This window comes from Molossus molossus, unplaced genomic scaffold (genome assembly GCF_014108415.1).
Source record: "Molossus molossus isolate mMolMol1 unplaced genomic scaffold, mMolMol1.p scaffold_m16_p_22, whole genome shotgun sequence".
Taxonomy (NCBI): Eukaryota; Metazoa; Chordata; class Mammalia; order Chiroptera; family Molossidae; genus Molossus; species Molossus molossus.
Genome location: NW_023425358.1, coordinates 17218087 through 17327970, shown reverse-complemented (window position 1 = coordinate 17327970; position 109884 = coordinate 17218087). Strand labels below are relative to the sequence as shown.

The following is a 109884-nucleotide window of genomic DNA, read 5'->3' as shown; positions in this document are numbered from 1 at the left end:
ATATGATTATTAAAGCTGGGGACAGTGAAACAAAGCTTAGGATAGAAGAAACAACAGGAGAACCTAGCCTGAGCTGCTTCTGCTCACTGGGAAGTCAGAGAAAACAGGCCTTGGAGACAGGTTCAAGGGGTTAGCCCAGGATGAGCTGCTACTGCCCACTGCTCCCCTGGTTGCAAGTCTCATGGGGACCCTTAGAGTCTAGGAGGTGCATGCCTGAGAGGGAAGAAAGGCGCGGGCGTGCCCCCGAGAGGGAGAGCACGCCTAACGGGCTCTGTTGAGCTTTTCATCTCCTTGCCTGATATGTTTTCCCCCTTTTGTTTTTCTTTTATAGTTCTTCATCTTACAGACTTTTCTTAGCTGCCTGGCAGTCATTGGTAGTATTATATTTAAGGGTAGGACATTTAAAAGAATATGTATTTGTAAGATGATCTAATTGAGTTTTGGGGGTTAAACCCCCAGTGTCCACACCTTTAGGACTTCCGCTTGGGCTGGTCAGATTTCCTGGAGAAAACTTACCATTTCTTGTCAGGAGGGATTACCTTAAACTGCCAGCCTTCCAGGAGCTCAGTGAGCGAGAGGGCTGGGGAGTTCAGAATTCCAGTGTGTCCAGATTCACACACTCTTCCAGGTCTCTGGGAAGGCCTCCTAGTCCAGAAGCCTAATCAAAGGATGTGTCCAACTTTTTACAAGATTGGAGAGGGACAGTCTTGAGATCATATTCAAATGAATATTTAAGCAAGTTCTCTTTTTAAAAAGCATGCATTTTCTTTGAGAATATATTACTTGAAAATGGGAAACAGCTTGGCAAGATAAAGGTGTTGAACAAAGGGTGAGCTTCTAAGAAGATAACTAGACCAAAACTGAAGAGATGAGTGCTGGTTCTGACTGCCACTTTCCTCCAAGCCTCTGGCTTGTCATCTTTACAATGGTGGCTTTAGACTTGTTTGATTCGCAGTATCTGAGTTTCTGCATTTACCTGCTGAGTACTCCATTATCTTTTTTTTTTTTAAAAAAAGCACAGGATTTTTTTTCAGCTCTGGCCAACATGGAGGTAATTACCTGGATTTACCCTCATGATAAAACCACAAAACTCAGACACAAAGAGTAATCCCCAAGGGTGGGAAAATAAGGTGGGCTTACTCCCTTGTGATAGTTTCCAGTCTATGGCACAGGGAGGGGGAACTGAAGTGGACCCTGCTAGCCTACCCATGTTTACAGAGGCCAAGGCAGCTGAGTTCACAGGACAGAATACCAGAGACGAAAGCTGCACAGAGAACCAGGAGACTAGCAGAGGGTCCCTCCTGAATATTCAGAATACCAACCAGCACATGAGTGTAAGGAAATTTCCGCGTAAGGAATATTCAAACCTGTAGAGATTTTTATTTTATGAGTTTGAGCCAAACTTACAACGTACCTGGGAACAAGATCGCAAGTGCTCTGGAGAATAACAGTTTCTTTTATGCATTTGAAATTAACAAGGGAACATAAGATTACAAGAAAGTGGAAGCAAGGCAGGGATCGAATCACAGCCTGGTTAAGATTACATGGTCTGCCCTGACCAGTGTGGCTCAGTTGGTTGGGTGCCAACCCTTGCACCAAAAGGTTGCTTCCTCAATTCCCAGTCAGCACACCCTCGAGTTGTGGGCTCCATCCCCAGTAGGGGGAATGCAGGAGGCAGCCGATGGATGTTTTCTTTCTCACATTGATATTTCTCTCTCCCTCTCTCTCGATTGATGTTTCTCTCTCCCTTCCTCTCCCTCTAAATCAATAAAAACATATCTTTGGGTGAGGATGAAAAGAAAAGATTATGTGGTCTGAAGGAGGGGTCTGAAAGTGTGGTCAAGCATTGGAAGGAGGGTTTGAAAGGACATTTCAAAGGTACGTTAACCTAGATGCACAGACCTATGGACAGGGTTTGCTTAAGGCAAAGATAAGGCCCTGGCCGGTTTGGCTCAGTGGTTGGAGCATCAGCCTGTGGACCAGAGAGTTTTGGGTTTGGTTCCCGCTGGGGGCACGTACCGAAAAAAAATTTTTTTTAATAAGGCAAAGATAAGCCTTTTACTATAGGTGTGGCTACTCACCATAACCTGCCAGTTAGGAATTTATGATCCAATCACCTTGTGAGGTTACTTTCCATAGAATCCTTTTTTTCATCTACAGAAACTAACCAAAGTTGGGGAGAGAACCACCAAAAAGGATTACATCAATGCCTGGAATCAAACTCAGCTGGGAATAGTTCTTCTTCCCAACCAGACAAAAATTAAACCCATAGGATATTGGGTAGACTACTGTTTTAATATGTACCAAGGATTTTGTTTTAATCAGGTATGGTAAGACAGACATGGAGACAACTGCCTATAAGTTTTTACTTATAGTTCCCAAGAGGAGGGGGCAGACCATGCCACACAGCGCCTCACGGGGACACGCCCAGTTGCATCAGGAGGCAGGAGTGTGGGAGGAGCATGGCCCAGAGCTTTTATTGTAGTTTCCCCAGGGAAAAAATGGGCGAGGCTGGGTAGGCAATTTTGAGCAAGTTTAGAATGAGATATTTTGAATAAAGTCAGAGGGTTCTGGGCTATAGGCATGGTCTCTGTTTTCTAGTACCCAGTCCACGTTGATTTTGGGCAGGGAAAATATTGACAGTCTGTAAGAGTTCCTTAAAGGTGGTTAGGGGCAGACTTTGGATTGGTTAATTTGCATATGGAAATCACAGGCAGGTTGTTTACTGTCTTCTATGAATTAACTAACCCTGGTAGAAGTGGTCTCTTTAGGTTTAGCAAGGCCCCAAGATGCCAAAACTTCATAAAAATTAAATTTATTAAGAAAAAGTTAAATTAAAAAAATTAATACAAGTATTCAGGAAGTGCCCTGGCCAGTTTTGCTCAGCAGTTAGAGCGTTGGCCTGCGGACCAGAGAGTGCTGGGTTCGGTTCCCGCTAGGGGCATGTACCTCAGTTGCAGTTTGTCCCCAGCCCCGGTTGGGGTCATGTGGGTGGCAACCAGTCGATGTGTCTCTCTCACATTGATGTTTCTCTCTCTCTCTTTCCCCCTCTCTCCCTCCTGCTCTATCTGAAGATAAATGCTAAACTGTCCTCAGGTGAGGACAAAAAATAAAAAAGTATTCAGGAAAGTCTTGCCTCATGAATGAGGAATAATTAGCCCTAGACTGAGGACTTTTCTGGACTCATAAACAAGACTCATAACAACTCATAAAAACAAGACTTGAAAGGATCAAACTGTTTCCAGGCCAATTAGCAGTATCCTAGAACGAAGCTCACAAAGATATATAAAACTATAAAAGTATCCACCGCCCTACAAGGTAAAATTCACAATGTCTGGCATCCAATCAAAGATAACCAAGCATGCAAGAAGGCAAAAAAGCACAGTCCGTAATGAGAATAATGTAAACAGATTTAAAACTGCCACAGATGTTAGAATTAGCAGAGAACGACATCAAAACATTTTAACTGTTTTATTTATTCAAAAAGTTAAGTAGTGAGATGGAAGATTTAAAAAGAAGGGGCCTATATGGGAGACCATAATTGCCAATGATACATCAGATAAGGGGTTAATTCCCAAAATATATAGAGTACTCATACAACTCAACCAAAGGAAGACAAAGAATCCAATTAAAAAATGGGCAGAGGACCTAAATAGACACCTCTCCAAACAGGACATACAAATGGCCAAGAGACATAGGAAGAAATGCTCAACATCACTAATCATCAGAGATACCAATTAAAACGATTATGAGGTATCACCTCACACCTGCCAGAGTGGCTGCCATCAACAAATCATCAAACAAGTGCTGGCGAGGGTGTGGAGAAAAGGAGACTCTAGTACACCGCTGGTGGGAATGCGGACTGGTACAGTCACTATGGAAAACAAAGGTGTTGCCTGAAGAAATTAAAATTGAACTGCCATTTGGCCCAGTGATCCCACTTCTAGGAATATACCCTAAGAAGCCTGAAACACCAATCAGAAAGAATATACGTACCCCTATGTTCATAGCAGCACTATTTATAATAGCTAAGATCTGGAAACAACCCAAGTGTCCATCAGTAGATGAGTGGATTAAAAAGCTGTGATATATAAACACAATGGAATACTATGCAGCTGTAAGAAAGAAAGATCTTGCCCTAGCTAGTTTTGCTCAGTGGTTAGAGCGTCGGCCTGCAGACCAGAGAGTCCCGGGTTCAGTTCCCGCTTAGGGCACGTACCTCAGTTGCTGTTTGTCTCTGGCCCTGGATGGCAACCAGTCAATGTGTCTCTCTCACATCACTGTCTCTCTCCCCACCGCCCAGACTCTATCTGAAGATAAATGCAAAAATGTCCTCCGGTGAGGATAAAAAAAAAGAAAGATATCTTACCTTTTAAGAAGACATGGAGGGACCTGGAGAGTATTATGCTAAGCAAAATAAGCCAATCAGAGAAAGACAAATATCACATGATCTCACTTATTTGTGGAATATAATGAACAAAATAAGCTGATGAACAAAATACACCCAGAGACATAGAAGTAGGGTACAGACTGACAAACCTCAGAAGAGGAGGACTGGGGGAGGGAAGAGATAAACCAAAGAACTTATATGCATGTATGCATAACCAATGGACATAGACAACAATGCCGTGGGGGGTAAGAGTGGGCAAGATTGGGAGGAGGGTGTCAATAGAGGAAAAAGGAGAAACATCTGTCAAAGAAATAAATTAATAAAAATAAAATAGCCCTGGCCGGTTTGGCTCAGCGGTTAGAGCATCAGCCTGCGGTCTGGAGAGACCCGGGTTTGGTTCCTGCTAAGGGCATGTACCTCAATTGCAGTTGGTCCCCAGCCCTGGTTGGATTGTGTGGGTGGCAACCACTCGATGTGTCCCTTTCACATCGATGTTTCTCTCTCTCTGTCTCTCTCCCTCCCACTCTATCTGAACAAAATATCGAAAAATAGCCCTGGCCGGTTTGGCTCAGCGGTTAGAGCATCAGCCTGCGGTCCTGAGAGACCTGGGTTCGGTTTCCGCTAAGGGCATGTACCTTGGTTGCAGTTTGTCCCGGGCCCTAGTCAGTCGTGTGGGTGGCAGCCATTCGATGTGTCCCTTTCACATCGATGTTTCTCTCTCTCTCTCTCTCTTCCTCCCACTCTACCTGAACAAAAAATGTCCTTGGGTGAGGATTAAAAAAATATATATATATATCGAAAAATGTCCTCGGGTGAGGATAAATAAATAAATAAATAAAATAAAAATAAAAATAAAAGGGAGAAAGGGAGGAGGAATAAGAAAGGAGTGAAGAAAAACCTTCTAGTTAAATTTATATAGCTGGATAGAATTAATAGCATATAAGACATTGTGGAAGAAAAGATTAGTGAACTTTATTATTTTTGTTAATCTTCACCAAGGATATTTTTCTATTGTTTTTTGTTTGTTTGTTTGTTTGTTTGTTTGTTTTTTAGAGAGAGAGAGAAAGAGAAAAACACATCTATGCAATAGAGACACATAGATTGGTTGCCTCTTGCAAGACCCCAACTGGGGCCAGGGCTCAAACCTGCAACCAAGTTACGTGCCCTTGACCGGGAATTGAACCATTGAACCTGTGGTCCTTTGGTTGTCAGGCCATTGCTCTTGCTGCTGAGCCAAACCAGCCAGGGCAAGACTGTGACCTTTAAAGCATGGTTATAGAAGCTATCTAAAATGAAACATAGAAAAAATAATCTGAAAAAGAAAGGCTATGGGCCCTGGCCAGTTTGGCTCAGCGGTTGGAGCGTCGGCCTGTGGTACAGAGAGACCCGGGTTCGGTTCCCGCTAAGGACACGTACCTCGGTTGCAGTTTGTCCCCGGCTCTGGTTGGTCGTGCGGGTGGCAGCCACTCGATGTGTCCCTTCACATCGATGTTTCTCTCTCTCTCTCTTCCTCTCTCTCCCTCCCGCTCTATCTGAACAAAAAATGGAAAAATGTCCTCGGGTGAGGATAAAAAAATAAAAATAAATAAAAAGAAAGGCTATGGGACATCAAGTGGCCTATTATATAGGTAGTTGGAGTTCCTGGAAGGGAGATAATTAGGGGGACAGAAACATTATTTGAATAAATAATACCCCAAAACATTTCAAACTTCATGAAAACTATAAACCCACAGATCCAAGAAGATAATGAACTCCAAGTAGAAAAAGCATGAACAAAACAATACCAAAGCATAACTCAAAACCAGTGGTGAAGATAAATAAAAAGCAGCAGCTAGAGAAAAAAGAAATGTTATAATCAAAGGAACAAAGGTAAGGATGACACATCTCATGGAGAATAATGCAAGCACAAAGCTAGTGAAACATCTTTAAATTATTGATTTAAAAAAACTGTCAGTCTAGAGTTTGATACCTGGATAAATATCTTTCAAAGATATTTTTGAAGGCAAAATAAAGATGTTTTTAGACATACAAAGGCTGAAAAAATTCATCACCAGGAGACTTGCTATACAAAAAACTGTTAAAAGATATTTTTCTAGCAAAAGGAAAATTATACCAGATGAAAATCTGGATCTACACAATAGAGTGAAGATCTTATTATAATATTAATGATATTATAACATGTAAAAGTAAAATGCATAATGATATTAGCAGAAAGGCCAAGAAGGGAGAAAGGAAAGTATACTATTGTAAGGTTCTTATACTAGAAATGGTATATTACTTGACGGTTGACTGTGATACTTTTTTTTTTTAAGCAAGGCCACCAAAAATTTTTGGTTGCCTCCCACACACACACAAAAAATGGGTGAGAGAGAAAACATCGACTGTGATACTTTAAAAATATTAAATATAAGCCCCAAAACAACACTAAAATAATAAGAGGTAAGCCAATGCGCAAATGCCCATCAACTGACGAATAGATAAACAAAAACAATCCATATAATGGAATATTATTTAGCTATAAAAAGGAATGAATTAACCCGGCTGGTGTGGCTCAGTGGATTGAGGGTCGTCCCATGGACTGAGAGGTCCTGGTTCAATTCCTGGTCAGGGCACATGCCTGGGTTTCGGGCTTGATCCCCAGTAGGGGGCATGCAGGAGGCAGCCAATTGATATATCTCTCTTATATCAATGTTTCTATCTATCTCTTCCTCTCTAAAAAAATCAATAAAACGTATTTAAAAAGAACATTTTAAAAAAGGAATAAACTACTGATATATGCTACAATGTGGATGAATTTTGAAAACATGCTAAGTGAAAGAAGGCAGACACAAAAGGCCACATATTGAATGATTCCATTTATATGAAATGGGCAGAATAGGCAAATTCATAGAGACAAAGCAAATTAGTGGTGGCCAGAGACTAGGGAAGGAGAGAATAGAAAGTACCTGTTTAATGGGTTTGGGGTTTCTTTCTGAGGTCATGAAAATGTTCTATAATTAGGTAGTAATGATGGTTTCACAACATAGAAAATGTGCTAAAAGCCACTGAATTATATCATTTAAAATGGTTAAAGTGGTAAATTTTATATTATTTTAATTTTACTTTGATAAATAAAGTTAAACCAACAAAAGAGATTTATGATGGAATCATAAATAAATATTCAAAAAGAAGGCAGAAAAAGATGAAGAGAGTAACAACAGATGGGGTAAATATAAAATAAGTAGCAAGATATTAGGCTTAAGCCTTATATCAATAATCATATTAAATGTAAATTGTATAAACATTGCTATTAAAAAGCACAGATTGTCAGATTGGATTTTTTAAAAAATTTTTATTAATATATTTTGTTACAGATGTCTCTCCTTTTTTCCCCCATTGACACCCTCCTCCCCATCCCGGGCTTTGTTGTCCATGTCCATCGGATATGCGTACATGCATATAAGTTTTGTGGTTTATCTCTTCCCTCCCCCCACCACCCATCTTCTGAGGCTTGTCAGTTTGTACCCTACTTCCACTTCTCTGAGTCTACCCTATTCCTCAGACTGTTATGTTCATTATATTACACAAATAAGTAAGATCATATTTGTCTTTCTCTGCTTGGCTTGTTTCGCTTAGGATAATACTTTCCAGGTCCCTCCATGTTGTCTCAAAGGATAAGAGATTCTTCTTTCTTACAGCTGCATAGTACTTCATTGTGTGTATGTACCACTGCTTTTTTATCCATTTGTCTACTGATGGACATTTGGGCTGTTTCCAGATCTTAGCTATTGTAAATAGTGCTGCTACAAACATCAGGGTACATATATTCTTTCTGATTGGTGTTTTAGGCTTCTTAGGGTATATTCCTAGAAGTGGGATCACTGGGTCAAATGGAAGTTCAATTTTTTTATTTTTTGAGGTAACACCATATTGTTTTCCATAGTGGCTGCACCAGTCTGCATTCCCACCAGCAGTGTATTAGAGTCCCCTTTTCTTCACACCCTCGCCAACACTAGTTGTTTGATGATTTGTTGATGGTGGCCATTCTGACAGGTGTGAGGTGATACCTCATTGTTGTTTTAATTTGCATCTCGCTGATGATTAGTGATGTTGAGCATTTCTTCATATGTCTCTTAGCCATTTGTATGTTCTGTTTGGAGAGGTGTCTATTTAGTTCCTCTGCCCATTTTTTAATTGGGTTCTTTGTTTTCCTTTTGCAGAGTTGTATGAGCACTCTATATATATTGAAAATTAACCCCTTATCTGATATATCATTGGCAATGATGCTCTCCCATACAGTGGGTTGCCTTTCCATTTTGATGATTGTATCTTTTGCTGTGCAGAAGCTTTTTAGTTTGATGTAGTCCCATGTGTTCATTTTCTCCTTTGTTTCTGTTGCCTTAGGTGATGTATCAGTGAAAATTCTGCTGCGTATAATGTCTGAAATTTTGTTGCCTACATTTTCTTCTAGGATTTTTATGGATTCATGAGTCACATTTAAGTCTTTTATCAATTTTGAATATGGTGTAAATTGATGGTCTAGTTTCATTTTTTTGCATGTAGCTGTCCAATTTTCCCAACACCCTTTGTTAAAGAGGCTGTCTTTACTCCATTGTATGCTCTTGCCACCTTTGTCAAATATTAACTGAGCATATTGCTTTGGGTCCATTTCCGGGTTCTCTGTTCTTTTCCACTGGTCTATATGTCTGTTCTTGTGCCAGTACCAGGCTATTTTTATTACAGTGGCTTTGTAGTAGAACCTGAAATCTGGTAATGTGATCCCTTCAACTTTGTTCTTCTTTTTCAAGATTGCTGTGGCTATTTGAGGTCTTTTTTGGTTTCATATGAACTTTTGAAGTATTTGTTCTGGTTCTGTGAAGTATGTCGTTGATATTTTGATGGGGATTGCATTGAATCTATAGATTGCTTTGGGTAGTATGGACATTTTAATGATGTTGATTCTTCCAATCCATGAACAAGGTATGTTCTTCCACTTTTTTATATCTTCCTCTATTTCTTTTTTCAATGACCTGTAGTTTTCTGCGAATAGGTCCTTTATTTCTTTGGTTAAGTTTATTCCTAAGTATCTTAATTTTTTTTGCCACGATGGTAAATGAGATTGTTTTTAAGTTTCTCTCTCTGTGAGTTCATCATTGGTGTATAAGAATGCCATCGATTTCTTGACGTTAATTTTGTATCCTGCTACTTTGCCAAATTCACTTATTAAGTCTAGTAAATTTTTGATGGAGTCTTTGGGGTTTTCTATGTATAGTATCATGTCATCTGCGAATAATGACAGTTTCACTTCCTCCTTTCCCATTTGGATCCCTTTTATTTTTTTCTCCTGTCTGATTGCTGTGGCTAAGACTTCCAATACTATGTTAAATAAGAGTGGTGAAAGTGGGCATCCTTGCCTTGTTCCTGTTCTTAATGGAAATGCTTATAATTTTTGCCCATTGAGTATGATGTTGGCTGTAGGTCTTTCATATATGGCCTTTATTATGTTGAGATGTGATCCTTCTATTCCCAGATTGCTGAGTGTTTTTATCAGAAATGGGTGCTGGATTTTGTCAAATGCTTTTTCAGTATCTATTGATATGATCATATGATTTTTATCTTTCATTTTGTTTATGTGGTGTATCATATTTATTGATTTGTGAATATTGTACCAGCCTTGCATTCCTGGGATGAATCCCACTTGGTCATGGTGAATAATTTTTTTGGTGTATTGCTGGATTCGATTTGCTAGTATTTTGTTCAGGATTTTGGTATCTATGTTCATCAGGGATATTGGTCTGTAGTTTTCTTTCTTCGTAGTGTCTTTTTCTGGTTTTGGGATTAGAATTATGCTGGCCTCATAAAACAAGTTTGGAAGTCTTCCTTCTTCTTGAATTTTTTGAAATAGTTTGAGGAGAATGGGTATTAGTTCTTCTTTGAATGTTCGGTAAAATGCCCCCGTGAAGCCATCTGGGCCTGGACTTTTGTTTCCTGGGAGAGTCTTGATTACACCTTCAATGTCTTCTGTTGTTATTGGTCTGTTCAAGTTTTCTATCTCTTTCCGGATCAGTTTTGGGAGACTATGTGTTTCTAAAAATATGGAACGCTTCACGAATTTGCATGTCATCCTTGTGCAGGGGCCATGCTAATCTTCTCTGTATCCTTCCAATTTTAGTATATGTGCTGCCGAAGCGAGCACGTCAGAATGGATTTAAAAACAAAAAAAAAACCCCAGCCCAGCCAGTGTGGCTCAGTGGTTGAGCGCTGACCCATGCACCAAGAGGTCGCTGGTTCGATTCCTGGTCAGGGCTCATGCCCAGGTTGTGGGCTCAATCCCCAGTGAGGAGCATGCAGGAGGCAGCCCATTGGTGGTTTTTCTCATGGATGTTTCTATCTCTCTCCCTTCCTCTCTCTCTAAAAATAAAAAAATAAATAAATAAATAAAGAGCAAGACCCAAATACATGTTACCTGTAAGAAACGTACTTTATTTATTTTTTTATCCTCACCTGAGGACATTTTTCATTTTTTGTTCACATAGAGTGGGAGGGAGAGAAAGGAAGAGAGAGAGAGAGAAACATCGACATGAAAGGTACACATCGAGTGGCTGCCACCCACACGACCCACCAGGGCCGGGGACAAACTGCAACCGAGATACGTGCCCTTAGTGGGAACCGAACCTGGGTCTCTCTGGACCGCAGGCTGTCGCTCTAACTGCTGAGCCAAACCGGTCAGGGCAAGAAACGCACTTTAAATATAAAGACATAAATAGGTTAAAAGTAAAAGGATGGAAAAAGATGAATACCATTGCTAACACTAGTCAAAAGAAAGCTGGAGTAGCTAAATTAATATCAGACAAGTAGGTTTCAGAGCAAGAACATTGTCAGGGATAATGAAGGTCATTTCATAATGATGATAAGATCCGTTAATCAAGGAGCCATAAAAATCTTAAACATTTATGCACCTAATAATAAAGTAGCAAAATACATGAAGCCAAAAATGTGTAGAACTGCAACAAGAAATAGATAATTGCAATTACAGTCAGAAATTTCAGTTCCCCTCTCAATAATTGATTGAGCAAGTAGGCAGAAAATCAGCAAGGATATACCACTATAAGTCAACCTTTTAATTAATTAATTAATTAATTTATTTATTTATTTTATTTATTTATTTATTTATTTTTTATCCTCACCTGAGGACATTTTTCTATTTTTTGTTCAGGTAGAGTGGAAGGGGGAGAGAGGGAGAGAGAGAAACATCGATGTGAAAGGGACACATCGAGTGGCTGCCACCCGCACGACCAACCAGGGCCGGGGACAAACTGCAACCGAGGTACGCGCCCTTAGCGGGAACCGAACCCGGGTCTCTTGGGACTGCAGGCTGACACTCTAACCGCTGAGCCAAACCGGCCAGGGCTATTTATTTATTTTAAATCCTCACTTGAGGACGTTTTTCCATTCATCTCCAGACAGAGTGGGAGGGAGAGAGAGAGAGAAACATCAATGTGAGAGAGAGACATTGACTGGTTGCCTCCTGCACCAGGCAGGACCCCAACCGGGACCGCTGAGGTACATGCTTTTGACCGGAATCAAACCTGTGACTCTTTGGTCCGCAGGCCGACGCTCTAACCAATGAGCCAAACTGGCCAGGGCCCAACCTGACTTTTATTAACACCACCCAACAATAGCAGAATACACATTATTCTCAAATACACACAGAACATTTACCAAGATTCAAAAGTCATATTGACTGTGTTGCCTGACCACAGTAAAATTAAATTAGAAATCATTAACAGAAATATCCATGGAAAATCTCTGAATATTTGGAAACAAAATAACACACTTCTAAATAACCCATGGATCAAAGAAGAAACCAAAAGAGAAATTAGAAAGTATTTTGAATCAGCTTGAAAATGGAAACACAACGTATCAAAATTTGTGGGGTGCCACCAAAGCAGAACTTAGAGGGGTAATTTATAGCATAGTATATCTCAACTATAGTAATCAGACAAGAAGATTCATTTGAGACCAGCCAGTGTGATTCAGTGGTCGAGCATTGACCCATGGACCTATTCAATTCCTAGTCAGGGCACATGCCCAGGTTGCAGGCTCGATCCCCAGCAGGGAGTGTGTGGGACGCAGCCAAACGATGTTGATGTTTCTCTCTCTCTCTTCCTCTAAAATCAATTAAAAAATATTTTTTAAAACTTATCTTTATTGTTGAATGTATTACAGATGTTCCTCATTTTTCCCCCATTAACCCCCCTCCTGCCTTTCTTCACACTGTTGTCTGTGTCCATTGGCCATGCATATGTGTACATAAGTTCCTTGGTTTATTTCTTCCCAACGCCCAAACCCCCTTCCCTTTGAGTTTGTCAGTCTAGCAATCAATTTGTACTTCTTAATCCCCTCACCCATTCCCCCAACCCATCTGGCAACCAACAAAATTTCTCTGTATCTATGAGAATGCTTCTGTTCTGCTTGTTCACTTTGTAGATTCAATTGTTGATAGATGTGTATTCATTGCCATTTTGTTTGTTCGTATTTTTTATATTTTTCTTCAAAAAGACCCTTCAACATTTCATATAATAATGGTGTGGTGGTAATGAACTCCTTTAGCTTTTCCTTGTCTGGGAAACTCTTTATATGGCCATCGATTCTAAATCGACAGCTTTGCAGGATAGTTTGCAGGATAGAGTAATCTTGGTGGTGGGTTCTTGCTTTTCATCACTCTGCATATTTCTTGCCACTCCCTTCTGGCCTGCAAAGTTTCTTTTGAGAAATCAGCTGACAGTCTTATGGGAACTCCCTTATAGGTAACTAACTGCTTTTCTCTTGCTGCTTTTAAGATTCTCTCTTTGTCTTGAACCTGTTGCATTTTGATGATGATGTGTCTTGGTGTGGGCCTCTCGGGGTTCATCTTGTTTGGGACTCTCTGTGCTTCCTGGACTTCTATGTCTGTTTCCTTCACCAAGTCAGGGAAGTTTTCTGCCATTATTGTTTCAAATAGGTTTTTGATTTCTTGTTCTCTCTCTTCTCCTTCTGGCACCCCCAAGATGCAAATGTTGGCACGCTTGAAATTGTCCCAGAGGCTCCTTACACTCTCCTCATTTTGTTGGATTCTTTTTTTCTTTTTGCTGTTCTGATTGGGTGTTTTTTGCTTCCTTATATTCCAAATCGATGGTTTGCTTCTTGGCTTTACCTACTCTACTATTGAATCTGTGTAAATTATTCTTTTTTTTTTTATATCCTCACCTGAGGACATTTTTTGACATTTTGTTCAGACAGAGTAGGAGGGAGAGAGAGAGAGAGAAACATCGACATGAAAGGGACACATCGAGTGGTTGCCACCCACACGGCCCAACCAGGGCTGGGGACAAACTGCAACCGAGGTACGCGCCCCTAGCGGGAACCGAACCTGGGTCTCTCCAGACCGCAGGCCAATGCTCCAACCGCTGAGCCAAACCGGCCAGGGCTGTGTAAATTATTCTTTATTTCAGTTAGTGCATCCTTCATTTCTGACTGGTCCTTTTTTATGCTCTTGAGGCCCTCACTAAGTTCAATGAGCTTCCTTATAAGCAGTGTTTTGAACTCAGCATCTGTTAGGTTGCTTATCTCCATTTCCTTTAGTTCTTTTCCTGGAGTTTTGTTCTGTTCTTTCATCTGGGACCTGTTTCTTTGTCTCCTCATTTTGGCTGCCTCCCTGTTTTTGTTTCTATGTATTACTTAACGAGAGGTATGGGGCTAGCTGAGTCCAGATGCTGCTTGTTTGAAAGAATTTAGGAAAACCTGAAGCAGGATCCAAGACAGGCCAATCTTATGATAAAGCAACTGGCAACAACTTGGGTGGGCCTGAAAGTTGGGTGGGGCGGGGCCTCAGGGAGTCACCAGGGCAGGGCAACCAGTGTGAGCCAGGTTGCTGGAGTCTCAGATATGGCGGCTGTCTGCCGCCCCAGGGAAGGGCTCACCAAAGGACAAAGGCCTCTGACAGCATGTCTGTACAGGAGAAAGCCCCCTTTCTAGCCCTCACTCCAATGCCAAACAGCTCAGTTCTTCCCTGTAAGTCTCTGGTGCCCCTCAAGCTGCTTCCCCTCTGAGCTTAGAGGGAGCAAGTCCGAGTAAGTCCGTGCACGGGCCCTTTAAGAGGAGCTGCCCAGGAGTCCAGCCGCCTCAGCTTCCCTGAGCCTCAGTTCCCGCTGGTTTTTCTAGCCAGAAGTGATGGGGATTCTCTTCCTGGCACTGGAACCCTGAGCGGGGCGCCTGGTGTGGGACGGGGACCAGCCTGTTGCGCCTCCGCCCCTCCTACCAGTCTCGATGTGGCTGTTTCTTTAATTCCGTAGTTGTAGGACTTCCATTCAGCTCGTTTTCAGGCGTCTTTGAATGATGGTTGTCCTGTAGTTGAGTTGTAACTTAGATGTGGTTGTGGGAGGATGGATACTGCGTTTACCTGCACCGCCATCTTGACCGGAAGTCCTAAAGTATTTTTTATAAAAAGATTAATTTAAGAATCTAGAGGAACCGAAAAATGGCGGCGGAGTGAACGGAGCTACACAGACCGTCTCCCAGAACCAAACTGGAATTACAACTATAACACAGACAAATCGATGGGAAAAACCAACAGAAAAGCAGCTTGCGAGGACCATACAACGAGGGACACTGACTCCATCCTGGTAGGCTTGCGAAGGCGCGAGACGGGGCTGGGAGCCCACGGTCGGCAGCTTGGCAGCGGCCTTGGCTGGGAGCGGCGCCCTCGGGTTACACTCCCAGGCGGCTCCACAGCTCAGAGCCGGGACAGAGGCTGAAACAGCCACAGCCACTCACCTTGGGCTCCGGCAGAGGAGGGAAGGCTGGACTGGAACTGTGTGGGGACACTTGGGGTTTGGAGGGTGCTCAGAGCTTTGGCTGAGTGCAGCCACTCAGGACGGTGGCCACATTGCTCCTTCCCAAGGCTCTGAGGAGAGGCAGCAGCCCCTCCCTCGGAGATCCAACCCCACCCTGGGGGCCATCGAAGTGCTAATTGAGGCTCACTAACAACCAGCATCTGCCCCACCCTCCTGAAAGCCCCTTGGCTGAGCACCAGAGGGAGTTTTTCAATCAACTGACAACCCAAAACTCATCAATTAACCTAGACTGCTAGCCTCCAGGCAAAAAGCTAGAGGATAACAGTACCTTTCCTGGGCTGGCAACTTTAACCAGGAAAGTAAGACTTGACAGTGGTGTTCAACGTGGGTCCTCCCTCACTCATCTAAACACAGGAGAGGGAGCCACAAACAGCAGAACACCAATACCCACAGGGAGAACGTGACAGGCTCCAAAGCCCACAGTGATAGCCAAAATGGTGAAACACAGAAACAGAAGCCAAATGAAAGAGCAAGAGACCTCCACCGAAGATGAAATCAATGTGGAGCAATTAGGCATGTTAACAGAGCTAGAATTCAGAGCCATGATCTTGAGGAAGCTGAACAGCATGAGTAAGGACATAGAGACACTGAAAATAAGCCAATTGGAAATTAAAACCAACAAGAAGAGATAAAAAATGACATATCAGAAATGAAAAACACATTGGAAGGTTTAAAAAGCAGAGTAGGGGAAGCTGAGGACCGGATCAGTGAATTAGAAGACAGGGTAGAAAAAATCAAACAATCAGAAAAACAAAAGGAAAAAACTATTAAAAAACAGGAAGACAGCTTAAGAGAACTATGGGACAACTGGAAACGTAATAATATTTGCATCATAGGAGTCCCCGAAGAAGAAGAAAATGAGCAAGGGATAGAGAATATATTCAAAAAAATAGTGAGAGAAAACTTCCCTAATTTGGTGAAGAAAGAAGGCATTCAAGTTCAAGAAGCACAGAGAGTCCCAAGTAAGAAGAACCCAAACAGGCCCACACCAAGACACATAGTAATTAAAATGCCACAAATTAAAGACAAAGAGAGAATCCTAAAAGCAGCAAGAGATAAGCAACAGGTTACCTACAAAGGGAACCCCATAAGGCTCTCAGCTGACTTCTCACAAGAAACACTACAGGCCAGAAGAGAATGGCATGAAGTAATCAAAGTCATGAAAAACAAGAATCTGAATCCAAGACTACTCTACCCAGCAAGGCTATCATTCAAAATAGAAGATCAAATAAAGAGCTTCTCAGACAAAAAAAGGCTAAGGGAATACATTAGCACCAAACCAGCACTGCAAGAAATGTTAAAAGGACTGCTGTAATTAGCAGTAGAAATGGGAAGAAAAATAGAACTACACTAAACAAAAATGGCAATAAATAAGTACATATCAATAATCACCTTAAACGTAAATGGATTGAATGCTCCCATAAAGAGACACAGAGTAGCTGATTGGATAAGAAAGCATGACTCATCTATATGTTGTTTACAAGAGACCCACCTCTCAACAAAAGACTCACATAGGTTGAAAGTGAGGGATGGAAAAAAATTTTCCAAGCAAATGGAAAGCAAAAAAAAGCTGGGGTAGCAGTTCTCATATCTGATAAAAGAGATTTCAAAATGAAGACCATAACTAGAGACAAAGATGGCCACTACATAATATTGAAAGGATCTATCCAACAGGAAGATATAACCTTGATAAACATATATGCACCCAATATAGGAGCACCAAAATATATTAAAAATCTTCTGGAGGACTTCCAAGGAGAAATCGACAACAATACAATCATAGCAGGGGACTTCAACACCCCATTGACAGCACTGGATAGATCCTCTAGGCAAAAAATTAGCAAGGAAACAGAGACTCTAAATGAAGCACTAGACCAAATGGATTTAATAGATATCTACAGAGAATTACACCCAAAAACTACAGAATACACATTCTTCTCAAGTGCACATGGGACATTCTCAAAGATAGACCACATGATAGGACACAAACTAAATCTCTACAAGTTCAAGAAGATTGAAATCATATCAAGCATCTTCTCAGATCACAATGGCATGAAACTAGAAATCAATTGCAACAAGAACATGCAAAGACATTTCAACACATGGAGGCTAAATAGCATGTTATTAAACAATGAATGGGTCACAACACAAAATCTATGGGATGCAGCGAAAGCAGTTCTGAGAGGGAAGTTCATAGCACTACAGGCCTACCTCAAAAAACAAGAAAAATTTCTAATTGACTGTCTAACCTCACAAGTTAAAGAATTAGAAAGCAAACAAAAAGAAAACCCCAGAGCAAGTAGAAGGAAGGAAATAGTAAAGATCAGAGCAGAAATAAATGACATAGAGACCAAAAAAACAATTCAAAGGATCAATGAAACAAAGAGCTGGTTTTTCGAAAAGATAAACAAGATTGATGGACCCTTAGCTAGACTCACCAAGAAACAAAGAGAGAGAACCCAAATACACAAAATCAGAAATGAAAGAGGAGAAGTAACAACCAACACCACGGAAATACAAAAGATCGTTAACAACTACTACGAACAACTATATGGCAACAAATTCGACAATCTAAGCGAAATGGACAAATTTCTAGAAACACACAGTCTCCCAAAACTACTCCCGGAAGAGATAGAAAACTTGAACAGACCAATAACAACTAAGGAAATTGAAGAGATAATCAAGACTCTCCCAGCAAACAAAAGCCCAGGCCCAGATGGTTTCACGGGGGAGTTTTACCAAACATTCAAAAAAGAACTAACACCCATTCTCCTCAAACTATTTCAAAAAATTCAAGAAGAAGGAAGACTTCCAAACACGTTCTATGAGGCCAGCATAATTCTAATTCCAAAACCAGAAAAAGACACTACGAAGAAAGAAAACTACAGGCCAATATCCCTGATGAACATAGACGCCAAAATCCTGAACAAAATATTAGCAAATCGGATCCAGAAATACATCAAAAAAATTATTCACCATGACCAAGTGGGATTCATTCCAGGGATGCAAGGCTGGTACAATATTCATAAATCAATAAACGTGATACACCACATAAACAAAATGAAGAACAAAAACCACATGATCATATCAATAGATGCTGAAAAAGCATTCGACAAAATCCAGCATCCATTTCTGATAAAAACGCTCAGCGATGTAGGAATAGAGGGATCATATCTCGACATAATAAAGGCCATATATGAAAGACCTACAGCCAACATCATACTCAATGGACAGAAACTAAAAACATTTCCATTAAGAACAGGAACAAGACAGGGATGTCCACTTTCGCCACTCTTATTTAACATTGTACTGGAAGTCTTAGCCACAGCAATCAGACATGAAGAAAAAATAAAAGGGATCCAAATTGGAAAGGAGGAAGTGAAACTGTCATTATTTGCAGATGACATGATATTGTACATAGAAAACCCTAAAGACTCCATCAAAAATCTATTAGACTTAATAAATGAATTTGGCAAAGTAGCAGGATACAAAATTAACGTCAAGAAATCGACGGCATTCTTGTACATTAATGATGAACTCACAGAAAGAGAAACTGAAAAAACAATCCCATTTACCATCGCGCCAAAAAAAATTACGATACCTAGGAATAAACTTAACCAAAGAAGTAAAGGACCTATTTGCAGAAAACTACAGGTCATTGAAAAAAGAAATAGAGGAAGATATAAAAAAGTGGAAGCACATACCCTGTTCGTGGATTGGAAGAATTAACATAATTAAAATGTCCATACTACCCAAAGCAATCTATAGATTCAATGCAATCCCCATCAAAATACCAACGACATATTTCATAGAACTAGAACAAATACTTCAAAAGTTCATATGGAACCAAAAAAGACCCTGAGTAGCCACAGCAATCTTGAAAAAGAAGAACAAAGTAGGTGGGATCACAATACCAGATATCAGGTTATACTACAAAGCGACTGTAACCAAAACAGCCTGGTACTGGCACAAGAACAGGCATATAGACCAGTGGAACAGAACTGAAAACCCAGAAATGGACCCAAGGCAATACGCTCAAGTAATATTTGACAAAGGTGGCAAGAGCATACAGTGGAGTAAAGACAGCCTCTTTAATAAATGGTGTTGGGAAAATTGGACAGCTACATGCAAAAAAATGAAACTAGACCATCAACTTACACCATACACAAAAATAAACTCAAAATGGATAAAAGACTTAAATGTGACCCGTGAATCCATAAAAATTCTAAAAGAAAATGTAGGCAACAAAATTTCGGACATCATACGGAGCAGAATTTTCACTGATACATTACCTAAGGCAACAGAAATAAAGGAGAAAATGAACACATGGGACTACATCAAACTCAAAAGCTTCTGCACAGCAAAAGAAACAATCATCAAAATGGAAAGGCAACCCACTGTATGGGAGAACATCATTGCCAATGATGTATCAGATAAGGGGTTAATTTCCAATATATAGAGTGCTCCTACAACTCCACAAAAGGAAGACAAAGAACCCAATTAAAAAATGGGCAGAGGAGCTGAATAGACACCTCTCCAAAAAGGACATACAAATGGCCAAGAGACATATGAAGAAATGCTCAACATCACTAATCATCAGAGAGATGCAAATTAAAACAACAATGAGGTATCACCTCACACCTGTCAGAATGGCCGCCATCAACAAATCATCAAACAACAAGTGTTGGCGAGGGTGTGGAGAAAAGGGGACTCTAATACACTGCTGGTGGGAATGCAGACTGGTGCAGCCGCTATGGAAAACAATATGGTGCTACCTCAAAAAATTAAAAATTGAACTTCCATTTGACCCAGTGATCCCACTGCTGGGAATATACCCTAAGAAGCCTGAAACACCAATCAGGAAGAATATATGTACCCCCATGTTCATAGCAGCACTATTTACAATAGCTAAGATCTGGAAACAGCCCAAGTGTCCACCAGTAGACGAATGGATAAAAAAGCTGTGGTACATACACACAATGGAGTACTATGCAGCGGTAAGAAAGAAAGATCTCTTATCCTTTGAGACGACATGGAGGGACCTGGAAAGTATTATCCTAAGTGAAAGAAGCCAAGCAGAAAAAGACAAATACCACATGATCTCACTTATATACGGAATATAATGAACATAACAGTCTGAGGGATACAGTAGACCCAGACACATGGAAGTAGGGCACAGACTGACATCCCTCAGAAGAGGGGATGGGGGGTGGGGGGGTGGGAAGAGATAAACCACAGAACTTATATGCATGTATGCATGACCAATGGACATGGACAACTAAGCCGGGGACAGGGTGGAGGGGGGGGGGTTGCCAATGGGGTAAAAAGGTAAAATATCTGTAACAAAAAAATAAATAAAAATTCATAAAAAAAAAAAAAAGAATCTAGAAAAAAACCCTGGCCGGTTTGGCTCAGCAGTTGGAGAGTCGGCCTGCGGACCAGAGAGTCTCGGGTTTGAATCCTGCTAAGGGCACGTACCAAAAAAAAAAAATCAAAATCACCCTGGCCGGTTTGGCTCACAGGTTAGAGCGTTGGCCTGCGGTCCGGAGAGACCTGGGTTCGGTTCCCGCTAGGGGCGCATGCCTCGGTTGCATTTTGTCCCCGAACCAGGGCTGGGTGGCAACCACTCGGTGTGTCCCTTTCACGTCAATGTTTCTCTCTCTATCTCTCTCCCTCCCACTTTATCTATACAAAATATCGGGGAAAAAAAATCATCCAAAAGCAGGCAAAGATTCTCAAGAAAACACAACCATATTGAAATATCCAAGAGAAAAGGAATTCTATATTCATGCAAACTTGTACATGAATATTTATAACAGCTTTATTTGTAATAGCTAAAAATGAAACAATTCAAATATTCATCAACAGGTAAATGGATAAACTGTGGGGCATCCATCCAACCAAATACTACCCAGAAAGAAAAAGAAATTATTGCCCTGGCCGGTTTGGCTCAGTGGTTAAAAGCATTGGCCTGCGGACTGGAGAGTCCCGGATTCGGTTCCCGCTAGGGGCATGTACCTTTGTTGCAGTTTGTCCCTGGCCCTGGTTGGGGTTGTGTAGGTAGCAACCAGTCGATGTGTCTCTCTCACATCGATGTTTCTTCTCCCTCTTCCCCACCCTCTCCCTCCTGCTCTGTCTGAAGATAAATGCAAAAAAAGAGAGGAACTATTGATACATGCAACAACATTGTGGGAGTCTTAGAATAATAATGCTGAGTGAAAGGAGTCACCCAGAAAAGACTGCACTTGTGTGTGATTCTATATTTCTAAAACTCTAGAAAATGCAAACTGATCTATAGGGACAGAAAGCAGATCAATGGTTGCTTATGGATGGGGATGGCAGTAGGGGGAGGGCGAAGGCCTTACCAAGGGGCACAAGGACACTTTTGGGTGTGATAGATTTGTTTGCAGACTTCATTGTGGTGGTAGCTTCATGGATACATACACAAGTACAAATGTGTCATATTGCACACTGAACTGTATCACTTGCTATGTCCACTTGAATGTGGAGCACGGGTATCTTTTCTACATGTTTCCTGTAGATATTCTCAACATCTTGGCAAGGCCGGTGTGGGCTTCAGGAGGCTGAGGCCCTGAGAGGTGACGGCACCTGCAGCTGTTCCAGCCAGACTGCCAGCAGGGGGCGTGGACCCTGCACTCTGAGCACAAGGATGGGCTACTCCGCATTAGTTCTTGGAAGAGGGCAGAGCCTGGATCCTCACTGCTCTCCTCAGACCCATTTTGCTCACAAGGAAACTGAGGCCCAGGGAGGTCCTGGCTGGTCTTACTCCAGGGGCAGCTCAGCTGGAGGTCTGCTCCCTGCCACAGGATGTCATCGTGGTGGTCTCCTGCCTGCAGTGGCTCTTGGGCAGGGGCTTGCTCCAGAGCTGCAGTGAGTCCCAACCCCCAGGGTGGCTGTGAGGCAGAGCATGCAGGGTTAGCATCGCAGGCTGAAGCCAGGCAGCCTGGCGTGCCTCCCAGCAACTCCAGTCCTAGACTTTGACCTCGGACAAGTCACTTAACGTCTCCCTGTCTCAGTTCATTCATCTACAAAATGGAGGTGGTAACAGCACCCACCTCCTTGAAGTGCAAAGAGAATTAAAGGCGTATAAAGCCATCAGAATAGTACCTGGCCCAGAGAAAGGCTTTGGAAATGGTTGTTAAATAAATGGCTCAGCCCTGCCTAGTCCTGAAGGTTTGGGCTCCTGCCATTCTCACCCAGAGATCCCTGGGTGGAGGCCCTCCTGACACCAACAAGCTCTGTGCCCCCCACGCAGCAGGCACTTTCCAAACCTTATGTCATCCTCGCTCCATCCAGCAGGATGAGGGGAGGCTTGGTGTACCCAGTTCCCAAGATGAGGGAACAGGCCTTGAGAGGACCACACCACCAGCAGGAGACGTGGCCCGTCTGCCTCCAAGAGGGACTGGGTCAGGACTGGCCTGACTGGGCCCACCTGCTGTCTCCTCCGCCTGGAACTTGGGCTGGAGCCGGCCTGGCGGTCACTCTCTGCCCACCAGCCTGTGTGAGTCACAAGCCCCCACTTCCTGGAGTGTCCGTGCCTGTAGCATAGCCTTGCTGGTGGTTGTGAGGCCCCAATGTGGGGGCCCCTCAAGGGGGCTGTGGATACCTGCATGGCAACAAGGCCAACCCTCTTCTCTTGAGCTGTTTCATGCTCCAGCTCGGCTGTTGCATTGAGTGTCTCTGTCCAAGAGGCGGGGAGAGATTGAGACCAGCTGCCGCTGCCTGGATTCTCCCGAGTTTGCCTGGAGACACGCAGCTCAGGTCCTCACACCATCCCGGTAGGAGTCTCTCCGAGAGGTGACATTCAAGGTTTGTGGGCTGAATTCGGGCCAGTAGTGGGCAGGGATTGAGAGCTGGAGGGAGGGTGGGAGGGAGGTTGGCATTTCTCCAGCAAGGAGTCGTAGGAGAGCTCAGCTGCGTGCATATGATAAGAGGCTTATCAGCTTGCCTGACCCAAGGCCGCTTCCCCATTATTATCCTCTTTACTGGCCCCTTCTACCTCCCAACCTTGCTTTGCCTCTCTCAGGGAAGCCTCAGCCCCACGTTCCAAGGTGGGGGCACAGGGAGATGCTTCTGAGGCTCCTAAGCCACTGGGCAAGGTGGCCTGAAAGGGGCAGGACCCCAGGGGGAAAGGACAGACCAAGGCATTGAGGGGGAGGGCCTGGCCAGGGCTCACGGCAGGTCAGGAGCAGAGCTGGGTTGACAGGATGCTCTATGTACCCTTCCCACCACCCCCAGATCAGGGTTCCTGGGAAAGTGTGAGACCAGTGGGGCCTGACTTGAGGGCAGGGCAGGCGGCACAGAAGGGGGCGCTCCTTTTCCTCACGGCCTCCTGCTTGGTCCTGGGACCAAACCCTCCTATGCTCACCCTTCCTGGCTGTCTCCCTCTGGCCCAAGAGGCTGCTGTCTATCCAGCTCGCCTGAGGATGTGCTGCAGTCCGTGCTGACTCACAGTCCCCTGGTCAGAGCTGCTGTGCTGGGGTACCTAGACCAGGAACCCCATCTTCTCCTTGGCCCATGGGGCTTGCTCTACTTCTGGGTCTCTCCTCATCTAGCAGGATCCCTCTGCCCCCAGACCTGACCTCCTGGCTCTGCACAGGAGCCTTAGACCACTGGCATGCTCACTCTGGGTCAGAGTTTCCCCCCGGAAATCTCTACATTTCTCTGTCGCAGCCCCGCCTGACACCTAGTTGTGCTGAACTCCAGCTCTCCACAGAGGGCCATGAGGGTGACGCTGGCACTGGGGGCTTCTGGTGCAGAGGCTGCACCAACGGTGCCTGTGGGGGAAGGGAGCCCTCTGCTGGGAGCAGGCCACCTCTTGGGGCAGCCCTTGGACTACTGGACGGAGCCTGCTGCTGCTGCTGTGCTCGTCGCTGTGCATTCTCTCTTGGGGTCCCCAAAGGGGAGGACTGTGCACATGGGCCCCCAGGGCCTGGAGGGAACACAGAAGCTCTCCACCTCTGGTCTGATGTGTTTCCTAGCCCTGTGGAGTTGCCCACTCACCAAGTGCAGGAGGCCTGGGGGAGGGAGCTAGGGCTGGAGGGCAGTGCAGCGCTCTGTGAGGGAACAGCTTTGCCTTCCGTCAGCAGTCTTGTGCCCAGTCCAAGGGAGGCACGGGCTTGCTGTGGGCTCCATTCCGACCTCTGCTCCTCTCTGGGTTTCCCATCTGCCCTCCCCAGCCCTGCTAAGCCCTGCCCAGCTGTGAGGGCCGGTCCCTGGAGGCCTTCTCTAACTCCCATGCCCGCAGATGGATCTGACCCCTACACCTTGGTCTCTGCCCAGGGAGCATTTGAAGGGAGATCAGTGTGAGCTTGGTCCCTCGCTTTTGGATGGGCAGGGTCCCTGAACAACTGGCTCCCCTTTCTCCCCGCCCCCACAGCTGGGCTGCCACTCTGTGTCCATGATGCAGAAAGGCTGAGGCAGAGGGAGCATCACCCTTTATTGTGGAGTCTGCACAATGGGTGCTGGACCCTCCTAAGGAAACCTGAGACCCCAGCCTGGGCTGACCATCCAGCCTCTAATGAGCCCATTCTCCTTCCACCCATTAATCCCAGACTGCGCACTGGATCTCTGGGAACGTGGGGGACCTCTGGGGCCTCCATCACCCCCATCCCATGTACTTGGGAGCACTGACAGTCAGGTAGCAAGAGCCAGAGTGGGGGACGGGTCACCGGGTGCAGCAGGCCTGGGGTTCAGACCCTGGCCCAGCAGCGGCCGAGCCCCAGGTGGCGGCAGCAGCGGTGGCCCTGGCTACCTTGCCCTCAGGCTCGAGGCCCAGGCTCTCGAAGATGGTCGGGGCGAGGTGTGCTGGCTCAGCCGCCGGCACAGGCCAACGAGGAGGGGCTGGGGCAGGGAGGCCACGTCCACGTTGTTGCCCAGGTCTACGCGGGCCAGCGCAGTGAACTTGGCGGTGTCCTTGACAGCCTCGGTGGGCTCCCAGGCGGCAGCGCCATTGAGCAGGAGCTGGGAGAGGCGGGGCGGCGTCCAGAGGCCGGGCAGTAGCAGGCGCAGCAGCTCTCGCTCAGCTCTGCGAAGCTCAGGTCCAGCACCGCGAGCCCGGCCCTGGCCGCCCAGGAAGCGTGTTATGTGCTGCACACCCCGAGCCGACAGCGGGACCCCTGAAAGGCTCCCAGCCTCCCCTGCCAGCAGTCTTCTGGAGGCTGCTCTAGAGGCCGTGAGGAGGCTGCAGGTGGGGATGGCCCAGGCAGGGCCCACTGGCTGAAGACAGTGACCTATTGAGGCAGCCCAGGGAGATGGGGAGGCCCAGGCCCTTCAGTCCAGCCAAGATGGGATCAAACTGCCACTTTCTAAATGGGTGGCCATTTATAGTGCTTGGAGCTTCTCTGAGCCTCAATTTCCCCCTTGGTGAAAGGAGACTTGGCTGTTATGGGGATTAAATACATACCTGTTAAGGCTCCATGAGCTGTTATTATTAAAATCCTACTGCTTACCTTCATCTCCACAAATGTCACATTCATTTTTGTGTGACAGTTGTCTCACTTATTTTTATGCCAGCCCAGTGGCTTAGGGAAGATGACTGCATTCTGCAAAGGAGCGAACGGATGCTCAGAGAAGTGATGCGTCTTTTCCATGGTCACACACCCATAAGTGGGGAGCCAGGTCTCCAAGTCAAGGAGCCCACATGTTTTTCTCACGTAACTCCTCTAAGGTCAACCGTCTGAGGGTAAGGATAGACGTTCCTATGAGGATGACAGCGTCTCAGGCTGGTCCCCCAAGCCCTTGGGGCTGGAGAAGGGACAGGCCCAGGGTCTTGAGAAGGGAGGTGTTGGGCATGGGGGTTGGGGTTCAGGCTTGCTGTGGGAAAGGGTTCTCTGTGTTCTAAGCTGTGAAGGAAGTTTAGAGACTGAGGAGGGTCCCCTGCTGACCCCGGAACCCCTCTAGGTCTCTCCTCTCCTTTGAACATGGTCCACTAGGCAGACAGGCCTGACTGGGAGCTGAGAGCAGTGGGCCCACCGCCAGGGTGCCCACCTGCCACGACAGGGACAACCTGTGGGCTCCAGGCTCAGCATGGGCCACCAGGCCTGAGGGGGGCCAGGGGAGGGCACTGGGGCTGTGGTTCCGGGCCTCTGGATCTAGGTGCCTGTGGCCAGTTCTTGGCTGTGCGTGGCCCTGAGGCCGGATGGAGTGACAGAGGAGGATCCCAGGCAGAGTGAGCCATCAGTCCAGCCGGGGACGCCTGGCACAGAACTCCCAAAGGGATGCAGGAAAATCAGGCCGTGGGTTTGCCTTGGGCAAACCACTTTGCCTCAGTTTCCTTCCTAGTGAAATGGGAATCATAACCCAGAATCTGTCTCCCTCATACCTGCTAAGGTCAACTTGGTCCAGGGGGCCAGGCCTGGTGCCAGGCCAGAGATTAGGCCTGGGCAGTGAACAGCAGGAGGCGGTCCTGCAGAGAGCAGCTTGGCTTGGGGAGTGTCTGCTGCCATTGGCCAGACTGGCCTCCAAGGTTGGGGCCATGATGCAGGTGAGGATGAGGGGCCCACAGGATGGAGTTTCAGGTTCCAGCCTCTTCCTGAGAGAAGCCTGAATACCCCTAGGGCTGGCCCTGCCTCTCCACATCAGCCTGGGAAGGGACCCTGAGGGGCGTGAGGTGAGCTGTGTGTGGCTGGACCCCTGACCAGCTCTGGGTCTTCTTCCGAGGCAGGCTGGACCCTTGCTGCCGTGTGGAGTGAGGGGCGTGGTGGTAGATGAGCTGCCGGCAGATCTTATCCGAGGACTTCCAGAGCTTAGTCCTGTGGGGCGACAGTGCTAGCAGGGTGAGGTCGTCTCTCCCACAACTCTGGGCCCTGAGGACCCCAGTGTGCGGTAGAGTAGTCATTCATTCATCATGGATCACTGAGCTGCCCACCAGTCTCCCCTGCCCACCCCCATCCAGCTATGGCATGGCAGGGAGCCAGGGAAGGCTGCCCGCTGGGAGCTGGACAGGCTGGTCTGAGGCCCGCAGTGCCCGGCGGGAGGAAACCCAAACAATGGGCCCTTGTTCCCTGTCCTCAGGCCCAGGGCTAGCGTCTCAGGCTATCAGCCGGCTCTCTGCCCACCTTCAGCGCTCCCCAGGGACTTGTCACAGGGGAGGCAGGACCAGGCCCCTCCAGGGAGCCTTGCTCCACTGACGCCACCCCCAGAGAATAGGAACGAGCCAGGTCAGCACACTCTTCTTCCTCTCACTCTTCATCTAGACTGCGCCTGTGGGGCCGGGGTCTGGGCTGCCAGGGCTGGGAGGGTTCACATGTTGCAGGACCACCATCTGGCTCTCTCCTAGTCCCAGGTGGCCCCTGTAGAGGCTCAGCTTGGGCAGAAAATAGGGGTGCCCTGCTTTCCACAAGCTGGCACTGAGCATGCCCTCTACCCACACATTCTTTATCCAGTCCATTAATTGCGAGTGCACACAGTGGCAGCAAGCCCCAGCGGTCACCGTGCAGGCTCTAGGCTACCTCAGAACCCTCGGTGACAACTGCATGTAGATGTGGGAGTCCTAGAGCCGGCAGGGCTCAGAGCGGGCACCATTGTTTCACCCGGGCCTCATTGTGCCTAAGGATGGGGGCTGGAGCTGGGGGCTGGCCACAGGCTGTGTGTGTCAGGAGCACAGCACCTTCCACTCTCATGGCAGGATGTCTGCAGGTGTCATCAGAGTGAGGTTCTGGGAAGACGGGGTGCATGGGGGGAAGAGGGTAGAGGCTGCTAGTGGCAGACACCACTCAACACAAGAAGAAACTTGCTTGTGGCTCTCAAAGCTATGGGAAGCAGCAAGGACTTGTTCCCAAGGGTATCCCTACAAAATGGGGTCATGTGTAGTCCTGGCCAGTTTGGCTCAGCGGTTAGGGCATCGGCCTGCAGTCCAGAGAGACCCGGGTTCGGTTCCCGCTAAGGGCACGTACCTCGGTTGCAGTTTGTCCCCGTCCCTGGTTGGGTCATGCTGGTGGCAACCACTCGATGTGTCCCTTTCACGGTGATGTTTCTCTCCTTCTCTCTCCTTTCCACTCTATCTGAACAAAAAATGGAAAAAATGGCCCTGGCTGATTTGGCTCAGCGGTTGGAGCATCGGCCTGTGGACCAGAGTCCCGGGTTTGGTTCCCGCTAAGGGCATGTACCAAAAAAAAAAAAAGGAAAAAATGTCCTCGGGTGAGGATAAAAAAAAAGGGGGGTCATGTGGATCAGGGATAGTGGCTCTCTTTCGGTCTTGGGACTGAGGCTGGGAGTCTGGGTCAACCAATGCTTTTGTCAGAGCATTCTGTGTTCTGCAGGGTCCCCATACAACGTCCGGCCTGGGTCTTGGGACCTGGTACACAGTGCTTGCCTCAGGAAACAGTTTACCCAGCACAGGGCTTTTCAGGGTTGGGAAAACACAGCTCACACTTGCCCCAGCTGCTGGCCAGCCTAATATGCTGAAACTGACATCAGGTCCCAGAGAGGGGCAGTGACCTGCCCTGCAGCAAGCCAAATGAGGACCCAGGCTCCTGCCCCCAGCCCTGGGCTCTCCTGACCCCTGTCAACCAAACTGCCCAGCCTGTGGTCTTTGCCTATAAGCCTCACCATCTTGGGGCACTGCAGGTCCCGGGCCAAGCAGATCATAGGAGATGGGGTCCACCAGATTGAGGAAGGCCATGTTCCTGTAGAGGATGTCGGTGGAAGGGATGTCGGTGAGGCCCAGGTCCTGTGGGTGGTAAAGAGTTGAGTGAACCAGAAGCTGGGCCACCTCTCTCCAGACCTGCTCCCAGCTAGCCAGAGCCCCTCACATCCACTGCCCCTTCCCCATCTCCCTTGCTAAGGCTTGCTGGAATTTCCCCACCAATGGCAATGGGCCAGGTGGACCTTTTAGATGAGGAGAGAGTCGGCGCAGCAGGGACCTCAGAGAGGTGATAAGCAGGTCCCAGAGCCCTTAGAGTGGTTCCCGGGAGATGAAGCATCGTGCTGGGCCATCTTGCCTTCTCTGAGGTTGGCCTTGTTTGGGAGATTCTTTGGGGGCTCCTCTGATGACCTCCCAAGACCATTGTCCTCCAGTATTCTCTTTGGGCCCTTTGTCTCTTCCACCTATTCCCAAGTGCCCCCGAACTTCGGCCACCATCTGTTTGCCCACATGTCCAGACCTTTCCTGTGCGGGTGGACTTCTCTCTCAGCTCAGACTGAGTATGTTCATCTCATGCCCTGAAGCTGGCCTTGCCTGTGCCCCAGCTCAGTAAAGGGTGTCACCATCCCCATCTTCCCAAGGGCCTGGCATCTGCCCTCACTGGCCAGTTTCCTTATCTATTCTCCAGGCCTCTCGTCCCTTGCATAGATCCTACTGTCAGGTTCCCTAGCTTTCCTGCCTTCATTGACCTGTGGCACCAAACCTTTCAGAGCAGTGGTTCTCAACCTGTGGGTGGTGACTCCTTTGGGGGTCGAATGACCCTTTCACAGGGGTCTCCTAAGACTACCGGAAAAAAACATATTTCTGATAGCGATTCACAACAGCAGCAAAATTACAGTTATGAAGTAGCAACGAAAATAATTTTATGGTTGGGGGTCACCACAACGTGAAGATGTTAGGAAGGTTGAGAACTACTCTTTCAGAGGGTCCAGCTAGAGGATGTACTAACAAGCTGATGGGGCAAGCACAGCCAGGGGGGATCTTCTAAACCCATGTAGGTCCCCCAAAGACAAAGGGTGACAGGTTCAATGCCCAGGGCGCACAGGAAGACAGACCAGGAGGGAATTCCCAAAGGCCATGACTGCAGAGTCCCTGTGGCTTATGGGGCAGGACAGGCCTCTCACTGGGCCTCAAATCCTAACCCCTGGGACAACAGGGGGCAACCTAGCTGGTTTCCCAGCTACAATGCCCAGCTGGTGCCTTGGGCTCAGGTGCCATCCCAGAGAGAGATCTGTGCCTCTGGGTAGTCTGGCTGATTCACTGCTGCTCTCCTGCTTGCATGTTAAACACCATAACGTTCATGTCACAGGTGCCAGCAAGGGAGCCTGGACTGACCCAGACAGGGCCCCAGACCACAGCCTGCTTTCTGCTGGTCTGGACAGCTCCTCTTAAAGGGCCAGCTCCCACCTTTCCAGCCAGCTGGGGCCAGAGTAGAGTGCAGCAGGAAAAGCAGGACTGGGAGGCTGGGGTTGGGCTGTGGCTTGGCTGGTCCCCAATCCGCTCTGTGGCCCTAGGCTCACTACTTTTCTCCAAGCCTCAGTCCCCATCTCTCATCATCCACCTGCAGGCCAAAGACATGCACTTCTGATTCCCGCTTACAGGATGGGGCAGGGGTAGGGATGTAGGTAGAAAAGCAAGTGGCCTGCCTAGTGGTGATGCTGGCACCAGAACCCAGAGCTAGGGCAACCCAGGGATTGGGAGCTGGGACTCAAGAACCCGGTGTGTGTGGGACCAGAACCGGGCCTGTCCAGATGTAGTGTGATGTACAGATGCCAGGGGTGTGAACTCAGTGGGTGCTGCGCTCTGCCTGGGCTGCCACGGTGTCATGGTGAGGATGCATCCGCTGACCTGCTGGGCTCCTGCTTCCCAGGGTCCAGTGCCTCCCCTCACCCTGGAGGAGGGGAGAGCTGAGGATGTCCCATTGCCCCTCAAATACAAGACGCCAACACTTGCCACTCCTTCCAGCACCCCTTCCTTTCCTGCCCAGGCCTGAATCTGGGCTCTAGGCTCCTGGCTTGGAGCACCCTCAACACAACTGACCTCAGAGCCCAGAGGCATGGACACTGGCTTGCCCTCGCCTCCACACTCCCAGTTCTCCTGGCCTGGCTCTAGCCTGCTGCCCTCCCTCCCTTGCCTTCTGTCTCGCCCAGACAAGACTCCCACCCTTGCAGCCAGTCGTACTCTCCGCTCAGAATCCGCCGGGCCTGCGCGCCCGTCGGGCCATCCCCACCTCCTGGCCCCTTCCAGGCCCGCTGCCCGCAGCCCCGGGCCCCTCCCTGGCCTCCAGCTCCTTCTCGCGCCTGGCACAGGAGGCGTAGCAGCTGCCGGGCGCGCTCGGGCCGCCGCTCGCGGAGCGTGGACTGGATCTCGCGGAGCCAGCGCACGCGGCGCTCACAGGGCGCGGGCCCCACCCCGCCGCCGCCCCGGCCTCCGAGCCGCCTTGGGTCGGGGCTGCCGGCCCAGCTGCGCCCCCGTGGCTGCGGGGCGACGGGCGCTCGGCGGGCGGGAGGCTACCCCGTCTGAGCCCGCCCCGCCCCCGGCGCTCCGGCCCCGCCCCCGGCCTGAGTTGCGCCGGGTGGGGAGCGGCGGGTCCGAGGCCGCATCCCTGGCGCACCAGAGCCGGGGAAGGGGCTGGGTGGCGGTCCTGCTGGGGCCCCGGGGTTCCCAAACACCTGGTTTGGGGGATCTGCGAAGAGAGGCCCCCGCCCGAGCTAGACCTGGATCTGGAGCTCTGTCCTCAAGGCGGGGGTGTCGCTGAGCCCCGCCAGGACGAGGTGGCGCTTGGCGCCTCTGAACCCTTCTGGCCACAGGGCTGACTGTGGAACAGTCGCTTTGGCGGTGCGAGGAGCACTGGACTTGGCGTCAGGGCGGGGTGAATGGGGGTTCCTCTGAACGCTTGCCAGCCTCAGGCAGTGCCCGACAGAGAGCAATTGTAGTATCTGACCCGTACACCCTGCTTGGACACTCCTACAAAGACAAATATTTACTGCCCCTCTCTGTTTGGCTGGGGAGGCAGAATAGAGCCCAGCCCCTCTGACCCAAGTCTCTGATCTCAAACCCGGGAGATAAACGGGATAAGGAATGCTGGTTAACGGTTAAGCCCAGCTCTGGGCAGGCTGGCACAGGCAAGCTGCACCTGCCCCTGGCTTTGGGTTTTCCTGCCTGACAAGTGTGGGGGCAGTGTGAGAAGGGGGAGCTTTTGCTCCTCCCAGGGCCAGGCTTGAGCTAGGGACCTACGCAGCTCAAGGATTGTTTCCATCTCCTTGGGGTCTCCCTCAGCAGCACTCTGGGGCTTTCTTTGGAGGCCTGCTGCCCCCTGCAGCCCCCACTCACCTCTGGGTCCATCACACTCCTTGGGTAGAGGGCATGTGGGGCACTAGGCTCCAGCCCCAACTGCGTCAGCAAGGAGGGCATGTCCAGCCTGTGAGGTCAGTATGCCTGGGTACAGGTGCAGAAAGGGTGGTGGGAGGTGAGGGGAACAGTCTAAGGGCCCACAGTGAGATGAGGGCAGAGTCAGGCTCCTTCACTGAGGAAGCCCCACCTGACCAGGAGTGTGTCTGGGCTGAGCCCCTGAGACAAGGCAGTGTCCTCATCCTGACTACCCCCTGAACCCCAACCCCTGTTGCCTGGTTGGACCGTTCCTGGGGCCTTTCTCTCCTTGGCTCTCTTCTCTCTTGGCAACTGCTGGTGGCCCCGGAGGCTCCCCTCCCCCCCGCCTCTATTGCCAACACTTTCCTGGGGCCACCTTGGCACCACAGGTTTCCTCTCTGGCAAACCTGCCTGACTGCCTGGCCTGCCTTCCCTTAGGGACACGACGCTGTCTCTAAACTGACGAGGTGGTGACAGGGCCAGAGATTTAAACAGCAGCCCCAGAGCCCAGGGACCTTTCAGACCCCCTGTCCTGAGCTGGCAGTCTGGTAAGAAACTCCTCTCCCTCCCCTCATACTCAGGGCTGAAGCCAGAGCTGGGAGGGCTCCCAGATCCTGACCGTATCCTTCCAGGGGTTGAGCCAGGCCTGGACATGGTCACCTCCAATGTGAGCAAACTGAGGTGGGGTCTGGGGTGTGGGGTGAGGGAAAGGAGGGGTGCACCTCGTGTTGTGAAGGGGGCAAACAAGGCAGCGGCAGAGGGAAGGTGCCCAGAGCTTAGAGTCCTGTGGAGTCTACTCCTCACCCCCCACCTCACCCTCTGTGTCCCTGGCTGGAAGATTCCTAGAGGACATTTTTCCAGGAAAAAGGGGAGGGTGGTGTCTGGGCCCACATCCCTAGATGGGTTTCCCTAGGCCTCCTAGTGGGGGTGGTTAAGTTGAGCTGGCGCCTGGGGACTCTTCTGGCCTAACGGATTTGGGCAGGAGCCCCCAGAGCCAGGGCTGTAACGTCCATCGGGAGCGGGGCATCGTTCTCCCTCACTAGTCGTCATGTGTACTTAACCAAAGGATGCTGGCCCTGCTACCAGAAACGGGACCTGGCCCTGAGCCAATCTGCCTAGGGCTGGCAGGTAGTGTGTGGGTTCTCGGCTTTGTGCAGGAAAGATTTTACAATACGACTCCAGGTGATTGAGAGGACATTTATTACAACTGGGGACAGTGAAACAAGGAAGAACCTAGGACAGAAGATGACACAGGAGAGGGACTAGGTGGGGAATGAGCCTAGGCAGGGCTGCTCTGGCTCACTAAGGAGTCAGAGAAAATAGGCCTTGGAGACAGGTTCAGAGGGTTAGCCCGGGATGAGCTGCTTGGAGTCTCATGGGGACCCTTAGAGTCTAGAAGATGTACACTTCTGGGGGAAGACAAGGAAGGGAAAAGCAGGGGTGTGCACGCTCTGGGACCTTCGGTTTGAGGATTTTTATTTCATTTTATTTTTTTAATCCTCACCCAAGGATATTTTTTACATTACTCTTCAGACAGAGCTGGAGGAACAGAGGGAGGAAGAGAGCGAGAGAGAGAAACATCGATGTGAGAGAGACACATCGATGTGAGAGAGACTCATCCACTGGTTGCCACCCACACGACCCCAACCAGGGTCAGGGACAAACTGCAACCGAGGTTCGTGCCCTTAGCAGGAACCGAATCCAGGACTCTCTGGTCCGTGGGTGACACTCTTACCGCTGAGCCACACCGGCCAGGGCTATATTTTATTTTTAATTCTTTTTTCCTTTGTTGATTTTAGAGAGAGAGAAAGGGAGAGGGAGAGAGACAGAAACATCGATGAGAGAGAACATCGTTGGTCACCTCCTATATGCCCACCACTGGGGATTTGGCCCACAATCTGGGAATGTACCCCGACCCGGAATTGAACCAGCGACCTCTTGGTGCATGGGTCAACACACAACCACTGAGCCACTCCAGTCGGGGGATTTGAGAATTTTTAAAGACTGGGAGTTTAGGGAAGGTCTTAGGGGTGGATTAACAGAATACTCATCAGTTTTATGCTGATGCACAAAGATGAGATTTATTCTCTTAACTTCATCTCTCCTTGGTGTGATTGGCACAAACGGGCACTAGTTGGATTTTGGCTCTCTCTCTCCTTGAGCAGGGTGATTTAAGCTATTTACCTTCTGATTGAGGAGGAGAAGTACAAAACACTTTAAGTGTCTTTGATTAGGGAAGACAGAATTTACTAGTTGGCTGCAAACTGCTTGGCCAGCTAACTATCCGTCTCTGTTACCCCATTCTGCTGTCCTGGCTTACTAGCCTGTCTCAGCCTCACCCCCTGGAGTTGTCCAGGGTAGCAGAGCTGTGTTTGTGGAGACCCATGCAGTAGTGGGCTGTGAATTTGCCCACTTAGTTGATATGGACACTCAGGGGCTTGTAATAGGTCTCTTGGGGCAGCCCTACTCATTGTGTACCCCGTGAGGTAGAGGTTGAGGAGCCAGAAAGTGGCAGGAAACAGCCAAACCCCAGGCCCTTCTGGAGACAACCAGGAGATAAATAGCAGTGACAGCCCAACCTTTGGCTTCTCAAGCCTTTGGCCACCCATGTGGTGGCCCAGAGGGAGTGACAGGGAACCAAGGTCCAGATGACTCAGCAGGTGGGGTGGAGAGCTGTGTCTGTGGTTAGAACTAGACCTGTCCTACCTTTGGGCTTCTTCTCTGTCCACCAGGGAGATAGTCCAAGCCCAGGATTGATGACACTTCAGAAAGTAGCCAAATGACAGAGTCTCCTGGCAGCCACTGCAAAGAAGGAGGGTTTTGGACTTACTAGGAAGGAGGAAGCTCTTTGGAGGGAATTTCCCTGGTAGCTGGCTCAGCAGGAACAGGTTGTCAGCCTCCTGCCAGGAATAGGCTTAGGACCTGTTTTCGAATCCCCTGGATCTGCCACTTCTGGGTGAGCAAATGTAGGCAAATGATGGTAGCTGTATTAGTTCTCTGTGGCTGCCATTCTGTGGCACGAGAGAACCGAGAGACCACCAGAGCCAAATTAAAGCCAAGTATAGAGCAAAGCCAGGCCCTGGCCGGTTTGGCTCAGCAGTTAGAGTATCTGCCTGTGGTCCGGAGAGACCCAGGTTCAGTTCCCGCTAAGGACACGTACCTCGGTTGCAGTTTGTCCCTGGCCCTGGTTGGTTGTGCAGGTGGCAGCCACTCGATGTGTCCCTTTCACGTCGATGATGTTTCTCTCTCTCTCTCTCTGTTCCTCTCTCTCCCTCCCACTCTACCTGAACAAAAAATGGAAAAAAAAAAAAGAGCAAAGCCAGCCGGCAACTGATCCCGAGTTCTCGGAGACGAGCCCTGGGGCCTCCAAATGTTGTGGCGACAGAGTCAAAGAAAGACCCCCAGAGAACCGAAGTCCAAATACGAGCCGTTTATCAGCCGGCCGGTGTCTGATTCCGAACACCCCGGTGACAGAGTCTTCGGAATCAGCCCCATAAGCTTTATCACATGCCTCTCATACCTTACAGCAAGTAGGATCTTCTTGACACAATGCCCAGGGCCACAGCAAGGCTGTGTAGAATTAATTTGCCTTACGGATAACAGGCCCACCCAGGAACACCCGGGCACACCCAGGAACACCCAGGTATTTCAGGTATTTCAAGGTACATTAGCCCCAAGCTGCACAAACACAGCGCAAGCCTAATTCCTTGAGATTGTGGGGGAGGTCGAGTCTCTAACTCAAGACCTCCAGGCTCCATGGACTCTGTCAGACACGTAGCCGGCTCCCAACAATTTCTTGGTTCAGGGAGTATTCCAATTTACTGAGGTTATTTTGACTAAACAGGTTCAGCTAGAAGGCACACAGTGACTTTCCCAATCATCAATTATGGAGCAGCACAATAATTTACCAATCATCAATTATGGGGTTATGAACATGCCAGCACACCATGACAGATTACCACAAACTTGGTGGCTTAAAACAATAGAAATCGATTCTCTCACAGTTTGGAGGCCAGAGATCTGAAATCAAGGCATCGGCAGGGCCACGTTCTCCCTGACGGTGCCAGGAAAGAATTCATCTGCCTTTTTCCCGGCTTCTGGTGTTGCCAGCATTCTTGATTTTTTTTGGCTTACAGCTGCGTCACTCTGCCTCCATTATCACACAGCTCCCCTCTGTGTCTGTCTCTTTTCACATGACCTTCTTTTTTTTTTTAAATCCTCACCCGAGGATATTTTTCTATTTATCTTCAGATAGTGAGAGGGAGAGAAAGGGAGAGAGAGAGAAACATCAACATGAGAGGGACACATCGACTAACTGCCTCCCGCATGACCCCAACCAGGGCCAGGGACGAACTGCAACCAAGGTATGTGCCCCTAGCTGGAACCGAACCCGGGACTCTTTGGTCTGCGGGCCCATGCTCTACTGCTGAGCCAAATCAGCCAGGGCTGGACTCTTTTTTAAAAAAATATATTTTTATTGATTTTTTTTAGAGACAAAGGAAAGGAGAGAGAGAGAAGCATTAATGTGAGGGAGAGACACCGATCGGCTGCCTCCTGCACGGCCCCCACTGGGGATCGAGCCTGCAACCCAGGCATGTACCCTGACCGGAATCGAACCAGGACCTCTCAGTCTATGGGACGACACAATCCACTGAGCCACACTGGCTGGACAACGGCCTTTTAATAAAGACGCTAGTCAGTGGATTTAGAGCCCGCCCTAATCAGTTTGACCTCATCTTAAGTAATGACATCTACAAAGACTCTATTTCCAAATAAAGTCACATTCTGAGCTCCTGGGTGGACATAAGTTTGGGCAGCACTATTCAACCTCTGCAAACCTCAGTTTCCTCATCTGTAAAAGGGGAAAAATAAAATGCCCCTCCGGCAAAGGCGTCGTAGGATTAGATGAAACCAGGAAAGGGTTGGGCACGCAGCAGTACTAGGTGTGTGCGAGTTCTCTTTACCAGTGAATCTTCTAGGGCTCTGTCCTGAATCCACCCAGCCACCCAACAGCCATCATTTTCCCATTCAGTGGTGGTCACTGGGCACTGTAGATACAGCCCTAGAAGATTCACTGTGGAGATTAATAGACACAGGAGATTACACTAATAGCTGTCCCACAGAGTGGGGGAGCTGTCCACACGCAGGAGCCCAAACAGGCACCTGACCAGGAAGTGGAAGAGGGCTTCTGGAGGAGGTGACACTGAGTTGGGTCTGAAAGAAGAGAACTAGCATGAAGTCCCAGCAGGAGAGCAGCTGGTGAGCTGCACAGAGGAAGGGGTGGAGCCCCAGCAAGGTAGGAATTTATCTGGAAGGCAAAGGGGGCCTTTGAAAGGTTTGGGAGGGGGCATGCTCAGTGGAGCAGGCTGAGCACTGAGGCTGCAGGAGGGGCTGGGGACCCTGAGGAGGAGTTGCCAGGTGAGAGGGGTGATCTGAGGGGAGATGGGGGTGTCAGACGTGGCCCAGAGGTGCTGTGGAGGTGTGGGCCACTGGATGGGGCCAGTGAAGATGCAGGGCTAGACTCTAGCTAATGTGGCCAGGGGTGGTCTGGGGAAGTTAGTTGTTTAACTCAGGCTTGGACATATCAATCTGAGGCATCTGGGATACCAGGCGACAGGATGTTTGATCAGGACTTAGCGAGAGAGGAACTGAGTCTAGCTTGCAGAGTGAAGGAGGCCACGGTGGTACTGTGAAAGCTCTCAGGTTTGATTCCCGGTCAGGGGCACATACCTGGGCTGCATGTTCGATTCCTGGCCCTGGTTGGGGTGCGTATGGGAGGCAACCAGTCAACATGTCTCTCTCATATCAATGTTCCTCTGTCTCTCTCCCTCCCTCTCTCCCTTCCTTTCTCTCTACAATATCCTCGGGTGAGGATTAACCAAAAAGGTAAAATGAATAGGCACATATTTCCTTTTTTTTTTTTTTTTAATTGATTTGAGAGAGGAAGGAAGGGAGAGAGAGAAAAAAACATACATTAATTTGTTGTTCCACTTATTTATGCATTTACTAGTTGATTCTTTTCCTTTTTAATTTTTTTTCTTTATTGATATTTTAGAGAGAGGAAGTGAGAGGGAGAGAGAGAGAGAGAAACATCAATGAGAGAGAACTTCGACTGGCTGCCTCCTGCATGTCCCCACTGGGGATCAGGCCCACAACCTGGGCATGTGTCCTGACCTCTTGGTGCATGGGTCAACACTCAACCACTGAGCTACACCGGCCGGACACTGGTTGATTCTTGTATGTGCCCTGACCGAGGATCGAACAACAACCTTGGTATATTAGGGAGGGGATCAAGGGGGTTGGGGGGCTGGGGGGATACTCTGACTAACCAAGCTATCCAGCCAGGGTAATACACACTTATTTTATACAGCTGGGTACAGGACAGTTAACAGTTAACAATTAACATGATACCAGTAACAATGAGGGGCTGTATGGTACCCTGAGCTGGTGGGAGATTGTGACCTGAGGGGTCTAGAAAAGGAAATGCCCTGACATCCCAAAGGGGTGCTATGTAGATGTGAAGAGACAATAGATGGGTTCAGTTAAGGTAAAGATTGGCCTTTGTCAAGAAAGGAGTGATCTGCCCAGTCTGCCCTGGCCTGTGTGACTCAGTGGGTTGGGCATCGTCTGTGCACTGGAAGGTCACTTGTTCACAATCCTGGTCAGGGCACATGCCCAGGTTTCGGGTTCTCTTCCTCTTCCTTCCTCTCTCTCAAGGAAAAAAAAGAAAAGAAAGATACCAGCCTCGGACAACACTACCTGCCAAGACTCACTGTCAGTTAGAAAGTTTTAATTTCAGACCATCCTATGTGGTTACTTTTGGTCTCTGAGTGTATAAGGCCACCATGCAGGCCTCCCCTAAGCTTGTCAGGTTTAGTGTAGGGCCCACAAGGGGGTGGGGGCAGGGCTCCTGGAAGTCCAGGGAGGCAGGGCGAGTATGGAAAATGTTGGGCAGTTTTGTCCTCGGTGAGACCATACATCCACTTAGGCCGTGCAGAGTCAGAGAAGGTCGAACTGGGGAGAGGTGACAAGCGGGTTTGGGTGCACACCCAGGTTGTGAGCTTGATACCCGGTAGGGGGCATGCAGGAGACAGCCAATCGATGTTGTGCTCTCGCATCCATGTTTCTCTCTAAAAATAAAATATCAGAAAAAAAGAGAGCTTGGCTCTCTGGGAGTCCAGGCCATGAACAGGGGTGGGGGCTCAGGCATGGAAGAGACCCAGCCCCCCCCCCCAAGCTCCCACACACCACAGATAATTGCAGGGTGATGTGATAAGTACTACCTGTGCAGGGTGCGGTGGGCAGGAAGGGCCAGGCTGCCAGCTCTGAGCTGACCAGGCAGGGACAGAGGGGTTGCAGGCCTGGTGTAGGAGCCAGGAAGATAATGGGCACTTACGGTCTCCTGTCTCAGTGCATCAGCAAAACGGCACCAGGTGTTGGACTGGTGGAGACCGGACCTCAGTTCAGCAAGCTCGGTACTTGAGATCTGGCTAAGAAAGAATTCAGAGGCAAGACTCAAACTGTAAGAGAAAGTTTATTTAGAAAGTCACAGAGGTAGAAGAAGTGGGTTCAGGAAACAAGTTACAGAGGAAAAGAAGGGCCCTTGGAGCTTAGGGGAAAGAGAGGCGAGGAAAACGCTCCTGGGGTGGGGGTGGGGGTGGGGAAGATGCAGGTACGCTCCACAGAGAGCTGTGCTGGGGTCTCAGTCTTGAGGGTATTTATCTGGGGTCTCAGGAGAGGATCCCAATAGATTATCCATCATCTTCCCAGGTATGTCCTTTGAGGGTGGTGGTCTTTCCTGATTTGTGGGCACCAAGGCAGGGGGTCATTAGTCAATGTAGCTGGTCCTGATGTCAGCCATGGCATCACCTGTCTGGTTTTGCTGCTTTTCTGGGCCTGGAGCTGAAACATAATGAGGTCTAGATGTCATCTCTAAGGAGTGGTCATGCAAGGATTCACGTGGAAGTCACTTGTGGCCACTTTTCAGACCCTTGTTCCTCCTCCCAGGGGTTCTACCACATGACTGTCAACATGCCAGTGGAGGAAAGGTTCCCTTGGGTACAAGATCCTTGTTTTTCCCAGTTTTGCCTGTTGCTAGGGACGTGGGGCTTTCTGCCCTGGTGACCTTCTGTGCCTGGCCCATTGTCCTTGCTCTGCTTGTCTCTGTCTGTCTAACTGCCCACCATATAGCCACCCAGCAACTGTTTTAATTACCTCTGCTCTCCAGACTGAAAACTGAGGCAGGAAGAGGAGACCCTGGGCCCTCAGTGGCCGGGGTCAAGTTTGAGCTAGGTGCTTTAGAACCCATGCCCTGCTCATGCTGCCACCCTGCCTCCGGGAGTTGGACTTGGTCCACAAGGTGCCAGACAGGCCCTGCTGCTGGATGTTCCCAGGTGTTAACAAGCTGACTTCTCGGGAGGCCCACGCACTTGGCCACACTCCAGCCTCCAGCCTCACTCACATCAAAGGTGGGTGCTGAAATGATGAATGCTGGAAATGGTGCCGGGGGCGTTGGCCAGGCTCTGCGGGTACGGAGACTCTGCCCGTGCCTGCAGTTGGCCAGAGCACTCCTCACCACCACTGGGCAGCTCCAGCCCCTTCACCAAGCTGGAGTCTCCTTTCCATCTCGTCAGTGTGGTCTGTGTGGCTCTGAGGGGCTGTGCCAAGCAGCCACAGGGTGGCCCCTGCTCCGCTGTTCTGTTGCTTTCAACAGTGGCAGGCAGACCCAACTGAAGCAGGCCGACTTGCAGTGGCTGCGGAAAGCATTCTAAGAAGGTAAATGGGGCCCAGCCAGTGTGGCTCAGTGGTTGAGTGTAGACCCATGCACTAAGAGGTTGCCGGTTTGATTCCCGGTTGGGGCACATGCTCAGGTTGTGGGCCAGATCCCAGTGGGGGGCATGCAGGAGGCGGCCAGTCGATGTTCTCTCTCATCGATGTTTCTATCTCTCTCTCCCTATCCCTTCCTCTCTCTCTAAAATCAATAAAGAAAAAAAAAACCAAAAAGATAAATTGGGGCATGATAATGGGAAGAACTTGCCAACCAAGCAGTCTCACTGTCTTTAGAGACAGTGATTCCCCGTCAGGGCAGGTGTGAAAGATGGGCAATCAGAGACTAAACATTTGAGATTCTGTGATCCTAAAGTGAAGATGCTATGATGCTCAGATTTGCAATTACTTTTGCTCAGTTTTCCAAATGTCTCCTTGGTGCAGATACCAGGGGACACAAAACGCACTGGACGGTACCAGGTTTCCTGGCTCCAGCAGGTTCTGAAATCCTGTCCCAGCCGTTCTGGAGGCTCAGGCACTGCCCGCATCTTGATCAGACCTGCCTGCCTGGCTCGCTCCCCATGAGGCTCAGGACAGCATTTTGGGATGTCGTGTACCTACCAGCCGGGGTCCCCCCGGGGCACGAGGCTCACCTGGCACTTCCTGGAACTCAGGCACAGCCGCTCGAGGGCCTGACAGCAGGGTGGGGCATGGCGGAGGCTGCACAGAGCTGTCGCTTGTAGGAAGTGGGTTTCAGGGCCTTGCCCTGGTCATGGGTCAAGGTCCTGTTGAGTAGCTGTGGGCAAATTTCTTGCCCTCTGCGGCTGAGTTGCCCTGTGCTGGGAGCGCCCTGCTTCCTCCATCAGTGTCTCCATTCCCCAGGCACAGAGCTGAGGCAGATTTGAGCCTCTCAGAGCAGGAAGGGCCTTGGAGACCACCTTGGTCTGACCTGCCTCTGCTTGAAACCCAAACTCAGCCCCACCAAGGCCCTCAAAGCTCAAGCCTCTCATTCAGGGGGTCAGGGAGGCCGTTTCTCAGAGGCAGCTGGGCCAGGTGTCCAGCCATCCTTCCCACCGGAGCAGTGCCTTGTCTCCTATCTGGCCAGGGCCCTGAGGCCCTCTAGGTTGCTGGTGTCCATACAGGAGGGGCCATTAGAAGATGAAAGGCACCAGGATGATGGGGTGCCCCCCTCTGCTGGCTTGACAGCTGCCCCTGGCTGGAGGCCAGATTGGGCCAGGAAAGCTCTTCAGGGAGCACGGATGCAGAGAGCCCAGCTCCGCCAGCGCCCAGCCAACACCCCCGTGAACAGGCTCTTCCTCCCTCAGCCCCTGCCCACTGCGTGACTGGCTGAGGAGCTCATGGTTACCCAACAAGGTCTTTCTTTACTTCGAATATGTTTTTGTTTTTAGTGATTTTTAGAGAGAGAGGAAGGGAGAGAGAGATAGAAACATCGATGTGAGAGAGAAACATTGATCAGCTGCCTCCTGCACGCCCCCTACCGGGGATCAAGCCCGAAACCCAGGCATGTGCCCTGACTGGGAATTGAACCGAGACCTCTCAGTCCATGGCATGACCCTCAATCCACTGAGCCACAGCTGCCGGCACCCACCAAGGTCTTAATGAGTGAACTGGGGTTAATGGGTTACCCAGCCCGGTGACACATTCACCAGCCTCCCTGGGCTCTCAAAGTCCAGACGCCTGTCCTTCAAGGTCTGAGCTCAGCCACTTCCCTTTCCAGCCTTGACACCTCAGGAAGGGCCCATGGAGGTCAAGCGTCTCCCTTGAGCCTCACTGCTCCTGGAGGTGCTTCCAATGCCTGAGCCCAGGCTCAGGTCACTGTCTCCTCCTGGCATGTCCTCCCCAGTCCAGTCGCAGCTCTGCCCCGATTTCCCACCCTCGTGATGTCTGCCCCTCCCTCGGGGCCCTGGGGCCTCCCTCCTTCTTGGCTAACCATACCGTTCCATCTGCAATCTGACTGGGGCTCCTTGAGAGAAGACTCTAGATGGGCCAGGCTCACATGGGTAAATGAATGAATGAAGATGGAATGAATTTAAGCCAGGGCTGTGCTGGTGGTGACAGTTCTGGCACACGGCAGGCCACGTGTGGACCTCAGGGGCACAGGCAGGCTTGGGCCAGCCAGCCCTGTGGGAGTACACATCCCATGCCATTTGATGGGCAGAAACAGGCATGGGGGCGAGAGTGATGACCCATCTCTCAGCCCCACTGCCTCGTGTCCTCCATCAGTCTGTATGCTCATGACTCCAGAAAGTTGGGGGATGAGGAAAGGTTCCCCTGGGTCATGTGACTCCCTTCAGTTCAAGTGTCCAGGCTCCTTGGACTCCACTTGCCTCTAGACACTCCACCTACAGACCTGGGGGTCAGGGAGGGAGAGGGCATGCTCAGAGGTGCAGCCCCTAACCGGAGCTGTGGAGAGACTCTGGGCTCCTCCGGCCTGGCGGGTAGCGGATGCCATACTCCCAGTCCCTGCTGGTGCAGGCGGCTGGCTCCACCCAGTGCTGTCTGGATATTGTAAGTTGCAGGGAGCTCACCTCCTTTCAGGGGACCCTTGGTCTGACCTGCCTCTGCTTGAAACCCAAACTCAACCCCATCAAGGCCCTCAAAGCTCAGGTCTCTCATTCAGGGTTTGGAAACCCCCTGGGCTCAGAGAGGCCAGCAGCTGTCCTGGGTCACACAGCCACAGGGATAGGACCAGGAGCCAGCCCTCTTCCTACCTGGAATGGTTCCTGTGCCTTTAAAGCCTTCCCCCATCCCTGCCCAGCTCAGGGAGGGAGGGGAGGAGCTGGGTCACAGCTAGGCTCTGGAGACTCCGTTCTGTGCTGGAGCGCAACAGGAGGACCAGCCCTGGAGCCAGGTGAGGCGGGATGGAATGAGCTCTGGCTGTACCCCAGTGCTATTACGCAGAGCGCTGCTCACCCTCTCTGAGCTGCTGGACGTCGTAGGTGGGGGGAGCTTGGCCTTGGGGCCTCCGGGGAACATCTGGAGGTCTGGGTTCCAGCCCCAGCTCTGCCATGTGCTGGCCACGCTCTGGAGGAGCCCCTTCTCCCAGACTTCAGCTTATGCCCCTGCGTGATGGGAGTGAGCTGCCCTTCAAGGGACGGGGCAGGGCTCATGGACGCGAATGAGCAGAGGGTGGGCAGAGCCCTCGGCTCTGCCTGACAGGGTCTGGGCTGGGAGCCGCTGCTTCTGCCTGGTTCGTGGGTTTGAGACAGCCTGTCCAGGCTTTCTGGCTCGCTCCGCCACAGGTGTGGGTGGAGCCACCTGGCTTCTCTGAAGAAGGCTCTGAAGAAGCCATAGCCATCAGGAAGTGGACTTCTCGGAATTAAGGGGGAGGTACCATGGAGAAACTGAGGCCTCAGAGGATCTGGCAGTCTGGGGTGAGGGAGTCCCGGGGTTCGGTCTGCAGTGAAGCCGAGCTGTGAGGGGCTGCAGGGCTGTGTTCTGGGCCATGCCTGCCCCTCCGGGGCTCTGGTTGGCTGTGGTGGACGTGGGGCAGGGTGGGTTGTGCAAGGGTCATTGCACAACCCCAGTGGTTGCCCACCACTTTTTGGCTATTGCCAGCATATTTCAACAGTTTGCGGCAGGTAGTGGTTATACCTTCTAATTCTCAACCTTATGCCACCAGGGTGGGCAGCGAGGGAAGATCCCAACTCCGATAAGCTTCCTGCCCGGGGCTGCGGATAGGTCTAAGGAAGCCGCTGAGAGCTGTGTCCTCAAAACCCAGGTAGGTGACTCTGGGCTGAGGTGGGGCACTCATGGCTTTGGGGGACGCTCTCACCTTGCCAAGTTGCTTCTACCTAAGCCTCAAGTTTCCTGTCTATGTATGGGTCTGGGGCTGTGCCCGGTCTCAAGTCTGCGATCCTGGAATTGCGATGACACAGCCAACAGGCTGGCCTTGGGGATTAACAAAGAAATGCCGAGCTGGCTGCTGTCTTCCTTTTCCTCATGCTCCTCTCGCTGCGTCCTGGGACTCCATGGCTCCGCTGGGGGGTGGATGCGTGTTGGGAGGGGGTGGTACTAGTGGCAGAGGACGTATCTTCGGGTGGGCGAGGCTTGCACATTCTTGGAGATGGGGAGCTCACCACTTTGTGCGCCTAGGACAGGAGGCGTGGGTGTGGAGGAGGCCCCTGCAACCTCCCCTGGGATGGCAAGGTCTCCCAGACCCACTGCCCCCAGGTCCCCTCTCTGCAGGCAGGCGGTGGGAGGCTGATCAGGACAGAATGTGACACATTTGTCATAGGAGAAGGTACCGTCTTTGTTCGTATGTCCTGCCTCTGTTAATATGGACTTTGATGAGCTGCCTTCCTTCCTGAGCCCGTTCCCTGGAACTGGCAGCTGCTACCAGGCACAGATGACTGTACGTCACTGTGGGCCGCTCTGTGCCCACGGTCTTCCTGTTGGGGTTACCTGTGGGGGCTGGCCATCCTCTGCCCACACAGACATTCTTCTCATCCTCCTGCTGCTGACCCTGCTTGTCTGCTGTCCTGGCAGGGGATGTGCTGAGCGGGCTCAGGTAGGGACAGAGCTGGTGGCTCTCCACCGCAGACCGCTCCCAGCTGGTGGCCCTGCAGTGTGGCCACTCAGGCAGGGCCAAATTCCCTGATGTCCCTGGCTGGTGTCCAGCCCTCGGGGATAGGTCCTGGTCCTTGGTCCTTGGCTCCTTTCCTGTTCATCTTCCCAGTCACGCTGGTCTGCAGTTGGGGTGATGCCCAGACAAATTGGCAGTTATAGCATCTCTAGGCTGGTCAAGGGCAGCGGGTGGCAGAACAAGGTCTGCTTTGGCTACGTGATCCAGGCGGGCGGCAATGTCTGCTCAGCCTCTGTCTCCTATCTGTCAGATGGCAGAGACTCGCAGGGTGGTTGTGGATTCGGTGTTAGAGATGGGGCTCTGGGGGCTCCCAGCCAGGGAGCCTGGTGGGAGCCATGGCTGAGAAAGTGGCTGATTCTTGTCTTTATCCTTGGCAGATGAAGGCATGGGGGAACGGGGAGTAGTAGCCAAGATCCCCTGGGCTGGGCCAGAGCTGCTCCTGACTCAGCACCTCCTTGGTGGGCTGGTCAGCGACACTCAGCAAGTTGGGGGCAGGTATGGGGTGACCAGGCCCACACTGCTGGGCTGTGCGACTGGCCAGCTCTGGTCCTCTCTGGGCCCTGCCTTTCCAGGCTGCTCAGGCGGTTCCCTGGGCCTGAGGCAATCATATTCCTGGACGGGCAGTGGAACTGGTCCTGAGCTGAGGCCTCTGGCTGTGGTTTTGAGAGGCTCCTTTGGCATCTGGCTGAGGGTTGTGCGTCTGGATTCTGGTCTGATGCTGGTGACACCCCTGCGGTACTGTCTCAGGGACCATCTCTGGGACACTGTATCTGACCCTGGAGTTGAGATGCTCGGGACAGAGACAGGGCTCACTAGTGGGGGACCTAGCCTGGGGCTCCTTAGAGGGGGAACCCCTGCCTCTGTCACCACACCTGTCCTTCCCCATTGGGGTCACACCCTCGCCTGCTGCACCACCATGGGAACTCCGAGTCACTGCAGTCACAGCACCCTCCAGGGCCTCATGAACTTTAGTCACCTGGTGACAGGCCGAGTCACTATGCCTCCCTGCTGCCCCTGTGCCAGCCTCTGCCCGTCCTCCCTGCCAGGTCAGACCTCCTTTAAAAGACTGCCTGCTCCCCACCCTACTCAGACGCCCTCAGCGGCCCCCCGGACATGCTGGGCACCCCTGGCTGGCCTCTTGCCCCCTCGGGGACTAAGTGAACATGTGAGTTTCTCCGGCCCCTTCTGCCTCTGCTCCTCCTTGGAGGTGCCCCTCCCCAGATCTCAGTCCCAGTCGGATGCCCCTGAGCAGCTCCGCAGGGTCCCGCAGACCTCCTGGGACCGCCGCCTCCCTGGGAGTGCGGAGCCAGCTGCCCTGGAAGGAGGGTTTCCCAGGCAGACAAATCTGCCTCTTCCTCCCCTGCCACGCCCCAGCCCAGGGCTGTCTCTGAGGAACAGGGGCTTTCCTGGACCCCGATGCCCCCGGGCCTCAGGTAAGCCCACCAGGGTTATGAGAAGCTGGGCTGGGGTTCGAGGCCTGGCACTGTGCCCGATCCACTCTCTGGCTTTGATTTCCCCTCCTGATACCAAGGTCAGTGGGCGCCAGGCCTCTGGGCTTGGACATTGTTTAACGAGTCTTCAAGAAAAACATGGGGTGGGGGTGGGAAATGGAAGCCCAGTCCCCCAGCAGGGTGTCTTCCGCAGCTGGGTGTGTCTGCGTGGGGCCGAGCCAGGCTTCCCGCTGCCCTGCCAGGGCGGAGGGGATGCGAGTCAGTGCTACCCACACCCGCCACCTACCCCAGCAGTCTGAGCCTCAATGGGGGCCCCTGCCCCTCGGGGAGCCCACTTGGGCCCTTGGAGGGTGGATGGACAGACGGATGGATGGACAGGGGAAGCGGGAGTGTGGACCTTAGGAAGTCATGGCTAGCTCATCCCAGGGAGAGAGGAGGGCCTGAGGGGAGTCTGAGCTGAGGCCCAAGCCCAGGGGAAATGAGGCCATGCCAAGGTACCCAGCATGGCGTGCCCCAGTGGATGGGCCCTGTCTACCCGCCCCTGCGCCGCCCGAACAGATGCTGCCTGTTGCCAGCCCAGCTCCTGAGTCCCTCAGACCTCCTGGCATATCAGGAGCCCTCAACACTGACCAACCTCCCCGCCAGGGCCCAGGGTGCACCCTGAGGGCTGCCGGCCTGGCAGAGGCAGAGGGCAGAAAGTATGAACTGTCTCTTGGGACACTAGCAAGGGACCTGGTTGGCACTTTGGAGAGAGCATGACAGCCATCAGAGGACTGAGGACAGGAGGTGCTGGGGGGAAGGAGAGAAGAGAGGGGGCTACGTGGAGTCCAGCCAGAGACGGTGCCTAGATTCTGGCTGGAGCCCTCCCATGGGGACATGGGTAGTAGTGTGACCGCCCCTGAGCTTGGGGAGAAGTCCTTCCATGCTGGTGTCTGGATGCCCCCCATGGGGTTGGGGCTCATTCCTAGACTACCTCTGGGCCACCACCTCTGGCCCTGGTGTTCAGACCCTCTGAGTAAGGACAAGGTGAGCCAGAGGGGTCGCAGTCAGAGGCTCACCAACAGAAACCTGCCCTTGGAGGGAACTGAATCTGTCATCATACCTCTCCTTCCCTGTTGGCGTCACACCCCTTACCTGTTGCCCCCGCCAGGGGACCCCAAGGCTAACTGCTGTCATTCTCAGAGCAGTCTGGAAGGAAACCAACAGGGACATGATTGAGCAAGAGGATGACCAGGCCTCCAGGGCACACCCAGCATAGCCCAGTGTAGTCAACACTTACCTAGCATTTCACACTTTTCAACCCACTTATCTTCACAGCATCCCTCTGTCCTTCCCATAGTACAGAGTGTCAGTGACTTGCCCAAGGCCCCACCGCAGGTCAGGGCAAGTCCAGGCTTAGATGGAGCAGGCTGGCTCAGGACCCATTCCCTCTCCGATGAGCTCAGCTTCCCTACTTGGTCACATGAAATGCTCACCACCACCCGGGCATTATCCAGGAATGCCCCGCCACCCCCTGCCTTGCTCTGCGAACCCTCTCTCAGCTGAGCCTGGGAGAAGAAATGCTGGGAGAATTTCTGCCAGAGTGTGAGGCTCACAGCCTCCTCTCTGACTGCAGAGCTCACCTGCAGGCGGAGAGACCTCACAGAGCCCCGGGGGGCTAGGCCTGCTTCAGGTGCACCTCTCTGGGTGGGCCAGAGGCCACGTGGTTGGGGCATCTCTCTGGAGCAGACTCTGTGGCACAGCCTCCCACAGTGAGAGAGACCCCTCAGTTAGTTCGCCAGCTGTTTTAGCCAAACTCTCCCAGTTTTTGTGACCACCTCCCCAAGCAAGGCTCGGGGCTCCCACCCGCTGAGGAAGGTGGGCCCCCGCTCTGTGGTGGCTGAGATGGTTTCCAGAGGGGCCTGCAGGGCCTACCTTCGAGGGCATGATAGAAGCTGAACCCCACACTCTGTGCCAGGCCACTCTGGGGGACCCGTGGACAGTGCTGCTCTGGGCTGAGGTGGGGGACACAGAAGAAAGCAGGTCAGACTTGTCTCTTCTAGAGTGACCTGTTGGCAGTGGAGGGCTCAGTCACTGGGAGGAGACAGACAAGACACTGCAGAAGGGGCTTCCAGGAGGGGTCCCTGCTAGAGGAGGGGTTTTTACTGGGATGGGGCCCTGCGGATAAACAGGGAGGATTGGGGAGGACAGAGATGGTACCAGGAGCTCCTGGCAGACAGAATGACCTGGCCCACAGTGTTCTGGGCGGCAGGCAGGAAGGAGATACAAGGACATTTCTGAGGCTTGACTTTGGGTAGTGCCCTGTGGGGGAGAGGATCAGGATGGGCCCACGGCCAGTCTGGCACGGTCCCCTGACCCTGCTCCCTTAACCCCTCCACATGCCCACAGACCCATGAAGAAGCGACACGTGGTGTTGGCCTTGATGGCCATAGTCCTGGTGCTCCTCACCATCAGCCTCAGCCTCTGGCTGCCCTTCACCTCCAGGCTGCCCAGCCACGTGTACCCCAGGGCAGCTGTGGCCGCGGATGCCAAGCAGTGCTCGGAGATCGGCAGGTGAGTGGGGCGGGGTGTGGGGACACAGGCCCTGGAGGGCAACCACCGTAGGTGGGCCTGGGCAAGACCCTTGCCCCTTAGAGACTCAGTTTCCCCACCTTAAATGGGCTGCCTGGGCAAGGGGCATCCTTTCCTTGGACCTTCTCAGTAGCCTCAGGTCAGGGAAGAAGGGGACAGTGACCCAGGAGCAGGACACAGGTCTCCCAATGCCCAGCTGCCTTTTCCTCAGTTCTAATGTCTATCTCTGGATAAACTCAGCTGCTTAATACTATTTTCTCCTCCTCTCTCACATTTTACCATAATACACAAAGATCAGTTCCCATTTAAAGACTTCAACAGAAAAAAATATTATTAATGAAAAGTAACAACTTTTTTAAATTATAAAGGTTATGTACATTTGTTTGCTTGAAAAAGAGGAAAATATAAGCCCACTGGTTTTAGAGTTACATTTAAAACACAGCCCTGCCCTGGCCTATTTGGCTCAGTGTCAGTCCGCGGACCAAATAGTCGCTGGTTGGATTCTGCTCAAGGGCATATACCTCTGTTGCGGTTCAGTTCCCAGCCCTGGTCTGGGTCGGGAGGCAACTAGGTGATGTGTCTCTCTCACATCGATGTTTCTTTCTCTCTCTCTCTCCCCCCCGCCCCCACTCTATCTGAAGATACATGGAGAAATAGCCTCAGGGGAGGATTTAAAAAGCAAAACAAGTCCTGGCCAGTTTGGCTCAGCGGTTAGAGCGTCAGCCTGCGGTCCACAGAGACCCGGGTTCGGTTCCTGCTAAGGGCATGTACCTTGGCTGAGTTTGTCCCCGGCCCCGGTTGGGTCGTGTGGGTGGCGGCCACTCGATGTGTCCCTTTCACATCGATGTTTCCCTCTCTTCCTCTCTCTCCTTCCCGCTCTATCTGAATAAAAAATGGAAAAATGTCCTCGGGTGAGGATAAAAAAAAAATTAAAAAAATAAAAAGCAAAACAAAAACTCCTGTGGGCTTCTCTTCCATCCCAGGACCACCAGGCGGGGAGGTGGGCATCAGGGGACTGTGGGTTGGGGACCCCACAGGTTCTCACCCCCTCCACGCGCCTCTGGCAGGGACGTGCTGCAGGACGGTGGCTCAGCGGTGGATGCCGCCATCGCGGCCCTGCTGTGTGTGGGGCTCATGAACGCCCACAGCATGGGCATCGGGGGTGGCCTGTTCCTCACTATCTACAGCAGCACCACCGGTGAGTGCCTGCGGAGCAGGAGGTAAATGGCAGGGTGTCTGCCTCAGACCGGACTTGGGCTGGGGGAGCACAGTGGGATGGCACCTGGACTCACACAGGGTGAGGGGCTGGTGCTGGTCCGGTCTGCCCACCTGCCTCTCCTTCCAGGAAAAGCTGAGATCATCAACGCCCGAGAGGTGGCCCCTGAGAGGGCCTCTACCAGCATGTTCAACACCTCGGAGCAGTCGCGGGAAGGTGAGGGGCAGGCTCAGGGTGTGGGATGGGAAGTCTTAACATGCCCTTGTCAGGCCAAGGACAGCTCTGACATCGCTGATGCCCACCCTTCCATCTCTTCCCAGTCCTATAACATCCTCCATAATGAATAATCAAGACCATCATCACAGAGCCTTGGCTGGGTAGCTCAGTTGGTTAGAGCACCATCTTGATACACCAAGGTTGTGGGTTTAATCCCTGGTCAGGGCACATATAAGATTCAACCATGAGCCCGGCCGGTGTTGCTCAGTGGATTGAGCATCGTCCCATGGACTGAGAGGTCAGGGCACATGCCTGGGTTTTGGGCTCGATTCCCAGTAGGGAGCATGCAGGAGGCAGCTGATCAATGTTTCTCACATCGATGTTTCTACCTCTCTCTAAAAAATAAAAACATTTTTTAAAAAAAATCAACCAAGAGCCCTGGCCGGTTTGGCTCAGCGGTTAGAGCGTCGGCCTGCGGTCCGGAGAGACCCGGATTCAGTTCCCGCTAAGGGCATGTACCTCGGTTGCAGTTTGTCCCCAGCCTGGTTGGTCATGCAGGTGGCAGCCACTCGATGTGTCCCTTTCACATAGATGTTTCTCTCTCTCTCTCTCTCTCTCTCTCTCTCTCTCTCTCTCTCTCTCTTCCTCTCTCTCCCTCCTACTCTATCTGTACAAAAAATGGAAAAATGTCCTCAGGTGAGAGAAAACAACAAAAAACAAAAAAAATTCAACCAAGAATGCATAAATAAGTGGAACAACAAATCGATATTTCTATGCCCCCACCCTAAAATCAGTAATAATTAAAAAAACCCATCCTTACAAAGAGCAGAGGAGCAGAGTTTGTCATTTCTGCTCAGGCCTCTCCAGGGCCTCCCTGTACTGGTACTCGAACAAGAATCATTATTACAGCAGCTAGCACACCAGGGCTCCCTGGGACCAGCACTCTGCCAGCCCTTTCACTGATAGGCCTTGAATCCTCCCTGTACGCTTGTTGGGGGAGCACCGAGTATTTCCCTTTTTTTTTAATCCTCTCCCAAGGACATTTTTTCCATATTTTGTTCAGATAGAGTGGGAGTGGAAGAGAGAGAGAGAGAGACAGAAACATAGACGTGAGAGAGACACATCGAGTGGTTGCTACCCACATGACCACAACCAGGGCCGGGGACAAACTGCAACCGAGGTATGTGTCCTTAGCGGGAACCGAACCCGGGTCTCTCTGGACCGCAGGCCAACGCTCTAACTACTGAGTCAAACCGGCCAGGGCACGGAGTTGTTCCCATTTTATAGGTAGGGATGCTGACTCCCAGAGAGGTCATGCAAACCAGCAGAGGTCACACAGTTCTATGGTGATGAAGCAGGCTGTCTTAAAAATCTACATTTTCAACAGATATCCAGGTCATTCATTTGTTCATGTGTGAAGATGGCTATAGGGTGGAGTTTCTCTTTTCTAATCTGGTCATAAACAAAGGAGGCCCCCTCAACTCCTCAGGCAGCTGAGGAGAAACCAGTGGCCACCAGGGGGCGCTGCTCTGAGGACGCCCGCCCCACTCCGCCTCCTCTGCGAATGGATTGCTGGAAAGAGGTCCAAGAGGAGGAGGGGCAGGGCACGTGGGCCAGAGTGGGTCTGACCCCTACTGTGAGCAGCCCCCCTGGAGTCCTCTTCAACGTGCAGAATCTTTGAATTTTTACCCATTGACAAACTCACATTGCGTAGAAATGGATTCAGAGTGTGAGATCGCTGGAATCTTATAGACCTCGCATCTTGTGAACACTTGGAATTCACTCATTAACTAGGGCATATTGGGCATCCCTCAAGTGTCAGGGGCTGTTCCTCAAGCTGGGGTCTGAAACAAAGGCAGAGATGAAAGGCATGGCCTGGTCAAGCGACACCGCAGGTGCAGAAAGAGGCTGAGCAGGCGGTGGCCCGTGCTGCCAGGAAAGCGGAGGTGCGAAGGGCCGGGGGGGCGCAGACCTGATGGGCTGCTCAGGGGGGCAGCCCCTGAGCACAGACCCAGAGGCTGGAGTGGGGCAGCTGTGTGGGTCATCGCGGGTCATCATGAAGACCATGCCTTTTATCTGAGGGAGGGAGAGGTGTCCCCTGGAGTGTTCGAGTACGGGGTGGTTACGGTGGATCTGGCTGGTGGCTGAAGGGATTCCTGGGCTCTGTGGAAGGGACAGGGAGCAAGCAGCCTTCCCACGGTGATCCAGTCAGGGAGAGATGAGGGTGGTGGATGGTGCTGGTGCTGAGGGTGGAGCCTGTGGCTTTGCTGACGGGTTGGGTGTGACATGTGAGCCGCGAGTCCCCATGACCCAGGGTCTTCAGTCTGCACCTGGAAGAACAGGGAGGCCCTGATGGAGACCGTCAAGGGTGACAGTCAGAAACTGGGGTTCGAGTGTGTTAAAATTGATATGCTTTTTCTAATGAGTAGGAACCTCCTCAGATCTGGCCCTCAGGGAACAGGCCAGGCCTGAAAATAAATTTGGGAGTTGTCAGCCAAACGGAACCCGAAGTCCTGACCTGGGGGAGGTCACCGAGAGAGTGAGCTTTGACGGAGGAGAGGGTGTGACAGAGGGAGGAGAGAGTGATGGGCCAGGTAAGGTGAGGCTCAGTGGGCCCTGGCCTGGCAGTGTGGGGTCACTGGTGACCTTGGTGAGCAGCGTGGTATGAGAGCCTGGTTGGCTCAGGGTTATGGCAGCACTGACTTCAGGTGGGAGGAATTAGTGCTGGGTATCCGTCCCAAGATACACAGATGGCGTAACAACTCAGCCCCTGGAAGCAAGCCTGGGAGTAGCTGCACTGACCCTGGTCAGCTCAGGGTGAAGGAAGGAGGTGCCTGGAGCGGCAGAACCTTTCTGTGTCAGCACCGGGCTTTGGGCATGGTGGGCAGTGGGGCCTGGGGGATCAGGACCCAGGGGTCCGCTTCCAGTAGAATCACGGGCTCCTCAAAGGTCAGAGCTGGAAGCCCAGCCAGTGTGGCTCAGTGGTTGAGCATTGACTCATGCACCAAGAGGTCACTGGTTCGATTCCCGGTCAAGACACATGCCCAGGTTGTGGGCCCGATTCCCAGCAGGGGGCATGTGGGAGGCGGCCAATCAATGTTCTCTCTCATTGATGTTTCTCTCTCTCCCTCTCCCTTCCTCTCTCATATCAATAAAGGAAAATAAAAAAGGGCAGAGCTGGAAGACAAAACTCTTTATGGTCAGATGGGAAAACTGAGGCCCAGAGGGGGATAGGGCAAGGATTTGGGCTCAGGCCCCATAGGGACAACAGAAGAGAGGCCCTTGCTTTGAGACTGGTCCAGGCCTGAGAGTGGCCTGGGTTTGCACTGGGGGCTGTGGCAGGTCCTGGTGGCGCCCTTGAGTCTCATAGGAGGAGAGGCCTTGTGTTTTGGAGGCTCAGACTGAGAGATGGTATGTGTCCAGCTTCCCACAGTCTCATTGTGCCACCATGAGCCTGACCTAGGATTTTAGACATGCTGGCACCTGTGAAGATAGACGTCTAGACCTAGGACAGCAAAACCCAGCAGGTACTTGCCACCATGCCCTCCTGTGCCCGTAGACATCCCAGCGGATCTGCACTCTTCCTGCCGAGTCCAGACGTGACCTCAGAAATTCATTTCCTCCCTAAGTCCCCCTGGTCCCATCTGGGGACTGTGTCTGGGGTGATGCCTAGGAGAGGCCCTGATGTCCCTGGTCTGGAACCACTAACTGTGTCCCTCTCTGCAGGGGGGCTGTCGGTGGCAGTTCCTGGTGAGATCCGTGGCTATGAGCTGGCGCACCAGCGACATGGGCGGCTGCCCTGGGCTCGCCTCTTCCAGCCCAGCATCCAGCTGGCACGGCAGGGCTTCCCTGTGGGGAAGGGCTTGGCAGCGGCCCTGGAGAGAAGCCAGGCTGTCATTGAGCAGCAGCCCGCCCTGTGGTATGTCTGCGGGCGCTGGCCTGCCCCGGGGAACAGGTGGGGCAAGCACGTCCCCAGATCCCTGCAGGCTGAGAGCGGCTGGCTGATGGAGCACTTTCAGGAACCTGTGCCCATAGAGGGACAGGGTCCAGGAGATGCAAACCCCTTCCCATCGCATGTGGGACACACTCAGGCTGGCGCTTGGGGTTCTGGCCTGTGTATCCTGAGTGGCAGGGGACTCTAGGATGCCTGGGTTAGACACTGGAGGACCAGCCCTGAGTGACAGGGCCACCCACCTGTGGACAGGAGCCAACTGTCCGTTGTTGTTGTCTGCCTGTGTTGGGTGGTTGTGGGAACGCTCTGGCCAAGTCCGTCACGCCTGCCTGCCTCACGGGAGACTTCTGCCCCAGCGAGGTGTTCTGCCGCGACGGGAAGGTGCTGCGGGAGGGGGACCGAGTGACCATGCCACAGCTGGCTGACACGTATGAGACGCTGGCCTTCGAGGGCGCCCAGGCTTTCTACAATGGGAGCCTCACGGCCCAGATTGTCAAGGACATCCAGGCAGCTGGTGAGTGGACGACCGCAGGGACCTGGGGGGAGGGACCTGGTGGAGGGAACCCTGAGCTGGCCCAGAGGTCTGGGGTTCGCGGTTCCTGCCTGGACTGAGCACTGGGCCCTCAGGGACCACCTGGCAGGGGATTGTCACAGAGGTGCTTGCAGTCAGGGACAGGTCATGGATCCACAGCTCCTGGTTAGGTCAAAGTTCAGAGAGATGGCACAGCGAAGGAGAGAAAGCCGCTTTCTGAGTAGGTGTGGGGGAAGCAGGTGCAGGCATGAGCCAGGGCTGAGGAAGCACTAAGTGCACACCTGGGAGGCCTTCTTGGAAGAGGCGGTGCCTGAGCGACAGATGAGATCGCACTCTATAGGCAGAGAGAGGAAGGGTGTTCCTAGCAGAGGGAGCAACTAAGGCCAGGAGGCCGCAGGGACGAGGGTGGGCTTGTGAGAGGCGCTGCACGCAGGGTCCTGTGGTAGGGACCTCGGAGACAGATTCTGATGGAGCCCAAGCTGCCTCTCCCTCCCTGAGCTGTGGCTTCTTCCTACGGTATTGATGTCAGTGTGTCATGGAGGAGGGTGACACTGGAAATGAGCTTGTAAATACTCACCTGTCTGGAGCCTTCCCTTGGAGAATGAAGAGTTTCTCTTCACCCCCACCTCCCTCATTAGTCACGGGGGGAGGGGGCTGATATTTTCCACTTAAAGACTCTGGGTGCCAAGAGGACACAGTCTACCTGGAGGCCAGGCTGAGGACAGCTGGCCTGGGTCTGGTCATGGGGAGGTGGCACCATCAGGAAGGCAGGGGGACTGGGGGTAGGCCAGCGTGAGGTGGAGGGGCAGGGCCCTGCAGGGTCGGCAGGACCCCCTCCAGTGGTGCAGCCCTGCCCCCAATCATGCAGCCCACCCCGTGTCCATGCCCCCCATGGAGCTGCTGTCTGGTTGCAGGGGGCATAGTGACGGCCAAGGACCTGAACAACTACCGTGCTGAGCTGATCGAGCACCCCCTGAGTATCAGCCTTGGGGACGCCCGGCTCTATGCACCCAGTGCCCCACTCAGTGGGCCTGTGCTGGCCCTTATCCTCAACATCCTCAAGGGTGAGCCATCCCCCAGGCCCTGAGGGGGTGTTGGGAGGGGGAGGGGAGGAGCAGTGTCGTGGGAGTGGGCTCAAGGGCACAAGGGCACTGCAGACGCCCACTGCCCGAAGTTAGTCTGGCTGAGCAGACCGGCAGCCCTCCGGCTGGATGCATGAGGCCTGGCCCAGGGGTCCCTTGCCCTCTTGAAGTAGTCACTGCTGCTGGTTATCTGGTTATCGAAGGTTCCCCTTCCTAAGGTGGGCCAGGTGGGCCAGGGAGGTGTGAGTCCACCCCAGGCACCCAGCTGTCCTGTCTGAACTGGGATGTCCTGAGGGGCCCTGAGGCCGCCAACATTTGCCTGGCTCTGACCTACCAGGGTACAACTTCTCGCGGGCGAACGTGGAGACACCTGAGCAGAAGGGCCTGACCTACCACCGCATCGTGGAGGCCTTCCGGTTCGCCTACGCCAAGAGGACCCTGCTTGGGGACCCCAAGTTTGTCAATGTGACTGAGGTAGGGGCAGGGGCTGGCCCTCGATGGGCGGGGGGCCTGCCATGGTGTCAGGAGGCTTCTCTGGGATCCTCGATGAGTTAATAAGGCTCATGCCTGCTTTATTAATCAATTTTCACCAACTGCGGTGGCGGTGGCAGTGGCGGGCCTGCTATGTGGTGGGTGGACTAGTGACTCGAGTCTGGCCTCTGCCCCATGGGCTCACAGACTTGACCATGAGTAATTCGTGCCCCTGCCCTGTACCCCCACCGAGGCCTTTGCACGTGCTGTGCCCTCAGCCTGGAAGGTCTGGAGAAGTTAGTGCTGAGGTGAGGAATGCACGGCATCGCAGCCCTCGGGGGTGATAGGAGGGATGGGTGAGGGAGAGAGGACCAGCCTTCCAGTGGGCAGAGGCCTTGGCCCCCTGCAGCCTGGTCACACCCAGGAGCCAGAGCTTCCCAGGCCCCCACCCAGGCTGTGCACCGCTCTGCGGGCCCCACGCACCACCAGGTGCCCAGCCCCAGCCCCAGGCTGGCCTCCACTGACCCTGCCGCATCCCCGTTCTGGAGCGGACCTGCAGACCCCTCGCTCTGACCTGTGCCTCCCAGGAGGGGCCTCAGCTGCCCCGCAGCCCCTTTGGTCTTCCAGGTCTTTTCTCTTTCCTGGTGGCCATTTAGTAGCCCCATTACCCACCGCCGCCAGTGACCTGGTGTCCGCATCGCGACCTCCTCTGCCCTCCCTCCTGGGTAAGGCGGGCCTTCTGCTTGTCCACTCGCTGGCTCCGCGCACCCGTCCCGCACTCCGCCCGGCCCCTGCCAGCGCCCTGCCTTCGGGGGCGGTTCCTGAGGGGGCGGGCTAGTCTCCAGCGCCCTGCCTTCAGGGGTGGTTCCTGAGAGGGGCGGGCTAGTCTCCAGCGCCCCAACTTCGGGGGTGGTTCCTGAGAGGGGCGGGCTAGTCTCCAGCGCCCCAACTCCTGGGGTGGTTCTGAGGGGGGCGGGCTAGTCTCCGGCGCCCCAACTCCGGGGGTGGTTCTGAGGGGGCGGGCTAGTCTCCAGCGCCCCAACTTCGGGGGTGGTTCCTGAGAGGGGCGGGCTAGTCTCCAGCGCCCCAACTCCTGGGGTGGTTCTGAGGGGGGCGGGCTAGTCTCCGGTGCCCCAACTCCGGGGGTGGTTCTGAGGGGGCGGGCTAGTAGAGCCCTCCACCTGCTGCCCTTCTCTGCTCTTCCAGAGGAACCTGGCCAGCTCCATCCTCTTTGGTGCCCTCTCCTGTCGGCCTCGCCACTGACATCCATGCTTTTTCCAAGTCAGTGGAGAGTAACTTGCAGATAGCACACTGCGGGCTCCTGAGCGAGGACTTCCACAGCCACCATCGAGCCACGGGACCTGTTAGACGCCTGTGTGGGGATTTCCCCGACGTCCGTGGCATGAGACCCACGGCCCACGGCTCACACTGATAGTGGCTATTTGGTCTCAGTCTTCTGGCCCACAGAGGCCCCCGTGGCTCCGTTGCGGACTTTTAAAGCTCCGGGCAGTTTTCTTACAGAATGTCCCACATCCTGGATTTGACTTTGTTTCCTTGGGAGTAGATTCAGGCTGTCAGTGTTCCCCTGGATTAGTCCATTAGTCGGAGGGAGGTTGCTGACTCCTCCCTCCTCTCCTGTGTCTGTCCTTCCTCTCTGCCCACCCAGGCTCATGGCTTCAAGCAGCCATCTGCACGCTCCCCCCTCAGCCCGTCTTGCCTGTGAACTTGACACATAGGGTCACCACCCACCCGACAGGCTCCTCAGTACCCAGTGGGCACCTTTCCAGAATCAAGCTCCCTGCTATTCCCAAACCTGTCCCTTCTACAGTGTTCACCTGTAAGGGCCACTCTGGACTGAAGACTTTGGGGCCATTTTCAGTTCCTCCTCCTCTCCCACCCGAGTGAGCCACCTCGTCTCTCCCTACCAGGTTCCACCCTTTTCTCACACAAGGCCTCCAGGGGACTCCTGGGGAAACACATGGCTCACTCCTTTGTCCCAGTCCTCTGTGGCTAACAGCAAAAGCCAAAGTCTTTATGAGGACTGCGAGGACCCATGGGACTGCCCCTGCCGCCATCTTCAACCTCCTGTCTTTCTAACCCAATTCACTGCCTGCCACTCACAGGCCTGCCTCAGGGCCTTTGCATTTGCCATCCAGGCCTCATTCTGGGCTCTTTTCAGATGCCACCTCCTCTGAGAAGCCCTCCCTGACCACTCCACCCCATCCCACATCCTTCTCGCCACCCTTACCTGGCTTGTTCTTCCGAGCGTGTCCCTGTTCTTGTCTTCCCTGCCATGAAGGTGGGGACCTGCTTGTCTGTTCCCTGCTGATCCCCCAGTGCCAAGCACACAGCTCAAGCTCCATGAATGATTGAATGTGGCTAGAGTGGAGGCTTGGGGAACAGATATTCAGAGTTGCTGGACTGCAACCGAGACAAAGGCTGGAGAAGGGGTCAGATGGGCCTTGTGAGGTTTAGGGTGCAGGAGGCTTGTGGACAGAGCCATGGCCGGGGGCTTCCTGAGAGCTGCCTGCACAAGCCTGTGCCCCCCCTCCACCCTCCACTTCCTCAGGACCGCTCTGGGGTCTCGGCAGGTGGTCCGAAACATGAGCTCCGAGTTCTTCGCTGCCCAGCTCCGGGGCCGGATCTCCGATGACACCACTCAACCAGCCTCCTACTATGAGCCTGAGTTCTACACACCTGATGATGGGGGCACCTCCCACCTGTCCGTGGTCGCAGAGGATGGCAGCGCCGTATCAGCCACCAGCACCATCAACCTCTAGTAGGGGCTCTAGGCGGCCTGGGTGGGCCAGGGGCTGTCCTCATGTCCCAGAAGTGGGGCTCCATTAACCTCTTTCATGGTGGGAAACAGACCCTACCTTGGGACAGCACTTGCCCTGGACCTCACAGGGTACAGGTTGGAGTTTTGGTGGGTGGGTGGGACCAGGCAAGTGGGGTGGGGCTGGGCAGTGCACAGTGTCTGACTCAACTGGTCTGCAGCTTCGGTTCCAAGGTGCTATCGCCTGTCAGCGGAATCCTGTTCAATGATGAGATGGATGACTTCAGTTCCCCTAACATCACCAACCAGTTTGGGGTGCCCCCCTCACCCGCCAACTTCATCAAGCCAGGTGTGTGGTGAGGAGCTTGGGCAGGGAGGGGCTGGTGTTCCAGGCAGACAGCTGACCAGCATCTCTGTCCCCTCCTGCCCACCGACCTCAGGGAAGCAACCACTCTCATCCATGTGCCCTGTGATCATTGTGGACCGGGACGGCCGGGTCTCCATGGTGGTGGGTGCCTCTGGGGGCACCCAGATCACTACAGCCACCGCATTGGTATGTGCCATCTACCTGTCCCCTCAGCCCCTGCCTCTGGGCCATGCTGACCCCATTCCCCTCCCGCCCCCAGGCCATTATTCACAGCCTGTGGTTTGGCTACGATGTGAAGAGGGCGGTGGAGGAGCCCCGGCTGCACAACCAGCTTCTGCCCAACACCACAACCCTGGAGAGAGACATTGACCAGGTAGGGTGGGAGGTGGAGAAACCGAGTCACAGCGTGGCGTCTGGATCTCCTGGGTCATCATGGAGGGGGAATGGCTGGTGTCCTCTACCAGAAACAGATGGCCTCACCACCACTGCCTGGACATTCTTGAGCCCCCGTGCAGTGAGGGCCAGGCCACGTGCGCCAGAGCAACCCAGCAGACCCAGCCGCCCCCAACTTGCTCTCCCTGGCCACTTGGCCAGAAATGGCATCGTCTGAGGCTGTGAAGCCCATGACCACACAGCTGTGGTTCGGAGGGTGCCTCGGGCCCTGCTGAAGCCTTTGTGTCCCCTCCTATCCCCAGGCGGTGACTACAGCCCTGCAGGCCCGGCACCACCACACCCAGGTCACCTCCACCTTCATTGCTGTGGTCCAGGCCATCGTCCGCACTGCTGGCGGCTGGGCGGCCGCCTCAGACTCCAGGAAAGGCGGGGAGCCTGCAGGCTACTGAGTGTGCAGCGTGGGCAAGGCTGACCTGCACCCAGGAATAAGATGTCTACACAGGACTGAGACTTCGGGGAATGGGCTCCTCTTGAGAGTGGCAAAGCAGTGCAATAAATGGGGCCACAGCACCAGGTGCTGGCTGGCTCCCCATTCCCTGGTCCTCAGCATCCTCTGTAAAACAGAGCCATCTGGTGGAGAAGGGTGGAGAGCCCTGCAGGGGGGAGGGGAGCGCAGGGAAGGCCCATGCTAAACCCTGTTCTTCTGGAGCCCCAGCACCAGGGGCCCACAGGCTCTCCCTTTCCTGGGCAGAGCAGCGGCGCTTCCAGTGATGACCACCAGGGGGCGCCATAACCCAGGCTTTCACTTAGGCAGAGCAGCCCATCGGTGCTGAGCACCCGGTACCTCCACAGCTTGGGTGGTGTCTGAGGACAAACAGAGGTGAAGCTGAGGTCTGAAGAGTGGGATTGGGCAAGAGACTGGAACAAAATATGCTGGTCAGAGCCAGCCCCTGGGGAGCTTTCCAAGAACAAACCCAGAGTGAAACCTAAGCCGTGATCAGCTCCAGGAGACCCAGTTCTCAGGAAACAGAGAACTGGAAGAGGTCCCTAGATCCCTGTGGGTCAGAGCTTGGACCAGCGGTGGCTGGGGAACGCAGCCCAGGGAAGGCAGGTCTAGGGGGAACACAGCACCCGGTCTCTCCCTCCGTGGACCAGCCCCTTGCCCTCACTCAGGGTCTAACTCGTTCTTTACATACAATTGTAGCAACTGAAGTGAGGTGCTAGGAAGGCTGGTGGAAGCAGACAGGAGAGATGGGGTCACAGCCCTTCAGTCGGACAATGCCCTGCCTGTGGGCACAAGTAGGGTCTCTGAGGGCAGGGCACAGGGCAGTGGAGGCCAGGCTGTCTCCTTCCAGAGGTGGGAACATCTGGCGCTTCTAACGCATCCACAGGGAAGCAGGTCTGTGCCTGCAGAGGCGGAGCCCTGCCTCTGGGATCCCCAGGGGCGGGATGGAGGCCAGGCTGGTGGGACGTGCCAGTGGCTCCTTAGCCCTCGTTTTGGCTGCAGAAGAAAGGCCTTGACCACATTCTCCGGGAGAGGACTGAGGCCTGAGGCGCGGGCTTCAGTCCTGGTGGAAGCGGGGCTGGCCATGAAGCTCCCTGGGCCCTGACATGAGCACAGGGTGCACCCCAGTTCCGCAGGATCCCTGGAGTTCAGCAGAAGGCTTCTCTGGGGTCTGGGGGACTCTTTCCTTCCTGTTGCCTCCTGACCCTCACTGCCTGGACAGACATTCAGGGCCCTTCCTGTATGGGCCCACCCAGCTGCACTTCTGGCCGGGCCAGCACGACGCCAGTCCTTTCCTGGGCCTTTGCTCTGTGGCCCTTGCACCCTGGCCTCTGCCTGACCAGGATGGCTGGGGAGAGGAAGTTGGATGTCCTACTCCTGACCCTGCCAACGATGCCACCCCACTGGGCTGGCCCTGGCTCAGGAATGCACTGTGGTTCCTGGTTAAGCAATGTCACTGTGGCGTGGGAGTGGGGGTAGGGGTAGGAGGAGGTGCCCACAGCCCTCCCCACCCCCACGAGCAACCGTGAGAACAGGCTATGGGAAATTGTGCCCAGTAGCCTCTCCGATGCAGGCTGACCAGGGCTCTGGACTGGGGGCCTGGCAAGCTGCATGGCTGTGCAGGTACAGACCTCTGTGCCTGCGGGTGTAAAGAGACCTGGAAAGGGGACAACATGCAGGGGCTGTGGGAGAACTATGTGGATGGAAGTCCAGCCTGCAGCCTTGCCCACTGTGCCCCTGCTGAGCCTGGTCAAGGGGCCACCTCCCATTTGGGTACCCTGAAGTCTGGGCAGGGCAGGGCCCAGGCAGTGTTCCTAGGAGAGGAGGCTTGCCCAGGAGTGACTGGAGCATAGATGGACACAGGGAAGCAGACGGCAGGGCAGGGCAGAGATGCGGGTGGAAGGGCAGCCTCACTACCCAGAGGCCCACAGTGGCATTTCCGGGAAAGCAGGCCCCAGGGGTGGACGGTCTGGTGGGCACTGGGTGCCAAGGGCTGGACACACGCCCTGTCTGCACTCACTGCACTGGCATCTTGTGGTCTCAGGCACTGTTGCTCTTGAGTGGTCCTGCCTTTAAAGCCGACCCAGAAGTCAAATGCCCTCTGGACACCCCCACAGCCCACTCCTTCCTCATCTCATCCTCCGGCCAGGCTGTGGCTGAACGGAGGCTTAAGCTGGGTCCTGAGTGGCATGGCCTTGGGTCCCCCCTCTGTGTGTCGCTTACTCCCTTCATTCTCACCTCTGTGGCCCTGACGCCCCCAGTGTCCTCTGGCTCTGGGTGTGCTGAGGGGAGCTGCTGCTGGGCAGTGCAATGCCTAAAGGGTGGGAATCAGGGTTCCATCCTGGCCCCTTGCTTCTCTGAGCCCTGCTGGCCAGGCTTTGCTGGGAACTGGGAGGTGGCTGTGGGTGTCCTGAGAGCCTTGTCCCCAGCTCTGAGGGTCACAGATGGCAAGTCCTCAAGCACATGTGGCGGGGGAGCCAGGGCACCAGCGGGCAGAGAGGAGGGGCAGTTGTACCACTAGGCTTGCTGGGGCGGGTCGTGGGCATGGCAGTGAGGGAGTTAACTGCTGTGGTTTGCTCGTCTAGAAGGAAAAATTCCCCATGAACACCCTGCTCCCTGGCCTCATGCCAGGGCCAAGAGCAGGAGCTGAAAACTGCAAGTTCAAGCACGCAGCTAGCTCTCCCGCCGTAGCAAGCCTCGGAGGAGGGAGCAGTCCGCCGCCACGAGCCATCTGTCCACACACCCACCTGTCTGCCTGGTTGTCCACTGTCCATCTGTACACCTGTCTGTCCATCTGTAATCCTGCCTCTGTCCCGTTGTCTATCTGACCATCTTCTCTTGCTATCCTCTCTCTAGCTGTCTGGCCTATCCATCCATTTATCTGTCCCTGGGCCACATCTGTCTATCGGTCCAGTCCTCTGTGAGTCCATCTGCGATTTGTCTTGTCCATTCAACCACAACACTGTCTGTGCATCTGTTTGTCCCCTGGCCTGTCGGCCCACCGGCCTCCCCTCTCTCCCCTACGCCCGGCGCGGCAGAGCCATGGCCCAGGGCCGCGGAGCCACATTCGGCATGGTGCTGCTGGGGCTGGGGCTGGCCCTGGCCATCATCGTGCCTGCTGTGGTCCTCTCTCGCCACCACTCCCCCTGCGCCCCCCCGGCCTTTGCCCACGCTGCGGTCGCCGCTGACTCCAAGGTCTGCTCGGACATTGGACGGTGAGTACGGGGAGGTGGTAGCTGGCCCCTCCCAGGGATTTTGTGACCAGTGGCAAGAGTGAAGGTGCGTATGTCGCGTGCGTATGTGGGTGCCACATGGGTTTGGGTTGCAGCAAGGAAGCAGGCAGCAGGCATGTGCATAGGATAGATGGGGGTTTGGAGACAATGACAGTGTAGGCAGGGAGATGGTATATGAGTCGATTCCCAGCTCCAGGGTTCATGAGGCTCAGAGAAGGCATTGCCACAGTGTCACTGGTCTGGGCCACGCTGATCACAGTGACCAGTGCTGGCCCCTTCAGAGAGGCCATGCCAGTTCTCCAACCTGGGTCTTCCCCCAGGGTCATGAGTGAGGGAGTTTGGAGGCTCCGTATATGAGTATTGCCCTGCCGGGGTGCACTCAGTGCTGCCCAGGGCCGGCCCCCCAGCCGGGGTGCACTCAGTGCTGCCCAGGGCCGGTCCCCCAGCCGGGGTGCGCTCAGTGCTGCCCAGGGCCGGCCCCCCAGCCGGGGTGCGCTCAGTGCTGCCCAGGGCCGGTCCCCCAGCCGGGGTGCGCTCAGTGCTGCCCAGGGCCGGCCCCCCAGCCGGGGTGCACTCAGTGCTGCCCAGGGCCGGTCCCCCAGCCGGGGTGCGCTCAGTGCTGCCCAGGGCCGGTCCCCCAGCCGGGGTGTGCTCAGTGCTGCCCAGGGCCGGTCCCCCAGCTGGGGTGCACTCAGTGCTGCCCAGGGCCGGTCCCCCAGCCTGGCTGCTGGCATCACGTCCCCCATGACCTATCCCCCCCTCCCCCCGTGTGATTTTTTGACGTTTCACAGCCCCCGCTCATGGGGGCCGTGGAGAGGAGCCCTAGCTGTCATTTGTGACCCTCTTCCAGGAAGCCTTGCCCAGGGGAGGCTTCTGCCCCCCGCCCCCTCCTTACTGTTTGGGTCTGCTTCCCGGAATATCTGTCTCGTGGGCCATTGTCAGGCGCAGGCGTGATTTGTAAGCGGAAAAGAACTGTCCCAGAGCAAGAAGGAGTATGACTGAGTCCCAGCCTAAGGCACCACTGTGCAGATGGTGGTCATTCCCGCTTTGTCCTAGCTTCACCCTCCTGCATGCTTTCTTCTGTTCCATTCATTCGCCTTTTCATTCATTCCTTCCTCCCTTCCTCTGTCTGTCTGTCCCTGCCCTACCCCCTCCTGACCTGGTCCTCTGGGCTCTTCTCAGGGCTTTCTGTCCCCTCCCCCAGGGCTCCTTACAGAATGGCAGTGGCTGACGGTGGCAGTTCGGGGACAAGTGGGGAGCAGGCTGCTTCGTCTCCCCAGAGGGCTCCAGGGTACAGGAGGGGAGTGTGTCCTTCATGCTCATGAGAACAGGCAGAGGTGCCACACCCGCCTGAACCCACAGCTGCCAAGATGCAAATCCAACCAGGGGCTTCGGTCCCAGAGACCCCTGATGGGGACACGGTCCCCAGGAGTAAGGGCTGCGGTCACGTGTCTCCGAGGGGGCCCGCTTTGTCTCCCTGAGTTTGTCTGAGGGTTCTCCGTGATGTGCCCTGCTGTGCACGTGAGTCGGGTTGGGATCTTTGACCGAGGACCTCCCAGAACCCTTTCCTAGTGAGGAGAACAGATGTGGTCCCTCCCAGTGTTTGTGTACTTGTCACATGGCGCTATGCTTCCTGTTCTTGTTTTAAGAAGCCAGGAGTGGGAGAGAGCCTGGAGCTGGTCCCAGCTGCTATAGAACAGGGGGTCATGAGGGCCAGGTTGGGCTGGGAGCTCTCTGGCTGTGCTGCTGCAGGGTCTGCTAGGGGCCCGTAGCCCGCAGCCCCCCCATCTCCCTCCTATCCCCACTTCCCTACCACTGTCTCCTCTCCCCAGCAGGGCCTCCCAAACCCAGTCTCCTCCTGCCGGCTATTCTCCTGCTGCAGCCAGAGCCCCCGGGGGATGGTTCTTAAAGTTTACATAAGTGAGGACCTGGCAGGCATCACGCGTGGACATACAGTAGATGCATGTCACCATGCCTGTGGACACAGAGTGTTTGACTTCTAGAGGGATGGTGAGCCTCGGGGTTGGTGGTAGCTCTTAGCTCTGTGATGTCTGCTGTGGCCATTCAGAAATGCCTGCCCTCCCGCTGATCCCCGGAGAGGGAATTCACTTCTCCTCCCCGAATCCGGTGGGATTCATGGCTCCGCTTGATTTGCGAGGAAACTAGGCCTGCACAGCAGGGCTGTGCCTGGTGTCACAGAGTGAGCGGGCCCAGCTGGGACCACCTTCTCTGCTGCCCCACAGGGGGAGAAACTCTCCAGGGCTGCAGGAGGAGTGGGGCCTTCCCAGAGCCTTCACCCCATACCCCGAACCCCAGTGCCTTCTCAGCCTCAGGCTTGGCCGGTAAAGGTCAGAGTTTTACTGGTCAAGTGAGTAGTTGTAGAGGAGGCTGGTGGGGCCCAGAGTGCTTACCCACTGGGGCATCGGAGTCTAGGCAGAGTAAGGACAACCCGGAGCCCTGGCTGTAAGAGCATCAGCCAGAGGACTGATGGGTCTTGGGTTCGATTCCCAGTCAAGGGCATGTACCTGGGTTGCTGGTCGATCCCTGGCTTGTCTTATGCACCAAAGGGTCACCAGTCTAATTCCCAGTCAGGGGACATACTTAGGTTGTGAATTTCATCCCTGGTCAAGGTGCATACATGAGGAAGCTGATGGATGTATCTCTCTCACATTGATGTCTTTCTCTCTCTCCCTTCCTCTCTCTCTAAAATAAATAAAAACAGCCCTGACCTGTGTGGTTCAGTGGTTAGAGTGTCAGCCCATGCACCAAAGGGTTGAGGATCCCTCCCTTCCTTCTACTCTCTCTAAAAATCAATGGAAAAAATATCCTCAGGTGAGGATTAACAACAACAACAACAACAATAACAACAAAAAAGATATAGGAAACATAAAAATGGAGATAGAAAATATTACAAAGAACCAGTCAGAAATGAAGACAACACTAACTGAAATGAAGAATACATTACAGGAAATCAAGAGTATACACAATGACTACTATGCAGCTGTAAGAAAGAAATCCTTTGAGATGACATGGAGAGACCTGGAAAGTATTATCCTAAAACAAGCCAAGCAGAAAAAGACAAATACCACATGATCTTACTTATTTATGGAATATAATGAACATAACAGTCTGAGGAATAGAGTAGACCCAGAAACATGGAAGTAGGGTACAGACTGACAACCCTCAGAAAAGGGGGTGGTGGGGGGAAGGAAGAGATAAACCACAGAACTTATATGCATGTAGGCATAACCAATGGACATGGACAACAAAGCCAGGGATGGGGTGTGGGGGGATGGGGAGGAGGGTGTCAATGGGGTAAAAAAGGAGAAACATCTGTAACAAAAATAAAATAAAATAAAAAAGAGTAGAGTAGATAAAGCAGAGAATCAAGCCAGCAATTTGGAAGATAAGGAAGCAGAAAACACTTAATCCAAACATCAGGAAGAAAAAATAATCTAAAAAATGAGGATAGTTTAAGGAGCCTCTGAGAAAGCTTCAAGCACCAATATTTGCATCATGGGGATGTCAGAACAAGAAGAGCAAGGAATTGAAAACCTATTTGAAAAAGTGATGACTGAAAAATTTCTTAACCTGGTGAAGGAAATAGACATAGAAGTCCAGGAAGTCAGAGAGTCCCAAACAAGATGAATCCAAAGAGGTCCACATCAAGACACATCATAATTATATGTCAAAATTTGAAGACAAAGAGAGACTCTTAAAAGCAGCAAGAGGAAAAGTTACCTACAAGGGAGCTCCCATAAGATTGTCAGCTGATTTCTCAATAGAAACTTTGCAGACCAGAAGGGACTGGCATGAAATATTCAACGTGATGAAAAGCAAGGACCTATCATTTAGAATTGAAGGACAGATAACAAGCCTCCTAGACAAGAAAAAGCTAAAGGAGTTCATCATCACCAAACCAGTATTACAAGAAACATTAAAGGGTCTTCTTTAAGAAGAAGGGGGAGCCTGGCCAGTGTGGCTCAGTGGATTGAGCATCATCTCATGGACTGAAAGGGGCTGGTTCGATCTCTGGAGGCACATACCTGGATTTCAGGCTCAATCCCCAGTAGGGGGCGTGCAGGAGGCAGCTGATCAATGTTTCTCACATTGGTGTTTCTATCTCTCTCTCCCTTCTTTCTCTAAAAAATCAATAAAAACATAGTTTTAAAAAAGGAGGGAAAAGATAAAAATATGAATAATAACATGGCTATATATATACATATATATGTATGTATGTGTGTGTGTGTGTGTGTATGTGTATCACCTATATGTTTATTGCAGCATTATTTACAATAGCCAGGATATGGAAGCAACCTTCAGTAGATGAATGGATGAAGAAGTTGTGCATTTATACAATGAAATATGATTCAGCCGTAAAAAAAGAATGAAATCTTGCCATCTGCCACAACTTGGATAGACCTAGAGGGTATTAAAATCATATGATATTTGTCTTTCTCTGTTCAACCTATTTCACTTAGCATAATACCCTCCAGGTCTGTCGATGTTGTCACAAATGACAAGACTTCATTTTTTTTTTTATGGCTAAGTAATAATTCTTTGTTTATACAGGGGTGGGCAAAAGTAGGTTTACAGTTTGGTTGTTTGTATGTGAAATAATTTAATAAATAATAATACAAGAATAAACTGTCTCACATACTCACAACTGTAAAGTTACTTTTGCCAGCCCCTCTGTGCACCATATCTTCTTTATCCATTTGCCTTTTGATTGGAGCATTTAATCTATTTACATTTAAAATAATTATTGATAGGTATATAGTTATTGCTATTTTATTAATCGTTTTTGTATGTTTTTATAGTTTTCCTCTGTTCCTTTCTTATTCCCTTGCACTCTTCTCTTCTATGTTGATAACTTTCTGAGGTGTTGTTTTGTATTAATTTTTCTTTATTTCTTGTATATCTCTCAGATTGTTGGTTTATGATTACCATGTGCTTCATATATACCAAACTGTTAATAGCAGCCTACTTTAAGTTAATGGCCACTTAAGTTCAAACACTTCTATAATCACTACCATTTTTACTCATCCCCTCCACATTTATGTTTTTTCCATAATTCTCACCCCAGGGTAGGTTTTTATTGATTTTGGGAGAAAGAGGAAGGGAGAGAGAAAGAGAGAGAGAAACACTGGCGTGAGAGAAACATCGATTGGTTGCCTCCAACCAGGGCTTAAACCTGCATACTTTTGGTATACAAGACGAAGCTCCAACCAACTGAGCCACCCAGCCACAGCTGTTTTTTACTTTTTTTGTATGTGTGTGTGCATCTTTTCATTTACTATTGTAATTACACATGATCTTCCTACTTCTGCCCTTCTTTCTTTCTTTTTTAAAATATGTTTTTATTGATTTTTGAGAGAGAAAGATAGAAACATCAATGTGAGAGAAACATAGATCAGCTGCCTCCTGCATGCCCCCTACTGGGGATCGAGCCCACAACCCCGGCATGTGCCCCGACCAGGAATTGAAGTGGGACCTCTCAGTCCATGGGACGGTGCTCAATCCACTGAGCCACACTGGCTGGGCCTCCTTCTGCCATTCAACATTTGCACTAGCTTTATAGTTGATCGATTCACTGCATTTTTTTTTTTTATCCTCACCCGAGGACATTTTTTTTCCATTTTTTGTTCAGATAGAGTGGGAGGGAGAGAGAGAGAGAGAGAGAGAGAGAAAGAGAGAGAAACATCGACGTGAAAGGGACACATCGAGTGGCTGCCACCCGCATGACCAACCAGGGCCGGGGACAAACTGCAACCGAGGTACGCGCCCCTAATGGGAACCGAACCTGGGTCTCTCTGGACCCCAGGCCGACGCTATAACCGCTGAGCCAAACCGGCCAGAGCCAATTCACTGCTTTTATTATGTGTTTGGTTTTGTCCATCAGAGTCTTTTTTTTTTTCTTTGCAATATTTTCTTATTTGTATTTTTAATTTTTTTCTTCTTCTTTTTAAGGAAGTCCCGTTAACATTTCTTCTAATGCTGGCTTGATGGTGATGAACCCCTTCAACTTTTTCTTGTATGGGATCTGAGAATGCTTTCTTTCACGCTCCATACTTTTTTTGTTAATCCTATCTTGAGGATATTTTTGCCATTAATATTTAAAGAGAGTGGAAGGGCGGGAAAAAGAAAAACATCGATGTGAGAGAGACGCATTGATTGGTTGCTTCACACGCGCATCTCAACCAGGGCCGGGGTCAAACCTGCAACCCAGGTACATGCCCTTGACCAGGAATCGAACCTGAGACCCTTTTGTGCTTGGGCCGACACTCTAACCACTAAGCCACATTGGCGAGGGCTCCTGCTCCATTCTTTTCTGAGTTCTGTAATTTTGTTTTTTCAGTCTTCATATTTTCCTGTCACTTCATTTTAGGGGTTTTCCGATTCTGATGTCTACTGTTCTCTCATTGTTTTCATTTAGCTTAGCACATTCTGAACGTCTAAGCTGTAGTTTGCACCTGCTGTGTGGGTTTATCTTTCTGGCCTGCCTCCCTGGGACATTATTCTCTTCCTCCCCAGCTTTTTGTCTTAGAACGACTTCATATGGAGTGTGACTTCAACATTTTTAATTGTTCATGTTTAAGCAAGATGATTTTTCCTGTACTTTGAGGATGGTAGCTGAGTCAAAATAGCTTTTATTGCTTCATGGTTGAAAAGATGTATACGGCCCCTGCTTTCTATATTTGTCTTCTCGAATCACCTCCACAACTTAAAATGAAAAGCAAACTCTTCTCTTCGTTGCCGCTGTTGTTTCTGTCACGCTCAGTTTGACTTCTGTTCCCAGCAGCTTCTGGCCCTGTGAATCTCAGCCCTGGAGGGGAGCGCTGGCCCACTCATTCGGGGAGTTCTCAGGACCAGAACTCTTCAGCACCATCCCACCTTCCTGGGCCCCTTCACTCGCCCAAGCTGGAGAGTGCAAAGCTCAGTCTGTAACAGTGAGCAAAGGTGCCCAGGCCGAGCGGCCTTCCAGGTTCCCAGTGAGAACCTGTAGGGGATGGGAGTTCTCCGGGCCCCTTGCCTTTCTCCCTCCCCTCCCTCCACAGCATTGCTGAAAACCCCGCAACTTTTCTTGTTTGTTTTTTCATGTTTGTCTATCAGTAACTCATTCACTCTATGATTGGCTCTGATCTTTCTTTCCCTCCCTCCCTCCCTCCCTCCCTCCCTCCCTCCCTCCCTCCCTCCCTCCCTTCCTTCCTTCCTCTCTCTCTCTCTCTCTTTCTTTCATCCTTACCTGAGGACACTTTTGCATTTATCTTCAGATACAGTGGGAAAGAGAGAGGAAGGAAGAGAGAGAGAGAAACATCAGCGTGAGAGAGACACACCAAGTGGCCACCACCCACACGGCCCCAACCAAGGCCGGGGACAAACCGCAACCGAGGTACATGCCCCCAGCGGGAACCGAACCCCGGACTCTTCGGTCCTCGGGCTGATGCTCTAACCGCTGAGCCAAACCAGCCAGGGCAACCCCACAACTTTTGATATATGGCATTTTCATTACACCGGGTTAAAAATATTTTCTAATTTCTACTGTAAATTTTTCTTTGTTTCATAGGTTACTTATTAATGTTTTTCTTTTTTTTATCCTTACCGGAGGACATTTTTGCATTTATCTTGAGATAGAGCAGGAGCAACAGAGAGAGGAAGAGAGAGAGAGACACATCAACTGGCTGCCACCCCCACGACCTCAGCTGGGGCCGGGGACAAAGTGCAGCTGAGGTACGTGCCCTTAACGGGAACCGAACCCAAGACTCTCTGGTCTGCAGGCCGACGATCTAACCACTGAGCAAAACCAGCCAGGGCACCCTAGGACGTTTTTGCATTTATCTTCAGATAGAGCAGGAGAGAGAGAAGGAGGGAGAGAGAAACATAGACGTGAGAGAGACACACTGAGTGGTTGCCACCCACATAGTGTTTTTCTTGATTTCCAAATATATGGGAATTTTCTAATTGATGTATCTGATTTATAAATATTTAGTGTGTCTGGAGAAGGGTGCGTATTCGCTGCACAGCTGCCGGGTAGCGTTCTGTGGACGTCAGTTCAGCCGCTCACCGAGTCATTCCAGTCCGCGTCCCACTGATTTGTTCTGCTGATCACATCACTTACCGCGAGAAGGGTGTAAAGTCTCCCGCTGTGTGTATTTGTCTATTCTTTTCATTCTGCCAATTTTTGCTTTATATATTTTATTTATTAACTTATTATTATTGTTGTTATTATTATTATTTTTTTTAATCCTCACCCAAGGATATTTTTCCACTCATTTTCAGACAGAGTGGGAGGGAGAGAGAGATAGAGATAGAGATAGAGATAGAGATAGAGATAGAGATAGAGATAGAGATAGAGATAGAGATAGAGATAGAAATAGATAGAGAGGTAGAAAGATAAAGAGAGAGACATCAGTGTGAGAGGGACACATTGGCTGGTTGCCTCCCGCATGACCCAACCAGGGCTGGGGAAGAACTGCAACCGAGGTTCGTGCCCTTGACTGGAATCAAACCCGCAACTCTTTGGTCCGCGGGCCATGCTCTAACTGCTGAACCAAACTGGCCAGGGCTTCACTTTATGTATTTTAAAACTGTTAAGTGGACACACCTTGAGGTTTTTACATCTTTTTGCTGAATTGAGCTTTTATAATAATAATGTATCCTTCATTATCTCTAATTATACTTTATTTCTTAAAGTCTACTTTGTCTAAAATTAGTAGTCATATAAGCTTTCTTGATTTGCATGCTATATATTGCGTGCGAAAGGCAGCCAGTCGATGTGTCTCTCTCACATCGACGTTTCTCTCTGTCTTTCTCTCCCTCCCACTCTGTCTAAAAATAAATGGAAAAATATCCTCAGGTGAGGATTTTTAAAAAATGAAAAGAACAATAATTTGAAGCTCAAGATACCAATATTCTGGAATCATCTTGGTCTGATTTGAGTGACTAAGATGATATCCTTACAAGGGCTGATCTATTTCTTGTTTACTGTTATTCCTAGAGACAGGGCCCGTCTCCAAGTGTGTTTTGCCAGCAAGCCCAGCCCCAGACACACAGGGGTGTCGAAGCGCTTGGCCTCTCCGACTCCCCTTCCAGGACTGGCCACCCTCTCTGGGAAAACCTCTCCAAGTGCCAGGCTCACCTCGCCCTCTAGACCTGTATTTCTCCCCCTTTCTGATGCCTTTATAAGCAGGTGTTTTCTATTTGTCTGGCTTTTTAGTTGTCTAAGGAAAGTTCATCTGAATCACTTAGTCTTCCATTCCTGGGATGTCTGATTTACATTTAAACAGATTATTTTGTTAAAACATAAGAGAGCAAAGCAGATGCAGGTACCAGAGGGGAGACGATTGCAATAACCCAGGTGAGAGATGCTGGCAGCTTGGACCAGGTGGTGGTGACGGAGGCGAGGAGAAAGGATTGGAATCTGGCTATATTTTGAAGGTATAACTAACTGGCAGGATTTTGCTAATGGATTGAATATGGGGATGAAGAAAGTGACCAATCAAGGATGACTCCAAGGTGTACGGCCTGGGCAAAGGAGTAAATGGTTGTGTCCTTTTCAAAGCAGGGAAGCCTAGGAGAGCAGCCGTGTTGAGGCAGAGGTGGAGGAGGTACCAGGTTCAGTTCAGGTCATGTTCCGCGTGAAATGCCTCTTAGACACCCAGGGAGTTATCTTGTGGATGGCTGAGGATAAAGTGCCTGGAATTTAGGGGAGAGGACTGGGCTAGAGATAACATTTGGGGATCATCAGCATAGACTCTATGCCATAGAAATTGCGTTTTTTTTGTTTTTTTTTTTTTTTAGAGACGAAGGGAAGCGGGAGAGAGAGAGAGAAAAAAACATTAATGAGAGAGAACATGTGATTGGATGCCTCCTGCACGCCCCCTACTGGAGATGGAGCCGGCAACCCCAGCGTGTGTCCTGACCAGGACTCCAACTGACGACCTTTTGGTGCAAGGGATGACACTTAACCAACTGAGCCTCACCGGCCAGGGGCTAGAGGTTGTATTTTAGCTCCGAGTCTGGATAAGCTCATGGCCTCTGACATCATGAGGTCAGGTGGTGGGAGGAAGACCAGAGCTTAGTGTGTGGGGCACACCCCCTGGAAGCCTCTTACAGAAAACACTGCAGGGGGAGGGAGCAATGGGTCAGGAGAAATGAGGACTTTGTCTGCGATGGAATTTTTTTTAAAAATTTCCCCCAGTTCGTCTTTTGACTTTATGGTGTTTTGTTCTTATTAAAAAATTATATTTCTCTATGCCTGAGTGTAACAGTTTTAAATAACTCATGATTCTGGCTTTGTGTACTCTTTTCCATTCCAAGATTACATGTGTCCTTGGGGCACATGTGTGTGCCCATGTGTTGGACCAGAGCAAGGACATGTGGCTCAGGAAAGGGTGTGAGTCCAGGACGGGGAGGCCGAGCCAAGGTGCCCGAGCTGAGGTGCTGGCATCAGAGGTCCCACGGGTTGGGGAAAGGGGACCAGGTCCACTCTCTCTTGGAGCCTTGGTTTCCCAAACTATAACTGGGATCTAAATGCTGGCTTCCCAGGGACGCAGGGATGTTTCTCGTGAGCTGTGCAAGGCTATGCCCCAGGGAGAGCGTCATTTCCTGGACACAGGCCACACCTCAAAGCCGAAGGGCCCAGTGCTTGTTGCTGTTGGATAGATGGGAAGACTGAGGCAAGGGAGCCTTCCCATAGACATCGGGGCCCTGGGAGGGGTTGTGCGTCCCACCAGCCCAAGCCCCAAACCCCAAGCCCTGATGGCAGGGAAGGATCCTGGGGTCACTTGAAAAAGTCCAGTCTTTAAAAGGGTTGGAACTTGTGTGTCCCCAGTGAGATGGGAATAGTGTCTGCAGGCTGGGCTGCTGGGAATGTTGGGAGGGACCAAGGGGCTGGCCCAGGCCGGTGATGCTGGGAGGACCTAGGGAATAATGGCGATAGAAGATCTTTGCAGACTGAGAAGCATCTTATATATGGCAAAGGTCAGTGTACGTGGCATCACAATTTGCAATCTGTGGAGTCCTCTGGACCTGTGAGTGGCTGGACTTGACAGAGCAGCCCGGTCTGGTCTCTGATGGTTTGGTGGCAACAGAAGGGCCATCTGCCTGTCACCATTCCTCAGTGATTGACAGCGGAGCAAGCCCAGTGGGGAGGTTGGGGCGAGGGAGCCAGGCCCCTCACTCTGCACCCTGTCTTCCAGAGCCATCCTTCAGCAGCAGGGCTCACCCGTGGATGCCACCATCGCGGCTCTGGTCTGCACGGGTGCTGTCAACCCTCAGAGCATGGGCCTGGGCGGAGGGGTCATCTTCACCATCTACAATGCGACCACAGGTGCGTCCATACAGGACCCCTTTGGGGAGGATGGGCCTGTCCGGAAGCACTGACATCAAGGTGCTCGGCCTGAGCAGCTGAGCCTGTTCTGTCCAAGATAGGACCCCCCTACCCCCACCCTTCAGGTCTTATCTTGAGAAGAGGCCAATTCATGCTACAGAGAGGGAAACTGAGGCCCAGAGCAGGGCCAGGGATGTCAGAGGAGGACCATGGGGTGGGCCGGCCAAGGAGTGGCCTCATCACAGGAACACCCTGTCCTGACTGCAGGGAAGGTGGAGGTCATCAATGCCAGGGAGACGGTGCCTGCCAGCTATGTCCAGGGGCTGCTGAAGCAGTGTGAGCGGGTCCGACCACTGAACACGGGTGAGGCCTCGGGAGGGGCCACTGGGCTGACAGAACAACCCCTTATGGACAGGCGGAGACACCCTGGCACTGGGGGACAGCAGCTGGGGAGCCCCCTCAAAGCTCCTGACCTGCTGGGGTTGGGGGAGTATTCCGAGGTTGGGGGGGAGAGCTCTCTAAGTAGGAAAGGGTGATCCAAACGGAGGGACCAGCCCCGGCAAAGGCTAGAGGGCTCAGTGGAGATGGGTCGTGGGGATGAGGGTCCTGGGCCGGCTCGTGCTGGGCCCCATGGGCTGGCTGTGAACTTTGTACGGTTAGCAGCGGGCAGCCGGGGTCGAGTGCAGAAGGACATAGTCAGGTGTGGGCTCCGGAAGCTCCCTCTGGCTGCATGTCTGGGGAACGAGGCTGCTGGGGCCAACTGAGGGGGTCGTGGAGAACCCTGGGGCAGGCCGGGAAGCCACGGGCTGAGGGCAGCGTGGGGGCAGGAGCATGACGCTGCCACGCCCTGCAGGGGCCCAGTGGATAGGGGTGCCTGGGGAGCTCCGTGGCTATGCCGAGGCCCACCGCCGCCACGGCCGCCTGCCCTGGGCACAGCTGTTCCAGCCCACTGTGGAGCTGCTCCAAGGGGACTACCGCATGCCCCCCGTCCTCAGTCAGTTTCTGAAGCACGACCTCCTTCGCTCTTCCGTGCGAGACTCCTCCCTGAGGTGAGCCCTCCTGGGGCGGGGGGTGCAGGGCCCCTTCTCAGCTCCTGGGTTCAGGCCCCTCCAAGCTCCACCTGGGCGGCTGGAAGCCTGGCCCCGTGCTGGTGCTGGGGGCTCCCAAGGCAGGACTTTGCTGTCTCAGTTCAGACCTCTGGGCTCCGTGTGGCAACACCTCACGGGAGGGGCTCAGGCCAGAGGAATTTGTGGCCAATTGACAGGACTCTAAGGGCATGGTTTTGGGCTCTGTCACTGCCCTCTGGCTCTGTCTGGGCTGGCAGCAGGGCCTTGGCTACCCCCTTGCCCACCCTGCCTGCCCACTGACCAGGTCCTCCCAGGAGTGGGAAGGACAGGCCCTGGGTGGACGAACACAGGCCTGACTGGGGAGCGAGTCCTCCCTGGACAGGTGAGGAGCGAGAGGAGTCAGCCCAGCCCCTCAGGACTCCGGAGCAGGACTACTTCCCTGTAGGGTCCCAAGGACCCTGAGAGAGCACCTGGGCCCACCCTGAGGCTGACCCCCACCCCCCAGGCAGCTCTTCTTCAATGGGACAGAACCCCTGAGGGCCCAGGACCCATTCCCCTGGCCTGCGTTGGCCGCCACCCTGAGGACTGTGGCCAATGAAGGCGCAGAGGTCTTCTACACAGGGAGGCTGGGCCGGACGCTGCTGGAGGACATTGCCAAGGAAGGTGAGCCACGCCGAGGTCCCGAAGCCGCCTGCCCTCCCAGGTTCTGGACACAGGCTTAGGGGACAGGCTCCTGCCCAGGCCCTGAGAAAGTGGCAGCTGGTCCCAGGGCTTAGAGAGGCTGTGCGCCCTGTCCCGCCCACTGCTGGCCGCAGAGACCCTGCCGTCATGGCCCTGAAGAAGCAGAGGCCCTGTGGGTTAAGGCCAAGTGGGGGGAGTTATTGGTGGCCTTGGTGGGCTCCTGGGCCTGGAACTGGCCACCCTCAGTCTCCCAGAGGCCAGCTCGCTTCTCCCACCTCCCCTCCTTCCCCCGACCTGATGCCTCTGGCCCTTGTCCACCTGTCCCCCATCTGGCTCTAAGGCTAGCCCTGACGCCCCTGGCCACAGGCCCACCCTCACCCCTCCGGGTCTAGAAGGCTAGGGAACCAGGGAAGCACCACTGTGTGACCGGGGACCAGTGGCCGTCACTCTCCACCTGTTTCCCCATCTGTACGCAGAGCCTTCCTTGTCTCCCTCAGGCAGCCAGCTGACCATGCAGGACCTGGCATCATTCCAGCCTCAGGTGGTGGACGCCCTGGAGATGCCTCTGGGCAACTATACCCTGTACTCACCGCCCCCGCCTGCAGGGGGTGCAATTCTCAGTCTCATCCTTAATGTGCTCCAAGGTGAGGCCCCCAGACTTCCGGCCAGAGTCCTGTCCTGCTGGGAACCTGAATTCCCAGCCCAGCCGCGGCCTTTTCCAGCTCAGCCCCTCATCAGACGCCAAAGACAGGGCTCTGGAAAATGAGTCGAGACGATGTGTTCTAGAGTTGACCTCAGGGCTCTGCCGAAGGGTCTGAGGTCATCCACCCACTGAGCCCTCCCCACCAGGTGACTAGTCCCAGAGTGCGGGTGTCCTGTGAGGCCTGGCCTGGCCTGTGGAAGGCCGCAGGGGGGTGAGGGGGGTCCTGGCAGTGTTCAGGGCTGGGCGGCTCGAGGCTGCCTATGTTTGTTCCCTGACGCCACTGGAACAAATTGCCACAAACCCACGGCTTGACACAACATGTACTTATTCTCCCTTGGCTCTGGAGGCCTGAAGTTCATAATCAGGGGTCAATCAGCCACCTCTCCTCTGGGGGCTCTGGAGGCTCTGGGGGAAAATCTGCCCTTGGCTCCTTCTAGCTCCTGGGACCTGCCACGTTCCCAGGCCCGTGGCTGCGTCACTGTCTGCGCCTCCGCGGTCACATGGCCTCTCCGCGTGTCTGGTTTATGAGGTTACATGTGATTACACTTAGAGCCCACCCGACACCCCAGGATAGTCTGCTCCTCTCAGGATCCTTAATTTAATCACACATTTTAGCCCTGGCCGGTTTGGCTCAGCGGTTAGAGCGTCGACCTGCGGTCCGGAGAGACCCGGGTTCGGTTCCCGCTAAGGGCATGTGCCTCGGTTGCAGTTTGTCCCCGGCCCTGGTTGGTCGTGCGGGTGGCAGCCACTCGATGTGTTCCTTTCACATCGATGTTTCTCTCTCTCTCTCTCTTCCTCTCTCTCCCTCCCACTCTATCTGTGCAAAAAATGGAAAAAAATGTCCTCGGGTAAGGATAAATAAAAAAAAAAAAAATATTTCTGACTCTCTCTCCCTCTTCCTTTCTCTCACTCTCTAAAAAAAAATAAAGAAGAAAAAAATTAAAAAAAAATAAATAAATAAAATAAAAAAAATAATCACACATTTTGCCATATAAGGTAATATTCACTCTTTTGCCATGTATGGTCGTATTCACAGGTTCTGGGGATTAAGACATGGACAGATCTCTTTTGGGGGGAGTCCAACATTCAACCCATTACACAGGGTGACCCCCACCTGCGCCCACTCCCTCCGCAGGGTTCAACTTCTCTGCAGAGTCGGTGGCCAGGCCTGAGGGGAGTGTGAACTTGTACCATCACCTCGTGGAAACACTCAAGTTTGCCGGAGGGCTGAGGTGGCGGCTGTGGGACCCTGAAAGCCACCCGGAGGTGCAGGTGAAGTGTCCTGGGCAGGCCCAGGGCTCCGCATGAAGGCAGGGATGGGCCAGCGGGCACTCCATCTGTGGACCTCGAGAGTTTGGCCAAGTGCGGTTGTATACGTGGTTGGTTCTAGAACAGGACAGCCCAGGGCAGGGAGGGTGCAGCAGGTCTGGGCATTGGAAGAGGCCCTGGAGCGGCAGGCACGGGGGGTCGTGGTAGCATCACATTTCAGGGGACCTGGAGGGTGGTCAGGAGGTAGCCTGGGCTCGAGGGAGGACAGACTGGAGAGCATCCCCGAAGGGGCCCTCCACTCTGTGGGCCCCACTGGGCCCCTCACTTACCCAGTCAACTGACCGCCACTCCAGAACTCCTCCCAGGACCTGCTGGGAGAGGCTCTGGCCCAGCGCATCCGCCAGCAGATCGACGCCCGGGGTGACCATCAGCTCAGCCACTACAGCCTAGCCGGGGCCTGGAGCCACAGCATGGGCACGGCCCACGTGTCCGTGCTGGGGGAGGATGGCAGTGCCGTGGCTGCCACCAGCACCATCAACACTCCGTGCGTATGCCCTGGAGGCGGGCGGGCAGGCCCCACTCCTTTGCCCCTAGACCTGAGTCACCCCACCCCCCACCCCATCCTCTGCCTGGTCTCCCAGCCCCCAGCCCCTCCTCGGTTTTCTCCATGGGGCAGCACCTTGCTTTTCCCATTTGCTCTTCCTCTCTGTCAAAAGGGGTTCTGCACCTCTGATATCTCTGGCTGCAAAGGCTGCTGATGGGTGGCCCTGAGCCAGGACCCACCTGGGGTGGGGGCACATGAGGCACCTACGGGGGCGGTGCCAGAGAGAAAATAGCAGCTCTGGCATGCTGGAGGGTGGCCACTACGATGAGGGGCTCCTGCAAGGCTGGGCGGTGGGCCTCCAGCCCGGTGGGAGCAGGCCTGCAGCCTGAGCCCAGGCTCCGCCTCCCGTCAGCAGCTTTGGAGCGATGGTGTACTCGCCGCGCACAGGCATCCTCCTGAACAACCAACTCCTAGACCTGTGCTGGAGGCGCCAGCCTGGCTCCCACGAGACCCCTCCACCTGGTGAGTGCGGGCCCCCCTGGGGCGGAAGGAAGGCGGGCAGGGTCGGTGCTGCATGGTGGCCCCTGGAGCAGCCACCCCAACTCTCCCAGCCATGGTTTGCGAAGTGGTGAATGGAGACAGAGGTGGGGGGCAGTCCTGCCGGGCCTGGCTCGGAAGCCAGGCTGCAGGTGACACCCATCTGGCCTCCAGTTCCAGGAGAGCGGCCCCCATCGTCCATGGTCCCCTCCATCTTGGTCAACACAGTCCAGGGGTCAAAGCTGGTGATCGGTGGGGCTGGTGGGGAGCTCATCATCTCTGCCGTGGCCCAGGTGAATCTGGAGGCTCCTGACTGGAATGTCCCCTCTCTGGGGGTAGGGACAGGTTGGCAGGGGTGGCTGGTGCCCCCTCCCTCCCTGCATCATCCTGCTCTCTCCAGGTCATCATGAACAAACTGTGGCTTGGCTTTGACCTGGGCGCAGCCATCGCAGCCCCCATCCTGCACGTGAACGACAAGGGTCAGGTGGAGTACGAGTCCGGTTTCAGCCAGGTGAGGCCGCAGTCGGCGCTGCCTCTGGGCAGGACGCCTCAGTGTAGGCTGCTCAAGGGCCCCTGCTCTCACCACTGGGTGTCCTGCGCCAGGCTCACTCCGGCTCTGGGCAGCATCGGAGCTGGGGGTACGGGGGGAGGCTCAAGGCCAGTCTCCTGGCCTCCCAGGCGGAGAGCAGGGTGTTCTCCATGCTTCTCCCGGGCTGAGCGCCTCAGCAACGTGGTCCCCGCTCTGTGCATTTCTCTCCAGAAGCTAGTTTTCCTGGCTCGGCCTCTCAGACTCTCCCTGATGATAATCGGTTTCCTCCTGAGAGTTGCAGCTTTTAAGGGCAAGTTTATTTGTGAGAGTTTATTATTCCCACAAGAGTCTGCAGAGGCCTTGAGGCACCGGGAGCTGCACTGGTGATGGTTCTTAGGAACATTTCTCGGATCCCCTACACAAGCCCACCTGGGAGCTGACTCCCACCCCGCTCCACTCCTGCCTCAGCAGAGGCTCAGCTTTCTCGAAGCTTCTCGGGGCTGGCAGATGCCTTTTGCTAGGACCTAATTCAAAACACTGGCGGCTTTTCAAGGCTCCAAGCTTGATGCCTGGAGTAAGTTCAGCCAGCTGGGGTTTAAGATCCTCAAAGCTATCTTTCCTGTAAAGAGCTCTCATGACCCGCAGAACTCTCTAACAACCAGAGTGGGAGGCCTCGAGCCCAAGGGGCTGTGTCACCCTGAGAACCATGGTCTGTGGGCCTGGAGACTAAGGATCTCAGCCCATCAGGCTCAGACTTGGAGTCTGAGGCCTTCCCTCCCTGTTCAGGGTTCTGCCCATGGAAGTATATTGAGCACTCCCTCGGGGCCCTTCTCTTTGACCTTGACTGAAGGTCTTACTCTGTGAGCGAAGTTCTCCAAGGACCTGGGACTCTGAGGATTCAGAGATGACAGATGGAATCCAGCAACCCAAGACCTTCCGCTCCCTCAGAGAGTTAAGAGTGTTGGCCTTTCTGGTCTAAGGTCTCCCAGGGAGAAATTCATAGACTCTGGGTAGAGACCATGCGTCTCCAAGGACCTTCATACAAAGTCCCAGGGACTGAGGTCAAGAGAGTCTTTGTTTCTCAGGGCCTTGGAGTTTGGCCAGTAGACCACAAAGAACAAAGTCCCTTCTGTGGCCTTGGCCATGAGGATGGTGGCCTTCCAATCTAAGGACACCGGGAAATTACTGTCAGGGAGAGGGACTGTGCAGTGCTCCAGAGCCATCGCCCTGCCCATGGCTCAGGGTCACATGGCCTCACCAGGTGACCTCAGGTCAGAGGCCCTGGTCCTAGGGACTGTGGAACACCAGGGTCTTCGTACCTAGAGGTCTGGAACCTAGGGTCCTGGTCAGCTAAGGCCCTTGGATGCTTAGGGCAAAATGATAAATGGAAATGTGGGGCTCGAGTGGCACAGGTCCCTACACTCAGGATTTGTGCCCCTTTATAGACGGACAAATGTGTGGGGACCATAACCTTGAGGCAAGGTACTCAGTGTCTTAGAAACACGTGGCTCCCAGGTGCCCTCAAATTCCACAGACTCAGCATCTCAGACCTGAGCATTTAGAACCCGGTGCTCCAAGCAACCTCACCCTCGGAGATCACTGGTCCCTTTAGCCTGGGGGTCAAAGTCCTTGGACCTGTGGGCAAACTGCAGAGCAAAGGGTGTTGGGGCCTTGTGTTTGAGGCCCCCTGGGGCCCTCCTCTTCAGGACAGAAATGATCTTACTTCTCGAGTTCTTTCTGAGCTGGGTGATGTCTCCCCCACCATGTTTCTCCTTTAGGGTCTTTGAGTGGGAAGTGTAGACTCCATGCCCTGCAGATGAGGCTTCACTCAGTGCCCTCCCGCCCCACCCAGTTCTGCCTTCTCAGTCAGGCTCCTGCCTGGCCTTGTCCCCTGTGGAGACAGGTCCAAGCTGCCCTCCCCTGTGAGCTGGCCTTTCTCTTCCCCAGGAGGTGCAGAAGGGGCTTGAGCACCGGGGCCAGAAGCAGACCAACAGGCTCTTTTTCCTGAACGTGGTCCAGGCTGTGTCCCAGGATGGAGCCTGTGTGTACGCTGTAGCAGACCGGAGGAAGGGCGGGGAGGCCGCAGGCTACTGAGGAGGCTGCTCCCCAGGGCTGGGATCTGGCCTGACCCCAGTGTGTGGCCCAGGCTGGTCATGGCTGTGACTGTGAGACCGAGCGTTCCACCAGGATCTGGACTCCTTGGCTGGGGAGTCAGCCTGAGGTTGCAAGAGGCAGGGACAGCATGGCAGATGGGGCTGCGCCCTCCCTCTGAGCTTCTGGTGGCCCTGCCCTGGCCTCTCTCTTTTTTTTTTTACCCTCACCCTAGGACATTTCTCCATATTTTGTTCAGATAGAGTGGGAAGGAGAGAAACATCCACGTGAAAGGGACACATCGAATGGTTGCCACCCGCATAACCCAACCAGGGCCGGGGACAAACTGCAACCGAGGTACGTGCCCTTAGCGGGAACCGAACCTGGGTCTCTCTGGTTCACAGGCCAACGCTCTAACTGCTGAGCCAAACCGGCCAGGGCCCCTCTAGCCTTCTCCAGGCCTCTCACCCAGGACAGTGGCCCGTCCTTCCTCTCTGACCCCGCTCCCATCAGTATATCTTGCAGGTTGAGATGAAAGGGGAGGCCAACCTCAGCCTCATTCGGGGTTGAGGTGAGGGAGGGGACCTCAGGAAGCATATGCACTGTTCCTACAGTCCTTTGCAATGCAGCTTCGTAGAACTGGGGAGATCGAAGCCCAGAGTAGTTGGGCCCATCCAGGTCACCCCTGCACAGAAACAGTACCCCCACCACTTGCTGGAGCTCTGAAATGTGGCTGCCTAGGGCCACTTACTGTGAGAAGGCAAGGGTGTGGCTTGGGGGCCCTTGGCCAAGGCGTGAATATGGATCTTGTCTTCCAAGTCAGGACAGGGTTGGATGCAGTGAGACCTGAGACTCCAGGCCAGCTCCTGCCCCAGCAGCTCATGTTCTCACCCTTGGCACTGCTGACATTTTGGGTGACACATTCTTCGTTGTGGGGGCTGTCCCCACAGGTTAGGATGTTGAGCAGCATGCCTGGCTTCTCCCCGCTAGGTGTAGCAGCACCCCCCACAGCGACCAGTCACCAACTCGCCCCTGGTTGAGAACCGCTCCTCTGGACTGCTGAGCCCGTCACCGTGAATGGCTTTGCCAGCTGCTGGGTGTGCCAGCCTTGCTGGGGGGCCTCTCTGAACTGACCTGGGGGTCCTGCCCCACACTGCTTCCTGGCAGCATCTAGGTGTCCCCTTTCATGCCTCCTGCTGGCAGGGCCCAGGGACAGCTCCCCCACTGAGTCATCACCTCCCACTCTGCCCTGGCGCTGGGCCAAGCAGGATGAGGGCAGGTGTTGGTTCCCTGTGCCTATTGAAACAAAATACCACACACTGCGTGCCTCAAAGCAACAGAAATCTATCTCCTCCCAGGTGGGTGGTCTGAAATCAGTACCACGTGGCAGAAATCAAGGTGTGGGCAGCCCCCCCGCGGCTCTGGGGAGAATCCTTCCTGCTGGTGTTCCTGGGCCTGTGGCCACATCACTCCAGTCCCTCCCTCAGGTGCATGGCCTCCTCTGCCGTGTGTGTGAAAACCCCTTCTCCTTGGTGGGTCCGGGAGGAGAAGGCACCCCAGAAAGTGTGGAAGGTTGCTTGAGGACATATAGGGCCCACCCAGACAAATCAGGATAATCTCCACATCTCAACATCCTTAACACAATCACAAAGACACTTTGCCATATAAAGTAACAGTCACCATTTCCAGGGATCAGGACGTGGACATATTTGTGGACTGTTCTTTAGTTGACCGCACACAGGTAGAGGGGTCTGAATCCCTGATCTGGGCTTGACTAGGAGGGAGGAGGGGGTGTTCTGACAGACTCCAGGAGAAAGGTCTGGGGACCACAGGCACACCCTGAGATGCACTCAGCCAGCCTCAAGGCCACCAGCCCCAAGCAGGGTCGGGCTTTGGGAGGGCGTGGGGAGAGCAAGCCGACTTTCTGAAAGGGAAGGTCTGGTTCAGGGGGCAGAGGTGCAGAAGAGTTAGGCTTAGACAGAAGTGGAGCAGAGGGGCTTCAGGCCTGGGGGGGGTTCGGGGCTGGCCCCTAACATCAGGACCCTCCTCAGGGTGGCCTCACTTTGGACAGCTCCCTGGTCATTGTCCCCATGACTCTAGCTCATCCACTGAACTTCAGTCAGCAGGGATGGCAGAGCTTCTATCCTGGGTCCCAGCCCCTTTCTGTTTAATAAAAATTCCAGCCCTGGCCAGTGTGGTTGTGGTTGGAGTGTCAGCCTATGGACTGCAGGGTCGCAGGTTCAATTCCCTGTCAAGTACCTGGGTTGCAGGTTTGATCCCTGGCCCCAGTCAGAGTCGTGCAGGAGGCAACCAATTGATGTGTCTCTCTCACATCGATGTTTCTCTCTCTATCCCTCCCTCCCTTCCACTCTATCTAAAAATCAATGGAAAAAATATCCTTGGGGAAGGATTAATAAATAAATCAATAAACTGTTATTGTACTTAGTCTTAAAATCGGGATTAAAATTGCATTTAGAGGGATCACTGAATATTACTCTTTGTGAAACCGAATGTCTCCTGTGCCACTTCTAAACGTTATGTATAGCCTGTCCAGTGTGCCTCAGTTGGTTGAGTGTTGTCCCATGAACTGAGAGGTTGCTGGTTTAATTCCCAGTCAGAGCACATGCCCAGGTTGTGGGCTTGATCCTCAGTAAGGGTGTGCAGGAGACAGCTGATTGGTGATTCTCTCTCTCATCAATGTTTCTCTCTCTCGTTCCCTTCCTCTCTCTCTAAAAGCAATTAAAACACATTTTTTAAAAATTTCCTGTGCAATTGCTCCAGCATTGTTTATGATAAAGACTTTCGTTTTCCTCATTGAAGTACATTGGTTCCTTTGTAAGAAAAAAATCAACTAAACAAATCAGATCTTAACACAAATTATAAACATACAATAGTTAAAGCAACATATGAGTACAGCTGAGAAATAAATCAACAACAACAACAACACAAGTCCACAAAGAGAGGCGAATTAGGATGGGGATTTTGTCTCTGCTAAAGGAATGCATTGAGTCAGTAGGAAAAGGCGGGTTGTTAAGGGTGTGGAAACAAAGGGGCAGCCATCTGGGAAAAGAATAAACTGAGATCCTTACCTTTTTTTTTTCACCACACCACCCTCCCTGTTTCCACCCTCACCCCGTCTCCGAGCCTTCCCTTTTTATTTGCACCAAAATAAATTCCAGTTGGAATAACGATTTAAAAGTTAAAAACGAGCCCTGGTAGGTTTGGCTCAGCGGTTAGAGCGTCGGCCCTCAGACCCGAGAGCCCCAGGTTCAGTTCCCACTAAGGGCACTTACCTCGGTTGCAGTTTGTCCCCGGCCCTGGTTGGGGTCCTGTGGGTGGCAATCAGTCGATGTGTCCCTCTCACATTGATGTTTCTCTCTCTCTCTTCCTCCCTCTCTCCCTCCCCAGCCACTCCATCTGCGGATAAATGCAAAAATGTCCTCTGCTGAGGATTAAAAAAATAAAAAATAAAAATGAACCCACAGCCCTGGCCGGTTTGGCTCAGTGGTGAGCATCGGTCCTTGGACCAAAGAGTTTCGGGTTTGATTCCCAGTCAAGGGCATGTACCTGGGTTCCAGTTTCATTCAGGAGGCAGCCAAACTATGTGTCTCTCTCACATCAATGTTTCTCTCTCTCCTCCTCCTCCTTGCCTTGCACTCTATCTAGAAATTAATGGGAAAGTGTCCTCAGGTGAGGATTAACAACAAAAAGTAAAAGTAAAAATGAACCCACAGCCATGGCTGGTTTGGCTCAGTGGTTAGAGCGTCGGCTTGCGGTCCAGAGACACCCGGGTTCGGTTCCCACTAGGGGCACATACCTCAGTTGCAGTTTGTCCCCGGCCCTGGTTGGGTCGTGCGGGTGGCAACCACTCGATGTGTCCCTTTCACATTGATGTTTCTCTCTCTCTCTCTGTCCTTCCCACTCTATCTGAACAAAAAAATGAAAAAATGTCCTCTAGTGAGGATAAAAAAAAAATGAACCCACATAACTATTGTAAGAAAATACAAGAATATTTTATTCATATATATATATATACTTGGTACATGCCTGTGCCCCTAGCGGGAACCGAACCGGGACTCTCTGGTCTGCAGGCTGACACTCCAACCGCTGAGCCAAACCGGCCAGGGCTATTTTATTCATATTTTTAGAGTGGGGAATGCCATTTTAGGCATGACAGAAAATCAAGACACCATAAAAAAAAAATGCATAAATTTGAACACATAAAAATTAAAATTTTTTAGCCCTGGCCAGTTTGGCTCAGTGGTTGGAGCGTCAGCCTGCGGACCAGAGAGTCCCAGGTTCGGTTCCCACTAGGGGCATGTACCAAAAAAAAAAAAAAAATTAAAATTTTTTTGTCCCACTGGTGTGGCTCAGTGGTTGGGTGTCAACCCCTGTACCAAGAGGTTGCCAGTTTGATTCCTGGTCAGGGCACATGCCCAGGTTGTGGGCCCAATCCCCAGTGGGGGGCGTGTGGGAGGTGGCCAGTCGATGTTCTCTCCCTCTCCTTCTCCCTTCCTCTCTAAAATCAATAAAGGAAAAAACAATTTTTTTTAATTAAAAATTTTGATGTGGAAAATATCTTAAAGACCAAAAAAAGGCGGGGGGGGGGGATGTTTTCAATATGTAATATGATATGAGGTTGGCTTTTAAAATATTTATCTTTGTAAAATTAAAAAAATGTTTTTTTAATTTTTATTGATTGATTTGAGAGAGCAAGAGCGACATCAGTTTGTTGTTTCGTTTATAGACGCATTCATTGGTTGCCTCTTGTATGTGCCCTGGCTAGGGATCGAACCCACAACCTTGGCATATCTGGAGGACACTAACTGAAAGGGTTAGTAATGATTTAAAAGGTAAAAGTGAAAGTTTTCAAAGGCAGAAATTGTGGAAATTGTGTTGCTTGCATGACGTTTGCTCAGCCTTTTGTTGAGTACGGATAAGATTTATCTGGATTGTCCATAAGGCAATGGATAACCCAGCAGATGCTGGATGAGATACCAGACCAGCCTTACCGCAAGGTGGACAATGGGCCAGATAAAGTACATCAGCAGGACCTGCCGGAAGCTAAAAGTAGGGTATATAACCGACACCCCAACCCTAATTTGAGGCTGAACCCTTCTCGGCTCAGGCCGCCTGCACCCAGGCACATGCGATAAGGCTATTTGGCTCTACATTGGCCTTGAGTAGTGGATGTGACCTCCCACCGGCTCAGACCTTTTATTTGGTGCCAAGACCGGAAGGTCTGTGAGGATCCCTCATCGGGGGCAACCGCGGGCCCCAGGAGTCCTCCGGGCCTCCTGTCGGACCAGGATCGATCACGTCCTCAGCTGGATACCGGACCTCCAACCTTTCCTGCCAATCCAGCATCAACACTGGCCACTAATTCACTGGTGAGTGTTTATTTGCCTACCGGTCTGATTCTCCGGGCTGGCTCATTATATCCCATTTAGGACATGAGAGCCAGGTCTCTCGGTCACACCTGTGTGATGGTGCCTCTCGAAATCCAGCACTGGTCAGGACACGCTCCTCGGAAACCAGGTTCCCTCAGCTCACCATATATCTAGGGACACCTGATAATGGTGAGTTGCACATCTCTCTACTCTAGGGGAGAAGCGGGGGCACGCCTTCCTCCTCTAGTGTATCTGTCGGACCGCTAGGCCACCACATCTCACACCGCAACTATTGTAGACCAACGAGACAGACCAGACTCAGACTCCGAACTGGGTTCAAATTAAGAGAACTTTATCAGCCACGCGGCGACTGTCCCATCCTACGCGGAGGAGAGAGCAGCCCCGAGCACAGGGGGAGGGCTGCTCATATAGTTGTCTGAGCCCCTGTTAAGGAATTGGGCTAAAAGTTTCGAGCAAGCAAGCTTGTACAGAAGCAGATTTTTGCAGTTAGCCGTTTTGTCTGAGGGAGCAAGCAGTTTCGGTGTACACAAAGCAGTGGTTATTTATACAATGCAGTGGTTATCTATTAACTCTAGCAGCTAGTTCTTGCCATTGTCTTCAAACCCAGGGGGTAAGGTCTGCCTAATGGAAACATTTTTACTGTACATTCACATAGCATGTGTTTGTCCTTTACACAACATGGGAAACGCTCAACAACACCCCTAGGATGTCTCCTAAAAAATCTACAGACCCTAGTGCTCGCTCAGGACCTACGTCCCAAGTGACTCTTTTTTTTTTTCCTCACTCGAGGACATTTTTTTATTTTTTGTTCAGATAGAGCGGGAGGGAGAGAGAAGGAGAGAGAGAGAGAAACATCGACGTGAAAGGGACACATCAAGTGGCTGCCACCCGCACGACCCAACCAGGGCTGGGGACAAACTGCAACCGAGGTACATGCCCTTAGCGGGAACTGAACTCGGGTCTCTCTGGACCGCAGGCCGACGCTCTAACCGCTGAGCCAAACCAGCCAGGGCTCAAGTGACTCATTTTTTTACTGCAGCACTGCGTGGCCTCAGTACAATGGGTCACAATGGCCTGAGAACGGCATTTTCTATTTCAATATTCTCACTGATCTAGACATTTCTGTCAAAGGCAAGGAAAATGGTCTGAGATTCCTAACATTCAGGACACTTGGCACTCACATCACACCCATATTTATGCGCTCTTGCTCCCCCTCCCAAATCCTCCTGCTGCACTAGAATCCTCCCAAACCTCCTTCTGAAGACAGCCCGATAACTTCGCCTGTTTCCTCCTTTGACCCAGCCAATCTCCACCCTCCACCTTCTGCCTCAGCCCCTCCGGCAGGGCCTCCTCCTCCAGCCCCTTCTGCGGGCCCCCACCCTACCCTGAACCCCCTACTCGGCTCCAACTTTCTCACACACACGATTGTGAACCATCTCTGGCCCCTATCAGTCCCCTCCCTCACCCTCCGTTTTAGAATGCCCCCCCCCAAAGGAAGCAGCAGGAACTGAAGGGACTATCAGAGTTTATGTCCCCTTCTCTCTCAGATTTGTCTCAAATAAATGAAAAACTAGGATCCTTTACTCTGAAATAATCCAGAAAAAGAATGAAAACTCTAAAACCTTTCTATCCCTCAAATGACCTCAGTAAATTAGAATACTCCCTGAACCAAGAAATTGTTGGGAGCCGGCTACGTGTCTGACAGAGTCCACGGAGCCTGGAGGTCTTGAGTCAGAGACTCGACCTCCCCCACAATCTCAAGGAATTAGGTTTGCATTGTGTTTGTGCAGCTCGGGGCTAAGTGTGACCCAACGTACCTGAAATACCTGGTGTGCCCGGGTGTGCCCGGGTGTTCCTGGGTGTTCCTGTTATCCGTAAGGCAAACTAATTCTACACAGCCTTGCTGTGGCCCTGGGCATTGTGTCAAGAAGATCCTACTTGCTGTAAGGTATGAGAGGCATGTGATAAAGCTTATGGGGCTGATTCCGAAGACTCTGTCACCGGGGTGTTCGGAATCAGACACCGGCCGGCTGATAAACGGCTCGTATTTGGACTTCAGTTCTCTGGGGGTCTTTCTTTGACTCTGTCGCCACAACATTTGGAGGCCCCAGGGCTCATCCAAGAACTCGGGATCAGTTGCCAGCTGGCTTTGCTCTCTATTTGACTTTAATTCGGCTCTGGTGGTCTCTCGGTTCTCTCGTGCCACAACATCCCCACCAACCACTCTCATTCTTTACTTTGTCTCCTCCAAGAATCTGCTTCCTCTCCTAACATAAACCTCTGGCGCCCCTCCTCCCCTTGTGGGCCACCGCTGAAATACCACTACTGGTTTGTTTGTTGTTTTTTGAATGACCCAGTTGGGGGGGGCGAGCCCCAGGGGATCTCACTTCTGGCTCAAAGCGCTCAGCTGTGCCATCTGGGCGTGGCCTGCTCTGGGGACAGTGCCAGGTGGGGAGTCTGACTGGGGCGGTACACCTGTCAGTCCATAAGGTAGATGTCCGAAGGTGACCACAGGGAGGACAGAAGGGCAAATCTCCCTCCATCTTGATTCTCAGTATGAGTACATACTGTGAACACAGGCACCACTTATAATATCTCTCACTATAACCTTACGAGGGGTACCTGTAATCTAACTATTCATGATGTGCTAACCCCTGCAATGGGAATTTATATGTGCAAGCTCAGAGGGACTTGATGCAATAACACACACACACAAAATCATACGAGGGAAATTAGTCACTGTCCAGGGTGCGATTCTGCCCGGTGGCACTAGCCCTCTCCTCCCTCTATCATGGTTTAATCATTCTGACCTTGCTATGGGTCTGTCAACACCCCCCTAGGCCCAAATATGACTGGGCTGCTTTGCCTACCAGCGGGAATGATGTTTTTAGGTGCACTAGACATTTCTGCCCCCAGGAGAGGAATTGCTATTCAATGCCTAAACCCAGAAAAACAGATGGCTTATGGGCAGTGGGATATGTCACCCCAGCCAATAGCCTAATCCATTCCTTCACCCCTAATTCAACCTCATCGAGCCCTGAGCCCGGAAGCCATCACAGGGCAAAAAGGGGAGTCAGACTCCTCAAAGCAGGAGTCACAGCCGCAGTTACCCCTGCAGGCCTCGTGGGAGGGATTACTTACAATGCCGTAACAGAAAAACATAACCGCCGCCATGGCAAATATAGGTAGAGATACAGGTGAAAATTTCAAGCTTCTTTCCAAAACCCTTGACTCTCTTGCCTGCATGGTAATAGATAATCGCATTGCACTAGACTATTTACTAGCCAAAGAAGGGGGCGTATGCATGATAGCAAATACATCTTTTTTTTTTTATCCTCACCTGAGGACATTTTTCCATTTTTTGTTCAGATAGAGTGGAAGGGAGAGAGAGGAAGAGAGTGAGAGAGAAACTTCGACGTCAAAGGGACACATTGAGTGGCTGACACCGCACAACCAACCAGGGCTGGGGACAAACTGCAACCGAGGTACGTGCCCTTAGCGGGAACTGAACCCGGGTCTCTCTGGACTGCAGGCCGATGCTCTAACCACTGAGCCAAATAGACCAGGGCACAAATACATCTTGTTGCTTCTATGTTAACTCAACTGGACAGGTCGAGGAAAAGACACAATGCATTCTAGACAATCCCAAGTGGCTAAAGGAATTCAGTCAGGATCACCTAGTCCAATCTATCTGGACAAGTATAGAAGCAGCCTTGTCTAAACTAACCTGGCTACTCCCCTTTATAGGGCCCCTAGTATTAGCTTCTTATTGCTTTTCGGACGTGCCTGATTACTAGGTTTGTACAAAATCAACTGCAAATTCTAGTCAACCAGACAGCTGAACAATTTGTTCTAGCACAGGTGAAAGGACCCTATCGCCCCATTCCCCAAGAAGTTACCTAACAAATTCTTTTTAGGGGTCCATGATGAGCCCACACCTGCAGGAAGTAGACAAAGAGAAACTTTGCCCCTTTTCCCCTTTTTATCATCATTACAAGGTGGGAATGAAAGGGTTAATAATGTTTTAAAAGGTGAAGGTAAAAGTTTGCAAAGGCAGAAACTGTGGAAATTGTGTTGCTTGCATGACATTTGCTTAGCCTTTTGTTGAGTACAGATAAGGTGTATCTGAATTATCTAAAGTTTATCTGGATTGTCCACGAGGCAATGGATAACCCAGCAGATGCTGGCCGAGATACCCGACCAGCCCTACTGCAAGGTGGACAATGGGCCAGATAAAGTACATCAGCAGGACCTGCCAGAAGCTAAAAGTAGGGTATATAACCGACACCCCAACCCTGATTCGAGGCTGAACCCTTCTCGGCTAGGCCGCCTGCTCCCAGGCACATGCAATAAAGCCATTTTGCTCTACAATGGCCTTGAGTTGTGGATGTGATCTCCCGCCGGCTCAAACCTTTTACTAACCAACTCAGCTACCCAGCCAGGGCTATTTTTTATTTTATTTTATTATTATTATTTTTTTATTTTTATTATTATTTTTTTATCCTCACCTGAGGACATTTTTCCATTTTTTGTTCAGGTAGAGTGGGAGGGAGAGAGAGGAACAGAGAGAGAGAGAGAAACATCAACGTGAAAGGAACACATCGAGTGGCTGCCACCCGCACAACCGACCAGGGCCAGGGACAAACCGCAACCGAGGTACGCGCCCCCAGCGGGAACCGAACCCGGGTCTCTCAGGACCACAGGCCGACGCTCTAACCGCTGAGCCAAACCGGCCAGGGCTATTTTATTATTTTTTAAAAATATGTTTTTATTGAATTTTTAGAGAGAGAGGAAGGGAGAGAGAGAGAGAGAAACATTGATGTGAAAGAGAAACGTCTATCGGCTGCACCAGGGATCGAACCTGCAACCCGGGCATGTGCCCTGAATGGGAATCGAACTGGGAAGCTCAGTCCGCAGGACGACAGTCCACTGAGCCACACTGGCCGGGCTGATTTTATTTTTTCAGTTCTCAGCGGAGAGGTTTGTATAGCTTGTGTACACGAGGAAGAGCCCCAAGTGAAGAAAGAAGGCTCCTGGAACCCAGGCTGGGAACAGCGTCAGAGGAGTTGCGGCAGGAGCGACGACGTCTGAGGGTGACGTCTGACCGCGTCGTGGCGGGGACTCTGGAGCTTGCGCGGTACAGCTGCATGTTCCTTCACACGTGGTGCTGTCCCCAGTGATGTTGGGGGCGAAATGGCGCCCGTCGTTACTGGTGAGGTTGGACCTCGGTTCTTGAGTCCGGCAAAGCAAGAATTCAGAGTCAAGAATTCGAATGCTAAGTGAAAGTTTATTTAGAAAGTTACAGAGGCAGAAAGAAGTAAGCCAGCTGGGCTTTGTGGGCACAGGAAACAAGTTACAGAAGCAAAAGTAGGGCCCTGGAAGCTCAGGATAAAGGGAGGAAAGTGCCCTGGCGAAGGATTTCAGCCGGTACAGGGAGGGAGAGCTCGCACCATTAAACATATTTAAATACTTAAATATTTCATCTAAAGACCAAGTGTCCATTAGAAAGATGAACAGAGGTATGACTCACTAGACCACAGAAAGCTACAAATGGTTGTTTCAACATATAAAAGGATTGCTCAACCTCACTCATAAAAAAGCCTTGCCAATTAAAACAACAATGAGATCCCACGGAGACAAGGAGAATAACCCCTGCCCGGAAGGCATCCTCAGTGAGTTATTGCAAATACTGACGGAAGAAAAACACCAGTCTTCCACAGACATTTCCCCTGAAAAGAAAAGAGGAAACAATTGCCCAACTCTTGTTTTGTTTTTGTTTTTGTCTTTGCATTTATCCTCAGACAGAGCGGGAGGGAGAGAGGGCGGAGGAGAGAGAGAAACATCAATGCGAGAGAGACTCAGGGAGTGGTTGCCACCCACACGACCCCAACTGGGACCAGGGACAAACTGCAAGTGAGGTACGTGCCCTTGGCCGGAAGTGAACCCACTGAGTCAAACCAGCCAGGGCTGCCCATCTCTTTCAATGAGAGCAGCATAATCTTGAGAAGAAAACCCAACAAAGAAATTTCATGTAGGAACAGGGGAGGGTGATCTCATGCACAGAGATGCAAAACTCCTAGACAAAATATAAGCAAACCAAATTTGATATGCAAAAAAGGGAATTCATCACCAATTTGGGTTTATTCTGTGAATGCAAGATTGGTCAAACATTGGAAATCAAGCAACATAATTCACCACGTTATCACGCTGACAATAAAGAAGAAAAAAGTCATTGACTATTTATCTCAGTGAATGCAGAAAAACATTTGCTATAATTTCTCAACTCTCACTCAAAATAAAAACTCTCAGTGGAAGGCAACTTGCCTTTGGGTGGTGAACACACAATATACAGATGATGTATTATAGAATTGTACACCTGAAAGCTATATAATTTTACTGACTAATGTTGTTAACAGCAATGTTGGCTCTCAGTTCTTGGGTTTGGCAAAAAAAGAATTCCGAGCCAAGAACTATGAGTTTGGCTTTTTTAGTTCATGCCCCGCACTGGGGATCGAGCCCACAACCCCGGCATGTGCCCTGGCCGGGAATCCAACCGGGACCTCTCAGTCCACGGGACAATCAATGCTCAGTCCACTGAGTCACACCGGCAGGGCTGTTTCCATGTCTTAAACATTGTGAATGATGTTGCAATAAACATGGGAATGTAGATCCTATTTTCATTTTCTTCGGATATGCACCCAGAAGTAGGTTTGTTGGCGGCGGCAGAAGCGGCACCAGCTGTTTTAGACTGGTGGGGTCAGGTCGGACCTGGGTTCAGCACCCTCAGTACTTGAGATCTGCCTGGGAAGAATTCAGAGCCAAGACTCACACTATAAGAGAAGGTTTATTTAGAAAACCACAGAGGGAGAAGAGATGGGCTTGGGAAACTAGTTATGGAGGCAAGGGCCCTTGGAGCTTAGACGTGAGGGAGGTCAAGGTGATGCACTTGGGGGGATGGGGAGCTGGAGGGGAAGGGAAGGCGAGGGCATGCTCCTGGGAGGGAGAGTGCACTGGGTCCTCCACCCTAAAAGATTTAAGGGTGGAGATTTTAGGGAGGTCCTGGGGGAAGATCTCACTAGAACAGGCAGCAGCTTTGCAGGCGTCAGGGTCTCCACTGATTGATTCATTGAGGACTGAGAGCCAGGGCAGGGGGGTCATTATTCAATGCAGCTGGTCCTGAAGTCAGCCTTGGGGTCAGCTGTCTGGTTTTTCTGCTTCTCTGGGCCTGGAGCTGAAATACAACCGAGGCCTAGATGTCATCTCTAGGGAGGAAAGGTCTGGAGGTCCAAACTGCAGGGCCAGCGATGTGCTGGTGAAGGAAAGGTCACCTCAGGGGTGAGGCCCCAGCCTACAATTGTCCATTGCTAGGTACCCAGGACTTTCTACCCTGCTGACCTCCCGCACCTGGCCCACCGTCCTTGCTCTGCTCACGTCTGTCTAATTGCCCACCCCAGCTGGAGCCCAAGAGGATGGGAAGACCCAGGTCTCTTCCTATTGCCAAGGTCAACAACATTTCTCACAGGAGCTGGAACCCTTCATCACACACGTGGCTCAGCTGTCCTGGAAGCTGAAAGTGGGTGGCTGGGTGGGGTGGGGTGGGGGCAGGAGGAGCAGTTGCAGGCATGGCCTCTGCCCCACTGGCCAACTGAGTCCGCGGATGCACCACAGGGAGTGTGAGCTGGTTCAGGTCCACCCTCCCAAGTGTGCACAGGAATCGCTCTCGTGACCCATCCTAACCCAAGTGCCCAGGGGAGGGAGTCTGGGAATTTTCCTCAGCCTAGCCAAGTCGACACAGGCCCCGCACCATTCTCTCTGTCTGGCGAACAGCAAACATGGGAAGGCTCCGTACACCACCGAGGGTTAGGGACGGGCTACCTCGCAGCGGGGGTGAGTGTCCACGGCTACATCTCCAGGAGGAAAGCATGTGTGCTGTTTACCCAGCCAAGTCTCCGTTTGAATGTCTCCTACAGGTACATTTGAACTTATTTACAAATCATAATAGTGTTCGAAGCAAAAGACTGAGGGCATCCAATGTGCACTGCTGGGCATTGAGTAAATTGCCTTCTTTCGATTTATTTTTGAGTTTTAATTGTAGCAAAATACATAAATATGTAACATTTATCATCTTAGCCATTGTTGTTGTTTTTTTATCCTCACCCGAGGACATTTTTTTGCATTTATCTTCAAATAGAGCGGGAGGGAGAGAGGGAGGAAGAGAGAGAGAGAGAAACATCAATGTGAGAGAGACACATGGACTGGTTGCCACCCACACAACCCCAACCAGGGCCGGGGACAAACTGCAACTGAGGTACGTGCCCTTGGCGGGAACCGAACCCAGGACTCTCTGGTCTGCGGATTGACTCTCTAACCGCTGAGCCAAACCGGCCAGGGCCAACTTAGCCATTGTTAACTGTACAGTTCAGTGGCAGTAAATACATTCACGTTGTTGAGCAACCATCACCACCATCCATCACTAGAACTTTTTCATCTTGCAAAATTGAAAGCCTGTCCCCATTAGACAGTACCTTCCCACCCCTCCCCCAGCCCCTGGCAGCCACCATTCTGTCTCTGTGATGTTGACTGCTCTAGGCACCTCGTGTAAGTGGAATCATACAGTATTTGTCCTTTTGTGACCGGCTCGTTTCACTTAGCATAATGACCTCAAGGTTTATCCACGTTGTAGTATGTGTCAGAAATTTCTTCCTTTTTAAAAAATTAATTACTTAATTTATTTTTTAATCCTCAACCGAGAATATTTTTCCATTTATTTTTAGATAGAGTGGGAGGGAGAGAGAAACAGAGACAGAGACAGAGAGAAACACTGATTCGAGAGAGACACATCAGTTGGCCACCTCCCACACAACCCTAACCAGGGCCGGGACCAAACAGCAACCGAGGTACGTGCCCTTGACTGGAATCCAGCCTGCGGCTCTTTGGTCCGCAGGCCGACGCTCTAACCGCTGAGTCAAACAAGCCAGGGCAAAACTTCTTCCTTTTTAAAGCTGAACAATATTCCGTTAAATGGATGGACCACTTTGTTTATCCATTCATCCATGGATGGAGCTTGGGTGGCTTCCACCTTGTGGCTACTGTAAATAACGCTGCTATGAACGCTGGTGTATCTGTTTGCATTTTTAAAAACTTCATGGACACAGTAATGATTTTCAATGTCACTAAGAAATGTAAGGCCATCTTTTTTGTTTCTTTGGCTCTAGTTAGAGGGACCAACTGCTTCAGCAAATAGACCCCAAAATGTATTACGGCTTAATCATGGGAGATGTTTCTTTTTCTTGTAACAGTAGTGGATGGGTAAACAGGTCAGAGTGTGTGCAGGGGGTCCTCCCACGTGCTGAGAACCCAGGTTGACACAGCTTCCCAAATCATCCTTGAATCAATAGGACCAGGGGAAAGAAGTTGGAGGGGTGTCTGAGAGAGGTGTTCTGGGCCAGGCCTGGAAGTGCCCCACCCCATTCTAATCACACTGCATTGATTAGAACTCAGTCACATGACCACCCAACTACAAGGGAGGCTGGGAAATGTAGTCTAGTGTGCCACCTGGAAGAGGAGTTTGGGTAGTGTGGGCTACTGAGCAGCTGCAGGCACCTACTCAACCCCATTTCCCTGATGATTTTTATCCTTTGAAGTTCAGCTGGATCTGGGCTCCTCCAGAAAGCACCCCTTGACTTCCCAACCCCTCGATGCAATGCACTGACCAAGCCCTCCTGCGTGGGCAGCGTTGGGCCATGAGCCTCATGAGGACAGGGCTAGCCCAGGATAGGCACTTGGCCACCCTGGGACTTGCAGAAGGAACCAGCTCCTGCTGTGTCGCATTGGTCTCTCTCCTCGGTGTCAGCGCTACCCGGGGTTCAGCCAAAAGGAGGCCCTAGAGGGAGGCTAGAAACGGGAGGAGAAGAGGTCCTTCCCCCATTTCAGGCCTGTGGGGGAGTCTGTGGCGGAGCTGTTGCTTCCATGCCTCCTGCTAGGTCCCCATGGACCTGTGTGGTCCCTGCTGTGAGACCTGAGCCTGGCTGGGTAGCACCCTCCTCCTCTGTCCCTCAGCCTAAGGGTGCTGCTGGGGCACTATGACTGACTCACCCGCTCCCTTTGACTTCCCAGCTCTCCAGCATCTGGAAGTCCCTGGATCACCATCCCCCAAACCCTGACTGGTACAAGGGGGAGGGGACTGGCCGTTTATTTTTTCTTCTTTTTTTTTTTTTTATCCTCACCCGAGGACATTTTTCCATTTTTTGTTCAGATAGAGCGGGAGGGAGAGAGAGAGAGAGAGAAACATCGATGTGAAGGGACACATCGAGTGGCTGCCACCCGCACGACCAACCAGGGCCGGGGACAAACTGCAACCGAGGCACGTGCCCTTAGCGGGAACCGAACCCGGGTCTCTTAGGACCGCAGGCCGACGCTCTAACCGCTGAGCCAAACCGGCCAGGGCAAGGGACTGGCTGTTTAAAAAAAAACATTTATTGATTGATTTTTAGAGACAGAGAAAATTGATTTGTTGTTCCATTTATTTATACATTCATTGGTTGATCTTTGTATGTGCCCTGACTGGGGATCGAACTTGCAACCTTGGTGCATTGGGATGAAGCTCTAACCAACTGAGCTACCCAGCCAGGGCATGGCCATTGGAGTTTTTATTTATTGATTTATTTTTATTTATTCTTTATTGATTTGAGAGAGAGAGGAAGGGAGAGGGAGAGAGAGAGATAGAAACATCAATGAGAGAGACATCGATTGGCTGCCTCCTGCATGCCCCTCACTGGGGATCAGGCCCACAACCTGGGCATGTGCCCTGACCGGGAATCAAACTGGCAACCTCTTGGTGCATGGTCGATGATCAAACACTGAGCCACCCTGGCCGGGCGCCATTGGGTTTTGATGTCATAATTCCCAGGGGTTGCACTGGGGAGGCCACCTCTGTAGGGATGAGGTCCCTGCCTTTGGTGTCTCTAAGGAGTCCATGCCTCGCTCTGGGACCTTCCACCCTCACATAGGACCAAACAGAACCCCTGACTTCCTAGGGGCCCCTGGGAAAACCCTGCCAGGTGTTGGGGCTTCCCAGCCTGGCCTGCCCCTGGCATGAAAAATGCCTGATGTCTGAGGCCCAGACAGTGCACCCCTTCCCCCGGGCAAGGGCAGCTGGAGGCCTGTCCAGAAGGAACAACGGGGGTGGGCAGGCGAGGCTGAGGAAGGTCATGCTTTACTCTTAGGAGGACGCCTACATGCCAGGCCTGGTGGAGGAACCTTGGCTGCCAGCCCCTTCCCATTGTTCCTCAGACCCTGCTCTCCTGAGCCTTCGCACCGGGAACGCCCGCTCTGACCAGTCACATGAGAACTCCGCTGGTCCTTCGAGGCTTGTTGTAGGAGCGGTGGACCCACCTCGAACCTCCCAGGCTCTTGCGTCGGCTCCCACATGTCCAGACTGCTATGACTGCGAACTGACCTTGCTCGCTCACGGACAAGTGCCCAGCTGGGACTGGCTCGGCACAGGGACGCACTGGAGACAGGTCGGCGGAGGCCAGCCCTGCCTTACCTCATCTGGAGAGAGGAAAGTACCTGCCCGGCAGCCAAGGCCTGTCCCTCAGCCCCACCCTGCCCGGAGCTGGAAGCCAGAGCGGTGGGGAAGAAGGGGTCTGGGGTCTGGAAGGACAGGAAGCATCAACCTTAGTCCCCTCCTTTAGTCTTCTGGGCACCATCCCTGGGGGTCCCCCAAATCTCTCGGTCTTAGCTCTGTTTCTTCAAATGTGCCCATTGTGCTTACTTGCCTACTTCCAGAACCCCTGCCACACCACGCCTCACCTCTGCCCAGGACCCCCCACAAAAGGTGAGGCTGAGGCGGTGGGGAGATCTGGGCTCCGCCCCGGCAAGCCAGTGCCAGCTGGATGACCTGTGCAACCTCTCCGGGACTTGTGAGTTCCTGAGACAGGGGATGACTCAAAACCCTCCCAGTGGAGATGCAGAAGTGGGCCTGCATGTACCTTGGCTGAGGTTGTGACGAGCTTGCGGGCCCAGCTGCAGGGATGGGGCTGACTGCTCTTTTGGTGGCTTGGTTTGTGGTGCAGCCTTTTTTGTTTTTCTTTCACCTTTGCTAGCTGTTCTTACCCTCTGCTTCCCTCATGTGGTCACTCTTGGTGCTGCAGGCCGTAGTGAAGAAGGCCTCTACTCATCACCTCTCCCCACCCTGCTGTTCTGTTTTTTGTTTTTAAATCCTCACCCAAGGATGCTTTTCCCCCCCCATTTTTATCTTCAGAGAGTTGGGGGGTGGGGAAGAGAGAGAAACATCGACATGAGACACATCGATTGGCTGCCTCCCACATGACCGGGCCAGGGCCGAGGACCAAACTGCAAACGAGGCATGTGCCCTTGACCAGGAATCAGACCAACGACTCTGGTCCGCGAGCCGACGCTCTGCCGCTGAGCCAAACCAGTCAGGGTGGGCTGTTTGTTTTTGAAATGTTTTTATTGATTTTTTTAGAGAGAAGGAGAGATAGAAACATCCATCGGCTGCCTCCTGCACAAGCCCCCACCGGGGATCGAGCCCGAAACCCAGGCGTGTACCCTGGCCGGGAATTGAGCTGTGACCTCAGTCTATGGGATGATACTCAAACCACTGAGCCACACCGGCCCAGCCAGGGCTTATCCTGTAGGCACTGTACCCTCCTTGCCCATGCCCCTCTCAGACTGATCTGCCTGCCTCACCCAGGGGGCACCGACCTCTAATCCCACCACCCTCGGTACTTCCTGGGACACGTACAGTGCAGACCTTGCCGTCTAGGCCCTCCCATGACTCCACTCAACTCCCTCGTTACAAAAGGGGACTCTGGACTCTGCTTGTCCTCAGGCCAGCTCTGAGCCGTTTCTGTGCCAGCCGCCTGGCCCTGGAAGGGCAGGGACTCCGGTGGGCAGCAGTGTCATGAGGCCTGTGCTCCCTCCATGCTTAGCTTCTGGACACTCCTGGGCGGAGCGCCCGGGGGCCCAGAACATGTACTCTCGTCGGACGACTCGGGCACGCCACTGGCTTCAAGGCCTGCTGGGGCAGGGTTGGTGACCCAGGGCCGGGCTGGGCCAGCTTTCTGCAGGGTGAAGGGTCAGGTGCTGGTATGGGGAAGGACAGGTTGGCTTCGTCTCATCTCCTGGGCATCCAGTGTGGCATCCCAAACGCCATGTCCTCCCTCCCTCCCTCCCTACCCACGTGTGGTCACTGTTCTCAATCCCACTTTTCTGAAGGAGAGACAGACGCTAAGGAGGGATCTGTCCCAGGCAACCTGGCAGTGAAGGACCCAGACCCAGGTTGCTCAGGACCCCAGAAAGCAACTGTGGAACTCTCTAGAACCAAGGCACAGCATGAGCACCAGGACACCAGGGAGGGGCACCACAGGCTTGTTTTCTTCTTGTACAGGCAGGGCGGGGTGTCTCAAGTGACATTCCAGAAGAGTTAAGAGTTACATGCCTGGAGCTCAGAGGACGCCCCTTTGCTTGGAGGTCCTGTGGCCTCTCATGCCCTGGACTGGGCCCACCTGCAGCCTTGGCTGTTGGCTGGGCACAGGGTCTGGGAACCAAGGCAGCTGAGCTCTGGGGCTTGTGTTAGGGCACCAAGTCTCAGGATATCAGGGTTCAGGGGCACAGGCATCAGACACTGGACCTGAGGTACGGACAGCTGAGTATCAGATGCTAGAGTACGGGGGCTGGGAGACAGGTGTCAGCCGTCAGAGGCATGGTGTCTTGAGCCTGGGGAACTATAGCTGTGAGTACTCGGGAAAGGGGCTCAGGAACAGTTAGAGGTCAGGGTCTGGGTCTGAGGTGACAGCAGGGCACAGGGCCTTGGGTCCACAGGCATTGAAGGCTCAGTTATCAGGTGTCTGGGTCCAGGTGCCAGGTATTTGGGGACTGAGGTACTGGGGTGCATGCTCTTGGGAGCTCGGGGCTTTCTCCTGGGAGGCTGGTCTTTGGCCCCGGGGTGGCCTGGTGCACTAAGTCGCCAGCCACGACTGCCCCTCTCAGGGCTGCGAAGTCCAGATGGCCCTGCAACAGAGATGAGGTCTAGAGTAGGCACCGTGGTCCCAGCGCCCAGGGGCCCAGGGGCCCAGGGTGTCAGGGAGCCGAGGGGCAGGGCCCTGGGGGTGGGGTCTCACGTGTTGCTTTTCCTGCGTCGCAGCAGCACGTAGACCAGCACGACCAGAGCTACCACTGCCAGGCCTCCAAAGATGATGCTCAGCAGCACAGTGTGGCTCCGTCCTGGAGACAGGGTGGGCGGTGAGGGAGGCCCAGGTGAGGGTAGAGTGTGGGGGGCACGAAGACTGGAGCGAGGCGTGGGGGAGGGGCAAACGTGTGGGTGGGCCAGGCTAGGCTGGGCAGCAGGGCGCCCAGGACAAGCGGACCAGGCATCCTCACCTGGCTGGCACGTCGGGGTAGGCCTGGACCAGGTGCCATCAGCCTGGCAGAGGCTGACCTCCGCCCCATCCAGGCTGTAGCCATTGTTGCAGTGGAAGTAGACAGTAGAGCCCGCTAGGTACTTGATGCCATCCTTCTGCCCATTGGTGGGTGGGGCCAGCCAGCCACAGGACACCTCTGGGGTAGGGACAGGATGCAGATGACAACCCTGAGCCACTGGCTGCTTCCCACAGCCACCCGCCAGAGGGCCCTGTCCCAGTGCAAGGGGCCTGCCCCCTCACCCGTGCCCTCTGCCACCCTCACCAGGCTTCAGATTCTGCACACGACGTTGGTGCAGCTGGTAGGCCTCCCGTGTGGCATTGGCCACGCTCAGGCTCCCGGTGGCTAACACATCGAAGCTGCAGAAATGGTTGTCTCCACACAATTTGGCTGCCTCGGTAGCCTGACTCGGGCTGGGAGTGGTCTCCTCAGGGAAGAGGGGCTGGAAGGTGGGGTCATGCTTGGGCCGGTAGAGGAAGTTGTTGACCAGGAACGGAGAGTCATAGGTGAGCAGGGAGGAGGCATTCTCCACGGCCCCTGGGGAGACACGCAGCAGGTGTGGTCGGGGGGGGAGGGTCTGGGGCCTCCTCCTCACTGCACTGGTCCCACCCTTGCCATGTCCCTTCCTCCAGTGTGGGCCTCATGGTCACTCACAGTCAGCCCCAAACCGGAACAGCTCTCGGGAACTTGCGGTGGGGGGCAGGACCTGCCCATTACGCAGGGTGAAGTCATCTGCGAGGTTGTCATTGAGTGTCCCAAGGAGGCCTTGAGTGTGGGTAAGAAACTTCTCGGGCAGCAGGATGGCCACATTCAGGAAGGGACCCTGGACGCTGACCTCCAGGCCTGCCCCCGATGATAGCATAATCGATACGCTGTCCCCAGCAGCCACTGACAGGAACATGCCTGGGCACAGGCAGAGTTGGGGTCAGCATCGCCTCCTGTGGGCACTGTGTGGTGACCCCACAGCCCCAGGATGGGGAAGGGCAGGGCACCCCCAGGACCAACCCTGCTGACTGATACTCCACCCCTGCAGGCACACACCCTGCTCGGACCCCCACGCTGATCTGAGGTACCCGGGCCCTAAAGACAGCTCCCCCCATCCTGAGGCATGAATGGGGGTTGCCTCTTGGCCCTTGATCCCTGACTGGCAGGCAGCAGCCTCTGCCCTTTCCGGGGTCCCTGCATTCTCAGTGCCAACAGGCCCATCCCAGGCCCCCACCCATCCCAAAAGGGAGTCATTTCATTCATTCGGTTCCGAGGCAGCAGCACCGCGGAGGGAAGGGGTGGACAGGGAGTTGCTGCTCCGAACTCTCAGGCCAGCTGCCTTGAAGCACTGCAGTCCCAATTCCTCCGGTTCCACTGAGGACCCATCCCAGGGCTCTGACCAGGGCGTGTCTCAGGGCTCCATGGGCGTGAAGGCTGGAGGTCAGACCAGGTTCTCCAGGCTGGACTTTGCAATATGGGGCTTAGACCCATGTCTGCCCACAGACAGCCATGGGCACATCCACTGTGCTGGCCTTCTGCAGCGGGGTGCAGCAGAGAGGGGCCGACTTGCTCGGCAGCAAGCCCCGAGAGACCCCATCTCCACGCCTGTGCCCTGGGCACCATCCCTGTCTCCAGCCAGGGCCTGTGAGAGGTGTGGGGCCCAGGTGGAAGGGAAAGGGAGTGAAGGCAGTTCACTGACCTTGTCCGGCCCTTCCACTCACCCTTCAGATCCAGCCAGGTCTGCTCTGCAAAGCTGAGCTCCTCCTTGTTCAGGAGCACCTGCAGGATCCCCGTCCCGCTGGCTAGCCGGACCTCTACCACGTCAGAGTTGTCCTCCTGGACGGCTACAGCTGTCAGCCCAGTGCCTTGGTCCTGCGTGCCTGGGATGGGGGTACAGAATAGGGTCCACTCAGCTCCAGCCTCCCACCCGGGTGACCCTGAGCCACCCCAAGCCCCCAGACCCCGGCCTCACCCTCGGGTGTTGTCCTGGGCAGGGCCCGAGCCTGCACCCTCAGGTTGGTCAGCGCCGACTCCAGCAGCACGTACTCGCCGCGCCCGTTGAATGTAAAATTGGCCCCATCAAAGGTGACAAAGTGCGGGTCCCCGAAAGCAGAGGCTGGGGAGAGCAGAGGGTCAGGTGGGCTGCCCTGGCCTGGCCCTGCCCAGGGCCCCGCTCTGGCCAGCACCCACCCAGGCGAGGGGGCCGGTAGCTGCGGCAGTCGCTGGAGGGTCGCCGGCTCATGTAGCGGGAGCACTCAGGTGCCCAGAGGCAGCAGTGGTAGAAGCTGATGACATCGTAGAGCCAATGGGAGAGGCCAGGCACACGGGGCGGTGCGCGGAATGGGGGTGCACCCCAGTCGTGGCCACGATCGGGGGTGCTGCCGCTGGTGGAGTCGGCTGTCAGAAGCTGTGTGCCTTCTGCTGTGTAGCAGCACTGCTGGCCTGAGCCGTACTGGGGGCTGGGGGCATGGACAGGTCAGGCCCCGCCTTGGGATCCTGCCTAGGCCCCGCCCACACCCCCGCACCCTCTGCGGCTTCACCTGGCTTGCACAGAGCGCACGCAGTGCACGGCCCCTGGGTGGTAGGTGCACACGCTGCCATGCTCGATGTCACAGCCGTAGTCCGTCTGTAGAGCAGCAGGTTGCTGTCACCTGTGCCAGTGTCAGCCTCTGCCATTCCCATCATTCCCCACGAGGGCCCTCAGGGGCCCCACCTCCCAGGGGCCTCTATCTGCCTCCCCTTGTGCTGTTCTGGGCGGGCTCAGCTGTGTCCGAGGTGGGAGCCGAGGGCCCCACTTGCACCCTCGCGTGTTCCTGGGCCCTGGCCCGGGACTCACATGGAAGCGGCCAGAGTCAGCCCGGGCCTGGGCCAAGGTGCAGGGGCAGTCAGGCAGCTCCTTCAGGAAGTTGGGCAGTTGGTCCTCCAGCTCCGCCCAGGCCAGGCACCGAGCGCGGGCCCAGGCCACAGGGTCCGCCCGGAAGTCATCGCCCAGGTGCCAGGCCAGCGCGTGCTCATTGCTCCAGAGCGCACGCACATCCCTGCGGAGACGCGTGCAGTCAGGGCTGCCTTCCGCCTCTGCCCCGGCTGCCTGGCAGAGGTGGTGGGCAGGCAGCAGGCGGCTGGGCCCCTGCCCTCCCTCGGCACGGTCCTTACTTCTCCCCTGCATAGTGCTTGCTGCTGATGATTCTAAGCGCACCCACTTCCCATCTCTGGTAGTTCGGAGGCGCGGGCTTTGGAATGAAGGTGAAGAAGCCAGAGTTGGGGATGTTTGTGGCCAGGGAGTACAGGTATGACCACTTGGCCATCCATTCCCCTGAGTATGGCTTTCCTGAGGGAGAGAAGGCCCCGGTCAGCCCTGCATTCTGTCCGAAGACCTCCGGGGCAGAGGAGGGGTAGGCACCAGTCCTTGGTGCTCAGGGCAGCCTGCTAGATGCACAGAATGTGGACAGATGATCCCCATAAGAGTAACTTCCCTGCTGCTCCTATAAGGACCCTGATTCAAGTGACCACCCCCTCCTCCCCTTACACTCCAGAGTCACTGTCCTTGTTCGAGGCCAGGCCCAGGGCCATGCCAGCCACCCAGGGACTCAGAGAGGAGGGGAAGCAGCCTTTTCTGTTTCCAGGACAGCCTGCACCCAGGGCCCAAACTTCCTCCATCCCTCTCTGCACTGTTTTCCTCCAGCCCTCACGCCCCTGCCAATGCCTCTCCTTGTCTGCCCTTTCCCCACCCCCACCCCCAGGGGATTCCCACTGCCTGGGGTCCCCTTTCTCTCATCTCTTCAAGCCCACAGCTCTGGCCCCACCAGCTTTGCAGAGGCAGCCTGCAGAGCCTCACCTGTCTCCTCATAGCCCCACAGCTCGATGGTGACAGAGCTTGTGGGCAGAGCCGAGGCGTTCCAGGTAACGGAGAGGTTACCCCCGGTGCCGGTGGTGCCATAGTACTGCCAGCGGGTCTCGTTCACCAGCTGGCTCTTCTCCGTATCTGACACTTTGCTGGGGTGCACTGGGCCAGGGAGGTAAGGTGAGGAAAGGCTGGGGCCCAGGGGGTCCGGGGGAGGAGGCCTGGGGATCTGAGAGCTGTGCTGGCCTCCCGAGGACACAGTATGGCAGTCCCATTAGAGCCATGGGTACCCCAGACCCTCATGGTGGGAAAGGACAGAGGCTGGGAGAGCGGAGCCCTGTCCCCCACTGTCCAGGCCTCTGGCTTCCACCTGGCCTGGCCCATCTTGCTGGGATACCCATTCCCTCTGGGCTAAGATACCTGTCTGGATGCCATGGGGTGGGGAAAGGAAATGTGGGAACCCAAACCCCTGTGGTCGGGCGGGCCACTCAAGGGACTGGTTCAGCCAGAGCGGCAGGACCTGGTGGGCGGGCCAGGTGTGCATAGATTAGCACTAGGGGAAGTCCCCATGGAGGTGCCAGGGCCTAGGGAGGGTGGAGTTTGGTGCCCAAGGTGTGGACTAGCAAGTTGAGGCTCACCGGCCAGCCAGGTGCCTGATCTGGGGAAGGACTGGCCATTGTCCATGGAGAGCGTGAAGGGGATGCGGCCAGTCTCGTAGAGCAAGGGTGACACACAGTGCACACGGCCAGAGGCATCCACGTGGCCGAGGGTCTGGACGCTCTCCTTAAACCTGTGCAGGGCAGAGGTAGCAGGAGAAGCTGGGCCAGGGTGGGCTGATCCTCTCCAAGGTCTGGGCCCCTGACCTTGGTTCTCAGGGCTCCACCCCGCGAGCTGAGGTGTCTGGGCCCCACACGCACAGCCCCACGTGCTCCCACCTGCAGATCACGTTGGCGGTGGGGCTGGCCCACTGGAGGTGCTGCACCACGAAATCCTTGCCACCCATCATGGAGCCCGAGTAGGGTTTGATCTCCAGGCAGAAGTCCCGCAAGTCTGAGCAGCAGTTGCCCAGCCCGAAGCAACTCGGGTGGCAAGAGCACAGCCCGCCCAGGTCCCCGCAGCGTTGGGAGCAGCTGTCCTGGGCACCTGGAGAAGAGGGCCCTGAGCGCCTGTCCCCAGCGGGCACTGGGCCGGCTGCCCCATGCGAGGGGCCCGTGTCTACATCCCAGAGCCCGTTAGAGAGAAGCGTACACAGCAGAATCCGCCCTGGGATGGCACTGACCACCACGTGGACACAATGGAAGCCCACGGGCCTGTGGGCTGGGGTAATTCTCAGTGCAGATCACCTAGCAGCTCACCCGAGTGACTGGCTAGAATGAAGGGAGAAAAGGGGAGGTGTCTCCAGATACAGAACGTTGTTGTGTCAGAAGGAGCCCCCAGGGCACGACGGACCCTCAGCCACCAGGTCCATGGCTGATGGCGTCCTCAGATGGCCACAGGGGAGGGACAGGCCAGGGACCTGTGTCCACTACGTGGCGGAGGCACTGAGGCTGGGGTCAATCAAGAGCCAGTCAAGGGCCTGAGCTGCCCCGGTGGCCCCGCTTCACCCAGTGCAGGGCCTGGCACTCAAGAGCATCAATAAATATTTATTGGCTGAGGATGTGACGCCTCAAGGAGGTGGGGCTGTGGGATGCCAGCAAGTTAAATGGCAGGAGGGTGGTGGCACTTCTCTGCTGAGGAGATAGAGACGGTAGGGACTGCGAGGCCTATGACCTCCAGCCTTGGGGGGCGGGGGAGCAGGGGCAAGGTCTTGGCTCTGAAGTGTGGTTCTTCTGCTATTCTTTCTGAGGTTTGGCTCCACCCTGATAAGGACCAATATCCTGCCTCTAGCCAGGAAGGGGGCCAGTGGGACTGGGATGGGGGGGGCTCTTCCATGGGCAACCACACCCTCCATCAGAACTGGGGGTACAGGCCGAGGGCTCTTCTGAGCCTGCCACCCACCTAGCCACTTCCCTCTCAGGCACCCAATTCCTCTCAACTCACATCAGGTTTAGGGTGGGCACCGCCCAGATCCACCTCCCAGCCCTGCTGGGTGGCCCCTTGATCCTGGCACCCCAGTTTCTTCCTACTGCCCCCAGTAGAGCCACAGCTGGCCCGACAGATGGTCAGAGGCTAAGCCCAGAGGGGCATCTGCCCCAGGCCTGTCTGCAGCAGACAGCTGGACAGACAGAAGGATAGGAGGGCAGGGTGGGGACATACCTGCTGCAGGCCCGGGACCTGGGCCGGGGGCTGCCGCAAGCAGCAGCAAGGCCCAGGGCAGGAGCAGCTTCATTGTGTGGCCTGTGTCTGCAGCTGTCGGCGCAGCAGTGGCTGGGAGGCTGGGAGGCTGCAGGCGGGCCCACTTCCAGAGCCTGGCCCCGCCCTTTCTGAGTTTAGCACCAACGCCCCGCCCCGCCCCGCCCCTCACTGGTCCCCTCTCAAAGTCCACAGGTGCCCTTGTGAGCCAGCACGGCCCAACCCGCCCCGTTAGCACATTCCTTGTGAGCTGGCCTGGGACACAAGGGAGGGGGTCCTAGCCACAGCTGCCAGACACTAGAGGAGCCGGATGTCAGAGACGCTGCTCTGACCGCTGGATCCCAACGCTGGCCTGTGCAGGGTGGCCAGGGAGGGCTCCCCAAAGGGACTGAGCTTTGGGGTGGGTAAAGCAGGGCAATCTCAGGATCCCAGTGTCTGGGATCTTCTGCCAAAGATGTCCTATCTCTAGTCTTCAGTTTCCCTACAGGGAGGTGTGTGGGCACTGAAGGAGGATCCCCTGGGCGGTGAGGGTAGGTGGGTGGGAGCTGTCAGGTCAGATCCGGTTTCACTGTGGCCTGCTTTGGAGGGAGGTGGTGAATGGTGAGGGAAGGGCCCAGGGTGGGGAACTAGGACCAGAACCACGTTCTGGAGAAGCCGCCCTGCCCCACCTGCCCCACCTGCTCTGTGCTGCGTCACTCTTGGAGTTTCCATAATCTCTTCT

General features: G+C 53.0%; 4 protein-coding genes and 1 non-coding gene across 8 annotated transcripts; 2 read left to right on the top strand and 3 right to left on the bottom strand.

Annotated features, from left to right (window-relative positions):
- Positions 1–10458: 10458 nt before the first annotated feature.
- Positions 10459–10565, bottom strand: LOC118640438. The gene has a single exon (XR_004961362.1). It is a non-coding gene; the product is annotated as a U6 spliceosomal RNA (small nuclear RNA).
- A 14387-nt stretch (positions 10566–24952) lies between these two features.
- LRRC75B (leucine rich repeat containing 75B) lies at positions 24953–32344 on the bottom strand. Its single transcript, XM_036277279.1, is given in 12 exon segments — positions 24953–25083; positions 25086–25304; positions 25307–25344; positions 25346–25468; positions 26925–27038; positions 27738–27778; positions 28837–28867; positions 28869–28957; positions 31231–31343; positions 31346–31407; positions 31643–31746; positions 32264–32344. Coding segments are annotated over 12 exon segments (1146 nt in total).
- Positions 32345–37504: 5160 nt separating this feature from the next.
- On the top strand, positions 37505–61245 carry GGT1 (gamma-glutamyltransferase 1). Its single transcript, XM_036276855.1, has 14 exons — positions 37505–37595; positions 44709–44807; positions 49511–49675; positions 50761–50891; positions 51039–51125; positions 54852–55044; positions 55434–55591; positions 56524–56673; positions 57029–57165; positions 59754–59941; positions 60160–60287; positions 60379–60491; positions 60565–60678; positions 61001–61245. Exons 3-14 carry the CDS (start codon positions 49515–49517, stop codon positions 61145–61147), a joined length of 1707 nt encoding a protein of 568 aa, XP_036132748.1. The 5' UTR covers positions 37505–37595; positions 44709–44807; positions 49511–49514; the 3' UTR covers positions 61148–61245.
- Positions 61246–64245: 3000 nt separating this feature from the next.
- Positions 64246–83209, top strand: GGT5 (gamma-glutamyltransferase 5). 4 transcript variants are annotated; one of them, XM_036276977.1, is made up of 12 exons: positions 64246–64418; positions 75638–75768; positions 76036–76131; positions 76622–76817; positions 77341–77498; positions 78014–78160; positions 79355–79491; positions 79842–80032; positions 80448–80554; positions 80675–80862; positions 80970–81080; positions 83046–83209. In XM_036276977.1, the coding sequence occupies exons 1-12, from the start codon at positions 64246–64248 to the stop codon at positions 83190–83192; spliced, it is 1782 nt and encodes a 593-aa protein (XP_036132870.1). In that variant the 3' UTR covers positions 83193–83209. The 4 variants fall into 4 exon arrangements, with proteins under 4 accessions (XP_036132870.1, XP_036132871.1, XP_036132872.1 ...); XM_036276978.1 differs by having other exon boundaries at positions 80448–80595; positions 80722–80862; XM_036276979.1 differs by lacking the exon at positions 76036–76131 and having other exon boundaries at positions 80448–80595; positions 80722–80862.
- An 18750-nt stretch (positions 83210–101959) lies between these two features.
- Positions 101960–109200, bottom strand: SUSD2 (sushi domain containing 2). The gene is made up of 15 exons (XM_036276924.1): positions 109128–109200; positions 107807–108014; positions 107510–107661; positions 106866–107033; positions 106184–106358; positions 105867–106068; positions 105571–105656; positions 105221–105489; positions 105003–105146; positions 104752–104910; positions 103700–103948; positions 103310–103582; positions 103007–103183; positions 102748–102850; positions 101960–102637 (listed from the first exon to the last, which is right to left on the bottom strand). The coding sequence occupies exons 1-15, from the start codon at positions 109198–109200 to the stop codon at positions 102613–102615; spliced, it is 2463 nt and encodes an 820-aa protein (XP_036132817.1). The 3' UTR covers positions 101960–102612.
- Between the last annotated feature and the right edge of the window lie 684 nt (positions 109201–109884).

Excerpts from the sequence above, each read along its gene's own strand:
- GGT1 (XM_036276855.1), top strand. The coding sequence starts at position 49,515 with ATGAAGAAGCGACACGTGGTGTTGGCCTTGATGGCCATAGTCCTGGTG. Across the intron at positions 60,492-60,564 it reads TCACTACAGCCACCGCATTG|GCCATTATTCACAGCCTGTG; the intron begins GTATGTGCCATC and ends TCCCGCCCCCAG. Across the intron at positions 60,679-61,000 it reads TGGAGAGAGACATTGACCAG|GCGGTGACTACAGCCCTGCA; the intron begins GTAGGGTGGGAG and ends TCCTATCCCCAG.
- SUSD2 (XM_036276924.1), bottom strand. The coding sequence starts at position 109,200 with ATGAAGCTGCTCCTGCCCTGGGCCTTGCTGCTGCTTGCGGCAGCCCCC. Across the intron at positions 107,034-107,509 it reads ATCAGGCACCTGGCTGGCCG|TGCACCCCAGCAAAGTGTCA; the intron begins GTGAGCCTCAAC and ends TCCCTGGCCCAG. Across the intron at positions 104,911-105,002 it reads GCCCAGGACAACACCCGAGG|GCACGCAGGACCAAGGCACT; the intron begins GTGAGGCCGGGG and ends CCCCCATCCCAG.
- GGT5 (XM_036276977.1), top strand. The coding sequence starts at position 64,246 with ATGGCCCAGGGCCGCGGAGCCACATTCGGCATGGTGCTGCTGGGGCTG. Across the intron at positions 77,499-78,013 it reads GGAGGACATTGCCAAGGAAG|GCAGCCAGCTGACCATGCAG; the intron begins GTGAGCCACGCC and ends TGTCTCCCTCAG. Across the intron at positions 80,033-80,447 it reads ACCAGCACCATCAACACTCC|CTTTGGAGCGATGGTGTACT; the intron begins GTGCGTATGCCC and ends TCCCGTCAGCAG.